Below are 122,790 nucleotides of genomic sequence, written 5' to 3'. Positions count from 1 at the left end.
CAACCTAATTTCTAAAAATTAGAGAACACACAAGATTCTCTAACATAGTACAATAAATGTATGTTATTAATGAAATAAAAAAATCAAAAGGATTGATTACTTGGATATTATATTTTAAAAAATAATTTCCTAACAATCGAAAAGAAAACTTACATCCAGATTTTCAGAATTTCTGGAAAATGATAATAATAAATCCCCTATGTATAGTGAAAAATGTTTTTAAAGTTTTGGGAATGTATGGTGGTAGTGGTAGCACAACATTGTGAATTCAGTTAACACCACTGACTTGTATATTTGAAAGTGGTTAAAATGGGAAATTTTAGGTTACATATGTTGTCAGAATTAAATAAAAAAAAAGATTGAAATGTACAACACAAAGAGTAAGCCTTAATGGTAACTATGGACTATAGTTAATAATATAATAATATTGTTTCATCAATTGTAACAAAGTTATCACACTAATGCAGAATGTTAATAATAGGGAAAACTGGGGGGGCAGAGTATGGGGGGAGGGTGGTTGAGGGGTTTGGAGGGTAGCCTGTATATGGGAATGCTATGCTTTCTGCATGATTTTTCTTCAACCTCTAATTGCTCTAGTATAAAAATTTGAAACTAAAATACCTATATATTAACTAAAAACAAAAATATGAGTAAACACATTTTCAGTCCAACTCAAGGACTCAGAAAATGAAAAAACCACAAATATTTTAAAAATCAGAGATTAATAAAAGAAAAAACTAGCAATTAAATAAAGAACAGAAAATTAAATTGAATAGGGACATAATGAAAAACTAATTATTTCAAAAACAAAGGAATAAAATAAACTGTTTGCTAACACAATCATGAGAAAAAAAGGCAGAAAGTAAATATAAACACAATACAAATGATAAATGAAGAAAACCTCAGATAAGGAGGAAATTATAGAATTGTTAGTGACCAATTCATTCTACTCTATGTAAACTATTGAGAATTGAGATGGAAAGAATACTTTTCCAGAAAGATATGATTTCTTAAAATTAACTAAAAATTAGAAAATTTAATTGATCTAATTACCATAGAATACATAAGCAACTATGTCAACACCATAAAGCCCCCAGAACCACAAGTTCTGATAATCATGAGGTCATGATAATTCTACCATATTTTAATGAAGAAAATATTCAATACGATTTGACTTCTTCAGAATAAAGAAAAGAAAGTTTCCAATTCTTTAAAAATCAATTTTATTGAAGTATAATTTACATGCACTAGAATTAACCCATTTTAAGTATATGTATATGGTTTAATGAAATAATCATGGCATACAATGGAATAACAGGGAAAAGTGAAAACGTGTGATAGTTCCTTACGGACTAATATGGAATGATTTACTAGAGGTAATGATTTACTGCCAACAGTGCAGGACCTTATATCTGGTATGGTTATTTAAGTGAGCAAACCAATAGAGAAAATACGCATGTGATGGCATTTTCATAGACAAACTCTGGACAAAAAGCACAAGCACAAAGTAACTGTTAATTATATTTCGTTTTGCTTTGCAGTTTATTTTCCTCTAGAACTGGAATTGGATTGCAAGAGGACAAAAGTTGGGGGAAGTTATTTTTGAATTTCAAACTTGATGAATGACACCATGTACTTCAAATTATAAATTTAGATCTCACGCATCAGAAAAAGACGATTATACTACACTCCACTTCCGATTAAGAACCTGCGTCTTCAGACTCACAGGACTCCCCAAAATGGTCAGAACAACGATAAAATGGTAAAAAGTTGGAAACACCCACGCTCTTTCAGAATACCAAGACGAGCAGGTGGCCAGTTGAGCTTTGGTGATGCCCCTGAGCCCAGAGAAAGTGTGTTTACCGGGGTGGGAGGCTGTCCTCTTTCAGTCTTGGCCACGGAAGCAAACAAGGTTTTTCTGAAGGAATATGTTAATTTAGCTAGCAGGAGCAAAGAAACTTGATTGCTACCTTGCTCTCCATTATTTTTTTCCTCTTTCAAATTTCAGTGTTCATCAGTTCCCCTGGGCATGCCTGGGCCAAGGGGAAGGTGCTGGCCAGGGTCCGGGGAGGGGCGCAGAGCGACCCCAGCTTCCTGTCCCACTGCGCCCGCTGGGGGCCTTGCGGGGGAAGGTCCCCGAAGTCCGGAGGTCGGCCCTGGCGTTACGTGGTTCTACAGCATCCTCTGTTTCCTCAGGGAACGCGTGTGCGTGACATTAAACTCGGTAAAAGCAAAACCACATTTCCTTCGTTCACCCCTGCACACCCACCCTGCAGCTTGACTGTGACCAGGGAAGGGCGTCTGCGGGAGACCTGGGCCAGCGCTGTCCTGGCGAGCTGGCCACCGCCGGGACCGCGGCGGCGGGCTTTGGGGAGGACGCGGGCGAGATGGGGGGAATGACTGATGTAAAACTCAGCACCCAGGGGGCGGCAGACCAGCGAGCCCAGAAGGAAGTTCGAGGTAAATCTGAAGCCTTTGCGGATCCGGAATGTTTCCATCTTTGAGATCTGGGAAAAGACGGGGCTCGTCCGGGACTTGAACCCGGGACCTCTCGCACCCGAAGCGAGAATCATACCCCTAGACCAACGAGCCGCCTGGAGAAGGGTGGTCCGCGTTTAAAATAATAATGAGGACCGCAGTCCACTAGATTTTTGTTTTATTTTTATTATTTATTCTTGAAAGAAAAATCACTTACTTCAGCGAAAAGGTTGGGAAGAGCTGTTTCTATGGATAGTCTGTCGATAGCTTTAGTTACCCTAATATCACTTAGAGGCATGACTGGTAACATGTAGGAAAATTTAATGTTATATTTCTCCTTTGCTCTACTTCGGCAAACTAAATAATTTTATGCATTTCCATTTAGCTTTTAATTAAATCCTATTTTCAGGAGTTTTTCTCATTTCATTCTAACGTCTTTGAAAGCTGATTATTACTGTGGAGGGGCTCCTAGACCATTTGCTCTGAAAAGAAATGTTTTTGACTACCAGAGGTTCCTCAGGACAAATATGAATAATCTCAGCAAAGTTCTGCTGAGGGGCATTAAGAGATTATTTGGTGGATTTACTAACTTCCTCCAACATAAAAATTTAGGGAATTTACTAAAACTCTGGTTAAACTCAAAGTTTGCACCATTGACCATTGGCTGATTCATCTAAGCTATATTTTAAATCCCCCTAAAGATATTTGTACAAAACTACTTTCATTCTGTTGTACCAAATTTGATGCCCTCAAAATTTAAAATTATTCCCCACATTCAGTTCATTAGTCCAGTTATTCAGCAATTTTTTATAAAGTGCCTATTTGTTTCTTTGCCAAAAAAAAGGAATTCTTTTATAAAGACAAACAGATATAAGGATTTTTTTGATACACGAAAAGAGAAACCATTCTTTTGTGAAAAGAAGTGTGGATTAAAATAAACATTCAGTTTGAGTTTTCACGTGGATTTTCTAGATGGATCCAAACTCTCTTTCCCATTATAATGATGAGGTTACTAGCCATCCCTTTTTCTATCTCCTGTTCACTATACTCTTAGAATAGTAAGATTTTTGTTGCAATCCAACTGCTTGATTTGTACTTTGAAACCTCTGAGCAGGTGAACCCTAGATTATAATTCCTGACTATCCTCAAACTCAGTGGTGTCCATTGTTCAGACTCAACGTTCCACTTCTGTGAAAAATTTCCTCCTTCTCAGGAAACACGAGTTTACATTCAGATAAAAATTGGGCTCCTGACATAAGAATATAGTGAGTCCTTAAATTATGTTAATACTTAAGTGTGAAAAAATTATTCAACCTGAACCCAAAGATCTCCCAAGATTCAGTCCCTTCAATCACAATTTAAAATACTTCCCTTTATCTTGAAATCAACTCAATAGTTTACCGATTTCCAAACTCAGCACAAAGGCCTGAAGGTCCCCCATTCCACAGGGTAACTCACCTCTCAACTCCAAACTCTGGCTCTCTCATTATTTCAATAGAACAATATATTTTTTCCTTTTCTCAATTCAACATTCCTGGGATGATAAATAATTCATTTAGTTTTATACCATTGGGAACTCAGACTCCAAGCAAAGTCAGTATTTGAAGATTACTAAATAACAATGTCATAATCCACACTGGGGGACCTACAGGTAATTTATATGATAGTTGTTTTGATGAGATGTCTACTGCCCTTGTTTAAGTCAGATGGATCATGTGTAATAAGATGCTTAGTTATGTCGGAGAACATGAATACATTCATAATTAAACTCAAGGTTCTTGGGAAACAAAAGGCATGGCATAAAGATAGTTACAGAAGACAACTTAGAACAACCAATATAAAATTTCCTGTCAAACAAAACACAAAATACAGTTGCCTAATTTTTTTAATGATTACTGTGATGGTCAGGTTCATGTGTCAACTTGGCCAGGTGATGGTGCCCGGTTATCTGATCAGGTAAGCACTGGTCTGTCTGTTGCTATGAGGACATTTCATGGACTTCAATCATGACCACTTTGGCATTTGCAATTAGTTAAGGAGAGTGTCTTCTGCAGTGAGTGATGCTTAATCTAATCACTGGAAGGCTTTTAAGGAGGATTTAGAAGAGACAATCATTCTTCCTGCTTCAGCCAGCCAGCCTCTCCTGAGAATTCATTGAGGACCTTTACTGGAGCTGCCAGCTTGTGGCCTGCCCTACAGACCTTGGACTCTACATGACCACGGTTAAGTCAGACACTTTTATAAATTTTATATTTACAAATATCTCCTGCTGATTCTGTTTCTCTAGAGAACCCTAGTTAGTACAGTTACCCAGTATCAGACTTTGGTATGGGCCCTGTGTTATAAAAGTTTCTGTCCTTGGGAGAAAACACTTTAACTGTCTATGTAGCAGTTAATCACTTCCTAAATGTTTTCAGTTAAGAGTTCATTCTTCGTTTTCTTAACAAATCAACTTCCTACTATGAGTTGTTTTTTTTTTTGGGCTATGGGGGGATCACTGATGGGTGCTCTCCCATTCACTGTAATGTTAGCCCATTACAATCTTTAGATCCGTCACTACTATTATCTTTGGAAATATTACTGAATCCTAGGCTTATCATTTATGAATGAAAAAAAGGCTTGAAGAGAATTCTTTTTATTTTCTATCTCCATGCTTTCAGAGTAAAAAGACAAACCACAATTTTCTTGTTTATTTAATCAATGTAACCATATTTAAGTGGCAACTAATATACATTTTGAGGCCGTATGATAACGTTAGGCTCAAGTTACTCAATCTTTCACTCATTTCTCATCATTAGTATGATGTTCCATCTTTAGACTTCTTCAGTCAATTGATAAAATAGAGTTTACGTTAGTATAAGTCCTCCATTATTATCCATATTTTTCATCTAAATAAGCACATATTCCAAATAGCCCAATGTGCATGATGGTATGACAAATGTTTCATATTCACTTTCTAAACTTTCCTTTCACAAAGTTGTTTGATATTTCTTTAACAAGTCCCCTAAAAACCTGCGTTCTCATAAGTAGGTATTTCTGTTAAGATATTTATTTCAGTCTGTGCCCCACATAAAACAGCATTGTATCTGAAGCACAAGTCATCACCGTATCTGTTTTATAAATGAAGTCTCATATTTTACAAGGACTAACCACAGACTCCTTTAAAGAACTGACACTTCTAAAGCATCAAATGTTCTCTAGAGGTCCTTTTCTTTACTGCAAGTAGCTGCCCTCAAATTCTGTATAGAATGGCATCCTTACTTGCTGAGTACTAAGATTTCTGTTTTGAAGAAAGCAATACTAGGAAATAAGTGTTCAGTCTGGCTCCCTCCTAATTTTAGAAGGAAGGTTGGTTTTTCAGTGAGGGTTGAGACAGAGGATTGCAAAGTGCCAATTCCTTTGAAAAAAAAAATGGTTCATCTAAGCAAGTCATTTCTTTATATAGTTTTAATTAAATTTTTTTTGCCAAATTTTTCTTTAACCAAATATTTTTAAAAAGCCATAAGGCCAATATTTCTGTCAAATTTAACATCTTTATCTTCAACAGTTTTCCTGTCTTCCGTCTCCTGAAGATTACATCTGATCAGACAGTCTCACACTTTATTTCTAGCTGTCTGATCCATTTCTTTCCAAAGATCACTAAGAGGCCAGCTGCAGGAAGGATAACAGGGTACAGATACACTCCGTGTCCCAGTGCACAGATGGAGGGAGTCGTTAGAACCCAGTTGGTGCAATGAGCCAGGCTGCCCCATCTTCTTTTGGAGACAATTTCATCATTTTCCTTTGATTAATGTTTCCTTCTACCATGAACTGAAACATATCTGTGCTTTGGCCTTCTGGAATTGCTCAAAGCAACTGAGAGAAGAGAGGATGTAGAAGTTGTAGTTGCTCTGGTCAGCTTTGTGGTCAGGTATTTTCACACTAAAGTAATTGCAGGATTATACCGAAGCAGTGGGTGAGGCTGGTTCTCAATCCCGGGCCACCAGTTCTCATAGGCCTCAGCACAAGGGTGTTGCTGTATTTCTCCAAACGTTTTCATTTATTTATTTATTTTCCCTTTCCTTCTGGGACTGGATTTTCATTATATTTGGTAAAGTCATTGTAGTTTCTACCCTTTGAAACCTTTGTAATGCTTTCTGGGATTGTTCTATGACCTAATATCCCAATTCACTAATTTGATCTTTGGGTATAGTGTCTACTCTCTTATTCAACCCATGTATTGAGTTTGTTTTATTCAAATATTACTATCCAGATCCAACATCTCTGATTAGTTCTTTATAACTCCTTAATTTCAGCATCTTGTTTCCTTTATCTTCCTTTATGACTTTAAGTATCTTTATTATGCTACTTTAATTCCTTATTCTAATGCCATCCATTAATTCTTCCACCACTAATATAGGTTTTCTCTTTTGTGTCTTTTTAAAATAGAGTTCCCACCCTACAGATGTTTTTGTCACAGCAACTCTCTAGAGGAGCAGAACTTGCAAGACCAAGAGAAAGGCTCTCAAGAACAGTTCTCTCTTACTTTGTTCAGACACGTGGTAGGATTCAGGCATCAAAGAAGCCATTGGCCAAGGACCAGGACATAAAGGTTAACAGGGGTAAACATGAAAGACCAAATGAAACTAAAGTACTGTTACATCTGTTATTGATCAGAAAGCAAACTACACCAAACCCAGAACATACCCCAGTTTGCTTCAGAAAGGAAATGACTGTACATATCCCAACATCAAGCAAGATCAGAAGTTCACTAGAACATCATGTATAATGCAAAAATCAAAAACCATGAGCCAGAGCCCATGTTTGACTGTTGGCACCCATTGAATAAAGGCAAATTGACCCAACAAGAATAAAGCCAAAAATGGCTTTCAACAAAATGCACTTTGAACTCCAAACTGAAAAATGGTCATGCCCCCCAAACTATTTTCTGAATAAGACAGCTTCCAAAACTCAGGCTGGTGGGACAACCATAAATAAAAAAAGAGTCCTAAATGGGATCCAAACTAATCCAAATATTTAAAAGAAGGCAACAGAGAATTGAAGGTACTTTGCTTTCATTCCAAAAGTATTTTGCAAGTTAAAATGATTAGGCAAATTGACCATCAAAAATAGTCAGGATATAGACCATAAATAATGGCTCCTTAGTAATTGTTAGCTACAACCTTGGAGAAAAAAAAGATTTGAAGCAAATATAACAAAGTTTTCAGATATTAAAAAATAAAAATTTAATTGTATTTTTACCCTGTAGCAAAATCAATTGAGAAATGAATTTTTTAAATGCAAAATAATTTACAATGATATAAAAACTAAAATATCTAGAAATAAACCAAATGGATTATATGCTATTTCCATTGACATCTCTAAAGCCTTGCTGAGTGATCATCTGACTGATGACAAAGGTGACACTTCAGTGCACTGGGTAGAGAATGGATATTTCAATAAATTGTAGTGGGTCGATGGGAATGCCACTTAGAAATAATATATCTAATGCTACCTCAAACTCTAAAAAAAAAAAATCACGCAGTCGAATTTTAGATATAAAGTAAAAAGCCAGTAGAACTGTGAGAATAAGATATAAGAATGTGCCTGTTTGAAACTGTCATGTACCCCAGAAAAGCCATGTTCTTTAATCCTCATTCAATATTGCTTGGTGGGATCTTTTTGATTATTTCCATGGAGATGTGATCTGCCTAATTATGGATGGCTTCCATGGAGAAGTGTCTCCACCCACTCAAGGTGGGGTTGCTTACTGGCGTTTTTTAAGAGGGAACCTATTTTGAAAAAGGTTTCAGAACCAACAGAGCCCACACAGTCTGAGACTTTTGGAACTACAGAAGGGAAATAGCCTCAGGGAATCATTATGAAATGAGAAGCCAGGAGAGAAAGCTACCAGACATTGCCATGTGCCTTCCCAGTTAACAGAGGTGTCCAGAAGCCAAAGACCCCAGCAGACACCAGACACATGCCTTCCCAGCTGATAGAGGGGTTCTGGACAGCATCAGACTTTCTTGAGTGAAGGTATCCTCTTGTTGGTGCCTTAATTTGGATATTTTCATGGCCTTAGAACTGTAAACTTGAAGCTTAATAAATTCCCTTTTTAAAAGCCACTCTATTTTGGTATATTGCATGCTGGCAACTTTAACAAACTGAAACAGGTTTTGGTACAGAGAAGAGGGGTGTTGCTGTGGTTTGCAAATACCAGACATGTTGAAATGGCTTTTTAAATGGATAAGGGGAAGATTCTGGAAGAGTTGTGAGGAGTTTGATAGAAAAGGCCTAGAATGCTTTGAAGAGACTGTTAGTAGAAACATAACTCTAAGGCCTTAGACAGAAATGATGCATGTGTTATTACAAACTGGAAGAAGGTAATCTTTGCTTTAAAGTAGCAGAAAATTTAGCAAAATTGACTGCTAGTTTTAGATAAAAGGCAGATTTCAAAAGCCACGAACTTGGATATTTAGCAGAAGAGATTTTCAAATTAAATGTGAAAGTGTGACCTGGTTTGTCCTTGCAGCTTATGGTAAAATGTGACAGGAAAGAGATGTGCTGAGAACTGAACTCTTGGGTAGGAGGAAACTAGAAATTGATGATGTAGAAAATTCTGGGCTTCCAGAAAGGAAGACTCCAGAGAAATTGCCCATGTGAGGGTTTAACCAAACATGCAACCAGTCAGCCATTTCAGAAAAAGCCAGGATTGGAGATGGAGTTATCCAGGAAGGATTTGTGGAAAGTCCTATTGTCTAGTGGTTATGACCCCTGCATACTACATAGAAAACCAACAAGAGTGTTATAGGAGCTGTATAAACAGAACCACTGCTAGTGTGGACTAAAAGGGACAGAAAAAGGACAGATTGAAGGAAAAATACTTTCCAAGGCAAAACCATGAAAGCTAAGGTCTGAAGCCAAGAAAACTCAGGCCAGGAGAGTGGACCCACCTAAGCACTTGGAGAGGATGAGTTTGCTCCGAAGGCAGATGTGGGCCTTCCACTTCGATGCTCTGGAAGAGTTATGCTTCCTAAGGCCTTGGAGAAGGTGGAGAGCCTTGGAGCTCCTTGGAGATTGGGGAGAGCCTTGCTGTCACCACATTGTTTAGAGGGGGTTGAGTGTGTGCCCTGGAGATGGCAGAGAGATTGGGTGCTACCCCGATGCTTGAAGAGGGTGGAACTGAGAAAAAATGATCTCCCCAGTGTCCCCCAAGATTGCATTTGGAGAGAACTGGGCCATTGCATAGGCCTTTGGAAATAGTGAGACTACTGCTTTTTAAAGTTCTGAAGGTAAATGACTCTCAGATTTTGAAATATAATGGAGTTTGCCCTTCAGTTTCCAGAACTGTTTGGGTTTGGTGATCCCTGTATTCCTTCTAATTTCTCCCCATGGAAATGGAAACATGTATTCCATGACTGTCCCTCCTTTGTATAGGCAGCAGATAACTTGTTCTGTCTGAGTTTTACAGGTCCACAGCCAGAGGAGAATCTTGCCTTAGGACACACCATGACTTTGTTGAGATTCTGTACTGTTTCTGACATTGTACTGCATTTGTACAATGTGCAATTGTACAAATAGAAATGTAAATTTGTACTTTTATTGAAATGGCTTAAAGCTTTGTGATATTGTGATGGAATGAATGTATTTTGCATTTGGAAAGAACATGTCTTTTGGGGGTCCAAAGGGTAGAATGTACCAGTTTGAAACTATCATGTACTCCAGAAAAGCCATGTCCTTCAATCTTCATTCAGTATTGCTGGGTGGGATCTTTCTTATGGTTTCCATGGAGAAGTGACCCAGCCAATAGTGGGTGGCAACTTTTTATTGGATATTTTCCATGGAGATGTGTCTCCACCCATTCAAGGTGGGGTTGCTTCCTGGAGCTCTTTAAGAAGGAACCATTTTGAAAAATCTTTAGAATGAACAGAGCCCACACAGTCAGAGACCTTTGGAAATATAGAAGGAAAACACCCCCAGGGAATTCTTATGAAACCAGAAGCCAGGAGAAAAAGCTAGCAGGTATCATCATGTGCCTTTCCAGCTGACAGAGGTATCCAGAAGCCAGAGACCCCAGCAGATGCCAGTCACAAGCCTTCCCAGCTAATTCAGGGGTTCCGCACAGCATCAGCTTTTCTTGAGTGAAGTAACCTCTTGTTGGTGCCTTAATTTGTACATTTTTATGGCCTTAGAACTTGCAACTTAATAAATTCCCTTTTTAAAAGTCATTCCATTTCTGGTATATTGCATTCTGACAGCTTTAACAAACTAAAGGAGAATACAAACATTATCTTACTAACAATTAAATCTTAGACCAAGATTTCTAAGACAGGGCATAAAATACAAAGAGATATGTCATATAGGTAACACATTTATATATTGATCTATATTGAAGTGAATATATCTCGACCTATCCAGATAGCAGGCTCCAAGACTAGGGCCAAAAGTAGCTCTGCCTGGGCTGTCTCTGAGCTTCTAGGAAGTGAAAACAAGACTTCACATGAGGCTTAAGCAGAAAAACCCTTTGCTTAAGAGGATGTGGCTGAACTTTGATGAAGTCAGCCATCTCAGAGGGTCAGGATTAGAATTGGAAACACAGTTATCCAGGAAAGATCTATTGAGGGTCCTTTTGTCTGATGGTTTGGTCCCCCCCTTGAACTGCATGCAATGTTTTTAGGTGTTTTTTTTTTTAATTTTTAATTTTTTTGCATATTTTGCATGAACAGAAAGCACTGCCAGCCTGGATAGAAAGGGAAAGAGAAGAGATTAATTGAAGGACTAATGACCCTAAGGAAGAACCACAGAAAGCTAGGCCTAAGAGATCTTCTGGTCAAGAAAGCCACCCACCTATGTGTATGGAAAGGATAGGTTCACCCCCGTGCTTGGAGGGCACTTGCAGTCTGCCCTGGCTCTTGGAGGGGGAAAGGCTCCTGCCCCAAGAATTATTCTGCCATCTCAATGGTCTGGGAGGGTGGTACCCACCCCCCAGTAGTCAGGCAAAGCTACGACGCCATTCCAGTGCTTGGAGACAGTGGAGCCTAGGCACCAGCATTTGGGGAGGGCACGGCCACTGTACAAGTGCTTGGAAAGGATAGCGCTGTCACTCCAGCTGGCCCAGAGGACAAAGTATCAAGGTAAAGTTAACTCTTAGAGCTCTGAGATCTAATGTATTTTGCTTTGATGGGTTTTGACCTTGTTTGGGATGTATGACTCCAGTTTTCCTCCCAAATGAATGGGAAAGTCTATGTTATGCCCGTCCCACCATTTTATTCTAGGCGTCACAGGTCTGCCAGAGGGAGAGGAATTTTGCTCCAGGATGGACCATGCCCAGAACTGATTTTGTTGAGACTAGACTTAAAGCTGTTATGAAATGACTTAGAGCTTTTAGGATATTGGGAGTGAGTGAATGTGTTTTGCATATGGGAAGAACATTTCCTTTTAGGGTCCAGAGGGAAAACTATAGTCAATTGAATTATGTACCCCAATTTAGACATATTGTTTGTCTTGATCTGTATTTTTATGGACATGACAAATAGAGTCTCTTGAAGTTGTTATTTTAGTAAAGGTGTGACCTAAGTGAATAATGTTTGGCCTTAATCTAGATTACTGGAGTCCTTTATAAACCAGAGAAATTCAGAAATAGAGAGAAAAAGTCATGGAAAGGAGCTGGAAGCTGGAAGTCAATGGAACATAGAAGAGAAAAAAGTAAATATTGGCACTTGAAGAATGGAAGCAGAGATACAAGCCAAGGAACCCCAAGAATCACCAGACAATTAGAACTCTACTGACCCCGAGAGAAAACAAACCTTCTAGTCTCTGAAACTGTGAGTTAATAAATTCTTGCTATTTATGCCTATTCATTGTGTGCTATATATGTCTTAGCAGCCTGGAAACCCAAGGCAGTGGTTCAACATGAGAAAATCAATCAATGTAATACACTACATTAGTGAATGAAGAATAAAACCACATGATCATTCCATCTGATGCAGAGAAGGCATTTCACAAAATCTGATACCCTTTTATGATAAGCCCTCCAAAAATAGGAATAGAATAATGTACAGTTTATTTATGAAAAGCCTACAGTTAACATACTGAATGGTGAAAAACTGAAACTTTTCCCCTAAGATCCGGAATAAGGCAAGGACACTTGCTTTCACTGACCAGAATGATCAGGCAAGAAAAGGAAATAAAAGGCGTTCAAATGAAAGAAAAAGTAAAACTATATCCATTTACAGATGACATGCTCGGTCCCTTTCATTCCACTTCACTTTCCCTTCCTTTTCTGAACAATTTTGTAGTAAATTATTAGTGTATCAGAAGAAGGTAGGTATGCGTGCAACAGTTGTGGAGCTGTGGTGTCCCAGAGCATTGCCAGGTGATGATGCTATACATGTAGGAGGGTGGTATGGGGTTTCAGGCCAGTGTAGGATGAAAAGGATGTGCACAGAGAATGGCAGCCTGTTGCTAGTTTTCAACCTATTCAGAGTGAAGAAGGAATATGTTTCAGAAAAAGGGGGCCCGGAGTTCAGAGTTGGAGCCCTAGTGAGACAAGGATTTTAGCTCAACGAGATGTTGAAGTCCTGCCAAGGCAAGGAAGGTGTCTGGGGTAGGGGGAAGGTAGGGGAGCCTGGCAAGACGTTTCAGGTCCTGAGCAGGGAGAAAACAGCATCCATGTAGGACAAAGCAGTGGCAACTGAGATAGCATTTATGAAAATGAATGAGCTCTTGGTATGCTATTCCCACACATTCTGCACACACAAAAGTGAAAATTGAGTTATCTCTGTCCATTTTCTAATCTGCATAGGAGGATTACCAACAAGCCAAGCAATGACATCAAAATATGGGAGACATGACTTCCACATGGGAGACCTGGACCATGCAACAACAACAACATAAAAGGGGTGGAGGGAAGGCCACAGTGGCTCAGTGGCAGACTTCTCGCTTGCCATACCGGAGACCCGGGTTTGTATTCCCTGTGCCTGCCCATACAAAAAAAAAAAAAGGGTGGGGGGAGACAAAGTGGAGAGCTGCATGGGTGTTAGAGAGGCAAGAGATGGGCAGCTTGACTTGAGTTTGGCCCTTCATTGGGATTGGCCTGCAGGCCTAGGGTTCTTCAGGGAAAACTTAACATGAGTATTTCCATAAAATAGATGTGGGAAACAGAAAAGGGAGAGCATTGATATAGGTCAGTTTAGAACCAGTCCCAATGGGCATTGTGGAAGGATGACTGGAACTCAAAAAAAAGAAGCAAGAAGAAACTTTGAGTTTCACAGTGACTGAAAAAACAGTCACAAGAAGGAAGTGGAGGAGTACTCATCATTGACATCAAGGGAAATGCAAGTGAAAATCCCCAGTCTCCGGTGGTGTTGATAGGAGAGTTATTCTTATTCAAACATCTGAAAGGCCAAAGATCCTGACACTGAAGACAGCACCATTTAAGTCAGAACTTTCTTGTTCTGCCTTCCCTCCCCCAACTTCTATACTCCCAACCCTTCCCCTCTCTCCATCCCTCCCTGCCCTGTCTTAACTGATTCTCCACCACACTGAAAACTTGGGAAAGTCAGAACCTTAGTCAACAGGATGGCAAGGGAGGGGCAGAAGTTCAGTGTAGGGAAAGATGGATGTGACATTTTCCCTCCCAACCATCTAAGTACCTCCAACTCAACAGCTCCAGTGGGTGAAGAGAAAAGTTTGATTGTCAGGTCAAGTTTGAATCTGAGAGTGTTCCATGGAACTTAGCATTTTAATTTTGGGGCTGAGACTGTATTAACTGGGATGTCATAAAATGGCCTAATTCTTCAAATGAAGGTAGAAAAAGAGTAAGTCCCATTTAGTTAAGTTAAAATGATAAATAAAAACCAAGATACATTTTCTGCATTATATCCCAGAGGATATAATGTCACATATCACAGTTTGGAGAGGACTAATTGATAAAGTTATGTAGCTATCTATCTATCTATCTATTAATAAGTTTTGTTACTATAATGGCTTTATCATAATAAGAAATGATATTTCAGGAACCTGAAAATGTCTTGTTTGGATATTCCAAACACATCTGACAGATACAAATATGTGCATAACATAAAGAAGCTACTTGACATTTTCAATTTCTGTTCAGAAACTGTAAATAAAATTTTAAAAGCCTGTATCCCAGCAACTTTCACCCTGAGAAAAACATCTGGCTCAGGCCAATAATTTCCACTTACCTTCTTTAACAAGCCTGTGACAGATTGAATTATGTACCTCTGAAAAACATGTTCTTAATCAGAATCCTGTGGGTGTGAATCCATTATAAATAGGACCTTTTGGGGAGTTTATTTTTAGTTAACTGCGGCCAACTGAATCAGGTTGGGCTTTAATGAATGAAACTTGGAACAGAGAGAAAGAAGGCCACTTGGAGAAGAAGCTGGAAGTCAAAGGAACTCTGAAGAGAAAGGATAAGAAGCCCCTCCCTATGTGCACTGCCATTTGACAGAAGAGAGGACCAAGGATCCCCGGGAGCCAGCCCCAGAATGCCACAGTCTTCAGGGAGAATGTATCTACGCCTTGCTGATCTTCGATTTTGAACTTCTCTTAGCCTCAAAGTAGGTGGCCATAAATTCCCATGGTTTATTTAAGCCAACCCAGTGTATGGTGTTTGTTTTAGCAGCCCAGAAACTAATACAAAACCGTAACATAAAGGCTGTTTGAAATCAGAGCAGAAAGTAGTTAATCCCTGGTTTATTATGTGCAGTTATATTTGTGGTATATATTTTGAGAAAGAAATGTATGACTTTTTCTCATTTTAGCTATCTCTTCCATGCAGACATGGAGGTCTGCAGCAAAATAGAAAGTGATTGAAGCCAGGATCTTTTTCCCCCAAAGATCTAAACCAAAAGAGAACTGGATAGAGTCTGAAGAGGATGGAAGGTGGAGGAGAGGTTCTGTAAGAGATGTTAACGACCAGGAATGAAAGAGGAAAAAATGGACTTCCCTAAATTAGAAAAAGTGATTCACCCAATTGTCCCAGCCTGAAGGGCATTTTTCAGGTGAGAGACCAAAGAAAACACCGGGCGCGGACTGAAACTTGAACCTTTATTATAGGGACTTACTTACAGGAGTGGAAAAAGAAATTAATCTAGGACTCAAGTTGCTCTGATGGCAGTCAATACAGAACTCAGTACTGAAAGTGTTCTGCAGTGATCAGATGGGGAAGCAGGGTTTTATAGTGGGCATAGACAAAGCAGGCACAGAGCCAAGAGAGGGCATGCATGTGCTGCTAACAAAGTTAACTGTTTCTTAATGTTTATGTCTCTGGGCACAAGTTCTCACCAAGTTAACTTTGGGGAAAGATAACGAAGGTACAGAGCTGAGAGAGTCTGTGTAGGTACATGCATAACTGGTGACAAAGATGAAGAGTTGGGGGATTTTGAAAAATGCAAAAACATTGCTATGTTACACCAAATATGGAAGGAGAGAAGACCATCTCAAGTATCCATGAAAATTTTGACACAGAGATTCCTTACTGAGATTGGCCAAGACAAATGACAAAAGTTCCTCAGAGAAAAAGTTCATTGGAAAAGGAGCTCCTAAAAGGAAAACTGCCAAGTCTGTAGCATAAGTCATCCCAAGGCATGGATGCTATAGGGCTTCCCATTGAGAGAGCAGAAACAGGAATGGTTTAGCATTACTTCCTCCCTCTTTTTCTTTTTTTGGATTAAAAAAAAATTTTATTAACATCTTTGCACACATGCAGTCCATACATGGTGTACAATCAATGGCTCACAATATCATCACATAGTTGTGTACTCATCACTATGATCATTTCCCAGAACATTTGCATCACTCTAGAAAAAGAAACAAAAAGAAAAATCTCATACATCCCATACCCCTCACACCCCCCTCTCATTGACCACTAGTATTTCCATCTACCCAATTCTTTTTACCCCTTATCCCCTCTATTATTTATTTATTTATCCATATTTTTTTACTAATCTGTCTATACCCTGAACACAAGGAGCATCAGACACAAGGTTTTTACAATCACAGAGTCACATTGTAAAAGTTATTTCTTTATACAGTTGTTATCAAGAGGGAGATCTAAATAATGCATACGAATAACCTCCAGGATAACCTCTCAACTCTGTTTGAAAGTTTCTCAGCCACTGAAACTTTATTATTTCTCTCTTCCCCCTTTTGGTCAAGAAAGCTTTCTTAATCCCGTGATGCCAGATCCCAGCTCATCCCAGAAGTTTTGTCTCACACTGCCAGGAAAATTAACACCCTTGGGAGTCATGCCCCACGTAGGCGGGTGGGTAATGAATTCACCTGCCAAGTTGGCTTAGAGGGAGGCCACATTTGAGCAACAAAGAAGGTTCTTTGGGTGTGACTCTTAGACTTAATTTTAAGTAGGCTTAGCCTATCTTTTGCAGGAATAAGTATCATAGGAGTGAATCCCAAGGTTGAGGACAGTCTATTGATTTGCTTGACCCCACTGCTTGCGAGGATTTCAGAAATTCTCCAAATGGGGAGGTTGAATATTTCCTCCTTTCTCCCCAATCCACCAAGGAGACTTCACAAATACTCTATTCACTGCCCAAATTACTCTGGGATATATCAAGGCATCACACTAACCTGGACAAACCAACAAAATCTCACACCCTATTCAAAATTCCATGTACTTATGATGTTCAGCTAAACTGACCATGCCAGTTAAGTTCGGCAATGTGGTATCCAAAATATAAATTTTCCGCCAAATAAGCATGTCTCCCCTTGGTCTCACACAGAAGTTGAAGCTTCAAAATATGGACAATATCATCCTTTACCCTGTGTTCTGACCTACCTTAGTCCTTATCCAGATCAGCTTCCTTTATATCTGATCCCGTTCCAACTTTGTAAACAGTCTCGGTGTGGGGTACTGCTGACTTTCACAGCTTCAGAGCTCTAACTCTGAATCGCAGTTGTTACATAAATCCCTGAAGTTTTTGGGATCGACCAGGTTATTATCTCAGAATTTAGGTATAAGGGTTACAATTCCTGAATATAAATGACTTCCGTAACGCCTCCTTTTCTTGAGACCTGCATTGGATCTCATATACTCAGCATGAACCTGAGTGAAGAAGATAATGACTGACTGAAACTTACCACTCACTACCTTTAGGACCAGGAAGGGCTCAGCATCAGACATTTCATCAGACGACATAAATAGTTATGCATATGTGAGGTATTAGATGACAACTCATGCTTGTGGATACAGTGATAACCAGATGGAGAGGATTAACAAAAGACAGTGTACATCTCTACTGAATGCCATAATGGCAAAAACCATAAGATACTTGCCATGGGTCCATAGGAAAAAAGCCAAATCATATGAGAATGAAGGACTCAAGAATGGACCTTGAAGGATGGAGGTTGGAAGAAATCATGAATTTATGGACCAGCATGAAAGTGGGAATTTCAGTTTGAGGAAAGGTGCAAGGCCTGTTTATTGAGGAGAGTTTTAAAATACTTATGGAAGGTAGAAAAAAAATCCAGAAATCTGAGGTGAAAAATGAAACAATTTTGAGCATGAGTCACATTATCAAAATGAAACTGGGGGGAGGCGAGAATCAGGACGTTTGGGAGCGCTGAACTATTGATCCTGAAGTCAGAGGTGGCCCGATTCCCTCTGAATCCCCAGGGCCTAGTACAGTGCCTGCCACAGACCATGTGCTCAGTAGTTAGGAGTAGAATGGGATGAAAACGAAGAGATAGACTCAAGACAGTTCGTGCAGGAATAATCTACGTGATCCTCAAGCCTTCTGGTGTCAGGATCCTTTAATATTCATAAGGATTATTGTGAAACCTAAAGATTTTTGTGGATTATCTATCAATATTTACGATGTTAAAAATTAAAACCAAGATTTAAAAATATTTGTTAATTTTTTTCTAAAAATAATGATTAAATCATTACATGTTATCTTAAATAACATAATTTAGCAACTCTGACTGGCCTAATCAAAGACAACTAAATTTGTATATCTGCTTCCACATTCAAACTGTTGAGATATAATGTTTTAGTTTAAGCATGTGCGGAAAAATCTGGCTTCATGCAGATATATAGTTAGAAAAGGAAGGAATATTTATTAGCCTTCAGGTTATTGTTGGCATTCTTCTTTGATTTTACACCAAAATTTGACAGCTACTTCCTTAAATTTGGCTACAGTGTACAATCTGAAGTCATACCATTAACTTTGCAAGGATTTTTTTTACCAGTGAATGATTTTGTAGCATCTTGGTCATATTGGTTCACTGCAACTTGCAAATATTGAAACATTTCAGAATGCAATATAAAAAAATAAAGACCATTCATTAATGTTATTAACAATCTCAATAGAAAAGTCCCCAAGTATTGAGAAGCTGCAAGCTAATTAATTTTCCTAAATGCTAATTCTCATTTGAAAACTAACATTTTGTCATTGAAAACAAGTGCTGTCAATTATTTTTTTCAAGTGAGAGACTCACTTTTTTATTTTTGAGAAAAATGTCAGCCTAATACTGAAGTCTAAATAATCATGATTTTGCCTGTTATTTATTCTTTTAAATAAAAAATAATTCAGCTCACGACTCAATCACTCAAGTGTTATTCCTAGAGACAACCATCATACTTTCGCACACCACTGAAGTGTTCTATCTGCACTTCCCATTTAATTACACAGCATATTAAAACGACATGTACTTAACAGTCAAGATTTAATAACTTTAATAATTTTTACTGCATCATCACAGTCATCCTTAAGTAAAACTTTTTTCTTTTGTTTTGAATGTCCAGCACTTATGGATACAATGACTCGTCGTACCATTTGCTGTCACTGCTTTGATTCATATGTGGCACCAGCAGTTTCACTCATCTTTGTTTCTGCACCATCAGATTATTTTTTTTTAATGTAGCAATAAAGTCTTGAAAGTATTATGAAAATGTTGTTCTCACAAACACCATTAAAGTGCCTCTGGACTTCCAGGAAACAGGCACCACACTTTGACAACCGATGATCCACGGTATTTGTGAGGATTTGAGGGGGAAGTAAAAAAATGTCCTGGAAATTTGAACCTGTGCACAGGGCACATGGCAGGTATGGGTAAATGTCTGTTGAATGGATCAAAGAATCCATAATTCTATAGCTATTTGCTTAATGATGCTGATGTGAAGAAGAATAGGGGAGCGAACATGAGCTGGAGTGGAGAAAACAGTACAGTTTGGGGAATCAGAAAAACCTGCTTTCCAGGTCTGCTTTACCATTTGGAAGTTATGGATTTAATTTAATTCCACTGAGTCCAGTTTCATCACTAAGGTGGGAGATAATGAAATGCAAATTTATGGTAAAAATTAAATTGGACAAAATTAAATGATGTGAATAAAATCTTTCAAATATTTTGATACATAGAGATGAAAAGACATGGTGACATAAAATCAGTTTATGATATTTAGAAGAGTAATATCTCAGGCGACATAGGTGGAAATGCAGATTTAAATGAAGATAACTGTAGTAGACTGCTGACATGTTTGTGAGCCATCCGTTCATTCAATCAACTAGTATTTAGTGAGTTCCTTCTAGTCCAACAGAAGAGACCATGGAAGAGAAAAAAAAAAGAGAAAAAATTAAAAACTATTGATATTTCTGAAAGTACGGAAACATTCAGATCCATAGGCGATAAAAAGGTAAGTACCAGCCAGAGGTCAGGCACAATTACTCGGTGAGAGTAGCGCGGCTGCGGGTGTGTCTCTTTTGAACGCCGGGCTGAAAAGGAACCCACATGGGCTGGGTTGGAAACATCAAGAACCGGCGACCTTGAGTCTAGAAAACGAAAGATCCACGAAACACGCTTCTCGGGAAAAGCTATTACATAATTGCTATTTGATCTAGTCGGGTGGTGATTTGCAGCGCCTTCTTAGCGCAGTGGGTAGCGCGTCAGTCTCATAATCTGAAGGTCCTGAGTTCGAGCCTCAGAGAGGGCAGTGTTTTTTTTCCCCCCTGGCCTAGAAATCCGATTGCGTATGGAATTGGCTCAAGTAGTCCTCAATTTGCTCCGGAGCAGAGGCTTCCCGCCCCCTCTCCAGCTTTGCTACTCGGCTCCTCCTTGGCCGTAATCACTGTCTCGCATTTGGCTACCTTGGAACTTCACGCCTGAATGTGAAAAACACTGACCTTTCTCTTTGTTTTTAACTCCCTGGACACCTAGAGAACAGGGAAACATTGGCACCTTTTTTATTTTCTGGGTGGTTTCTTTCTGTTTTTACATATGTTCCAGGCGTGACGCGCCCGCAGAGAGCACGGAGACCACGCGGAGAACCTGGGGCGCTGGGCAGACAGAGAACGCGCAAGGGAGAGGAGGAGGCTCTGCCGCTGGGACGGGCGTCCTGGCCCTGGCGACCCCTGGGAGGGGCCCCGACCCCGTGAGAAGGGCCGAGAAAAGCTCGTGTCAACGCTGAGAGGAAGACCTCTGCTCCTGGCGCCCGAGACTGCCGCGGGGTTTAGCCTGGGAGACGACGAAGGCGGGTGGTGGCACCGGGGAGGTCAGGGCCCCAGGGAACTTGTGGGCCTCTGCGGAGATCCTGGCTCGGAGAGGGGACTGCCAGCGCCAGAGTCAACCCAGGAGAGGCTCCGCACCATCGGGGACGCGGGAGAAATCCACGGAGGAAAGGGTGTGCGTGGGGGTGGGGTGGGAGGAGTCCATGAGGCTCTCTCTGCACCCACCTTCTCGGAATCCCGGCTTCACCGTCCCTGCCCTACATTTCAACGGCGATGCCTCGGAACCCTTCACCTTACAAAGGAAACAGAGCTCGATCCATGTGCCACACATTTGATGCGAGATTATTTCTCTCGTTTCAGAAGCTCCTGGAGATGGAAACAAATACGCAAAAACCAATTCCCCCCGGTGCGCTCTCAGTGCCTGTTCGGGCTGAGGCAGGCAGGGAGGGGGCGGCGGCGGCCCCGCGCCCCAGGGCAGCCCCTGCTTTTGGACTCTAGGCCAGTGCGCTTTGGCGCCTTCCAGCCTAAGACTCCAGACCCCAAGATTTCGGAGTGACGCTCTGGACCTGAGGCGCCCCTGGGAAGGGCGATTCCCAACAGACTGCAAACTGACGCCCAGTCTGGAAGAAGTGAAAAGAGAAAGTTATAGCATATTGGCTCTGCTGAGGACCTCCCTGTACCCCTGGTACCTGGTATATCTGGTATTTCCAGGCTGCTTTTTCAGCTGCCCACAGAGGCCCTGCTTTCATCTCAGCCTCCCCTTAGGCTCGCCTTAGATCTGTTCCACTTATCTACTTCCCTGTGCTCAGGGCAGTAATTAGAGAAAACACAAATTAGTGTTATGATAAATTATCTACCACACTTTGAAAATGTCAACCTCAGCATCCCCTGATGCATTTTCCTTAACAGAGCAAAAAACCAAAGACATTTGGGCTCTGTCCATCTTTTTTTATTTGACAAATGATTTTTTTTCCAATAGACTAACCAGATATTGCTATTTTCTCATTAATTACTACATTTATCTTCACTGTTTATCCTCCTGGCTTTACTTTTTCTTACTTCGTTTGTTAACTATACTGTTTATTTTATTGTTTATAATTTTAAAACATGAAGTCTAGAATCTAAAATCTAAGTATACTCTGAAAAATTATATAAAATTTGTCAGTACATGTCATTTTCATTATTTTCTAAGTCGTCTGATATTATACTTTAATGATTTTTCTATCATACATTAAGAAATAATCTTTTATTTATAGGTTTTTAAGTTTTTAGATGACTTTTTCACATTTAACTTCATGGTTACACTTTATACATTTGTATGTAATATTACATGTGTGTATATTTGTCATTTTATAAAAAGGAATAGAATTTACCACCTTTCATCTTTCTCCATTATTAATTTTTAAATTTTTTAATTTAATAATATCAAATAAAAATTCAATGTTAATTATTGAATCTAAAATTATTATCATGCTTAATGAAGCAATTAACATGTTACTGAGATTCAAAACACTGTATATGACTTGGTTTATTATGTAACATTCAAATTCTATTCTCTAATTTGTTTAAATGGAGACACGTTAAGTGTAAGAAATGCTACACCGTGACATTATTTTAATTGTAATCCATATCCTTAATCTTCATTTTACTGTTAGGAAGACAAAACACATTTATCAATGTATCCGGTGACATGAGGGAAATGGGTTTGTGTTAGAAGTTATGAATTATCCTACCTGCCTGTAACTATCAGACAGATATTAGATTCCTTTAGTTCACTCTTTCTCCCACTTAGAACCCAACTTGAACTGAGAAAATAATGTAATATAATTTAGTTTTTCCTTATTAAACTAATCATTCTTAAACCCACAGCTGTTCCTTCTCTGCTCTTTCTCCCAGAATCTCCCTTTCTCACAGATTCCCTGGTCTAACTCTAGACACTGGGGAGAAATTGAAAGAATAAGACAATGGCTCAGGAAGTTTACCTTCTAGAAAAGAGAAAGACAGTACAGCAATAATTTAGTGAAGCACTTTGTCTCAGTTTGCTGAAGCTGCCAGAATGCAACATACCAGAAATGGATTGGCTTTTACAAATTGGATTTATTAAATTACAAGTTACAGTTCTAAGGCCATGGAAAGCCCAAATTAAGGCAGCAACAAGAGGATACCTTCACTCCAGAAAGGCCATTTGCAAAAGGGCTCCTCTGTTACATGGAAAGGCACATGGTAACATCTACTGGCCCTTCTCTCTTAGATTGGTTTCAAAAATGGCTCTTTAAGCTCCTTTAGGTCCTTCTGGCATTAGTTAAGGCATTTTCTTTCTTCTAGCATCCGTGTTTTCCTCCAAAATGTCTGTCTCTTAAAGGACTCCAGTAAGCAATTAAGACCCACCTTGAATCAGCGGGGTCACATCTCCATGGAAACAGCCTAATCAAAAGGTCCCACCCGCAGTAGGTCTGCTCCCACAAGATTGGATTAAAAGAACATGGCTTCTCTGGAGGTACATAACAGTTTCAAACCAGCACACTCTTCAATACAGATTATTTTTATGAAGAAGATGAAGGGGACTAATTTAGCTGGAGAGTAACATTTGAGTTGAAGCCTAAATAATTGAGAGGGAGGCAATCTTGTCAAAACTGGAGCAAGATTGAACAAGTTCTCAGTGGAAGGTGATCAGCTCCCTAGTTGTAGGTAGCTGCAAACTGAATCATACTGTGAGAATTTTCTCAACCTATTTCCTCTAGACCATGAATCACTGGATTGATCATTGTGGGTTTTACTGAAGGACCCCCACTTCCCAAGGTCCCTTCATGTTCAGAACATCACCGACAGGATTCTTGATGTCTTAGTGTACTTAGGTCAGGTTGAAGGAGAGGAAAGGCTGTGAGCTACAGGGAAAGGCAAGGATTTTTTTCTTCTGCTCAGCAGTGGGGAGAACCACCAGCCCCTCTCCCTTCCCTTCATTGCCTTGACTTCCACCAGAATCTGAGAATTGATGAGAATAGGATTGCTTTTCACTATATCCAGCTGTGAAGTTTTTGCCCATTTTGCATATTTCTGCTTCTAAAACTAGAAGGAAAAAACATCTCAGATCCTGGAATTAAAAAATTGTATTCATTACTTTTATAATTTTCTAGGCCTTCATAAGGATTTAAGTCTGAACTGTCATCCCAGTGACATGGCAGACTGCTACACTCCGGACACTCCGGTGTTAACCACCTATCACAGTTTTTGACCTTGCTTCCTCTCCACCCACGTCAATTTTTCCTACAGATTGCAGTAGGGATCAGAATCCTCCTTCACTGATCCTTTCACTCTTTCTGCCTCCCTCCCAGGCCCATCTCACTCAGAGACCTGAGCCCTACAAACTCTCTCACCTGTCTGGCACCGGTCAGCCACCTTCTTTGTTTCCCAGGTTAAGGCCATCATTGGAACTAGCTTCTCTCCATCCAGAGCAGGGTGCGGAAGAGAAGTGCTTGGGATGGCTCAATACACAAGAATTTACTCCTGAAGTATCATAGCCTTAAATATCAGGATCCATGCCTCTGTCCTCTACTTCCGTCATCTTTCATTATCTACAGGTGTCTAGTCTCGCACCATATGTAAGCATGAAAGAACAGATCATGAAGATCTCAACCTGGAGTAGGATCTTCAAGATGCCAGCCATTGCATAACTGTGGAGAATGCGAGGTATCCATCCGCTACCTCTTGCAGAGCTAAACGCGTTCCCTACCATCTGAGCTAATTCCCTGTAAAGTATGGGAAGTTTCAGAGATTTAAGTCATTGATAATTTGGATCCAATTCCCCTTTAATTGTAATGGCACTAAGGTGAAACTCGAAACTGAATAATTGCCCAGTATCTCAGAGATTGCCTTGGGCAAGAACGCTGGGACAGTCAATCACTTTGAGAGGAGGAAGGAAAGCATAAGGAAGACTGGAGAAGATCACACTGGGAAACGTCTCATCTCCATCACAATTTATAGCCCCGTTTTCATGGAAGAGAAGACAGCACATCTCATGTGGGGTAGGCCATATGGGGAACTGCGGGGTTAATTAGCACAGGTATCAAAGAATGTTCTGCTGCTCTTGATTTTTAAAGAGTTATGATTATCAGGTAACTTTGCTTTGTGGCTGTCTGGGAGTTGGCTCTGGGGTCACCTTTCCAGGTTTACAGTCCACACTATCATCTTCAGTGTACCTACTTGTGTATTAGTGAAATATCTACATAAGTGGGGAAAATTGTTCACCTACAGGTAATTCAGGATAAGCACTTTCAGTTTAAAATTCTAATTAGGTAGTTGTCGTTTAAGTATGAAGGGGGATGTTTTATTTAAAAGCAAAAGGTTGTGAGAAACATAATTGTTAAAAGTAAATTAGCACTCAGCTTTAAGTGTTGATGCTACAAGATCTTTCTGGAAATGGATGGGGACCATGCATTCTCCTACAATTTTGTTTAGGCTCCTGCTTCCTACTCGCCCCCTGGAGCAATACTGTTGATTTTTCATGCCCCACACTTCATCCATGAATAGGCCTTCAGCTCCCCAATGCCAGCAAAAGTGGGATTCCCCCTGAGATCTGAAGGCTGTACCCCCCCACCTTGCCTCACTGCCTCAGAGTATTGTAATAGATTCCATTCCACACAGGAACATCATTCTCACTGTGTGCTCCTAGCACTCAGAGATCCCATCCCACTAATCCAATATTTACTGAATGAATAATAAGTTATATGGATGGCTCAAATGAGAGCATTGTTAACTGAGCTTTGATGGCCAGGATGGCAGGACGTCCTTTGTCCAGGGGATGAAGCTGGGAGAAGATGAAGAAGCATTATTTCTAGACTAATGGCAGGCATAAAGATTAAGAGCTGATTTTTTTGTGGAGATGCAGGAAGATGGCAGACCTAGTTCTGCTTCTGGTTACAGTTCAGGTTGTGTAGGAAATGTGCAGTGGTTCGTTCTGCTATCTTATTTAAATCCCTGAACCCCAGAAGGCGCTATTTGACTTTTTCCTCACTAAGGGCTTGAGCAGTAGTCCTCTGGGGATGTAAAAATTGCTCTTGAGGTGCCTATGGCCTGAACCCCTTTACTGCAGAACCTGTGAGCATTTGGTGGAGTACTTGAGATTCTACCCTCAGGCCACTGGGGCCTGTGGGAACTAATGGAGGCTGCTTGCCTCAGATTCCCCTTTCCTGGTCGCCTCCCCAACCCAACCCTTGTCTTCACTCTCAGTTTTGAGCAGGTAAATTTTAAAATGCCAACGAGATTGGAAAACACTTTAATTTTGAAATTTACTTTTATTAAAAGATTTCAATGTCCTGAGCATATTTAGTGCCTGGGCCTGTCTCTGTAGATGAAGACTGACTGGGGGGAATCCACAGAGTTCCACTGCGAATTGAGGATAATGAATACAATGAACTTGCATTTGCTTTTTGTTTTGTGTTGAAAACAGAGAAGTGTGGAGACCACTGAGAAAGTTATTTTATTTTTAGATTTTATATATATTTTTAAATGGCAAAAATTCACACTTGAATATTCCAGAGGTTTTTCAAAGGTTGATAGAGAAGAATCTTCCTCCTTGCTGGGTTCCAAGGCCTTCAATTCCTGGCCTAGATGCAAGCAAAGTTATCAAATACTTATGTGTCTTTTCGAAGATCTTAAGGAAGATAACAGAAATTATCTGCCTAAGCGTGCCTAAGTGTATTTCTGTTTAATTGGCTCTTTGCTATACACTCTGTAGAAGCTTGCTTTTAAGAATAGACCTGTATCTGTTTTTCATGTGCCTCATTTCCCCTTCTAAGTCCATCAAAAAATCCATTGTATAGATCTGCCCCAACCTAACTGTTCTATTGATGGGCCTTTAACAAGTTCTCAGCCCCTTCATGTTATAAATAGTGCTGCAATGATTATCGTCATTCATGCCTTTTCTCTCATCTACCCAAGGGTATTTGTAGGATGAATTCCTAGGAGTGGAGTTGCTAGGTCAACTTGATAGATTCTGTCCAATTGCCCTCCCTAAGTGTTGTTAGGAAGTTAGGAATTGATAGTAAAGTGAATTGACACGTTGTAGTCAGTGAGGAAAATATACTACGTTTTCCATAGACTGATACTTGTGACAATTCTCAGAGAAAGTGCTTTGTTCAAATGGCCCAGTGTTCTCACGTCCAGTTTTGGAGCAGCGATGTACTCCTCCTTAAGGGTAGGTAGCAGAAAACCTGAGTCCCAGAACGCCCAGATGCCCCTCCCGTGGGCAAGCAGACGGTCCCAATCCCGCTGCTTCTAGGCCCACAGGGGCCTGGCTTTCCCCCTCTGTTCCCTGGACCGTCCAGGTTCGCCTTCACTGCCCGCTTTGGCCAGCACCGTGCCTTCCAGTGGGAGAGAGAGTCTGGTAAAGCCAGGAGCTCGGGACCCTGGTGCACCTCTTGGTCGGTCCAGCTCCGAATTCCATCCCAGAACAACACTGTGATCAGTCTTGAGAGGAGAGAGGACTCAGAAGGAGCCGGCACCAAGCCCCTCTGGGTGCAGGCAGATCCACGGGATCAGAAGGCAGAGGGATGTGCGCAGAGCCAGGGCTGGGGCCGAGGCTGTGTGGACAGGGCAGGGCTCTGCTAAGAGTGGATAGAACTCCGGTATTGAACGAAATGTTCCCAGGCCCTTCAACCTCAAAAACTACAAGGAATAAAAAATGGTATTGAATATACATGGGTAAGGAATGAAGTAAACCTGACTTGGTGGCCTGCCTTGTGGCCTTGGCAGTCAGCCAGTCGCACCAGTACCTTTCAGGCCTCAGGCTTTCTTTTCTGTCCCTTTTCCTTAAGAAACTGAATCCTTGGCCGTAATAACCTGAAGTTGCAACTTGTAATAACCTGAAGTTGCAATTTGTTCTAATAGCAAAATATAAAAATAAAATGCTTCTGTTCTCCCCTTTTCTTGCGCCTGTATTCAAGGCCAAGCAGCGTAACTGCATTTTTATAGGATAGAAAACCAAACATAAGATAGAGAGCAGTTGCCTTGAAAAGGGTGTTTCCAGAGTGAACAAGATCCCAGAGGAATGAAACAGTACAAAATGAAGGGGAATTAACAAGCGGTTAACTTGCATTAGAGGGGTGAGTGGATAGAATTCCAGGCTCTGAATACTTGCTTGTGGGCAAAAGGTAGGCATTAAATGGTTTTACATTGGATTGTAATATGACCAAACTTCCATTTTCAAGACAAGAGTCATGTCCACACAAAAGATGGTTTGAAATGAGGTGAAAGTTAAACTCAAAGGTCAAGAGAATAGTTAGGGCATTATCTTAACGGACCTGGCGGAGATGTTGAATAGATTTACAGAACTTCGGTAGTGGAGTTAGACTCATCCATCTCTTTCGCACACATTTACTAAGGGTCTGCTTAAGCGGGTAGCTTCTGGGGCACAGAATCAGTCTTTAGGATTTAAGATAAATTTTACATTCTTGTGTGGGGAAACAAAAATAAAATAATAAACAAGACAATTACAGATCTGATGGAAGAAAAACACATGATATGAGTCAGAGAAAGGTGCTTTGAAGTAAAGGTTTTGAGGTAAGCCCAAAAAAGGGGAAAAATCAGGTATATGAAGACTCCTGAGCCCTCCAAGTAGAGGGGATAGTTATGCAAAGGCCCTGGGAGAAAATCTAAAAAAAGCTAGGGTTTCTAATTTAGACAGAGAAGTAGAATTGACAGAAGATAGGGAAAAATTGAATGTGAATGAAGAGGTACATGGTCTTTGGCTTGGGCAATTGCATGGCTGGTGGTGCTGTTCCCCAAGATTGGACATTCTTTCATTAAAGCAGGGTTGGAAAGAGTAATTATTGGATCCTTTTCAGGTTCTATTAGTTCTGAAATACTCATGGGATGTGCAAGTTGTGATATCATTGAGGAGTCAGGGATGTGCGTTGGAACTCAGGAGAGGTGTCTCTCCATAATATAGATAGAAGTTGTGGTTGAAGCTAGAGAAAAAAAAGCTGTGAAGGGCTGCACTGTTCAATATGGTTGTCACCAGTAACATCAGGCTATAGAGTATTTGAAATGTGACTAGTCTCAAATGAGATGTGCTATAAATGTAAAATGTACATCATATTTCAAAAACTTAGTTCAAGAAAAAGAATGAAAAATATCTCAATTTTTATATTGCTTATTTGTGATACGATATTTTGGATATATTGAGTTAAATAAAAGATGATATTAAATTAATTTCACTTGTTTCTGTTTACTTTTTTAAAGTACTTACTAGAATATTTTAAATTACATATGTGAAATATATTTCTTTTGGCTAGGACTGATATAAGGTGATGGTTCTGAACCTCTTTAAGTGGAAGGGATCACATTTTTTTTTCCCACTCCATTATTTATTTATTTTTTTGTCTTTATTTTCTTACTCATCTGCCCATACATTGGATAAAGGGAATGTCAGTCACAAGGTTTCACAATCACACGGTCGTACTGTAAAAGCTATATAGTCATCTTTAAGAATCAAGGCTACTGGATTACAGTTAAACAGTTTCAAGTATTTTCTTCTAGCTATTCTAATACACTAGAAACTAAAAGGAATACCTATATAATACATAAGAATAATCTCCAGAATGATCTCTCAACTTTGAAATCTCTTAGCCACTGAAACTTTGTTTCAGTTCCTTTCCCCTTTTTCATCAAGAAGGCTTTTCAATCCCATGATGCCAGGTTCAAGCTCATCCCTGTGAGTCATGTCCCACGTTGCCAGGAAGATTTACACCCCGGGGAGTCTTGTCTTACACAAGGGAGAGGGCAATGAGTTTATTTGCAGAGTTGGCTTAGAGAGGCCACATCTAAGCATCAAAAGAGATTCTCTGGGGGTGACTCTTAAGCATAATTTTAATTAGGCTTAATTTCTCTTTCTAGAAATAAGTTTCATAAGGGCAAGCCCCAAGATGGAGGGTTTGGCTTATTAAATTGGTAGTCCTTTTAATACTTGTGAGAACATCAGGAATTCCCCAGGTAGGGAAGTTCAATATGTCCACATTTTTTCTCAGTCACTCAAGGAGATTTTGCAAATCTGCTATACATTTTTTTTTTTTGTATGCTGTATGGTGAGGGTCACATTTCATTCTTTTTCCATGTGAGTGAGTATCCTCTTATTGCAAAACCATTTGTTGGATTTTTGCTTGTTTGGTCTTTTATTTGTTTGTTTGGGAAGTGCATGAGCTGGGAATGACAGGCAAGAATTCTACCCTTGCACACCCCACTATAATTTATAAAGCTCTGCTTAATGCAAGCATATCTGTTCTTGAGGACAAATTTGGAGTTTAGAAATATTCAATATTTCTAAATAAGTTGTATTCATCAGTTGGATGAGGTACAATTTCAAATACTAGGAGTACCCAATGATACAGGTTTATTAAATTATAGGACATTCTTTCTAGCCATTGAGAGACGAGTTTTAAAAAACTTTTAATAACTTAGAAAAGTATTTACAAAATATTTTTTTCATTTATCATTAGCATTTCAAACTAAATTTATTTTAACAGTTATTCCCCCTATTATTTATTTTTATTCCATATGTTCTACTCGTCTGTTGCTAAGGTAGATAAAAGGAGCATCAGATACAAGGTTTTCACAATCACACAGTCACATTGTGAAAGCTATATCATTATTCAATCATCATCAAGAAACATGGCTACTGGAACACAGCTCTACATTTTCAGGCAGTTCCCTCCAGCTTCTCCATTACATCTTGGTTAACAAGGTGATATCTACTTAATGCGTGAGAATAACCACCAGGATAACCTCTCAACTCTGTTTGGAATCTCTCAGCCATTAACATTTTGTCTCATTTCACTCTTCCCCTTTTGGGTCGAGAAAGTTTTCTCAATTCCTTGATGCTGAATTTCACCTCATTGTAGGGTTTTTCTCAATCCCTTGATGCTGAGTCTCAGCTCATTCTGGGATTTCTGTCCCATGTTGCCAGGAAGATCCACACCCCTGGGAGTCATGTCCCACGTAGACAGGGGAAGGGTGGTGAGTTTGCTTGCTGTGTTGGCTGGAGAGAGAGACTGCATCTGAGCAATAAAAGGGGTTCTCCTGGGGGTGACTCTTAGGCCTAATTTTAAGTAGGCTTGACCTATCTCCTGTGGGGTTAAGTTTCATATGAACAAACCCCAAGACTGGGGACTCAGCCTATAGCTCTGGTTGCCCACACTGCTTGTGAGAATATCAAGAATTCAACTTGGGGATGTTGAGTTTTCACCTGTTCTCACCATTCCCTGAAGGGGACTTTGCAAATACTTTTCCACTCACTGATCAAATCACTCTGGGATTCATCAGGGCATCACCTGGACAAACCAACAAAATCTCATGTCCTATACAAAGTTCCATGTACTTAAGGTGTTCAACCAACTATCTACATAAGTTATATAGGAGATGCACTAGTCAAAGTATAAATTTTGTACCAAATAAACATTTTTTGCTTTGGTCTCATATATAAGTTGAAATTTTAAACTATTAATTACCATCTATTTTCAGCACACTGCAGTAATGACATTCTTTTGTTCTTTCTCATGCAAAAACATTTTAAAATTTTGTACATTTAGTCACTATCATTATACACTCTAGTCATTCCTAGATTATGCCATCTCAATCTTTATCGTCTATCTTTCTTTGTGATTTCATTTATGCCCCAGCCCTCCTCCCTCTATCATTCTCATATGCAGCTTCATTCAGTGTTTTAACATAATTGTATCACAGTTAGGTAATATTGTGCTGTCCATTTCTGAGTATTTATATTCAGTCCTGTTGCACAATCTGTATCCTTTCAGCTCCAATTACCCAATATCTTATCCTATTTCTATCTCCTGATGGTCTCTGTTACCAAGGAAATATTCCAAGTTTATTCACTAATGTCAGTTCATTTTAGTGAGACCATACAGTATTTGTCCTTTTGTTTCTGGTTAATCACAACAGCATAATGTCCTTAAGGTCCATTCATGTTGTTACATACTTCATAACTTTATTCTGTCTTACAGCTGCATAATATTCCATCTTATGTAAATGCCACAGATTGTTTAGGCAACTGTCTGTTGATGGGCCTTTTGGCTGCTTCCATCTCTTGGTAGGGATCACATTTTTGGGAAATATTCATGTACAATGTCAAGGTAACTATAGATCCACTTGAGTTAGCTTGAGATGAAAAGTGGGTCCAGCACTTTTCATGTTCCTCAGGGAACAATCACATTTAAGAAAAGAGAAAGACTGGTCACCCAAAATAGATTGAACAGTTCCAGAAGAACTAACTGATGTTCTATAAATCCAGGAAGAGATCATTCTCTTGGTGAAAATAAAAGATGGTCATATTTCAGAAAACTACAGCACTCACTAAGAAATAAGAGTACAAGTTCCCATTGCATTCTGTAGTTGGCCTTAACGAAAATAGTTTAAAGACAATAAGTCCATATAAGCAGACTGAAGTAGGTTGTGGAAAGGGAGGGGGGTTGAAAATGAGAGACATCCATGCACTTTCCTTTTCTGGAACTTGGCAGCAAAGAAAATGCTGAAAATATGCCAGTATCTTTAGAGCACAAATAAGGAATTTGGGGTCCAAAGAGAATGTTATGTTTGTATGTGAATATGAGTGTGTTATTAATTAACTACCACATAATTATGATTTAACAGTTATCTTCAAATTTCCTTGATTCTCACACAAAACATCTCTCTTTTCTGTTGGTTTGAATCAGAAACTAAAGTTCTCACATTTAAATAACATATCTTTTAAGTTTTTTTTCATCTGTAGTTAGTAACAGTGACTTTAAGTGTAAAAAATATAGCATATCTGCCTTCATTTCTGTTTGCATGCCAATTAATTGTTGAAGGAACTGGGCCTTTTGTCCTCTAGAAATTCCCACATTTTAGGTTTAATTGATTGTGTCTTCTTGCAATTTAAGAAACAAATTAGCATGTTTCTTAATTTGATCTATTCCTGTAAACTGTTAGCTAGAAAGTGAGGCTCACTTAGATTCATGTTCAAATTCTTTTGACAATAACATTTAGTAGGCGTCGCTGGGTACTTTCCATTGCATCACTTTGTTAAGTACACAACATCTGATTTTCCCATTTTTAAAGACATCAATATTAACATTCATTAATGGATTCAATTGTCATTTATATGACATAAAACTATGTGCTGATGCATAAAATCTACATACCACAAAATAAGATGAGAAAATATAGAAAGAATAAACACAAATGGAAACAAGGAGAAATTAATTCTCAAAAGCATATTTTCAGATTCCTTAGATAATGAAAATGCAGATTCGGAAGAAAATGTTCTCTAATTTAAAATTCCACCTTTAAACACTCTTTATAGTTAAAAAGCATTAAAATAAATAATCTGTGCATTCAACATAAAAGTAAGAAAAAAGGGAAAAGAGAAGAAACCCTAAAGAAAACAAGGGGAGGGGGGGAAGAACAGTAAAAGGAACTTCAGGAAATAATTAACTGGAAAATAGCGAAATTCTGGTTGGTCATTTGAAAAAATAAAATTGTCAGTTATCAGTCAAACGTAAATAATAATAATAAATAAGAGTGGAAGAGGCAGAAGACACAAAGAAAAGAAATGAACCGGGGGATCCTGCGGCTTGCCCCCCCTGTCCGCCACACACTCACACTACCCGCTCACGCAGCCGCAGTGTTTCAGATTCTCAACTCCAGACTCAAGATGAAGTGAGATGGCACAGACCGTCTCTCGGTCCTCCGGAAGCTCGCATTCTATGGGGAGAAAAAGACAAACCTACTTTCTGGAGGAGAAACTGTTCCTGGAGAGGGACAGGAAGTGAGAGATGGCGCGGGGATCACTTTAGCCGGGGGATCCCAGAGGGCTCCGGTGAAGAGGAAAATGAGAGCCGAAGCCTGAGCGTCTGCAAGTGCGGAAAGCGGCAAGGGTGGGAAGGAGGCTGGAAGCAAGGGCGAGGCTCTCTGCGGGGAGAAGTACAAGAGGCAGCAGAGGGTCCCAAATACCTTAGATATTTTTCCAGACGAGAAGCTGCGAAGTTGTTAACTGAAAAGAATGTACAAAACAGCAAGAAGGAATATCGGAAGAGGCGAGCGTTGATCCCTTGGCCTCATGCATTTTAAGCGAAGGCTCTACCACCTGGGCTAACGTCCCACAACCCCGAGAGGGGATTTGTCCCGCCTCTTACTACCCCCCACATCCCCTGCCCGCATCCCCACTTTCCAGGCCCGGGGCCTGCGGGTCGCCCACGCAGCCCGTTTGAGCGTCGAGTCCCAGGCACTTTTTCTGGTGAAAGCACTATGAACCCGGACCTAGAGGGAAAGGGATTTCCGAAGATCATCACTGGGAAAAGTGTCATCCTCTCCTCCAGTTTTCACTCCCTTGACCTCGTGGCAGTAGCACATACTCCCACCCGGAGCACAGCTCTCCCCACCGGCTTTGTTGATCGTTTTTCAACCCGAGTCCTGACGGTCACCTGCTCTGTGCGGGCCTGGCTGCCAGGGCATGTGGGGCAACTTCTCCCAGCCCAGGCCTAGCAGGAGCCGCGGGCCAGGGCGTGGGCAGGGCCTGTTGCGACCTCTGAGAAGCTCCTTTTCTCTGAAGACACAAATCTCTTCAGCTTCTCAAAAACGCAAATGTAGCTCAAGATGGGAGAAAATTTTAAAAGACTGTATGTGGGGCTAAATGAAAATACCGGCTTTGCCTCAATTGACTTAAACGACAGTAACGGAACGCAAATGCTGATGTCAGATCCCTTCCCAGTACTGAGTACAAGGATATGGAGTCTGAAATAATGGGGAAATGTGTCCCTTGCCCTAAAAGAATGACCCCCTTTTTCTTCTTCTAATGTCAATAGGCAAGAACTCGTTTCCAAATTCCTCTCCAATTTTGTATGTGGAATAAACAAATTTGAAATTAGAACTTTTTTTCTTCCACAGGCCTTGGGTTCTGAGCCAACTACCCCATTTAAAGATCTTGACCTACTTACTAAGACAAAGATACACTTGTCTGCGGTGAAGACTTTCTGAATTTCCCAGAGAACACCCAGTTCCTGAGGCTACACAGCGCTTTCATTCTCCTGCAGGGTTTAAGGACTAATGGGTTACCTTGGAGGGGAGTCAGTGTTTTTGAGGAACAGAAAGCTTGTGAATTCTAATCTCACTTGCACCAGACACAGTGGATAAGGCCAACAAGACATATAGAAACTGCAACCGCAGCACCTAGTGTATACCAAGAATTACTGTGGTCTAGGCCCTATGTCTAGACACTGTTCCTGTTCTAGCAGGTACCATGCCCAGTGATGGCCTATAGTCTCCCTTTTCCACATGCAGAGTAACCACAGACCTCAAAAATCACTCAACCAAAAGAGAAAACAGACAGCACATTGCAGTACTCTTCAGCCACTTCTTCCATTACTACGTCACCCCTATCATCTCCTTGAGCCCATTGGGCACCACATTCTCCTTGGTCCTTTTCATTCCTAACTAGACTTTCAATTTCCAGGCAGACAGAAGGGGTCTCCCCTATGATCCCACTGGGAGACATTAGCTCAATTATCTCACAGAGTTGTGGTAGATTCCAGTTGTGTTTACCGCCCAAGCAGGAGTTTCATTTAAGGAGGAACTGAGTCATTCCTTCTGTGTATAATTAGCAGTAAGTCGGGATCTTGCTTAATTAAAATTTGCCAAATGAAGAAATGCTATGCAGATCATTAAAACCTCAAAGCAGAAAGTAGTTTCAGATCACGGATGACTATGCAGAGAATGAGAAATTTGAGGCAGGGCCTGACAAATTTACAGGAATTCCTTTGTCTGAGTAGGAAAAGTAGTTGAGAAAGAGTGGAAGAGCATTCTCGGGAGAATAAATAAAGAGCTACTGTCCTTCATGGAGCCAATTGCGGGTGGTTTGCCATAGCTTTAGGGCCCTCCTTCAAGGTCCTAGTTTATGTGAAACACAAATCCTAAGAAGGAAAGAGATTTCACAAATTCAGAATCATGTGTTCTTATTTATGACAGCTCTTGGGTTTAGTTACAAAGAGGAAATTAAATAAAAAGCACACCCCATTAATAAAAATGTCTTTTTAATGTGGTCAACATAGAGTAATCCTAGGAGGAATCAAGTAGTGTCAGAGAGAGAACTGGGGGATGGAAAAGAGAAGAATGGAAAGAGGGGGCAGACCTGACTGCAGCCTCATGGACGTGCGAGAGTTCCCTGAAAGGGCATACACAATGCTACCTTCAGCGTTGTGAGCTCTTTTTCTAGTTTACTAGCTGCTGAAATGTAACACACCAGAGATGGATTGGCTTTCAATAAAAGGGGATTTATTTAGTTAACGTATAGTTCTTCAGAGGAAACGCGGCTAACTTTCAACTGAGGTTCTTTCTTACCTGGGAAGGCACAGGGCGATCTCTGCTAGTCTTCTCTCCAGGCCTCCAGGTTCCAACAACCTTCCCTGGGGTGATTCTTTTCTGCATCTCCAAAGGCCTGGACTGAGCTGAGGAGTGCTGAGATGAGGTATGCTGAGCTGCTTGGGCTGTGCTACGTTAAACTCTCTCATTTAAGCACCAGCCAATTAAATCTAACATCATTCAACATTACATCCCACAACAGCAGGATATACCTTTTTTCCCAAGTGGTCATGAATCATTCTCAAGGATAGACCATATGCTGGATCACAAAGCAAGTCTCGATAAATTAAAAAAGATTGAAATCATACAAAACACTTTCTCAGATCATAAAGGAAAGAAGTTGGAAATCAATAATAGGCAGAGTGCCAGAAAATTCACAAATACATGAAGGCTCAACAACTCACCCTTAAACAACCAGTGGGTCAAGGAAGAAATTACAGGAGAAATCAGTAAATATCTCAAGGCAAATGAAAATGAAAACACGACATATCAAAATTTACGGGATGCAACAAAGGCAGTGCTAAGAGGGAAATTTATTGCCCTGATGCCTTTATCAAAAAAGAAGAAAGAGCAAAAATCAAGGAATTAACTGTCCACTTGGAAGAACTAGAGAAAGAATAGCAAACTGACCCCAAAGCAAGCAAAAGGAAAGAAATAATGAAGATTAGAGCAGAAATAAATGAAATTGAGAACATGAAAACAATCAAGAAAATCAACAAAACCATAAGTTGGTTCTATGAGAAAATCAATACGATTGATGGACCCTTAGCAAAGTTGTCAAAAAGAAGAAGAGAGAGAGGATGCAGATAAATAAAATTAGAAATGGAAGAGGAGACATAACCACTGACCTCACAGAAATAAAGGAAGTAATGAGAGGATACTATGAACAATTTTGTGCTAATAAACTCGACAATGTAGATAAAATGGACAACTTCCTAGAAAGGCATGAACAACTAACATTGACTTGAGAAGAAATAGATGACCTCAACAAACCAATTACAAGTAAAGAAATTGAATCAGTCATTAAGAAGTCCCCCAAAAAGAAAAGTCCAGGACCAGATGGCTTCACATGTGAATTCTACCAAACACTCAAGAAAGAATTAGTACCAATACTATTCAAACTCTTCAAAAAAATTGAAGAGGAGGGAAAGCTACCTAATCCATTCTATTAAGCCAATATCACCCTCATACCAAAGCCAGACAAAGATATTACGAAAAAAGAAAACTACAGACCAATCTCTCTTATGAATATAGATGCAAAAATCCTCAACAAAATTCTTGCAAATCGAATCCAACAGCATATTAAAAGAATTATACACTATGACCAAGTAGGATTCATCCCAGGAATGCAAGGATGGTTCAACGTAAGAAAATCAATTAATGTAATACACCATATCACCAATCAAAGCAGAAAAACCACATGATAATCTTTTTTATTATTTTTTTTAATTTTTTACATGGGCAGGCACCGGGAAATGAACCTGGGTCCTCTGGCATGGCAGGCAAGCGTTCTTGATGCTGAGCCACCGTGGCCTGCCCCCACATGATCATCTTGATTGATGCAGAAAAGGCATTTGAGAAAATTCAACATCCTTTCCTGTTGAAAACACTTCAAAGGATAGGAATAGAAGGGAACTTCCTCAACATGATAAAGAGAATATATGAAAAACCCACAGCTAACATCATTCTCAATGGAGAAAAACTGAGAACTTTACCCTTAAGATCAGGAACAAGACAAGGCTGTCTACTATCACCATTGTTATTCAGCATTGTGTTGGAAGTTCCAGAGCAATTAGACAAGAAAAAGAAATACAGGGTGTGCTGGTTTGAAAGGAAGCATGCCCCCTAAGAAAAGCCATGTTTTAATATAAATCCCTTTTCATAAAGGTAGAATAATCTCTATTCAATACTGTATGTTTGAAACTGTAATGAGATCATCTCCCTGGTTGATGTGATTTAGTCAAGAATGGTTGTTAAACTGGATTAGGGGATGACATGTCTCCACCCATTTCAGTGGGTCTTGATTAGTTTCTGAAGTCCTATAAAAGAGGAAACATTTGGGAGAGAGAGATTCAGAGAGATTCACTGAGAGCAACACTACAAAGCAGAGAGTCCACCAGCCAGTGACCTTTGGAGATGAAGGAGGAAGACGCCTCCTGGGGAGCTTCATGAAATAGGAATCTAGGAGAGAAAGCTAGCAGATGATGCTGTGTTCGCCATGTGCCCTTCTAGCTGAGAAAGAAGCCCTGACTGTGTTCGCCATGTGCCTTCTCACTTGAGAGAGAAACCTTGAACTTCATCGGCCTTCTTGAACCAAGGTATTTTTCCCTAGATGCCTTATATTGGACATTTCTATAGACTTGTTTTAATTGGGACATTTTCTCGGCCTTAGAACTATAAACCAGCAACTCGTTAAATTCCCCTTGTTAAAAGCCGTTCTGTTTTCTGGTATATTGCATTCCAGAAGCTAGCAAACTAGAACACAAGACATCAAAATTTGAAAGGAAGAAGCAAAACTATCACTGTTCACAGATGATATGATACTATATGTTAAAAACCCTGAAAAATCCACAGCAAAACTACTACAGCTAATAAATGAGTACAGCAATGTGGCAGGTTACAAGATCAATGCTCAAAAATCTGTAGTGTTTCTGTACACTAGTAATGACAATCTGATGGGGTAATAATGAAAAAAATCCCATTTACAATTGCAGCCAAAAGAATAAGATATTTAGGAATAGCTTAACTAAAGAGACAAAAGACCTATACAGAGAAAATGATAAGAAGTTGTTAAAAGAAATCACAGAAGACCTAAATAAATGGAAAGGCATACCATTTTCATGGATTGGAAGACTAAATGTAGTTAAGATGTCAATTCTACCTAAATTGATTTACAGATTCAATGCAATACCAATTAAAATCCCAAAAACTTGCTTTTCAGAAATAGAAAAGCCAATAACCAAATTTATCTGGAAAGGCAGGTTGCCCCAAATAGCTAAAAGTATCCTGAGAAAGAAAAATGAAGTCGGAGATCTCACACTACCTGACTTTAAGGCATATTATGAACCTACAGTGGTGAAAACAGCATGGTACTGGCATAAAGATAGATATATTGACCAATGGAATTGAATAGAGTGTTCAGATATAGACCCTTTCATCTATGGACAGTTGATTTTTGATAAGGCCATCAAGCCAACTCACCTGGGACAGAACAGTCTCTTCAATAAATGGTGCCTAGAAAACTGGATATCCACATGCAAAAGAATGAAAGAGGATCCATATCTCACACTCTATACAAAAATTAACTCAAAATGGATCAGAGACCTAAACATTAGATCTAAGACCATAAAACTGTTAGAAGAAAATATAGGGAAATATCTTATGAATCTTATAATAGGAAGCGATTTCCTAGTTCTTACACCCAAAGCATGAGCATTGAAGAAATAAATAAATAAATGGGAATTCCCCCAAATTAAACACTTTTGTGCATCAAAGGACTTCATCAAGAAAGTAAAAAGATAGCCTGCACAATGGGAGACAATGTTTGAAATGATATATCAGATAAAGGTCTAGTATCCAGAATATATAAACAGAGTGTTCAACAAAAAGACAGACAACCCAATTACAAAATAGACAACAAGCTTGAACAGGCGCTTCTCAGAAGAGGAAATAGGAATGACCAAAAGGCACATAAAAAGATTCTCAACTTCCCTGGCTATTAGGGAAATGCAAATCAAAACCACAATGAGATATCATCTCACACCCACCAGAATGGCCATTATCAATAAAACAGAAAACAAGTGTTGGAGATGAACTCAACTTAGTAGAAGAAAGAGTTTGCTTTGAACACAGTTGCCTGTGAATATGGGTTTCAAAACAAAGCCTTAACTTAGAATTTCATTGTGATTTGAAATCATCACTGCCTTAATGTTTAAAAATCTATTTAAGACCTCCCAATAAAGGAGAAATCCAAGTTTGTTTATGACTTTTTGTAAACATAAATGCATTGATCTATGGCTTAAACAACAACAGAAAACACTGTTTCTGTGGCAGTAATTCTGTAATCTAGCCGATAGAATTATCTGCAGGAAAATGGAGCATGTAATAGAGTTCTTCATGTACAAGAACTGTTTCCCCCACCCAAAACCTTAGTTACCTGAATTGTTCTAAGAGTATTTGTAAAAACTGAAATTCAGTGATTAAAAAGAAAGAAGTCTACCATTAAAAAAAAATCTAATGTCATTCATTGCAGCAGGCATGTCTCCTAGCTGACTGCAGATGCAATCAGTAACAGATGAGCTTCGCATACCATTGGCTTATGTCCACAGCAATAGAACTAGGCACCTTCACCTAGCCAAGTTGACACCTTAATCTAACTACCACAGCTCTGCTCTAGCCAACTAAGGTAAATGCCATGTGGGGAGTGGCCAATACAGAATTTCATGCAATTTCTTTGAAAGTGGGATAATATTGCAATTTCAAAAATACACTTGTATGGGTTCCAACTTAGAAGTTGGAGGAAGATTTGGCTCCTGATTTATTTAGAACACATTTTCCTCAGAATGAGCTCTGCAGGGAGAAGAGTAGAAGAGTCAGATATCACCTCAAGAAGTATATCTGACTATCCGAGTTAATATACCAGCCCCCACCACCACCCATGTTTCTTCTACATTTTTCTTTCCTGTTTTGCCTTTCTGCTTAATATATTTCCAATTCTCAGAAAAACTTTACTTTTTGGTGTATTTTTATGTCCTGGTCACTGATATCATACTATGTTCCACTTCATTTTTTGGGTTCTTCATATCCTCTGGAAACATCACAACCAACAGGGTGAAATTGCACTAAACATTCAATGGAATATTATTCAGCCATTAAAAAGGAATGAAGCTCTGATAGATGCAACAATATGAATGAACCATGAAGATGCCATATTGTGTGAAATAAGCCAGACACAAAAGGACAATTATTGTATGATTTCATTGATATGATATATTTAGAATAAACAAATTCATAGAGTCAGAATCTTGAATATAGCTTCTCAGGGGATGGGGTGAAGGTAAGGAATGGGAAGTTAAGACTTAAAATGTACAGAGTTTCTATCTGGGATAATGGTTAAGTTTTGGTAATGGATGGTGGTGATGATAGCACAACATTGTGTACGTTATTAACAGCATTGAATTATACATTAGAATGTTTCTAAAAAAGGAAATTTTAGGTCGTAAATATGTTATTAGAATAAACATTTAAAAAAAGATCATAGAACTATACAACACAGTGAACCCTGAGTTAAACCATGGACTATAGTTAATGGTACAATTATAAAAATATTCTTTCATCAATTGTACCATATGAACGACACCAATCCAAAGTGTTAATAGAAGAGGGGGGTTTCTAGTTTGCAAGCTGCTGGAATGCAGTATACCAAAAACGGAATGGCTTTTAAAAAGGGGAATTTTAATAAGTTGCTAGTTTACAGTTCTAAGGCTGAGAAAATGTCCCAATAAAAACGAGTCTATAGAAATGTCTAATCTAAGGCATCCAGGGAAAGATACCTTGGTTCAAGAAGGCTGATGGCATTCAATGCTTCTCTCTCAACTGGAAGGGCACATGGCAAACATAGCAGTGTCTGCTGGCTTTCTTGTGGCTCTACCAAAGAGGCTCTCTCCAAAATGTTTCCTCTTTTAAAGGATTAATGGGCCCTTAAAAATGGTTGGAGTCACAACTCCATGGAAGCTATCTGATCAAAACTTACCACCCACAACTGGGTGGGTCACATCTTCATGGGAACAATCAGAATGCTCCCAGCCAGCATATTGAATGAGGATTAAAGGACATGGCTTTTCTGGGGTCCACCCCAGATTCAAACTGGCACAGGGGGTATACAGAAACCTTGTATTTTATGCATGATTTTTCTGTAAAGCTACAACTTGTCTAATAAAAATAAGAAATGAAATACTTACACAAAGACTGCAACGGATTATAATTTTCTAAAGTGTCTTTATTCAAACAGAGAAATGGGGGGGGGGGGCTGTTTCTAGAAGTTGGTGAATGTGTGGGGCTGGAGAGGAGAGACTCAAATACTCCCTGTATTGGTTTGTTACTCTGGTGAAATGCAGTATACCAGAAATGGAATGGCTTTTATAAAGGGAATTTAATAAGTTGCAAGTTTAAAGTTTGGGTGCTGAGGAAATGTCCAAACTGAGGCACCAACAAGAGGTTACCTCCCCACAAGAAAAGCTGTTGCCAACTGGAACACCTCTGTCAGCTGAAAAGGCATGTGGCTGTCAGGTGCTGGTCTCTTGTTCCTTGAGCCCGTTGCTTTCAGCCTCTTTTTACTGTGGAGGTTCCTCACTTTGGCTCCCCACGGACACAACTCTGGATTCTGGCTTGCTTAGCATCTCATGGGAAAGCATATGGTGACTTCTACTGTGCCCTGCATCTCTAAGTATCCGGAGTTGGTGCTGACGCTTACTCTCTGAAGCAACAGTTCTCCAAGCAGTCTGCATCTGCTCCACGAGGTTTCTCCCAAATGTTTCCCCTGTTAAAGACTCCAGCAACCTAATCAAGACCCACCTTGAATGGGTGGAGTCTTCGCTTCATCTAATCAAAAGGTCACACCCATAATTGGCCGAGCCACATCTCTATGGAGATAATCTAATCAAAAGTTTCCAACCTACGATATTGAATCAGGATTATAAGAAACGGCTGCTCCCACAAGATTGGGTCAGGATTGAAACATGGCTTCTCCGGGGTACATAACATTTGCTAGATTCAAACCAGCACACTCGCCTTGAGGAGAAATTGGTGGAAAATCCAGTAGTAATCGTGCTAGATGCCACGAGCACAGGAACCTGGGTGGGAGACTTCGATCTATCTTAACAGCAAGTTGAAATGAAGTGACGGTGATTTCGTTTTTCAAGGGTCATCCTGTGCTGTGGAAGCAAATGAAGCAGAAAGGAGAGAGGCTAGCGGGTTGCGTTGTAATTGAGGTGGTCATGACAACGCTCACTAAACAGGAGATATTTTAATTTTCCTTCGGCAAAATTTTATTTTAATTCATATTTCGGGCTTAGAACAAATGAGAAACGAACTTAAAGAGAAAATTTTCTTTCTATGATTAGAATACTACTCATGCTTTAATATCTGGAAGGAGATAGGGGCCACATGCTAGGGCGTGGCCGGTTAGCTCAGTTGGTTAGAGCGTGGTGCTAATAACGCCAAGGTCGCGGGTTCGATCCCCGTACGGGCCAGTTCTCATTTACCGTTATTATTGACCCTGCTTAACGAAAATTCCATGGTATAGAAATGAAAACCTGTGAGAGAATGAATGATCATGTAAATGTATATTTGCTGGTAATCTTGATCCGATAGAAAGCGGGAAACTGTGGGAACTGTACCTTTTGTGTTTGCGTTTGGGGATTGGAGGACAGTAGTGGAAACAAGATTAAAGTGCGCATTTCTGTTTGATTCCTGGGGTGTTTCATCAATTTCAAATTTTTCAAGAAAAGATTTTAGCCATATTACCCTACGTGCGGTGGTATTCCTGAACACCCAGCTGAGTGGGAAGGGGGCTGGCCCAGACCAGGCTGTCCCGGTCACCTTCCCTCGGCCCCCGCAATGAGCGCCTGGACAACCTGCAGACACTTGCAGGGGAGCCCCACTAAGTTATGTGTTCTCACTAGTTTTCTATTGTTCCCCTTTCTGATTCCACCCCAGCGCATAGAAATACTTTATGGAAACGCCATCCCCGAAGATTTCCCAGTCCTGTTTTAAAATTGTATTATACAAAAGCTGCTTTTCATCCCGCTTGGTCATTTTTAGAACCGAACCGCTGATCCCGGTACTTGTTGTCTAGTTCTAAGTGCTTTATATTTAAGGTCTGCGTGAACGAGTGAAGACTGAGAGGAGTGTGTGCAGGCTGAAGGGAAGAGTGTGTGTTGTGTTCCAGATGTACCTGCACATATGGGCTCTGTATGCTACCATAACAGTGTTTATAGGCTATGTAAGGAATAGACTAAAATACATGATAATTGGTCCCACTTCTCTGAATGTGTTCACGAACCTCAGTGTTCCTGTATGCCCCCAGGATCTACATGGCGGTGGAGGAGAGAGCAGTCCCAACAGATCCAAAGTGGATGTGGAGCCAAGTAATTGGCCACTGTTTGCTTCCAGCATAGAAATTCCATTCTGGTCTGACACCCTGCTCAACCATCTTGACCTCCTGACCATAAATCTCTGTTCTGAAAACTTGCTTTATGCTCATATTTTGCCCTCTCATAGCAGGGTCCCATTTTTTCCAGAGAGCATTCAATTTTTCAAGCCCATCATGGCTCTTTCCTCACCCAGAGACCAAGGAAGCAGTTCCTTCTAGAAGGAGAACCCTGGTGGGCTGTAATCTCAATCTCTAAATTCATTTGTTAGGTTCTACTGGGCATGTATGGTACGAGCTCAGTGCTTGTGGAAGCTAATACTGAGCAGCCCCTGTTGCTCTGGCTGTCCTCCAGGCAATGATAATCCCCCCCAGAGACTCCTACAGTTGCATTTTGCATTTGAAGAAACATGTGAAGGGTTTACCATCCCAGGCCTCAAGTACCAGCCTTTAGCCAACTAAGCCAACCAACCTCAATGCAAAAAACCTCTCATAATCTTAAGTATCTTGATAGGTAAAAATTATTGTAATGACAATATTAGAAGAACTTGGAAGCACAAGGATCCGAGCAATTAGCCAGAGGGAAGGAGAGGTAACACGGCATCTTCAAAGTGAAAACTTTCCTGACGCTTCCCCTGAAAAATTAAAGTGCCATCTCCACATCCCTTTACTGACTTATTATTCTTGCACAGCAGACATCTTTGCCTAGCATATTATGTATTATTCTTATTAGCCTATTGTCAGTTTCTCTCCCCTCTTCATTAAGAATGTAGCGCCACAAAAACAGGAATTTCTCTTTTTTAGTCACTCTTGAATTTCCGGCACCTAGAACAAGTCCCTAACACAAGATATGTGCTCAAGAAATAGTTACTGGATGGATAAATGAATTATTTTACACTTCTTCCATCCCACAGCTGCAGATTCGGTGATCCTCTAAGCATGAAGTTTTAAGAAAAATTTCCCATCAGATAGTGAGGAAGATCAAGGATAAATTGTAATTTATATTCTTTGGGGAAATCTAAGTCATTTCACCACCTCTCAGAATCCCAAGAAAACAACAAACCTGAGTGTTCTCACCATTCTCAATGAGTATTGAGCCAAATTTCAAATTCTTGTCTGACAGTTTTTGCTCTTATTGTACATTGCATTTTCCAGTCATTCCTTTGTTGTTGTTTTATTTTTATATGCAGGACAAACCTATTGTTACGCAACCTGTGAAAATGAGAAATGTGAACTCTCTGAGATTCAAACTGAGAACTTTTAGATTATGAAATGGACAGGCTGTACTAAGATGGCATCTCTAAGTCTTCCATTTACATTTCAATAAAAATAAGTAATGCTATTCTCCCAGATGTGCTGCTTTGTTAATTTCCAAATTTCTAAGAGTGCAATCAGTGCTTCTGTAAGAGAACTCTATGCCTTGCTGTACAAATAATTCTGAGTTAACATTTCTTTTCTTTCAGCATTAAAAAAATACTATTCCATTTCTTTTTGGCCTTCATGTTTTCTAATGAGAAATTCACAAACATTCAAATCATATATTACCTTTCATTTTGCTCTGGCTGCTTTCAAGATTTTTCTTTAGTTTTAATTAATTTGATTGTGATGAGCCTGAGTATGGATTTCTTTGGGTTTATCCTATTTGAGGTTTGCTTTTTTAAAAAAATATTTTTATAGAGAAATCTTCATACACGGTGTACAATCAATGGCTCACAATGTCATCACATAGTTGTGTATTCATCACCATGATCATTTTTAGATCATTTGTGTCACTCCAGATAAAGAAATTTTAAAAAACGAGGAAAAACTCAAACACCACTTACCTCTCCCTCTCATTGACCACCAATATTTCAATCTACCCAATTTTTCACCCTTTACCCTCCCCCCCATTATTTATTTTTTTATCCTTCTTTTTTCCATCTGCCCATATCCTGGATGAAAGGAGCATCACACACAGTCATATAGTCACATTGTAAAATCATTACCCAATTGTCTTCAACAATCAAGACTACTGGAACATAGCTCAACAGTTTCAGTTATTTCCCTCCAGACACTCCAGTACACCATAAACTAAAAGGGATATCTATATCATGCTTAAGAACAGCCTCCAGGATAACCTCTTGTCTCTGTTTGAAATTCATCAGCCACAAAGACTTCATTTTGTCTCATTTCTCTCTTCCCCCTTTTGATCAAGAAAGCCTTCTCAATCCCATGGTGCCAGGTCCCAGCTCATCCTGGGAGTTCTTTCCCATGTTGCCAGAGAGATTTACACTCTTGGGAGTCATGTTGCATTTCGGGACTTAGATAGAAGCCACATCTGAGCATCAAAAGAAGTTCTCTGTGGGTGACTCTTAGGCATAATTGTAAGTAGGCTTAGCTTCTCCTGTGCAAGAATAAGTCTTATAGGGGTGAACCCCAAGATTGATTTGGTTATCCCCACTGCTTGAGAGAATATCAGGAATTCCCCAAATGGGGAAGTTGAATATTTCCTCCTTTCTCCCAATCACTCAAGGGGACTTTTTTACTGAACTTCTTGAATCAAGTTTATGTCTTTTGTCAAATTTAGGAAGTTTTTAGCCATTAATTCTTCAATTTTTAATGGCACTCTATCTTCTTTTTTTTCTGGGACCCTAAAGATATGAATATTCAACTTTTTGTCATTTTTCTATTGGTCCCTGAGACTGTTAATTTTTTAATATTTTTTTCTGGCTCAGATTGAGTAATTACACTTTTTCTATCATCAGATTTCCTGACTCTTTGAAGTGGAGCTGTTTTTAGTTTTGGTTAACACCTTTCAAGAATATTCATTTCTGTTTCTTGTTGCATTTTTATAATAGCCACTTTAAGTACTTGTCATGCGATTTTAATATCTGTGTCATCGTCTCATTTGTGTCATCTTAGTATTAGTGTAAAGATTTTCCAGGTTGTTGATAATGTAAGTAATTTTGGATTGTATCAGACAATTTGAAGCATTTTAATGCTTAAATTGCTTAGTGTCTTTTTAAAATATAATGGAGAATGTTGATATTTTGTTTTTGCAAGCAATGCCTGAGTTATGTTCAGATTGCAAGCTGCGGTTTCAAAGTGTGTTCCATTTTGTGCTGTGGTTTCAAAATCAGTTCCATTCTGTAAAGCCTTTCCAATATTATAAGAAGTATGTACCACCAGTGGCTAGTCTGAACTTGGGCAGCGATCCCTGAATTCAGGTCTCAAAACTCTGTGGTATGAAGTTTAGAATCAAAATCACATATTTACACCTACATGGATGATCCTAGGAATTCACAAACAAATTTATGGATTTTCTTTCCTGAAATTCTTCCTGTCCATAATTTTAGCAGTACTTTCCATTTATTGGTGCCTACCTTTTCAGTTCCCTGGCCAGGAAGCTGGGGCTTATATACCCTGCTTTCCCCTGCACTTCCCAGAACGGCACCTGCATCTACTGTCAAGCTGCAGGACGAAAAATAACAATTGGGTATGCCCCACCATCTTGGTATCACAGTTCATCTTAAAAAGTAAACAAATTCTACAATAGTAGGCCCACATATTAAAGACTGCTGTAGCCATGCCAGGAATGTGTGGATGGCCTCCACACATCATACGCCAGAAGAAGCAACGCAACGAAAACATCCAATATTTTCTCAAGTTAGAAGATTTGGGGTTTCACCTGAAGAACTGAGGGCCAAAGGCTAAAACTTGGAGAATGTGGGTATCGATCCCACTACCTCTCGCATGCTAAGCGAGCGCTCTACCACTTGAGCTAATTCCCCTCACGGATGGGGTGGTGTCTACTATTCCTATAAATAGACATGCCAGTCCACATTTTACTCTCCACTTTCCTGGAGCGATGAGGCATAGTAACTTAACTAGGAGTGGATCTTCTCAAAGATGTCTTAGGCAAGGGCTCTGTGGCTACTCACTCCTCTGCTCCCGAGGGAGGAAAAAAGGTAGCCTGTAGAAAGTCTGGTGGGAAAGCCCCAGCCCTGACACAATTTTACTTTTCAGATTTTCCAGGAGAGACCATGCCAGCTGGGGAGGACCCAGCCCAGAACCGCCCCGCTAACGTGGCGTTGCTATCCCAGGATGATTATCTTTAAAAACAAACAAACAAACAAAAGATGTAATTATCACCCACTCCTTGCAGGTGTGACAAAATCATTGTTTCTCTCAGACTGCGGGGGAAAGGGAGACTAACAAAGGTCCCAATGGGAAAGAAACTCTACCAGCACTTTGCTTTCTTCATTTGCCAGATATGAAGGGAATATGCCCAGCTGGGGTGGGGTGGGGGGGGGAGTGCTTCCCAGTCCGAACTACCTGGCTAATTAGCACTGTTCTCCTGAAGTCCTCATTTTATTCCTTTTTAAAGAAGATTGTGATTATCACTTGATTTTGTGATAATCCTAGGCAAATGTGGCCTTCTAGGAGGAGCTGGTGGGGCAGATTTCAGGGCCACACATCTGCAGCAACCTCTTCCCTACCTACTTGGCTGGGTCATCAGGCAGGATTTTCTCCCTCCTATATTCCAGAGAACTATAGAGCTCGGCAGGGAAGACAGTAGGATCCTGGGGTAGGCTAAGCCGGGGTTGAGGGAATGTGGAGATCAGGGCTTTTTTCAGAGGATAATTTTAAAGAAGGGGAGACAATGGGAACACTGATTTTTCTGGTGACAGAATCCCTTCCATTCCAATTTTCTGTGTGGATTTTGAATCTAAAATCTCATGAAAAGGATTTTCTTTGTCCTGAAATGCTGGATATTTTCTTTCCTTCTTTTCCTTCCTGAGGTCAATAAACAGCTCTTGTCTGCATGTCTTTCAAATTGTGGATGCTGAAACCATCACATTGACCTATTGTTTTCTCCACCACAGATCTTCCACTCTGGTTAGAGTCACTGATTTACTATCTTGACCTCTTGAGCATTCATTGCTGTTCTGAGAAGCCCTCCTTTGTGTTCAGATTATGACCTTCATAGGTTTTCCCAGAGAACACTCAATTTTCGAAGCCCATTTAGTGTTCTTTCCTTGCCTGGGAGCAATGGAGAAGCTTAAAGGGAAAATGGTTCTTTCCAGGCAGAGATCGTGTTGGGTTCTTTTTTTTTTTTAATCTGACAACTTTTTTTTTTTCCATAAGATTTTTTTTTTTAACCCTGGTGGGTTCTTACCTCAACTTCTAAACCCATTTATCAAGCCCCTAATGAACACAGAGCTCAGTGCAAGCGACCAGCATTCTAGAGGGAAAGGGCAACCAAAGTTTTAGTAATGTTTACTGAGCAGTTTCTACTTCTCTGACCCTGTTCCAGGTGCTGCTAATCCCCACAGCCTTCATTTCTCACGTGAAGAAACACATGAAGGATTTCTCACTCCAGACCTCAAGAACCACCACCGCTACTCAATTAAGCTAACCAGACCTATGAGCAAAATGTTCTCATAATTCCCTGTTACCTTGAAAGGTAAACATTGTTCTAATGACAGTGCTAGAAAGCCTTCTATCGCTGGTAAACACCGGGCGGACGCAGACACCCGAGGCTAGGGGCCTTAAGGGATGGTGATATATTTTATGGAATGGATTTAAAGAAGCATCTATGATATTCTTAGAATAACCAGCAATTGACAAAACCAACTCATAAGAATAACATTACGTATTTCTGTAGAAGTGTAAAATGTTTATTACAATTGCCCTCTTAGCGCAGCCGGCAGCGCGTCAGTCTCATAATCTGAAGGTCCTGAGTTCGATCCTCAGAGAGGGCAAGCTCTGCTTTTCTACCCTAAATTTGAGATCACAGCCGGCAGACTGAAGGAAGGAGAGACTGAACGGCATTTTCAAAATAGCAATTTCCCTGACTCTTCCTTGCAAGCTTGAACCTACCTCTTTACTGCTTTGTGAATCCTGCAGAGTAGACATTGTTACCCAGCACATATCTTTTTTATTTCCATATACTCTGTTATTTCTCCCCACCCCACCCCCCAAGGATGTAGCTCCACGAGGAGGAATGGAAAGTTTGTTTTATTCACTTTTAAGTGTTTTGTACTTGAAACAGTCACTGACACAAGGTGCTCAAGAAATATTTGTTGGGTAAATACATGAATGAATGACTTTACACTTCCTCCACCCAAAGCTGCCTATTAGGTGACCCTCAAAGCACAGAGTTGGAAGATAAATTTCCCTTCTTCATTGATTTGGTGAGGAAGATCAAAGATAAAATGTAGCTTTTAGTTTCTGGGAAAATCAAAATCACTTCATCAGCCATTTTACTCAAACCACTCCCCCCTCCCCACCAAAACAAACAAACAAACAACACTAAGTAATTCTACCATTGTCAACAAGCATCTCAAAGCACTTGGGTGCCACAAGTGCTTCTTTTATTTTGTGCTCCATTCTAATGTGAATGTGACATTTCCTTTTGTCCTTTTGTGGTGCCCAAGGACAAACCAGCTCCAAACTTAGGGTAGTTAAAAAGCTAGCCTGCCCTCTCTGAGGATCGAACTCAGGACCTTCAGATTATGAGACTGACGCGCTGCCGGCTGCGCTAAGAGGGCAACTATGCTAATGCTTTTACACTTCTGTAGAAATACGTAATGTTATTCTTATGAGTCGGTTTTGTCAATTGCGGGTTTTCTAAGAATATCATAGATGTTTCTTTAAATCCATTCCATAAAAGATACCACCACCCCCTAAGGACCCCTAGCCTCGGGTGTCTACGTCTGCCCGGTGTTTACCAGCGTTAAGCCTGACGTGGGGCCGGGACAAGGAGCCTGTCCACCGATCCTTTCACTCTTAGCCACAATCCTCTGGCTGTTCGCTCCCTCGGAAAACTCAGTGACCCTCACATTCCACGGCCTTCTTTTCTGTAACGACATATAAGAGCAAACGAGTGAATAATCCTCAAACACGTTTCCACTCTAAGCTTCTCTCCTTTCCTCTTTCCCTTCGCTCGCACCTATATGACCGGAGACACTTTCCTTCAAACTACCCGAAATGGAAAGAATAACCTTCATGTTTATTTTGTCAGAGTTACGTGCCATGAATTCTAACAAGGGATTTATTCGGATTGTTTCACTTAGTTCATTGATTTGGGCCATAAACTATGAATCCTGGTCCACACTTGAAGCTTGAGACGCAGGCGCAGGGGGAGGCGAGCGCGCCGGGGCCGCGGGCTCTCCGAGGTCAGCTCTCGCGGCCACATCAGCTCCGGGGTGCGCCAGGGGTCCCCCACCACTGTGCCGACTGCTTTCCCGAACCCTCCCCTCTACAGGCTCAGCGGTGCTTTCCTCCTTCCCTTACAGTCCCCTGGCCCGAAGGCTGGGGCTCTGTTATCGCGCCCCGCCCTGCACTTCCCAGGACTGAGCCTGCATCTAGGGCCGAGCTGCACGAGGTGATCGGAAGAAAATTAGCCACCGGGCTTTCACCCTCTGGGATCACAGCTCCTCTGAACAAATAGAAAGCTAATTATAAATTGGTGGATTTATATACTGAAGGTTGCCAGCCCTTCACTGCCTGCACGTCAAAAACAAGAATGTCAAAAAAAAACAAACAAGAATGTCTAAATTACTACTGCTTCCAAAGGGGATATTATTTTCATCTGTTTCTCGAAAGGTCAGAAGATGTGAGCTTGCCAGCGAGTCCCAAGATCCAAAGGGTAAAACCCGGAGAACGTGAGAGAGACCTCGTCACTTCTTAAGTGGAAGCTGGCGCTCTCCACTTGAACTAGGAGTTCTCCACAAACCCTGACGATTTTGTACAGTGTTTGTTCTGGAGTAGGCATGCCCATCTATATTCCACCATCCGCCGTGTCCAGCAGCCTCAAACACCGGAATTTCAAGTTCATTAATGCGGGGCCAAGAATCAGCTGATGACTGGACATCTCAGAAGTCCCGGAGCAAGGACGTCCCGCCGCGAGGAGGAAAAGGAACCCTGAGAACAGTCACGTTGGCAAGGCGTCGGGGCCCCCAATATCACGTTTCCGATTCCCTGGAAGAACAGAGAGGATGCGCCAGGTAAGAAGTGGGCCACAATGGCCCGGCTGCTTGGCGCAGCTATCCCCACCCGATTATCTGGCTCCTGAAAATGACCCGATTATCCGCTCTCCTCGTTGCTGTCACCGCCTAGGAGGACAGGACAGGGAGGCCTCTCTCGCGTTCTGAAGAGCAAAAAAGCAACAGTTCCCGCTCAGGCGAGTGCCAGAATCATCACCCAACGGAAACCCAACTGTCTTCCTTATAACTGGGAGATATGTTTTCACTTTTTGTTAAGGAGTATCAGGTAGAAATCATATGTCCACACCACATGAAAGAAGAGTAAAAATCACAGGAGTATTCCAGAAAGGAGCCAGGAGGGTTAAGAAGCAAGATCGTATCAGACAGGGGAATCAAGAATGGATGTTGAGGAACAGAGATGAAGAGGGAACGTAGGGATGGAGAGAACAGGCGTGGATGTAGGAATTCCTTGGTGAGAAAAAAAGATGCCGGTTTGATTGAGGTGTGTGTGTATGTTTGAAGAGCCTGGTCACAGAGGTATGCTGGGGAGAGTGAGGCTCAGAGACATTTGAAGAACCCAAGCAGAGGATTTAGATAATCAAAGGAACGTTTTAGGAAAGAGTTTTTAGCTCTGAAAACTAAAGAGTTTGGAAATGGTGAAGCTGAAATTGGAGAGAAAGGGAAAGATACTCTTAACATGTTTAAGGATTGAGGTTTATCCTCTTTTGTCCTGTCAGCTCCTGGGGTCAGTAGCATGGGTCATCCTGCATCTCCAGCATCTAGGATGCTTCCTGGCATAGCATATACATAGTGAAGTGGGTGAAGGGATAGACAAACGAGAAGAAAGAGCTGGAAGGGTTGTACAGGAAGAATCTATAGTGTTTGTCAAGGCATTGGGTGTACAGATTTGAGGGAGGAGAAGGAGTCAGGGGACATGGAAGTGTTGAACCAGGATGTCAGGCACAGAAGATATTCTGAATTTATATCTGATAAATGAAAGGGAAAAAATCCACACATTTATAAGTATTGTTATATAAATTAATTAATGAGCTGGTGAGGAGAAAAATAGAGGGTGAGACTATATACTAGGTTAAAGAAAGAGCACATGTTTTTAATTTAGAGGAAGCGTCAGCTTTCCGTTTCTGGCTTTGCTCCTTACAGCCACATGACCTTAAGAAAATTATATAATACCTCTGAGCTTCAGTTTCATCTGTAATATCAAAATATTGATATTTAGATTATCTGTAAAGCTAACTCAAGCATAAATAAAATTAATAAAATTAATTCAAACTGCTGAAAGAGTCCTTGTTGCTTTGAATTTCTATGCAGTCCAGGATGGCCTGGCCTGTGAAATAGGGCTGTGGTGTTGGAGGCCTTGAATTGTAAATGGACTGAGAAGAGAAACTTCCAGAGAGGGTTTAGGTATAATGGTAGAGTGTCCACATACTTCGCCCAAGAGAGGCAGTGGCATCTAATACCTCCTTCTCATCACTTTTTTTTTTCAATTTTATTGGAGAAGTTAGGTGTACAGAAAAATCATGCATAAATTACAGAGATCCCAGATATCAACCTATTATTACTACCTTGCATCAGTGTGGCACATTTGCTGCAATTGATGAAAGAACTCTTCTATGACAGAACCATTAACTATAATCCATAGTTTACTTTAGTCTTCAATGTTTGTGTTGTACAGTTCTAAGGATTTTTTGTTGTTGTTGAAATTTTTATTCTAGTAACATTGTTGTTGAGATTTTTGTTCTAGTAACATATATACAACCTAAAGTTTCCCTTTACCCACATTCAAATATATATTTCACCTATTAATTATTATTCACAATGTTATGCTATCAACAGCACCATCTATTACCAAACTTTTCCATCATTCCAAATAGGAACTGTAGAATTTAAACATTAACTCCCCATTCCTTACACCCACACTGGCCCCCTGTAACCTTAATTCTAGTTTCTGACTTTTAGAATTTGCTTGTTCTAAGTATTGCCTATTAGTGAGATCACACACAATTTGTCCTTTTGTGTCTGGTTTATGTCTTACAGATGTCTTCTAGGTTCATCCATGCTGTCGCATATATCAGAACTTTATTCTCTCTTTTTTTTTTTTGCATGGGCAGGCACCGGGAACCTAACCCAGTCTCCATCATGGAGGCAAGAACTCTGCTTGCTGTGTCACCCTGGCCTGCTGTACTTCATTCTTTTTTATGAGTGAAGCTCCGTAATACTTGATAATGTGTCCATACATTTTCTTTACCCATTTGTCAGTTGATGAAAAGACACCTGGGTTGCTTCAGCGTTCAGCAACTGTAAATAATGCCACTATGAACATCTGCGTGCAAATAACTGTTCAGATCCCTGCTTTCAGTTCTTTTGGGTATGTACCTAGTAATGGGATTGCCAGGGGTAATTCTATCTTTAGCTTTCTAAGGAACCACCAAAGGGTCTTCCACAGTAGCTGCACATTTTACATTCCCACCAACAATGAAACAGTGTCCTATCTCTCCATAGTCTCTCCAACACTTGTAATTTTCCATTTTTTAATAGCAGCCATTCTAGTGGGTATGAAATGGTTTCTCACTGTGTTTTTTGTTTGTTTGTTTGTTTTTGGTGTTTTGGGGTGCACGGTCTGGGAATTAAACTGCATGAAAGGTGAGCATTCTACTAACGAGTGGTTTTGATTTGCATTTTCCTAGTGGCTAATGATGTTGAGCATCTTTTCATGTGCCTTTTGGCCATTTGAATATCTTCTTTGGAGAAATGTCCATTAAAGTCTTTTGCCCATTTTATTACTGGGTTGTTGGACTTTTTGTTGTTGAGTTGTAGGATTTCTTTATATATTCTGGATATTAAACTCTTGTCGAATATGTAGTTACCAAATATTTTCTCCCGTGTGTTGGTCGTTGTTTTACTTTCATGATAATGGCCTTTGATGAGCAAAAATTTTTTATTTTGATGAGGTCCCATTTATCTGTTCTTTCTTTTGTTGCTTGTGCTTGGGCTGTAAAGTCTAACAAGCCATTGCCTGACACAAAGGGCTTAAAGATGCTTCCCTATGTTTTCTTCTAGGAATTTTATAGTTCTGTTTCTTATTTTTAGATATTTGATCCATTTTGAATGATTTTTGTATATGGTCTGATGTAGGTAGGGGGCCACCTCATTCTTTTGCATATAGGCATCCAGTTTTCCTGGTACTATTTCTTGAAGAGACTATTCTTTCTCAAATCAGTGGACTTGGTGTCCCTGCAAAAATCAGTTGGCCATATCTGTGAGAGTTGATTTCTGAATCTCAATTTGATACCATTGGTCTATATGTCTGTCCTTGTGCCAATACCACATTATTCTGATTGCTGTGGCTTTGTAAAAAGTTTTAAGATTAGGAAGTATGTGAGTCCTCCAAATTCATTCTTCATTTTCAAAATGCCTTTGGCTATTCAGGACCCCTTCCCTTCATGTACACTTGCTGATTGATTTTTCCATTTCTGCAAAGAAGGCTATTGGCATTTTATTGGTATTGCATCAAATCTGTAAACTGCTTAGGGTAGAATTGGCATCTTAACTATATTTTGTCCTCCAATGCATGAATATAGAATGTCTTTCCATTTATTGAGGTCTTCCTTGATTTTCTTTAGAAAAGTTCAGTGATTTTCTATGTATAAGTCCTTTACAACCTTGATAAAACTTTTCCCTAGATATTTGATTTAAGATGCTATTGTAAGGGGAATTTTATTCTTGATTTCTTCTTCCAGTGGTTCATTACTAACATATGATTTTTAGGAGTTGATCTGGTACCCTTCATTTTACTGAATTCATTCCTTTGCTTTAGGAGCTTTGTTGTGGATTTTTCAGGATTTTCTGTCATCTGCAAATAGGGGAAATTTTACTTCTTTATTTCCAATTCGGATAACTTTTATTTATTTTTCTTGTCTAGTTGCTTTGGCTAAAACTGCCAGTACAATGCTGAATAATAGGGATGACAATGGGTGTCCTTGTCTTGATCCTCATCTTAGAGGGAATGCTTCCAGTCTTTCACCATTAAATATGATATTAGCTGTGGGTTTTCCATATATGCTCATATCACACTGAGGAAGTTCCCTTCTATTCTTAGATTTCTAAGTGTTTTAACAAGTAGGGGTGCTGTATTTTGTCAAGTACCGTTTTTATATCAATTGAGATGATCATGTGGTTTTTCCCTTTCATTCTGTTAAGGTAGTATCATTTGTTAAATCCTAACTTTTCTGTTATAACTCCACCTTCTCCATTGATCTTTCTCCCAATTTTTATGGGTATTTGGGCTATGCCCAAACTCTTTATTTCTTTATGCCTGTGTTGGTTTGAAAGGATGTATGTATCCTAGAAAAGCCATGTTTTAATACTAATCCCATTTTATAAATCCAGCCATTTCTTCTAATCCTTATTCAGTACTGTATGTTTGAATCTGTAATTAGATCATCCCCTGGAGATGTGACTCAATCAAGAGTGGTTGTTAAACTGGATTAATTGGAGATGGGTGTCTCTACCCATTTGGGTGGGTCTTGATTAGTTTATGGGAATCCTATAAAAGAGGAGATATGTTGGAGAAAGCAGGAGATTCAGAGAGAGCAGAGAATGCTGCAGCACCATGAAGCAGAGTCCACGAGCCAGCGCCTTGGAGATGAAGAAGGAAAATGCCTCCCATGGAGCTTCATGAAGCAGGAAGCCAGGAGAGAAAGCTAGCAGATGACGCCGTGTACTCTATGTGCTCTTCCAGCCAAGAGAGAAACCCTGACTGTGTTCACCACGCGCCTTCTCACTTGAGAGAGAAACCTGAACATCATTGGCCTTCTTGAATTAAGGTATCTTTCCCTAGATGCCTTTGACTGGACATTTCTATAGACTTGTTTTAATTGGGACATTTTCTCAGCCTTAGAACTGTAAACTAGCAACTTATTAAATTTCCCTTTTTAAAAGCTATTCTGTTTCTGGTAAACTGCATTCCGGCAGCTAGCAAACTAGAACAATGCCACTTTGACCCACTGTCTTGTATCCTTTCCTCTCAGTCTTAAGAACTTCCTTTTGCATTGCTTATAGGGCTGGTCTAGTGGTAATGAACTCCATCAGTTTTTGTTTATCTGGGTATGTCTTAATGTCTCCCCCATTTTCAAAAGCAAATCTTGCTAGAAATAAAATTCTTGGTTGGCAATTGTAAATGCAGCCCTTTAACTGTTTTCCATAGTTTTGGGGAAGGATACTGTGTTTAAGGTTCCTGCCACGTTTGTCTGAGTTAGGCTGGTATGATGGCCACCCTCAGAGCCTAGCCCCAGTGATCCAAAGTGGCTGATCAAAAGTAGTGGTCAGCAACCAGATCACACACCCTCAATCCTGGGGAACTGGGTCTTTATATCCCACCCTTTATATTCCAAGCTCAAGCAGGAGCCGTGGTTGGGGACCTCACTGTCTTCTTCCATGAGGATGAAAGTTGGGTAACCATAGCCACTGCACAGAGCATGCAATTCACCATATTTACTACAATTTACCAGGCTTGTCCCTGGATGCTGCAGTGTTCTACTAGACTCCGGACTTTCAACATAGTTAATTCAGACAGTTCCTGTCTGTTTAATTGTTCTGGTGGAGGGACTGATTCCTGGGGCTTCCTACTCTGCCATCTTCCCTGCGCTGTTTTGAAAGGATGTATGGACCCTAGAAAAGCCATGTTTTAATCAAAATCCCATTCCATAAAGCTAGAATAATCCCTATTCAATACTGTATGTTTGAAACTGTAATCAGATCATCTCCCTGGATGATGTGATTTAGTCAAGAGTGGTTGTTAAACTGGATTAGGTGACGACATGTCTCCACCCATTTGGGTGGGTCTTGATAAGTTTCTGGAGTCCTATAAAAGAGGAAACATTTTGGAGAATGAAGGAGATTTAGAGAGAGCTGCAGCACCACAAAGCAGAGAATCGGTGAGCCAGGGACCTTTGGAGATGAAGAACGAAAATGCCTCCCGGGGAGCTTCATGAAACCGGAAGCCAGGAGAGAAAGCTAGCAAATGACACCGTGTTTACCATGTGCCCTTCCAGCTGAGAGAGAAGCCCTAACTGTGTTCATTATATGCCTTCTAACTTGAGAGAGAAACCCTGAACTTCATCGGTTTTCTTGAACCAAGCTATCTTTCCCTGGATAGATGCCTTTGATTGGACATTTCTATAGACTTGTTTTAATTGGGACATTTTCTTGGCCTTAGAACTGTAAACCGCAACTTATTAAATTCCCGTTTTTAAAAGCCATTCTGTTTCTGGTATATTGCATTCCGGCAGTTTGCAAACTAGAACATTCCCATAATCCCTCTTCTCTCCATTTTTGTGCTTTTCCTTTACCTTCAGTGGTGATCATTTTTTCCAGTTGCAACCACAGAGCTTCTTACCTGGAATAGCTGGTTCAAATCTATGTTACAATGGATGTTAGGTCATTTTATTTTTCTTTATGGGCACATACAGGGTAGGGCTAGCAATGACTTTACTGACACTTCAATTCAAGGGCCATAAGGGGTGAAGGTTACCTGGAAAGAGTGGTGAGCAGTTAAACCTCAGCAGGTAGGGATCCTCAGCATGGAAGAAAGTTGTTTGTGCCAGGCTGCACTGAACATTTTTGCCCAGGGGATACAAGGTGCTTTCCAGTGGATATTTAAGCCCTGTCCCCTGGACTAAAAGAAGCTAATTTCATTGCTTATACAAAGTGGTCTCTGCTAATTGAGATTGAGTTTTCTGTGGTGATTTAATCTGGGAAGAAAGGAAGTTCAATACCGGGCACCTGGAGAGGCCAGATGCAGAAAATAATTTGTGGGTCTGAGGCCCCTCAATGAGGCAGCACTTGGAAAAAAGCAGGGAAATCAGGGAAAGGAATATCCTGACACCAAGTGGAGTTTGTAAAGAAGATACAGGTACAGTGGGAACAGTATGCAGAATTTCAGTAGACAGTTAACGGTGGCTATAACTGCCTTGCCATCACAGTTCTGGGTCTACTTTTTACTCTAATAATAGTCCAGAACAAAATCCTTGGAAACACCTTCCGATTTATAAATAGAACCAATGGGAACGTTTTCCAGGGCCACACCAGGATGCAAAGACTGATTTTCTTCTGCCAAGTGCAGAGTCATCTAGAGATAAAGGGCACTGTAAGTGCCCTGCAGAAGATGCCGTAAAGCAAGTCCTTCCCCACCAGCTCTCAGGCCTGGTGCATCTGAGCCAGAGGGGAAGTGGAGGGAGGTTGTGATTCACATTAGAGTACTCAGCAAGATAGTCCCTGCAGTTCACCCCAGACTCAGATTTTTCTCTGCTTCACCTTGAGCCTAAATCTTCAGAGATACTGGGAATGAACAATGAGGCTCTGGCAACAAGGGGTCTCTGAAAAGGAGTGGACTTCAGAAACCAAGGTTGATTAGGAGGTTGATGAACAGTCTCAAAGATTGAGAAGAAAATCCTCATATTTGGTTCTGCTGTGGAGCTGGTAACTAGGATCCTTTATTGCTTCCTCTCTGGGTTCCCACAGAAGCCTTGGCCCCAGCTGTCTGCCTCCAAATTCTTCTACTCTTGCTCCAGTCTCATCACAGCTGACTCCCCCTCATCATTCAGGCCACAACTCAAATGTCAGTGCCTTAGAGAGTCTTTCCCTGACCTCTCTGGTAAATCATGCCTTCCCTTTTCTCCACATCATGTTTATAAAGTCCTGTATTGGAAAGCACATTAAATTGTTTCTTCCTTAGAGTACAGGCTTCTCTAAAGGTTGATAGTCTTGATTCCCACAGCTAATCCCCAGTGCCTTAAGTTAGGATGATGCTGTTCTTGGCGACTGCCTGTGCAGACATTGGGGGTGCAGAAGGGAAGCACTTACTCTGAATGGTGTTCTTTCATAGGGCAAATTCAAGAAGGAACAATAGCCATATTAAAGAATTGGGGCATGATGTGAAGTTTCCTTTTTTCTGGAATGAACAAGATAACTGGCCATAGCTGGAAGCAAGATTAATCCACTCATGAAGTTTTCTTGTGAAGTTCATTCCCAACGTCAAAGTCAGGAGGTAATCTCTTTTGAGCTTTTACCAGTTAAATGAAAAGGCAATTGTCATAACTAATTTGTAAGAAAGAGAAGTAGTCAGCTATTTGCAGTGGTGTTCTTTGTATAGCAGTTAGTACTCTGTGTTGTAGCATTTGTAACCTCTGATTGAATTCGAATTGTGGCACTCTGGAGCTTCTGTTCTCATTTTCTCTCCTCTGGAAACTGAACCGAAGGCTTTAATGGTCTTTGTTCTACTCAGAAGATATACAAAAGAAAGCTTCTGCTCTTTGTTTCTGAGCACTGGCTTGTTAAACAAGAGAAGGAGAAAGTAGGTACTTGTTTCCTTCATCTATTATCCTTCAGTCCCTCTCCCCCATCTCTTTCCATCTCCACTCAAGGTAGTGCCTACAATGACATCTTAAGGACAAGGAGCCATTCAGCTGCTTTATCTAAGGGTGGTTCAAGAGCATGAAACATCTCAGAAAAACAAGATATTATGTGATTAAAGTGAATAATGGCTTAATTTGCATAGAGGTTGAATAGGACAGAATTCCAGAAGTGACTCTGGAAGACAGCCAGCCCTCCTTCTGAAAGACCTTTGGACGTTCTAATAGTGTTCAGAAACATTCTACAAGCAAAAGCTTGTTCCTAAAGATAGACGATAAAAACTGAAATGGTATAATCTAGGAATGCCTAGAGTATACAATGATAGGGACCTCATTACAAATTTAAAAATCTTTTTGCATGAGGAAGAACAAAGGAATGTCAATATTGCAGGGTGTTGAAAATAGATAGTAACTCATATTTTTTAAAAAAGTTTTTATTTTATTTATTAAATGTACCAACATACAAACACATTCTTACCATATGATCATTCCATTCTTACTCACAATATCATCACATAGTTGTATATTCATCTTCATGATCATGTCTTAGAACATTTGCATCAATTCAAAAAAAAGAAATTAAAAGAAAATGGAAAAAAATTCATACGGACCATACCCCTTACCCTTCCCTTTCACTGATCACTAGCATTTCAATCTACTAAATTTATTTTAATATTTGTTCCCTTATTATTTATTTATTTTTAGTCCATATGTTTTACTTGCCTGTCGATTAGGTGGATCAAAGGGGCATGAGACACAAGGTTTTCACAATCACACAGACACATTGAGAAAGCTTGTATCATTATACAATCATCTTCAAGAAACATGGCTACTGGAACATAGTTCTACATTCTCAGGCAGTTCCCTCCAGCCTCACCATTACAGCTTAACTAGAAAGGTGATATCTGTATTATGCGTAAGAATAAGATAATTCATATTTTAAAAATTTATGTGTGAGACTAAAGCAAAAAATGTCTATTTAGAACAAAATTTATATCTTGACTAGTGCATTTCCTAATATAGCTTATGTGGACAGTTTAATTGAACACCATAAGTACATGGAAACTTGAGTAGGGCATGAGATGTTGTAGGTTTGTCCAAAGTGATGCCTCGATAAATCCCAGAGTGATTTGAACAGTGAATAAAAATGTATTTGCAAAGTCTCCTTAGGGGGATGGTGAGGAAGGGGGAAAATTCAACTTCCCCATGTGGAGAATTCCTGATGTTCTCACAAGCAGTGGGGACAACCAAAGCAATAGGCCGAGCCCTCAATCTTGGAATTTATGATATGAAACTTATCCCTGCAAAGGATAGACTAAGCCTACTTAAAATTAGGCCTAAGAGTCACAGCCAGAGAACCTCTTTTGTTGCTCAGATGTGGCCTCTCTCTCTCAGCCAACATGGCAAGCAAACTCTACTGCCCTACTCCCTCTCTACATGGGACATGACTCCCAGGGGTGTAAACCTTCCTGGCAACATGGGACAGAAATCCTAGAATGAGCTGGGACTCAGCATCAAAGGATTGAGAATACCTTCTAGACTGAAAGGGGGAATAGAAAAATGAGACAAAATAAAATGTCAATGGCTGAGAGATTTCAAATAGAGAAGTTATCCTGGAGGTTACTGTTATGCATTATATAGATATCACCTATTTAGTTAAGGGATATTGGAGAGGCTGGAGGTAAGTGCCTGAAAATGTAGAGCTGTGTTCCAGTAGCCATTTTTCTTGAAGATGACTGTATTATGATGAAGCTTTCGCAGTGTGACTGCGTGATTGTGAAAACCTTGTGTCTGATGTTCCTTTTATCTACAGTGTGGACAGATGAGTAAAACACATGGATTAAAAGTAAATAAATAACAAAGGGGAACAAATGTTAAAATAATTTAGTAGATTGAAATGTTAATGGTCAATGAAAGGGAGTGATAAGTGGTATAGAAAAAAATAGGGGAAACAAAGGTTAAAATATATTGGGTAGATGGAAATACTAGCCATCAATGAGAGGGAGGGGAAAGGGGTATGGTATGCATGAGTCTTTTCTTTTTGTTTCTTTTTCTGAATTGATGCAAATGTTCTAAGAAATGATCATGGTGATGTATATACAACTATGTGATGATACTGTGAGTTATTGATTATATACCAAGAATGGAATGACCATATGGTAAGAACGTGAGTGTTTGTATGTGTTATGTTTTAAAAAAAATTTTTTTTTAATTTTTTAAAACCTTGTTCTTAAATGAGTTTACGTTGGACTATAACTTATTTCAGCATGATTTCAACAGGGAGAAAGTGCTGATAGTTGAGTAAGAAGGCCAAGTCTAAGAAGTGATGCTTAATATCTCTAATAGGTCAGGATAGTAGAGTTCAACACGATTGCGTTTGAAGGCTAAAGCCTTTCGGGGCAACCAGTCTCCCCGGGATTCAGAGGATGGGTGGTCGCTAGATGGTGCTGAACCCAGGGCCGGTGAATGCGAGGACCTTTGAAAAGGATTATATAATTATACAAGGATTATTACAATGTCGTAGGATTATAGGAAAGGATCGGAGGAACCCCGGCTCTGTGCACAGAGAAACGGCATCCATAAGGCAACACCGCGCACGGAGGAGGAATCGGGTCTTAATTTCGAAGCTTTATGTAATAACCTCGTGCGACAGAGCGATCCGTGGAGCAAAGGTTTCGTCTTTTAATCTGAAGCTCTTAATGGAATTCAAGGCAAGTTCATTTTCCTGTGTACAAGATGTAAATGAACTGATCGGTGTCAAGAAGAGAATAAATTCGGATCAACAGAAACCTTAAGAAAACCTATATTTCCACAGTACGAAATTTTACAAATAGCGGATTGGGGGCTGCAAGTAGAAGTTGATGCGAGAATCAAAATACCCCTCTTTCGGAAAAATCGGAATTGGACAAAAATCTACGGGCGGGGGACTCAATGCGCTTGTTTCTGTTTGTTTTGTCTTCGGGAAGACGCGATTTGGTCTCCGGTCAGGGCCTCTGAGGGTATCCGAGGTATGAGGGAGAGAAATGAAGCAGGAAGTAGCGACAGAGACCGGCCAGCAGGTGGGTACAACGGGTAGGTCATCACGTGAAACGTCACTGACCAGGTGACATTTAAACTTTCCTTCTGCAAAGTTTCATCGAAGTATGATAAGAATCTTCTTGCCTTCGTAATGAACTTGAGGAAAACACAACAAACAGAGTTCTGGAACACAGATTATGAATCGCGTTGGGTAACGCTTTAGGATCTGATCACTGTGTCCGGTGGGCTCAGTTGGTTAGTGCTCACAGGGCCGAGTCAGAAATCCCAAGCCCTAGTGAAGCATAACCGCACCCGGAGGTCTGGCACCGATCAGTTTGAAAAGAGGAAGGGAAAGCGACGGCAAATTCCTAAGTACTTTCTGCTGCACTGAAAACTCAAGTGCCATTTAAAGTGGTTGTCAGACGTGGAACAAAGTGAAAGGTGGCGATGAAGAAGTGAGAATATACATGTGCCTTTGGCCCCGGGAGTGTGTGACTTCTTCTCAAGAAAAAAGTTCGAACTACATTAACCTTCCCGGTCACGACACGGCGATCACGTTCCTTAAGTCACCACCGAGCTGGGAACAATTCCGGACTGAACCTGCCGGTTCTCTCAGGCTCCTTCCACTTCTCTTCCCCTTCCTCGGAATTCTCTCTGCTGCCTCCTGCATCCTCTCAGCGTCACCCTCAGGATCAAAGAAACCCTTCCCTTTATCTAGTGGAATTCTTTCGGGTGCTCCTCTGCCGCGCGCTGAGCGGCCCGCGTGCGCCCAGGCCCCAGGAGACCGCGCCCCCTGACGGCGACCGCGCACTTGTCCCCTCGGAGCGCAGGAGCCGGGGCGCGTGGGGGGCGCGCTGCGGCCGTCTGCTCAGCGTCTGGTCTGTAGTCTGTAGTTATTTGTGGGGCAATGTCGGGTTAAACTCAGTGCGGCTCCCTCCTTGCTTATCCCGCCCCGCCCTCCAACATTTGGAAGCAAAAGGATCAAACACATGCCGGTGTTACCCACGTGAAGGGCCCATCGCTCGCGAGGTGCTTCTCTTCACTTGTAGTTTTTTTCCCCCCCACCGAACTTAAGTCGTAGGTGCATTCTGCCCTCCCAATTTTAATTTCCCTCCTCTTTTTGTTAAAAAATGGTCGAAGTTTGTATTGTTGTGAACATGGATTGCGGAACATTGGACAGAATGAAACAGGATTCGCTGAGCATTCTTTGTTAATTTGGGGGAGACAGCGTTAAGACATACAGACCAGAGTTCTTGAAGGGGGGGATAATTTTTCATGCAAAGGGGGCCCATAGAGAAGATTTGGTCAGGATTTACCAGATTCTAATTCCTTTGTAAGGTTTTCCAGACACACTCACTTTCCCCCAAACATTCTCTCAGCTTTGTGGAGAGTGAAAGAACAACTATGAAGGCCTAAATATCTCCTCTGTCCGGAAAAAAGGTCTCGAGCCAGCCAGGAGTCGAACCTGGAATCTTCTGATCCGTAGTCAGACGCGTTATCCATTGCGCCACTGGCCCCACCTGAGTGTGTACTTCTTCAGCATCACTAACATTTAAAAGGTTTCTGTACTTTTATATGACTCACTACCGGGTGTGGTTTATGTCTGTTCTGCTTCCCTCCCATCAGATTACCAGCTTCCTAGCTGAGAGAACGTAAAAGTTTATCTCCCTTAGAACCTTCTTGGTTCAGTTTTCTGCCACCCTCATGTCCTTGGCTTCCTGGTGAGGGCCCTCGCAGCAGCAGATCATGGAAGTTTTTTAGAGCTTAGCTATTCCAGAAAGGAAGGAAACTGGCAATCAGGGACTAGCGTGGATAAATGGAAAACCCCCAACACTCGTAAACCGAATTGGGCTATTCATTCTTTCTCCAGGTTGGGCTGTGTTCCTCCCTGTACTCCCAGGGCACTGGGCAAAGGGCACACACCGCAACTGTAGCATTTATCACACTGTGCTGTGAATGGCTGCCTGCTCACCTGCCTTCCCCATTAGATTACAGGGTCCTTGAGATAGCACCCTCAATATCTAAATTAACTAATCCTACATTAAGGTTCTGTATGCATGAGTCATGGGTTGAGTAGGAAAAATGCCTGCAGGCACCAGGAAAATACTTAATTTGGGGTAAGATAGGCATCACAGGTTTGTGGTCGCAAACCAAGTGTTTAAATGGAAGCACAGTGGACAGCCATAGACAGTGGTAGTATACTAGTTTCTTGAATACAGCTTTGAAGGTGGATGGAGGTATAGACGGGTAAGTGTCCAATAAGTCTAAAGGCAGTGACAGTTGAATAGTAGGGTTGGGCTGGAACTAGGGGCTGACAGTGAAGATTAATGTCTAGTCTGCTGATATGAAAAAGCTGTTAGCCAAGTGCACAGGAGGCTCACATAACATTTTTGTCTTGATTTTAAGATTTTCACAATTACTGTGATCAGGAGTTAACACATATGACTTTAAAAACTTATTTATGAAGTATTTAGTCCAACGATCCCTCCCTCAGTAACGAAACTTTCAGCAACAGAGTCACAATTAAAACAACACCCAACATAAACAAAGTGGATTTATTAACACACATAACCATAAATCCAGAGGGTAGGGAGGTTACACCATTGGTTAATCCAATGACTCCATGACATCATCAGGATCGAAGTTCTTTGAATCTTTATACGCTGCCATCTTCAACATATGGGCCTCATCCTCCAGCTGTTTCCTCCACAGTACCTCAAACTCTCACAATTTCAGGACAAAGTTTAGAAGAAAAACAAACCTCCTCCTTGTGCCTCTTATTGCGAGGACAACCTCTCCCATATGCCCCCTAGTAGATTTTCCCTCACTTCTCATTGGCTAGGTTTGTAGCCTTAATGGATTACTGCCAAGAAGAATGCAACCATTATGATATATTAGATCAATCATAGATCAGCTGTTGGAGCTGAGAATGGGGCCCAACTCTTCTAAAGCATAGAGCAGCATGGAGGTAGCTATATAAATAAAATAACTTTTCTGTTGGAAAGGAGGAATGGGTGGGGGTATTGGCAACTAGTTGTAGTGTAGGCAAACAGTTGAAGCTGCCATATCCTATGCCATCCCTATATTGAAAATAATTTTTTTTTTAGAATTTTGAAAACTATCCCTAACACTAACAAACATGAGGCTATAGCTAGGTTTCCACCTCTAACTATTTTGACCTACAGCTTGTATTCAGTATTAATGATGAGAACAATGACATTAATTTGACGTTTTAATATATTATCAATTAGGTCTGTATAAATTTGGCTATTAGTGATGCCATACTTCTCTGACCTTAACGACTACATGGTAAAAACAACACTACAGCTTTTGAACCTGAAGCCTCAGAGATAAACAAACAAATCATGGTGCAGAGATCTGAAGCTCAACCTGAAACAGTTGCCTCAATTTGCCTCTGCAGAACAGGGTAGGAGTATTAAATTCTTAACTTCATAAGTCAGTCATTTATGCTGCCTAAATTCGTCTATAAAAGATCTAACTCTCACTGGTTCCCAGGCTTAGAGTTGCAGCTTCTTCAATAATAGTTGATATTTTTGATGTGTTTCATTATCAGGATGATGCCATCTGTTCATGTATAACCAGTTTCCATTTTCTGTCTTAACTTTTATTGTATGTTCTTATTATTGTTTATGTAGAAGAAACGACGTAGAAAGAAAAGAGCAGGCTTAGAGATAGACCCAGGTTCAAATCTTGACTCTTCCATGCTGAATTTGGATGAATCACTTAATTCTTCAATCACTCTGTTATCTCATCTGCAAAATAGGGATGATACTTACTTTGCAGGGTTATTGTGAGGATTAAATGAGACAATGCAGATAAAGTTCATGTCAGATATTAAGCGGCCAATAAAAGGCAGCCTTCATTGACGGTAATGTCCAACTCCTTCCCAATCTTCTGAAGCTTAACTTCAATAACTCTAAAGACATTTACCAAAAACTCATTTACCAAGCACAATGTGACACCCTAAGGATTCAAAGATAAGGGTTACTTTCCATTCCTCGAGGAACTAGCATCTAGTCAGGGAGATATATATAAACTTATACCATACAATAAGACAAAGAGGTATCCAGAAATAAAAGAATGCTCTAGTGGCAGAGGAGTAGATCAGTTAGCTCTGGAAGGGAAGCCAGGAGTAGCTCTCCATGAAGTCACATTTGAATCTTGAAGAAGAAACAAAGGTGACTTCGTCAAGAAGGGAATAAAGGGCTAGAGGGTTTCAGAGGGTTCTAGAGGGTTCAGAATGTACAAAGACTGAAAGTGGCAAAAGGCACCTGAAATCTGGGGAGAGCAATTCCATGTGGTGGAATATAACTTGAAATGATTTGGAGAAGAATGGGAAGACTGGCTAGAAAGGTAGGTTAAAAGTATATATGAGCAGCTTCTACAATAATTTTCTAGACCTGGTGGTTCATTTTTATCCTTCCAACTGTGTGTGTATATGTAAATATATATATATATATTTGCCCGTATGACATGTATCACAATATTAAAAAATTAAAACATTTTAGAAGATAGATTAATGCCAGCTTGTAAACATCTTTATCTTTTAAGATAAGAAGTTTATCCTGTAGGCAAGATGAAGGAAAAGAGATTTTTAGGAAGAACGTTCTCAGCTCTGTATTTTAGGAAGCTCAATCCTGGCAGTGCTATGCAGCTAGACCGCATTCAGGGAGAAGCCACATCCCAGCCTGGACCCAGATGACAACGGCCTGGCCTGGCCCATGGAGTGGCAGGAGAGGTCAGAGAAGGGTACAGAGATCTGGTTGAAGTGGAAAAGACAAGGCTTGATGGTTCATGGGGCAATGGGGTAGATTTAGGATAGTGGTAACATTTATGCATCAGGAAACTCCATTAATCTTCACTGAATGGTTAAAAAAAAAAGAGGCTTGGAAAGGAATATACAACTATCAGAGATTACAATAATATCAGTATTGTCACTGGCCTTAATACACTCCAATTCCTCCTATTTTGTTCCTAACAGATGTATAGCAGGTTTTACATATATTTCAGTAGGCTTTTCTGCCACTCCTCTGGCCTGTTAGTTGTATAGTAGGTATGATTCACATATCTGGCAACCTTATTTCCCTAAAGTAATTATTTTCCCCAAAGTCTTTTCTAGCTGGGTCTTTTACATTGAGCATTTGACCCCAAATTACAATTGCTGACCTGCTCTGTCAGCTTAAAATATGTGAGTATAAATAGTTTATTGCTATTTTTTTCTTTAAAAATACAGATATCATTATATATCTTTCACCCAATTTAATTTTTGACCCAATTCTATAGCTTCCTCATACTTCACTAAGGTTCATAATTCAATCTTAACATCCTGTTTTATAATTCTTGAAAAAACTAAAATCCCCCCTATATTTATACTTAAAAATGCTATCTTGAATCTCTGACCCAACAAGTAGAAACAGCAAAATTTCACTTTAATAATTCTGACTTCAGTTCCTATAAAAAAATTAAATCTGTTTTCTAGGACCTCTGTATTCCATATCTTATCACTGATATTAGCATTTTTTGCCTGTCCTCATGAAGTCAGATATCCGAAGGGAAAAAACTTTACTAAAGCACAAAGACACTACTTAAGGTCACTGCCAGCTGTTTTAATAGCACTCCTTGTAAAAGCTATTACACATGCCTCTTTCTCCCACCATCTTCCTGCAGCTTTCTCTGGTAACAGACTCATGTCCCTGACACATACATTGGGCTGGGACACCCCAAATGTGGCCAATCAGAACTCTTCTCTATATTTCCTACTAAAGGTAGGAAAGAGACCCGCCCTGCATTCTTCCCAGAACTGCCAAAGACCATGTCACTCTACAACTTCATGAGAAAATAAAGCCTCCAAAAGAAGTGAAAGTGAGAGAGGGAGAATGTACTAAAGGCAATAAACTCCAGGTTCTAATCCCCAAAGTTTCTTTTTCAAAGTCTCCTGCTTCCACCAGAACTTCTTTCAAGTCTAGGATCTGTTGTTTAAAGTAGTTGAGTAAAGTTTTGTTACCTATATCTGAGGGTCCTGAATAACACAGTGGTAAAAAGATTCCACTCAACAAACTCCTAGGGGGCAGAGAATTTTTATCAAAACTTAGACTTCATAAGTGGAGAAAGAACTGCTTTGTTATTGTTAGAAAACTGCAATCAGGGAACCAGGAACACAGCAGTAAGGAGGTGTGTGGGTGTAGGGACTCTTGAAGATGAGAAGGAAGTTCTCATTCCAAGTCCCTAATAGCCAAAGAAGACTCACCCACTTCCCTCCCTGCACCCCAACTCTATCCTCTCTCTTGTGAAAATCTACGATCCTGGGCTCCCAATCCATATCTGAACAATAAGTATAAAGAAGCCCACTCTTTCCAGTCTAACACACTAGTTAAGCAAGAGTGTACATGGCTGCAAAGTCTTGACTTACAGGCCAGACATGACATCTCATCTGAAGTTGGCCTTGTCATTACATCTGAGATTGGGCTAGCCAGCCTACTCATATTACTCGCTGTGTTTATTCTTATGTTCACATTAGTCACTAATATTTGCCTGGGTTTCACTTGGATTGGTCACAGTAAAACACACTGAAGCAACAATGATGGAGCCAAAGAAGGAGAGAATTCCTGAGGAAAGAATGATGATGTTGAAGATGATAATGACAAAAACACTTGATATTTAAGAAATTTGCAGTTTTCAAATAGGCTTAACAATTGAGAATGTGGAATAGGACCTAATATGCAGGTTACTCTGTCAATCCCATTTCTTTACCCCACCCCTCACTTACAGTCTCTTACAAATTGCCTCCCTTCTCCAACACATGGTTTTTACAAAACACATAGAAGAAATGGATTCCCTGCCTTCGTTGAAGGTAAAATTCTAATGTCAAGGGCAGGAGCAGCTTCAATGAGCAAATGGGAAGACACTGTACTAAAAGCACGCCCAGAAATTAACAATGCTCAAGGAAAACAGTGAAACCCATAGGTATGACTCTTTTGGATTTAGGGTCTATCCCAACTTCAGTTCGCAAAGTCTCAAGAACACTCACCAGGTAAGATAAACAGTATGGCGCTGCATGAAAGGATGAAATAGGGGTAGAGAAAGGTGATTTTTCTTTCCTTGTGTAACTCAGTTGCTTCCAAAATATGCAGAGAGTGCAGCAGTATTGCAAGCAACATAAAGATACCTGTTACTCAGAAAAAAGGGTGATATCCCTTCTGGTTAGCTTAGTCAATGGCCTAAGGGCTAATTCCTAGGACCTTAAGTTATTCTTTTGCCTCCCACTGCTCTATTTCTTTCATTTTAATTTCATTGGGTTCTCCTCCTCTTTAGCAGCCCCTAAACAGTTTTCAAGAGGCTATGCCCGATGGAACACCACCTCAGCCCGTAACCAAGACAGTTGAGGGCATCTCCTTCCTCCCATCCCTTACCTATGATGATGAAGGTGATTGTGGAGACAAAGTAATATTTCCAGGTACCAGGGAGAAGCTGAGGGAAGGCCAGGAGAGTAAAGCTCAGGAATAAGGAGAGAAGAAGGGCGCTGATCATGAAAATTCGACCAAATATGAAGTAGTCTGAATTGGGGAGGGAAAAAGAAGAGAGGCCAGCAGCTCTCTCTAGGGCCCCTTCCTTCCTGGGTCTGAGCTCTCAGAACACTAAAAAGACAGGGCAAAAACTTAAGGTAGGAACCAGTAGCAATTGGTGAGAAACTTGGAGATGGAGGGAAAAGGATGCTGCAAAAAGATCTGTAACAGTGATTCTACCTAGGCTAGTATTCCTAGAGGTGGCCTGACCCCTTAGTTAAGAAATACTTCTGAAATGAGCCACTGTTACTGATGGGAGTACAATTGTTCCTTCAGGTGTGCTGGGTCAGAAAAAGAGGCAGAAATTCTTGGAATGGACGGGGTTGGAGCTGGGCCCTCCCTTTCAAGGCCAGAACTTACTTGATTTTGAGGCAGGAATCTAATATGTGATCTCATCATTGCAAACTGCAAAGAGAGCACTAAACAGGACTTGGGAACTGCCTGGGATTTCTATTTTCACCCAGGTGGAGAGATTGAAGGTCCACCACAGAAGAACAGAGCCAGGGAAAGTACAGATGAGGATTAGAACGCGGTGTGGTGTGATTATCCCACATTTCACACAAAAGGGAACTGACTGGGAAAAAAAGTGGAAGATTACACTTCCTCAGTTCCTTTGGGACTTCTTTCCATTCTTCAATGCCTACACAAGTCTAGTTTCCTTGCCTTTGCTCATATTCAACTTTGTAAGGCTCTCCTTTCTCCTTATACACTAAACAAATCCTCTCTGGGTCACAGACTGATACAGCAAGGCCTGAGATCTCTCACCTCTGAGCTCCTTTTCTTTTCTGGGCCATTTTCGTGTACCCAACTATCCACATCCTTGTATTATTACTGAACTTTCCCTGGGTATATGTCTTGTCTCTTCACCTAGATTCGAAGTCCCTAGAGAACAACAGCCCTTCTTAACTTCCCACCACATTTATTTAGCACACTGCTTTACATGTAGGAAGATCTCAGTGAATATCTGACAACAAAAAAGGGGGGAAAACTCGCCATAACACATGCAAATACATTCCTTGGCTTTGTCAAAAGAAATAAAACTTTTCAGATGCCCCCAAAGCCTTAGTATTTCCCCATATCATTTTTTAAAATTAAACACTGATGTCTTGATTTTATTGTTCTTTTAAAAAAAATAAAAGCACATCTTTCAGTGATACAGGCTAAGAATGCTTCTTAGGAAACAAACCCAGCACTGCAAATTCTGCTGAATTTCAGTAGCACTTAAAAGGCTAAATTTTTAACTCAAGGGTATATTTGTTATTCTTTGGGAAAATAATAGCAAAAGGAAGTTGAGTGAGCTGTGCACATGCTCTTGAAATTGGTATATCCCTTTTACTTGCATCTGAAAGTGTCAGGCAGTTCATACCAAGCAGTGATGAGGATACAACACAACGCCGAGTGTTGGAAATCCTGTGTTCATTTCCTTGTTTGAAAAGGAAACTTCCAACAGCAGTCCTCATGCTGTAACCTTACTTGAAGGTTGCAGTGATTAGTTCAGTATAGCCTTGAATAGCCTTCCTGTTCTTAGGAGCTGCATTACTATGGTCACTCTGTCCCAAGCCAGGGAAACTAATGGTCAGGATTTACCTAAAGAGGACACAAATTTTTGAGGGACCCTGGTCTACATGAAATTCACTCTGAAACTCAACCATGCCTCTAAATCTCTAAATGCCTCAAGGTGAGTCAGATTAAAAAGTCTGAGAGGTACGCTATCATGGTTTAAGAAAAAGGCATGAGCCTACTCTACTGTTCCATCCTAGACATGACTGAGATTGAGTATGCCCATCCTTACTGTACCATAAAGCACTGGAGATTTTATTCTGGACGATAGCTCCAGCTGAGTGGGGTCACGATAAGAGCTTTAAAGGGCGGGCATGAACCTTTGCGATGGGCTCAGACTCCCATGTTTAAGTGGTCTCTGGACAGTAAAAACATCTCTCAAGACCAATCAGGACTCTTAGTTTTGCTCAAATCTGGTCTCGTAGTCAATGCCTTAGAGCTCTTCCCAGAGGATCCAGTCTACCTCTGTCCCTGGTTAATGCATGATGAGAGGGAGGCTTGGGGATCAACAAACATTCCGAGGGACAAATATCAGGGACTACTGGTGATGGCCTCAAGTCATTTGCCTAGAACACAAAGCTAACTACGGTGACTGCTTGCTGCCATTTTTCTCAAACTTAAAAAAACAAAAAAACACTTTAAAGGGAGGAAGAAAGGTACAAAGAACTCCTGAACACCAAGGGCTTTGGCTTCCATGGTTTTCCTAAGGCAACATCTTGATTATAACCTGGGCTGGTGGCAGTGATGGAGAGGAAGTATTTGAAGGTAGCTTCCCAGATTCCAGACGCTTCCCAACCCTTAATCACCCAAAGGCATGCTGGTGCTGCTTGGCCGCTTGTCACTGCCACCTCTGCTCTGGTCCCCCATCCTGAGGCTGGCACACTTGCTTGGTTTGGGGACTGATCCTACACAAAGTTTTGGCAGGATGCAAGTTTGGACTCCAAAGCCGCTACTTTCCACAGCAGGTCACAATCCCCACATCATCTTTACTCTCAAATCGTAGCCTTTCTTTTCCTTCTGTCTTCTGTTAATGCTCCCAGCTTACCGTGTCTCTTATTTCTTCTTTTAACCTTCCTTCTTTTTCCACTCTCCAAAAGTATTCTCTCTCAGCTTTCATCCTTTGGTCACACTATGCTTTTTACAGCTGTTTTCAAAATGAGGCCCTTTCTCCTAGCATTCTCCTGAAGAGTAGAACCTTTTGGTCTCTCCCTGTCTCCCCATTGGCTGGAAGGTTTAGTGACATCACAAGTATGTGATTCTACCCCCAACAGGGAGTGGGATCTATCCTGCTGCCCCTAGCACTTAAAAGTCATAGTATCTTCCATACCCCTCTACCTAATGCTTTTATGTTTCCCTTGTCACAGGTGTGCCCCAAAAGCTATAGCTCCTGCCCTTGGCTCCTACTCTTAAAACCGACAAGGAAAGGATGCTATATTCGTGTACAAAAAATTAAAGAACACCTGAGAAAGAATGTGGGAAAATCAGAGAAATGACTGGGAAGATGTGAGTAGGAACCGATTTTGTGTTAAGGATATAATGGAGCATACTACATCCTTCACTCTTCACCAGAGTGATATCGGATAGAACTGAGCAGAGTGATCCAATAAGACAAAACCCCAAGATGCTCTAGTTGTAATGGACCCAAAGTTCTCCTCTAAGAGCCAGACTGATGTGCCTTACTCTAGTCTCAAGGGCTGTAAATTGCTCTCTTTAGCACCAGATGAAACTGGAAGCTTTCAAATGCTTTAACTGCAGTCCACTAAAAGATTACTTTTTACATTGTTGACCTAGTAGATTTATGTGTGTGTAGATGAAATTAAATTGTTTTCACAAGTAATTCTTACTCACATAATGTACAGTGAAAGTAGATTGTTTTTACTCTATCCTTCCCTTTACACAAAATATACTATTAAAGGATCTCAAAGAATCACCTCAGAGATTACTTAAGTGTTACTTTAGCAAGGGAAAGCTCAGCTCTGGCAGATGTCACATTTACCAAGTGGTCAAATAGAGCATGACCACAAACTGGCAGTGTCCAGCTCTTGCTGTGATGCAATGGAAAGCACATAACATCACCGGTGTAGTGTTCATATCACAGACCCTTGAAACAGACAAATGCAGACTGTAGGGTGCTCATCAAGGCACCTGGCTTGAACTCATCAAAAAGTATCAAGGTCACAAAAGATGAAAGAACAATAGGGAGACTGTTTTAGATTAAAGAATGAAAGACCTGATAAATAATGCAATACATTATCCCTGATTTGTTCCTGGCAAAAAAAAAAAAAACTTCAGGGACAATTTGGAAATGAATATAAGCTGTGTATTAGATAATATTGTTGTATATGCTACATTTCTTGGGTACGAGGAACTCAAGTACTTAGAGATGAAGTATCATAAGATGAGCAGTTTATGTTTAAATGATTAAGGAAAAAAATATCTAAGAGGAAGAAGGAAAGCAAATATTGCCAAATGTCTGCAATAATGCATCTAGGTAAAAGACTATGGGTATTCAATGAACTCTCCATCTTTCTACAGTTTTAATATTTGCAAAACAAAAAGTTTGGGAAACTCTGGGTAGAAAGCACTTTTTCTGAGATTTAGTCCTAAATACAAAAAATCACTACCAAATTAAAGAAAAAAAGTTTTACAAAAAATAATAATCAAGACTGATTACCAGTGGAAAACTCTTAGAGACATATCTCTGTTTATAAATACTAATTGTGTGAACCTAAATAGAAGAGTAGTATTTACTTAAAGTATTATCATTTTGGCAATTTTCCATATATTGTTTGTATCTTGACAGCTATACTGGCAACACTTGGAGGATACATAGAGTGTTTTATTGTTGTTTTTAATTCCCAAAACTTGTAACAGTTTTCTGTAAGCATAATAAGTGTGGAAGGACAACAATTGCTAAATGGATAAAGAAAATAATAACTACAATTTACCAAGTACATATTATTTCCAGATGAGAACATTTTACACAGATTAGCTCTTTTGGTCTTCATGAAATCCCTAGCATTTAAGTAAAATGTGCTCACTTTACAGAGGAACTGTGGCCCAAGTTACCTGGTTAGTAAGAAGCAGGGCTGGTATATTAACCTAGGTGTACATGATTCCAATCTGTGCTAACCTTGACCTATTCTACTACCTTAAGAACGTAAAGTTTACAGATTCTGCTGAAATATGTGGACATGAAGCATTACTAGTGGAGCTGGAGTCCTTAACCAAAGTACAGATGGGACCAATGCCATCACCCCAGGTATATTACAAGATGTTTCTCATCTAGGGTACATTCTAAGAGCAATGTCTTTTTCACAAACCATTTATTTCAGCAACTTCAGTGCACCTACTCAAATGTGATGACACTAACTTACAAGTACTAAAAAATGTGTCCTCTTAAAATGTTTTCTTTATGTCATGAGAATACACTGAAGCATGTATTTTTCTTAGCATATATTTCAATAAAGACTATACCTAGGTTGTAGTATATTATAATAGACAAAATCCAAGGAAAAAAACAACTATTCTTGTAAGTTACCACAAGAGAGCAAACATACAAACACTAAATGCTGAAGCACTTTAATCAAATAGAATCATCAAAGCTTTCAGGTAGAAAACAGCTAATAGTCAACAAATATTTTAGGGGCTGAAGTTGCAGCAGTGAGAAAAATAGATGGTTCTTATGCTCAAGAAATTTCAATTCTATTGATGGTAAGAATACACTGAAGAGATATTTAAATATAAGTTTTAGTACTCATAAACTCTATAATGAAATTGAAGTTATTTTAGCTATAGTAATCAGAATAGGCCTTTGTTCTTTTTTTAGAATTTATTTATCCACATACTCCTAGGTTAATTTTTCAAACTGCTTTCTGGAAGAAGAATTTATTTAGCAGAAAATTCACTCATTTTAAGGGACAACTCAACTCTACATTCTGCCATGCCTATTTTAAATGCTTTTAAAAAGATGTAGCTTCTTCCTGGGTACTGCTTGCCAGCTCCACTGTTTCCTCCTTCCTCAGTCCTAATAACATTCTCAATTTATTACTTTTCTCCCTCATTCAATGGGTTTTTCTAAATTTACCATTTATGGAGCTATTTAAAGGAAATAGTATTGTTTTATATGATTTAAAACATTACATGAATGATGTCTTGCTTTAAGCAATTCAGATTTCTGGCTAAAGATTTTTTCCCTGAAATTATTAACCTATCATTCACCATGCTTGCTTATTTTTAATCCTAACTACTTTGGTGTTTGTGTCCTTAAAAAGTAGATATTCTCTTACAAAATCATGGTACATTAATCTGGAAATTAACGTTGATACAACACTATGATACAATACTATAGAACATATATAGATTTCTACAATTGTCATAATGATGTCATGGCCTAAGAACTTTAAATTGTAAGTTAATAAGTCCCCATCGTAAAAGCCAACCCATTTCTGATATATTGCATTCCGGCAGCTTCGGCAAACCGAAACACCATCCATCTGAATGCAAAGCCTATCTTTTAAAATTGTTTAATACAACATTTCCAAAACACAGTATAGGAGAGTAGTCACCCCTCCCTCCTCTGACAGTGCTCATATTACCCAGTCGGGGAAGACAGGCCACTTGTGACGAGATGAGAACATTGTGGGGGCCAGGGGCCATGGGGTAAATGGGCACAGGAAAAAAAAATCAGGAAAGTATTTGAAAAGGGCATTCAGAATCCTGAGTGTATTGAGGGCATTTCTTTTTTTGTTAACAGATTCCAGGACTCTGACTAAATATTCAATCATTTCTTATCCTAACCCAGTTTATATCTACTGCAGTACTTGCTATTAAAACCTATAGTTTAGTTCACTATGTGCTAGGCATTTTGGATCATGTACTGTTTTTTTTAACCTCATGGTGCAGGCTGTAGTCTCCCCATTTGACAGGGGAGGGAACAGAGACTGAAAGCCAGTAACCAATTTCCCTAACATTTTGAGGCTACTTGGTTCCAAATTTGTGTTCAAGCCTAGATTTGGGCAGTTCATGCTGTCAGAGGTAAGGCAAGGGCAAATTTAAGGGGAGTTTTTAATGTACAGTAGGAGGAGGGGGAGGAGGCTTGTAGAAAGGTGTTTTAGGTTCATAGAGCATACCTGGGGATTAGATCAGACATTTGTGTTTCTTTTGTTTTGAAGAAATTGTGGATAGCTTTAGAGAAGGGGTGAGAAATGAGAGTGGAGAGGTTAGTTGTAAAAGAGTAAAGTCCTATCAGGGCCTGAAAGAGTGAAAATCAGATTGGACTGATAAAGATAAAAACAGTCCTGCTGTTAATATGGTTGAGAGTAAAGGACGCAGGTAAAGCTGCTGCAAAGTTAAGAAGAAATATGTTTGAATGATTACTTCTTTTTTTCCCCAATGATGCCCTAACTCGCTTTGCTACAGTGGCCATAATTGGGAATTCCTTATTCATAAATTGCCACATTTCATGATAGTTCCCTATCTCTAGTCAAACCTTGCTTCTTGCAATAAATCTAGAACCAATCCCTGTTTCCCTTGGAACTTTCTTAGGATGCCACAGTGGGAAAATAGCAGGATAAAATAGGACAGTTTGAAGTCCTTGGTTTCCTATTCAGTGCAGAAAGACTTAGCAGACAACTGCAAGTCCCTGGTTTCTTATCCAGTTCTTAAAAGCGTTAATGGACAACTGCAAGTCCCTCGTTTCTTATCTAGCTCCAAAAGAACTAATGCAAACTGCAAACTTCCTGGGACAAAATTTTCCCCTAAAGCCATGAAATCTTCCCAAAGCATTGCAACCTCCTAAAACCATAAAAGCCTGTAAAATCATGGACCTGAAGCAAGCTCTTAGATAGTAACAGAAAGCCTAGAGTTGTGAAGATAGGAAAACATCTGCTCAAAGACAAATTTTGGATCTGTGCGCGGCTGGCCACTAGCCTCAACAGTTGCCTCTTCCTGAAACAATGCTAGCCCTGTAAGCACCCGGTTAATACAAACCAGGCAGATTCCTATGGAAAACTGCCACCAGTAAAGCTTTCCTATAAAACAAACTAACCCACTCCACTTAGTGCGTGTTTCTCCCTTCAACACGTCCATGTTATCTCTTTAACGTGTACTCTCTTTCTCTTTAATAAACTTTACTGCTTATTCCTACAGGTCCTCTCCTTTGTCTAAACTCTTTTAGCAGCGGGACCCCTGAACCTGGAAAGGGGCTCAGCTAGCACCATGGCCAGCAGAGCAGCAGTTACAGGAACTCGGACCTCCCCCTGTAGAGTAGAATTCCACTGTTCCCCTAGATTGCTCTCTCTTGCTCAATGGAATCAATAGATTTGATGTTTACACAACAGGCTTGCTCCCGGCAGCCTTTGATTGAGTAGGTTTTAACAGCTGGATTCCTACTGAGAAGAGCTATCCAGTTTGACCTGAAAAACTATCCAGTTTTTCCTAGTTGAGGACTAGGAAAACCCACTGAAGACTTGTAAGCCTTGAATTCATAGAGTCAGTTTGTGATTTTGAAAGATGACTCTCAAAATATTAAGGTGTATGTATCAAAGACTGTAAAAACTGGAAGCGTGAAGCAAATGAGGAAATTGTCATACTAATCAAAAGGTATATTGGTGCCTACCCATGCAAAAAAAAGGTATATTGAACAAAAAGAAGGGGCACCATGAAAAATGAAAAGTGGATGACTTGAGAAAGGTTGAAGAAGTTGAAGCGACAGGATTTGATGGGTGTTTCTATGTGGGATGTAGAGAAGATAGAGGAGTTGAGGATGAATGTCAGGTTTTTAAAATTACCTGATGGGAATATCATAGACAGAAGTAGAAAACCCAGGAAGAAATTTAGGTGGGGGGATTTTTAGTTCAATTTAGCCCATGTGAGACTGAAAATATCCAGACAGTAAGGAGTTGAACAAGCAGGTTGATTTTGCTCATATGGAGCTCAGAAAAAGAAATATGGGTTGCAAATTTAGATGTTTGTATCTTCATCTCATCGATATATTTAAGGCCGCATAGAATCAGCCACAATTTTGTCTTTGGACAAAAGTCTGCTGCATTATGTATATCATGACTCCTCGTTCACTGTTCACTGTTCCTTATTGATGAGAAAAGAAGAATGATATGAAATATTCTTTGCAGAGTACATATCATCTTTACTGGGTGCTATTTTCAGAAAGTATTTGCTTGATCCAAAGTTTTTCTGCCCATGAAGTACGAAGTGTTTTGAACTTCATCAAGGGAACAATCATTTTCTTTCTGACTGGTCCTGGCATTGTGGGGAATGCCTTTGTTTTCGTGAATTATGTGTACATTTTCTTTTGGGGCACTGAGAAGAAACCTATACACTTTATTCTCATCCGCTTGACTATTACAAATATTATGACACCATTTTCCAAAGGAGTGCCAAAGATAATGGCAGTTTTTGGTTTGAGAAACTTGTTATAGAAGATATTCACTGTAAAATTGTTGCCTCTCTAGGGAAGGTGGCTTCACTCTGTGCCAGCAGTCTCCTCGCTGTGGCCCAAGCTGTCATCATCAGGCACAGAACTTCCACATGGCTGAGGGGAAGCCAAGAAACGCATGGTATGTCCTTTCCTTTTATCTCTTTTTTTTTTTTTTGATTCTCAGTTCCTCGATAAGTGTAAACTTACTGAATAGTATCACAAATATCCAAATGAACAGATCACAAATTAGTAAAAGTGATAACTACTGTTATTTTCTGCAAGAAAAAAAGAAAATAAGATGGATTTTCCTTACTCTCAACAAGACAGCCTGTTTCAGTGTCCCAGGGCCTAGGCCAGTGGCTTCATGACGTTTACTCTCCATAGTCACCACAAGCGTGCCCTCTGCCTTCAAAATTCCAAGTTTCTCTTCAAAACTTCCCCAGAGGGTGAGAATGGGGTGGGGAGAACGTTTCACAACATGGGGGCCAATCAGGCGAATTTCCTTATTTCTGTTTTGTGTATGAGGAACCCTAAAACAGCCAGTTGAGGCTCTCTAATTGTGGTAGATTCAGGTGTCAACTTGGCTAGGTGAAGGCGCCTAGTTCTGTTGCTGTGGATGTGAGCCAATGGCATGCGAACCTCATCTGTTGCTGATGATATCTGCAGTCGGCTAGGAGGGTTCCTGCTGCAATAAATGATGTTTGATTTCATTGGCTGGTGCTCAGATGAGAGAGCTGAAGGTAGCACAGCCAAAGTAGCTCAGCTTACCTCATCTCAGTACTTGCAGCTCAGCCCAGGCCTTCAGAACTGTAGAAAGGATAATAAGTTTAGAGCAGAAGACAATGTATTTGGAACACAATATTTGGGGGAAAAATAACTGCAATCATCCTCCTAACTCCATAAATCTCAAACGTCTATAAATACATAATCTACATTCTATTATTGTGTAAATATAAAATACTTAATTGCAAAACCAGATTGCCCATCAATGCTGAAGAATCTGGATTACTCAAGCATTAGTGGTGATGTTATAAAAAGAAACAAATTTCAAACAAAATTGGGCCATTGCTAAAAAGACCCATAAAGAAATCAAAGCCTCTGACCAGTTAATTCTTCTAAAAACCAAATTTTAAAGACAGATAAATGGCTACAGTAGGATATAGAATACTATATCCTATATCCATTTACTGTTGTACAGCTATTTTAATGATCATGAAAAAGACTGATTTTAACTGAAAAAGGAGCAATTTTGTTTTTTCCTGCTTGTTATGCAGGTACATAAATAATGCATGGATGTTGTCATTTGATAAGAACAAAAAATTTGGAGGGTGCTGTGGTTATTGCTTGAAAGTAACATGGCCCAATTTTGTAAATTACTATTTAAATTCCTGTGTCCATGGTACCATTAATTTGTTTATTTCCAGTAGATTTGTTCTTGGGTATCTCACTATCGGAATTCTGTGTGACTTTTTTGTGTGTCCTGCCAATCTCACATCCTTCATACGATTTCGTCTTTTCACAATAGTAAGCTGGAGAGATCAGACACTGTATCCCCTTTTTGTTAACTGCTTTGGACTTTGTTCTCTCTCAGTCACTCTCCTTCCCTCACCCTATTCGCTGTTCCCTTCCACTTCTCTCTTCTCCGGCAATGGAACTTCAGACAAAGGAGCGGAAAAGGTATAGCCCTCAGGGTTACTGTGGAGCAGGGGGAGTTAGGTTAAGGACCAGTGGGCGAGAAGGCCCCTGGCAACGTTTCTGAGTCAGAGCATAGTGGATGTCCCAAACTGGGAAGAGCAGGTGGAGACTTCCAACTTTGCCGGCTAAAAGCATCACACCGACGAAGGTGGGATTCGAACCCACGCGTGCATAGCACAATGGATTAGCAGTCCATCGCCTTAACCACTCGGCCACCTCGTCGTGACGAAAGCTCAACCTTAAGGGTTTCTTTCCCAGGTTTTATTTTCAGCAATTTACCCGTCTCGGCTTAAAAGATACTTGGACAGTGAGAGACATCTGGGAGCTCCGTGACGTCTAGCTTCCACATGAACCGATAAGAACCCGAATGGAAACGCTACAAGGAAAGGAACAACAATCACCACCCTCAACGGACCTATCCCTCTCGGAGCTCAGAGTTGAGATGAGACGAACACAGGCGTAGCGCCCTCTCTCGGGCTGGCGCGCGCGGGAGCCAGGGGCGGGCCCGCGTGAAGCCGGGGCGGGGAGGCGTGGCCGGGCCAGGAAGGCGGGGCGGTGAGGCGCCCTCTCCTGGGCGCCGAGGGCAGAGGTTCACACTGGGGGTCTGGATTTGAACTCGTAATTCGTGGTTATAAAACAGTCTGGAAAATTAGGTGCTGGAGCCGAATAGGGCAACGCTCAGTTTCTACCAGGTGTTATTGGCATTTCAATACCACAGGGTGAAATTTCGTAAAGAAGAATCCTTAATTCCTAAGGCTCTCATCCCGTGCTGGTGAGCCACAAATTCTAATTTTGTTCCCCCCAGATGTCTTTACTGGGGTGGAAAGAGTGCCAAACTTTCATTCGATTTTCCAAGGGATCTGGTGCTGAAAACGTTAAAAACTAAACAAAAAATCCTCACCCCCTAAGGAGAAAATGATTCAAGGAAAGGGAGGAAATAAGATTTTTTCAGCTTCATTTCATTGTTTCATAGACTGAATAACATGCACATATGAATAAATATGAATAGGGATTAATTCTGCCTGACCAGAGTGAATCACAAGTGTCTGGGTAAAGAAGGTAATATTGAAGGCCAGTCTTGCCAATGGTGGGGAAGTCACCGACGGTCCTGCCACACACACCCCCCCCCCCCCACCTTTCACCTTCCCCCTTCCTTTTCTACTGTGTGCAGGCATTTCGAAGTTTCCATCCCTTAACCTAGGGAGACCTTAGGTCTCAGGTTTTAATGGCATGACCTGATCCTACCTTGAACCCCAACCCAGGAACTAGCAGTTCCAGATGCTCATCAGGGCAGGAACTCGAGGTAGCAGAGCCTCATCTGCCGGGAGTATAAATACCCGCTCGGGGCGGTACAGGGTCTCTCATCTCTGAGTGGAAAAGGGCAGCGGGATCTACCATCCACCCCCCATCCCCCCACTACCGGCCATCATGGGATTTCTTCCCCTGCTCCTGGGGATCCTTGGTGCTGTGTGAGTAATAAAGCAGTTATTTGCTGAAAGTTTCTGTTGTGCCTGAGCCTGTGTTCCCTGGAGACACGGTGTGTAGCAACTCCTCCATGGAAGAGCAAGTTTTCTAGAGGTGACAGAAGGGAGAGGTGTCCCAGCGAGGAGGCAGGAGTGGACATCATCACTGAAAGCCCATCTCCCCAGTTCCACTTCCAAAGTCCAGTATTTGGCTCAAGGATAATTCTTTTTTTTTTTTTTTAAACATAACAACATACAAACCTGAACTTTCTGATCATATGGTCATTCCATTCTTGGTATATAATCAATAACTCACAATATCATCGCATAGTTGTGTATTCATCATCATGATCATTTTTTAGAACATTTGCATCAATTCAGAAAAAGAAATAAAAAGAAAAAAATTCATACATACCATACACCTTACCCCTCCCTTTCATTGATCACTAGCATTTCAATCTACTAAATTTATTTGAGCTTTTGTTCCTCCTATTATTTATTTATTTTTAATCCATATGTTTTACTCATCTATCCATAAGGAAGATAAAAGGAGCATCAGACACAAGGTTTTCACAATCACAGTCACACTGCAAAAGCTCTATCATTATACAATCATCTTCAAGAAACATGGCTACTGGAACACAGCTCTACATTTTCAGGCACTTACCTCCAGCCTCTCTATTATACCTTAACTAAAAAGGTGATATCTATATAATGCATAAGAATAACCTCCAGGATAACTTCTTGACTCTGAAATTTCTCAGCCATTGACACTTTATTTTGTCTCATTTCTCTCTTTCTCCTTTTGGTCGAGAAGGTTTTCTCAGTCCCTTGATGCTGAGTCCCAGCTCATTCCAGGATTTCTGTCCCACGTTGCCAGGAAGGTTTAAACCCCTGGGAGTCATGTCCCATGTAGAGAGGGGTAGAGCACTGAGTCTGGCTCTCTTGTTGGCTGAGAGAGAGAGGCCACATTTGAGCAATAAAAGAGGTTCTGTAGGACTGACTCTTAGGCTTAATTTTAAGTAGGCTTAACCTATCCTTTGCAGGGATAAGTTTCATATGAACAAACCCCAAGATTGAGGGCTAGGCCTATAACTTTGGTTGTCCCCACTGCTTGTAAGAATATTAGGAATTCTTCACATGGGGAAGTTGAATTTTCCCCTTTCTCACCATTCCCTCAAGTGGACTTTGCAAATACTTTTTTATTCACTGTTCAAAACACTCTGGGATTTATCAGGACATCACTCTGGACAAACCTACAAAATCTCATGCCCTACTCAAGGTTCCATGAACTTATGGTGTTCAGATAATTCATTTTTAATTAAAAAAAATTCTTACGAATTATTTCAAAGTTAGAGAAAAGTTGCAAGAATATATATTTATAGCACAAAGAATATGCCTGAATCGCATATTGTTAATATTTTACCCTATTTTATTTTCCATTTACTATTTCTCTATACATATTTTTAATTTTGCATTTACATCTGTAAATGTAAATATAAGTATTTCTCTATATATATCTTTATCTCTGCATATGTGTATGTGTTGTATACACATTTATCTCTCATTTTCTTTCTACATATATATAAATTCATACATATATGTATGTATATACATACATACATACACATATATACACACAGAGCAGTAGTATCTTACTCTCCAGTGGTTCAGAAAAAAATATATCTGCCTTTATATAGAGAGAGTGATACACAGCTTTAAGAGCTCCTGCATTGGAAAGTACATTAAATTGTTTTCTATAGTTCATCTCTCCTCTAGATGTAAGTTTCTTGAAAGGTTAACAGTCCTGAGCTTCACAGTTAAATGTGAGTGTCTAGAGTTAGAATAGTGTTATTCTTGGCTACTGCCTTTTTAGACATTGAGGACATGGAGGGTTAAAGCTTTCCTCTAGCTTCCTGCTCTTTTATGGTTAAATTGAAAGAGAAGCTATTAGGGCTGGGGTGGGGGTAGGGAATGGGGAGTTAATGGTTACATTGTACAGAGTTTCTATTTCTATTGATAGAAAAGTTTTGGTCATGGATGCTGGTGATGGTAGTAGGACATTATGAATGTAGTTAATAGCAATGAAACACATATTTAAATTTGGTTAAAAGGGGAAATTTTGTGTTATATATATGTTACTAGGATATATATATACATATATAATAAATTTCATAAGGCTGTACAATACAAAGACTAAACTCCGAGGTAAATCATGGACTATAATTAATAGTCCAATTATAAAAGTGTTCTTTCATGAATTGCAACAAATGTATCCCACTCATGCAAGACGTTAATAATAGAGCTGCATATAGGACCTCTGCATTTTATGCGTGATTTTTCTGCAAATCTACAACTGCTGTAATAAAAAAAATCTACACAAGAAGAAAGAAACTAAAAAGTCCTATTTCATCTAAACAAATTGAATCCCTAAGTAAAAACCTTCTCGAAAACTTCAGGCTCAGATGGCTTCACTGGTGAATTCTACCAAACATTTAAGGAAAAGTAATATCATCATTATATAAAATATTTAGAGAATAGAAGAAGAAAAGACAATTACCAAATCACTTTTTGAGGCCAGCATTACTTGGATATCCAAAACTGACAGAGAGCTTACAAGGAAAGAATATTTCACACTGATATGGCATACACACACACAATATATATATATATGTAAATATCCTTTTAAAAAGTTAAATAAAATATAGCTATATATTAAAAGGAAACAGCATGACTCTGTGAGCTTATCCCAGGAATGCAAAGCTGATTTAACTTTTGATAATTAGTCAATGTAATTCTAATTCACTATATTAGCAAAAGAGAAAAGCACATATAAATAAATGCAGAGAATCCCTACAATTCAAAGCCCATTTATCATGAAAACTCATCAGCAAACTAGGAAGAGATGGAACCTTCCTCAATTTAACAAAAGACATCTGAAAAACTCCAGATGGTGAGCTAAGAAGACTTCATTTCAGATGAAATTAAATGTGCCTTTGCTTCCTGCCTCTCATCCCCTAAAAAAGAGAACAGATTAGTCTCCAAACACATCAAATGCAAACTTGTGTTGTTGCCATTTTATGGCAGATCTTAAATTAGGGGACAAATCTTAAACTGGAGGAGTAGGCAGTGACAGCTGGGGCTGGCACTCCATCAACTTTCAGGCCTTTTTACACACTTATCTTACTCAAGATCTCAAAGTATCAGGCACGGAAAGCTCCCAAGAAAATGATCCCTGTGACAGAGACCTTCCAAGTTCTTGTTTTGGAGAGAACTCATGTTCAGATCTCAAGAAATAAAATATAAATGGGACAAATGTACTCGCTACCGCAGCTGTTGCTCCATACAGCTCTGGGATGGTCATTCTGACAGGGTGAGGAAGCCCAGAAATACTTGTAACTTCTATATTCTCAAAGCTCATTGCAGAATCTTAGACCAAGCTGTCACAATTTCAGTTGTACCAGGAAGAGGGGATTCTCTGCAGAGTGCCAGTCCCTGTGGCCCTATTTTGCTCTCTCTCTACACCTACATAGTGGGATAATTAGTTTGTTCAAGAAATTTTCACAATATTAATTACTGTCTATTTATAATGATGAAAAAGGTATGGTGAGACTATGAGCAAATACTTAAAACATAGTATTCTAAATCGTGGTGTCAAAATTTCCTGGGTCTATTATATCCCCATCTTATGTTGTACATGCTTCAAAGCTTTTGAGCATGTTTGGGGTGAACGCCTGGGGAATAATTAGATGCTCTCTTGCTTTATTAAGGTTACCCTTTCCACTCATAGCTATAATTATACCATGATGGCTTTCAAAACTCAGCTTTTGTAGTCTTTGCCTAGCCATATCTTGAGGAGTTTGCATGTTGCCCAGATCTCCAAGCCATTATTAGATGGTACAGTTTATAGCCCCTCAATGCAAATCCCAGCCAAGGCTTGTTTTAACCCATTTATTAAACAATAAAGAAAATTCATGGAGAGGAAGTCATCTACCTTTACAGATCACCCCTATACACACACACACACACACACACACACACACACACACACACACACACGGTAATGCCTCCTTTTTCATCAGTGCCTAATTTTCTGAGCGATTTGTCAAGTCTTTTAAAATATATATATATGTATATATATATTTTTTTAAGCAAAAAGAGCAGCTGAGCTACTCCTATAGCCAGACCAAGTAATTGGCAAGAGGGTGAAGGAATAAATTGCTCAAAATCATGCCCTGGAGAAAGCCCTGGGGCTAAAGTCTATGGGAACTACATTGTCCTTTTCTGAATGAATTCAGGCTGCATCTTCTATTGAACTATTTACATCTCACTGATTTCTCAGACACAGTCCTGACTAGCGGGACATTAATGAGAAGAGAAATTTCCTTTATATTTTCTTCCTTCTCCTCAAATTAAATTCTATAATGTCATAGTCAACTGAACCACCTGTGAATTAGTCCACTTAAATATAATTCAAATATATTTAATACAGTCAGAACTACAATTCACACTGTTTGCAGGATCATTTGCACAGTCTTGGGTTAGGCAGGAAAAGATACAACCTTATGTTTCCATAAATGAGACAACAGATGTCTATCCTAGAGTAGTTCATATTTTAAGAGAGGCTGAAAAAAAGCTAATTACTTTTTTATGTGAAATAAGTTAGATTGAGTTGTTCACATATGAATTGGCTAAATGGTATACTTAAAGTCACAGGTGTAAACCTAGGTCTGAGCTCTTCTGATAAGGAGTCTACTTTTCTCAAACTCCTTTTAAAAATCACATTTCAAAAAAAAATCACATTTCCAATGCATTAATGAACTATCTATGTTTTATTGTAGAAGGTACAGATTGGTGTGGGTTTGGAAAGGAGTCATAAGCAAGGTGAGAATCTAGGGAAATAGAATTCAGAGATAAAAATTATGCCATTTGAAAGGAAGTACGAATTTACATCCACAAACAATTGTGCACAAAATATCTCATTCCTTATTTTCTGCGACGTGCTGTCTGATGATGCTAAGCTTCTATTCTGTCAAGCTGTTCTAAAATTATTTCATCCTTTGGGCTTCCTATCCTACCATAGTCCTGTTAGGTTCTCGCTTCATATATAGGCTAAAGGCATGGGGAACGGATGAATTCTGCTCAGTGTTTGTCCACAGGTTATTGTTTTCCTGATTTCCTTTGGTTCTTGCCCCATGTTCTCCTTTAGCTCCTTGAGCATATTTAGGGTTACTTAAAAAAAAAAACGTCTTTGTATGGTATGTCCCAGGTCTGGTCTCCTCATTGATGATTTCTAATGCTTTAATATTCTCCTTTGCCTGGGCCATCACTTCTTTCTTTGTATGTTTTGCAATCTTTTGAAACCAGGACATTTTGGTATTTTAATGTTTTATCGCTGGAATTTAGACACTTAGGCGATCTGTTCCTTAAGCTTGTGTACAGCTAGAGTTATTACAGAACTTTCCTTGAATGGCAGGAGCTGACAAAAATAAAAAAATAAGAAGGTAAAAGAGAAAACCCCTTTCCCAGTTTTTTCAGAGTGACCTGTGCAACTACTCTCTTTCTGAGCTTATCAATACAATGAGTTTAGAGAATAGCATAGTGGCCTCCCTGATCATTTCTGCATATGTGTCTTACCCTGAGCATGCACATGTGGCCCTAGAAATTCCCCTATTTACATTGATAAGACTGTCCCCTCTTCCCTAAAAAACAATTTCCCCAACATCCCAAGCAATTGCACTATATGTCCTATAGCCAGCACCTCTTGTATTAGGCAGCAACGACTTGACTTTTCTCCCACAGAGCACTTTTGATTGCAGAAATCAAACGGATGCACCCAGACAAAATAAATCTCTTTAAGACAATCAGCCTTTCAAAGAAAACAGTTGCTCAATGAGTTGAGGACATGAGCAGCAGCATCAATAGTCAACTAAAAAATAAGACAAATGACTTTGAGTGGTTTTCTTTGGTTCTTAATAAATGGACAGCTGTTACCATTACTACTAAGTTGTTGTTTATTCAAAGAGAGTCAATATCAAGTTCAAAGTGTTTGAAATATTAGCCTGTGTAGATAGTCTGCATGGAATAACTACAGGTGAGAATAGTTTCAAAACACTTGAGAAAAAAATTAATTTGGTACAATTTGAATTGCAATCTGTAAAGATACAAGTGATGGTTGGAAATATATGCATGGAGCAGTAAAAAGGCTTAGTTGAAGGAATTGACAAAGCTTATGAAAATGTAAGGTGTTTAAGGTCTGTGGTTATTAATCAGGCACTTTATGGAAAATATTTGAATCTGTAATGTGTTCTCAAACCAGCGGTATCAACTGTGAACTTCATTCACTCTTGTGGACTTAAATATTGTGGATTTTGTGAATTCTTTTTCAAAAATAGCAGCTAAATATATTGACTTGGATTTTCTTTCCTACACAACAGTTTGATTACTTAGCAATGGTAAAGGTTCATTTTAATTTTTTGTGTTCAGGGCTGAGATTGAAATTTTTCACAATAAGCGGAACCACTTTCAACTACTATTTTCAAACAGTACATGGCTTTTTGAAATAAGCTCTTATTGCAGATCTGATTATGTTTCTTAATGAATTCAACCTTCTGTCACAGAGTAAAACATACTGCAGTAAAGTCGCTTCAGTCACAGCTAGCATTGTTTGAGTCACAAGTAATGTGAAGCTGCTGTAAACATTTTTAGTGCTATCAAAGTTAACACAAGAAGACCTCCATTCCTACACTGATTTGCAGCAGATATATTTTCCAAGCTCAAACTTCAGTTCCAGTTGAATTTTTCAGATCTTGATACAAGTTAAAAGAAATTTTCACACTTTAAAATCCATCTAATTGTCTAATTGAAGAACATCCACCCAACCTTCATTAAAAGTGATTAATCTGCAATGTAATGGCATGATAAATGTCAAATATGAAGAGAAAAACCTAATAGAATTCTAAAAATGTTTACAAAGTGATGAACATCCTCAATTGAAATGATACGTTCATGAACTGATATAAATATTTTCCAGTACTTACCTGCATGGACCGGTATTTTCAAAGATGAAATATATAAAATCTTATAGATCAACACAAATATTTGCAATTGATTTTGGTGATAGGGAATACTAGTTTTGAACCTCCATGTATTAATTAGGGCACTCAGGGAAACAGAACAGGAAATATCTGGAAATATGAGATTTATAAAAGTATCTCACACAACCATAGGGATGCAAGGGTCCAAAATTTATAGGGCAGGCTGTGAGCTGACAGCTCCGATGAAGGTTTTCAATAAATTCCCCGGGAGAGGCTGGCTGGCTGAAATGAAGGTAAGATTCTCTTTTCTCAGTTCTCTTAAAAAGCCTTCAGATGATTAGATTAAGTGCCACTCATTGTGGAAGACACTCCCCTTGGTCAACTGCAGATATAATCAGCTGTGGATGTAACCAACGTGCTCATGATTTAAGTCCATGAAATGTCCTCACAGCAACAGATAGGCCAAATGCTTGCTTGACCAGACAACCAGGCACTATCACCAGGTCAAGTTGATATATGAACCTAACCATTACACCCCAATTAAGCAAAATATTATCCCCTCCCCCAAAAATCCATTCTTCTCATGATTAGACTTATATTGCAAGAAATTTTACTCACAGTATTATATTTTAAATTTCATCAATCAAAAAATTGTGGATATTTATATTATCTTTTGTCATTTATGTACCTCCCTAATATTTTCATTTTCCCTTCCTGGCTCACGAAATCTAAAATATTTATTTTTTCATCCTTTATAGAAAAAGTTTACCTAGCCCACTTAAGACTTACAACAGAGCTGAAAATCTCAAGAAACACATTCTGTGAGGGCTTCTGGTAGAATTAGTGAGCAGGATCATTCTTACTGCTACCCATTGCTTCCCTGACCTATAGACTCTACTTATTGGAAACACAACACTATATAATGGACATTGATTTGAGATGTATATTGTATCCTGAAGGGCAATATCACATCCTTGCAAGGTTATTATCTCCAAGCTGTTGCCTTATCTCTGCCATTAAGAGGACATGCCAATCCTCTATAAGGCTAAAATTGTGCAATCTGTGGAAGTACCAGTGGATCCCATGGCATGTGACTAGTGCTGTATTTCCATTGCTCTAAAGTGGATTTCTTAGTCTGAGGTGAGATTATGGAGAATCCTATACATATCAGACATTCTGTTGAGTGCTGCTGGTTGAAGCCCTATGGGCAGAAAAGGCAAACAACCCATACCTGGTATACACACTGATCCTACAGAAGGTAGATGGGTCCTATATAATCAACTTGCCATCAAGTGTTTGGTCTTCCTGACATATATTGGAGTTCAGGGTTGATTTCTGTTGCTGGCAAGCAGATATTTAGCAGCAGTGAGAAGAGGTTCATGCTTTCAGGACCTTTCATGGTCTGCATCTCTGCCATCATGGCTACTCCATTCATGTGCAAGCACTGGGGTGGCTGAGAACAGATTCTGGCTAACATCTGTTGGCTCTGGCATCCTTTCTACTTCTTGATACTGTGCCTCTTCTACAGTAAATACTCTCTGCTCTGCACGATTATGTAACACAAAGTTTCATACATTTGATGCTCACTCTGTAGGTCTATCACATGCCTCTGCTCAGACTTCCACGGACCTGACCATCCACTATTTCTCCTTCTAGATTCTTGACCGACAATGCTAAGTAATTTACTACTTGCCAAGAGTCCATGTACATCCTTAGCTAGAGAAAATTTTCCCTCTACACAAAGTGGGATGGCTAGGTGCATCAACGAAATTCTTCCTGAAGAGCCCATGCTTGTTTTCATTATCACTCAAACCAGACCTTTCCATGCCATCTAATGAAAACTTCAGAGCAGTGTCACCAATGGGGAAAATGGTGCCTCCAAAACTTGAAGAGGCCTACCAATCACGGTGCTCCTTTCTTAGTAGTAGGAGTTTCAAGGAACAATGATTTGTCCTTTACTTTAGAGATGTCCCAGAATCTTCTATAATTAGCCCCAGCCTACACAAGAGAGTCACTGCTTTGAGCGTCTCTACCATGACTACACTCCCCTCAGCAATCTGTTTTTATGCCTTGGTAAATGGAATGTCTTCTGGTTCCTCCTAAGTGATATAGACTACTAGTAAGTTTTCTAGTCTCATATGTTACATCTATTCTAACATGCCCACTTCTTTGAATCTTTTTATCTCTTCCTCTACAGACTACCATTTCATTTCTGCTATTCCCACTTCACTTAATATGCGCTTTTACATGTAATAGGTTTGTAATAGCATTCCCAGTAATATATCGGACTGGTGCTAGGGCCCTTGCTAGGGTGTTAAATCTTATGGCATGCAAAATGTCCCTTGCTAAATGAAGTATGGGTTTGCAGAAAAGCAACATGGTAGCGGTAGGGTAAGAAGTTATCTACAAATACCAACAGCAAACTCATGAATAAAAGCTAAATGCTCTCCAGTATTGCAGACCTCAGCTTCTACTATTTCCTCAGGGACCTCTTTATATCAAATGCTCCCTTCCGGAATCTTCACACTCTTTCTACTGGCATTTTTTCCTTTAGCAACATACGCAAATCTCTCCTTCCCTCTGAGTGATATGTTGCATGCTAGAAATAAGTTTTCTTTGCTCATCTTCATGGTCAGCTTTTTGAAAAAAAAACAGATGATACTGTTTGTTTCCCCCTCTTCCCTTTCTACCACACTCCAAAGAAGCTGCTATTATCAACAATGAAACAACCTCTTGACTCCTAAACTCCCCAGATCCCCTTCAGAGCAGTACAGGACAGTGATAACAAGCACAGACTCAGAAGCCGTGACTATCTGGGTTTAAATTCCCACTCTGCCTCTAACCAGCTGCATGACCTTGCCCAAATTATTTAGCATCCCCATACCTCATTTTCCTCATCTATGAAATGGGATTTTTTCTGAGGATTAAATCTCATGAGTTTAATGAGCTATGATTAAATGAGCTAATATGTTGGATGATTAAATGAAATACATGTAAAGTGCTATTAACAGTGCCTGGGACATAGTAAATGCCATGTAAACATTACCCCACATTCTTTGGTGTTTATCTCAGGTGCTCTCTTTGTAAACTGTGACACTGAGACAACCTTTTAATTGAAACTCTCCTTTCTTGGCTGCCATTTTCCACTTTTTGTTTTCCTCATAATTTGCTGGCTGTTTTCTTAATTATCCTGGGTCTCTGCTCACTGTTTGCTTTTCTCCATATTTCAAACTAAAATAAAATGATCTTTCTCAATATTTTAAGCTTGGGAATAAACTATTCCCATACTTAAAACTCCAGGCATGGTTTCCCATTTCCTACAAGATAAAGTCCACTAATTGAAATCACATTCAAGTATCACTGGGACTTACTTCCTGCCTTGTATTTCCATCTGTCAGCCAGTCCTCCCTTCTAATCCTTCAAGCCCCACCCTATGCCTCAGCTTCTCCAGAAAGTCTTTTCTGACCCTTTCACACCAACATCTTAGCTAAGTGCTCCTGCTCTATGCTGTCAAAATATCTTAGGCAACATCTACCTCCATTATACCACGTGTGTGACACCTGCTCTCTCCATACTAGGATGTAAGCCATTAGAGGAATGGGACTGAGACTTACTTGCCTTTTATTCCTAAATAGCCAGTATTGTGCCAGGTAATTGGAGGTGTGCAAAACATGTTTGTTGAATGACTGAAAAAAAATGAATAAAATGAGTACTTTGCTTGGGCCGGTGTCTCCTCAAAAAAAGGGTTCAAGTGTTAAACTCCACACAACTGAGATCTTAAAAATGCAGTGTAGGGACCAGATCCAGTAGGTTTGATTTTAGTCCAGTACTTTTTCACAATACATTTACCACTGCTGAGGCAAATACAATGGTATTGGTTCAAAGCACAGGTTCTGGTATCAGACTGTTCCTATTTCAGCTTCACTAGTTTCAACCACTCTGTGTATCAGTTTACTCCTAGGATAAGAATACACATCTCACATAATTTTTTTTATGATTGGATGAGATAATATATGTGATTAGAACAGTGTCTGATACATACATCACACACACAAAAAACCTATTTCAAATATTAAGACTCTGGATGGAATACTTTGTTTGACCTTATTAGTTTGCATTAAAAATAAACATAGAGGGCAGGCCACGGTGTCTCAGCAGGCAGAGTTCTCGCCTGCCATGAAGCCGAAACCTGGGTTCGATTCCCGGTGCCTGACCATGCAAGAAAACCACCCAACTAAAATAGGATGTAACTATTCTGGGGAAGAATTCCAGAAATAGGAATATATCTTAATCATGAACATGTCACCCAAGTACTTTGCCAGCAATCTAAGTGCTGGCTTTAGTCCTCTGTATGCCTAATATTCATCTCTTCCCTTTGATGTCTGGGAGCTTTTTTTTATCCTTTAAAAATATCCAAAATATACAAAAAAAAAGCACAGACAATAACAGGCATCTATTTAAACACCACTGACAGTATTTTTTTAGGAAGTTAATAAAAATTGGTTTATTTTTTCCATCGCATAAAATTAAGAAGTGATTTAAAGTTTAAGTATTATATGTTATGATTGCTTACAAAGTTCACTTAAATGTATTTTCCAGTCATATTCATGTGTCTGGGAGCTTTTAAAGCCGGGAGAATGAATCTTTATATATAAAATTTCTAATCCCTAAAGGATGCTCCGCCCCATGGTTGATAGCGTCCGCTTAGCTGGATCCAGCACAGACAAACAATCACAAACTGCAGAGCACCCGCCTGAAACCAGGGCGGCCCTTTATCCCGCTGCGGTTGTCTCCACCCACACAAGGCCTCGACTACCCCTTAGAAAGCTTTTCATCCATCGGGTTGGCAACCTCCTCAGTGGCCGGGAGCTTCCGCTGTGCTTTGGGATCCACCAACTCCTGCAGATCCTTCTCCGTCCCGGCTTGAATCTTCTCTTAACAGCCTTGGGGAAGGAGAGCAGAAGCCGGAAACCGCGAAGTAAACAGCAAAGCTGCGGGCACGGCTTCTTCTCAGGGTAACCGGTGAGGCCTAGCTGACCCTCCCCACGCGCTCCGCCGCGCCGCACCGCGCCACACAGCGTCCGGCGTCTTCCTCCCACGCGCTCCGCCGCTCCCGGCTTCGGCCCCTATTGGCCCAGGTCGCCCGGGCGGAGCGGTCCCGTGACTCCGGGCTGGGTGCGCCCGCCTCTCCAGTCCAGCTGACCCTCTCTCCCCTCGCGACGTCAGCGAGCACCCTCCCAGTCCGCTGGGCCGCGCCGGGACTCGGCCCCTATTGGCGCAGAGAGTGCTGGTCGCCGGAGCCGGGCGATCATGTGACTTAGGGGGCGGGCGCGCCGGCCGCTCCCGAGCCCGGCTGACAGGGCCCGCGTAACTGGCCTCCTCGGCCCTGTAGCGCTTAGTAGGCGGCCCGGCCCAGCTCCCCTTGCCTGGGCGCGCGAAGGGAGCGGCTTTTCGCTCTCATCCGACCTCCCTGGACCCATTCTCTTCCTCTTTCCGAAGCTGGGCCCATAGGGCCATTGCCGCGGAGCCTGCGGCCGCAGTGAACCCCTAATCCCGGTATCCAGCGAGTAACCGGAAGTGCCGTCTCCAGCCGAAGAGCCGCCAAGAGGCGGTGCCCGCGGCTGCGGTGGTAAGTGCGGCCAGTGGGGCCTGGGAGGGGCGCGGCCTGGTGGCGGAGGTGGGGCGCGGCGGGGTGGAGGTGCGGGGAACCCCGAGACCCCGCGGCCTGAGCGGTGGGAGCAGCCCCAGGCCCTCGCAGCCGAGCGGGATGTGAGCTCTCCTGACGGATGGAGGATTGAGAGGACGTCAGTGAAAAGTTGAAAGAAGATACGCTTAGTATCGTTGTTGCTGGAGACAATAATAGTGAACATTGCCAGGTACTTTTCTAGGCGATTTATCTCTTATATTGAGAACAAACCCAGTGATATTGAGTGGAGTTTTATTTTTTCACATCTTCAGTGCAAAGATTAGTTATGTTTCAGTTGAACCTATATGCAGAAGAACCTGGTTTGTTTAGTTATTCCGTAACCATTTCTTTTTTGAAACCTGAATTATGTGGCCTTGTATTATATATACTTAGCACGTACACGGTGGTAGAAAAATGGCTCCTGACCTTAGTAGTTGAGATTATACAAAACAACAACAACAACACTTAGCAGAAGGGGGAAAATGAAAACAAACAAGAAAAACCGGCTCAGGATTCGGAAGGTTATGAAGTTAAACTTAGTCGTTATTCAGAAAGATTCTTGATGTTTTATCTAGAGCCAGGTCGGGAAGGAACTGATGGCTTCAGGAGGTAATTCTTGCAGGAGAAACAGAATGTTAACAAAGGTGGGGTAGAGGTAAAATGTGGTTGGAGGACACGACCAGACTGGGGAGTAAATGGAACCAATACTTAGATGTTCACGTTTATAAAATTATAAATGTTATAAAGTCATCTTTCATATTATTGAATTTTTCTCTAGGAGAGGGAAAAATTAAATGCTGTGAATGGATCTGAACCAGAGACCTCTTGGAGCCCAAAGGAAGACAGTCTTGTGTCTTTTTATGGTAAGTGGCATACCAGGCTGTATATTTAGATAAATCATGTGTTTTGTTTTGTTTTTGAGGTGGGGTACAGGAGAGGAATGGAAGAAAATATGGGAAGAAGAGAGTGATCCTTTTTTAGCTCCTCAGCACAGTCACAAAGCTGGGCCCTGTCCTAAATTTATCTATTTTGTGCTCCTTTGCAATATGTATATTCACAATGGGCTTGCAGTAACTGCTTCTTCATTGATTTGCAGCCCAAAGAAGACAGTATGCCTACAAGTTAGATAGGTTCTGGAGTCAGGTGAGTTGATTTAAGTCCTGACTCTGCTATTTACTAGTTATAAATTCTTGATGATTTGCTTAACTGCCCTATGCATCAGGTTTCTACCTGTAAGGTGAAAACAGTGGCATTGACACCTATCTTACAAGGTTCTTGGGAGAATTTAATAAAATAACCCATGTTAAAGAGCTCTGAAGTTCTAGGATTCAGCCTGTCTGCTTGGATTTCTGTTATCTGCATGCTTATTCTGTGTGTTCTGTTCCTAGGCCTGGGAGAATACCTGTCTCTCCCTATGTTGGGGTAAGAGAAGCTTCTTAGTGGAGGGAACCCTGGAGCTAAGGATATATTGGGGTTTACTAGATGGACCAGCTAGGGACTGTAGGCCTAGATTGTTCTGTTCTTACTGGAATTCAGGGATGATGACAGCTCTTTCTTGTTCTAGTATATATTCATTCATTCAACATTGTATTCTAGATGTAATTGGGAATATTGCAATAAACAAAGATTAAGTCCTATCCCTAAGGGAATTTATATTCTACTATGAGAGACAAATTAACAAATGTAAAATGTGGACTAAAAAGTTGGATGGCAATAACAGATGGAAGAAAAATAAAGTAGGGTAAGGGGACATAGAGGCTATTTTATATTTTAGATAAGGTGTGTGCTTCTCTTTGAGGAAGCAATTTTTAGACAGAGACTTCAGTCAAATGAAGGAGCAAGCTATGCGGGGAAAGAGCATTCTGGGTGGAAGGAACAAGTGCAAAAACTATTAGATGGCCTGTGAAGTTGAAGATAGCAGTGCCCCATTGTGTAGGGCAGTAGAGATCACTATAAAAACTTTGGGTTTTATACTCAGATGGGAAACACAGTGACTTAAAGTAGGGAAGTGTTGCCTATTTTTGAGGTTTGGTAGCCAGAACTGTAATTTATTTTCTAGGTGCTGACATCTCAAAGGCTTATATATGAATATATAATGGTTTCCATATTAAAAAATTTTTTTTACTTGGTATCCCACACTTTATCGGTGAATTTTGGCAAATATGTATCCTACCCTAATAACTTTAGGGAATAATCTGATTGATTTATCAAGCTATGATTAAGTTCAGAATCTTTTATTTCTACTCGTCTTCTTTTGACCTTAGCAATAATACACATTTTAAAAGACAAAGTGCCCATAAAGCCCATTATCTTATACTAGCTATTTGTCCATATGCCTATATAGCTTTACTTAGTTGTGTTTCTGATTTGGAATTTTTCCTTTTATTTTTAACATTTCTCCATAATTTTTTCCTAATTTTTGTAAAATTTTCATAGTAATTGTTAACTGGCTGAATTATTTTATTATATATTATTTAGTTAATTGTTTTAAATGAATTCTGCACAAGAGTCCATTAAAGAAGTAGGCACAGGATGAGCTTAATAAACGTTGGTGTTTTTGTGCATGTGAAAGTGGAATTAAGGAAATAATTCCATCTACTGAGACCCAGACCTTACTTGAGTACTTTACTGGCAGGATCTCACCTACTCCTCATAGCAGCTCCATGAGGGTTGTTTACATTAGCTGTGTGTTACAGTTGTTTACATTCCATGAAGCATGTGATAGTTAGCCAGGCCTGTTTATCAAAGGGGAAATTGAAGTTGAAAGCGGTTAAGTAATTGCCCAAAGTCGCAGCACTAGAAAGGTGCAGAGTGGGAATTTGAGCCAAAATCTTATTCCAGAACTTGAATTTTTAATTTTAGCAACCTCAATATACTAACCCTCAGCCACCATGTTCTTTAAAAATCAAAACAAAATAGCTTTTAATTTTAAAATAATTTCAAACTGACAAAAAAGTTGCAAAATAGTAGAAAGAATGCCTATATACTCTTTACCCAGACTCCTTAAATGTTAGCATCTTACCACATTTGTTTTATGATTCTGTGTCTTAACATGTATACATACATGTGCATATAAGTACTTTTTTTTCCTTTGAACCATTTGGGAGAAAGTTACAAATGTAATGCCCATACTCAAACAGAGAATTAAATCCTAAGACATTCAAAACCCTACAGTCCTAAATCCCTAAAATCCTAAGGTATGTAATGAGTTAACTTCTCTTCTATGCATATAGAATGTTACTAGCTATACATGTTGTCCTTGGGAGACATGAGAAAATAGTTACTCAAATCATCATCTATAGGGCAAAATTCTTTACAAGAAAATTTAGAAAGCCTGTCTTAAATACTTGTCTATTTCTTAAATACAAGTATGTTTCCTACATTACCATTACAATTGTCAAAATCAGGAAATTAACATTGATTCAGTACTATTATCTAATCTCCAGGCCTTAATAAAATTTTCCCCATTGTCCCCTTAATATCCTTTATAATCAACAGAAACAAATTTTTTTTTCCAGGTCACCCATAGCATTTAGTTGTCATGTCTTCTTATTCTGGTACAGCTCCTCAGACTTTGTCTTTCATAATCTTGACTATTTTTTTAAGAATTTAGGCCATTTATTTGGTAAGATATCCCTTAATTTGAATTTGTTGTTTCCTCATGATTAGATTCAGTTTATTTTTGGCACAACAGTGATGTCCTGTTCTTCTGTTTGCATCACATTAGGAGGCGCATGATGTTGATATGTCTTATTACTGGTGACTTAATTTTGATCACTTGGTGTGGTAGTTAGATTCAGTTGTCAACTTGGCCAGGTGAAGGTACCTAGTTCTGTTGCTGTGGACATGAGCCAGTGGTATGTGAACCTCATCTGTTGCTCATTACATTTGCAGTCGGCTAGGAGGCGTGCCTGCTGCAGAATGATGTTTGATTTAATTGGCTGGTGCTTAAATGAGAGAGCTCAATGTAGCACAGCCCAAGCAGCTCAGCATACCTCATCTCAGCACTCACAGCTCAGCCCATGCCTTTGGAGGTACAGACAGGAGTCACCCCGGGGAAAGTTGTTGGAACCTAGAGGCCTGGAGAGAAGGCCTGCAGAGATCACCCTGTGCTTCCCACATAAGAAAGAACCTCAGTTGAAAGTTAGCTAGCTGCCTTTCCTCTGAAGAACTGATGAAATAAATCCCCTTTTATGAAAGCCAATCCATCTCTGGTGTATTGCATTCCAGCAGCTAGCAAATAAGAATACTTGGTTAAGGTGGTTGGTATCTGCCAGGTTCCTATACTGTGGAGTTACTCTTTTTCTCTTTGTAATTATGAAACATCTAGTAGGGGAGAGCTTTTTAAACTGTAAATACGTGATTCTCAAAGATTTCATCCATTAAAATTTTGTCTGAAACAATTATGCTCTTTTGATAGACATATTAGATTTTTTCATCCCATCATTCCATCTACATTTAATTGTTGACTTTCTAATGTAAGAAAAAAACATTCTCTTTCCCTTTATTCATTTATTTGTTTTTATGAGTATGGATTCACAGGTTCTTGTTTTATTGTGTCACTATTCTGTTATTAACATTATTTATTTTGATGCTTTAATTGTTCCAGATTTGTACGGTAGGAGCATCTGCTTCTTGGCTTCTGGGTCCCTTTGACATATTGTCATCATTTTTTGAGTACTGCTTTATTTTCTGGCACAACAAGATGTTCCAGATTTATCTTGTACTTCTCCAGTTCTGGAATCAGCTGTTTCTTCAAGGAGCGTTGGCATCTTTTACTGGAGAGGGTATTTAGAAACCAAGATCTAGGTGTTTAGAATGCTTGTTACTGCTGGGCTGGGCTTTCACTAATTTTGTGACCCATCAGCAGACATTACTAAGAAAAACAAATACATACTCTAACATACTTTCACACACAAATTTATACTTTTTCTGTCATATTTTTAAAAACCTTTTGTTCATACTGATACCTCCAATTCTGTGGTGTTGAACTGATACCAAAAGTTTAACACCACAGAGTTCATTCTGGTTTTTCTCTTTCCATATTTGTAATTTCCTTCTTTGAGAGTAAGGAATCTGAATGCCTTTGTCCATTGTATATTTACTTATTTGTTCAGTCTTAGATTACAAATTAAGTAGTGTACCCATGCAGTGAAAGCCCAGCCCAGTAGTAATGAGCATATTAGGCACCTAGACCTTGGTTTCTAAATATATGGGCGAAAAGCCCTACTAATTTAGTTCAGTGTTTGTCTGTTGTTCTGTTTATCTTTAGCTTGAGGTTATATAGTCCTAATACTGTGCAAGAGATTTATTTTTTTCCAGTTCTGGATGATTGTGTTATTTATTTTGAGACATGGCTTTGTTTTTGTTTGTATTTCATTTTACATTTTCTTTCCTAACCTTGTCTTTCTGACAGTTTGCTTGTTTGTTTATTTATTTTAAAAATTGAGTATGTGAAACAACATGGTTCTAAAAGTAAAAATATGTATATATGCATACAAAATGGTATGCTCAGAGAATTGTCACTCCTTTCCCTCTATATCAATTCCGTTTTCCTGTTCTTTCAATCCCATTTCAACCACTATCTGATAATAATCAATTTTAATTTTTCTTATTCTTTTTGGATAATTGAATAAACTCTTTTTTTCCTTCTTTCTCACACAAATTTCTCATGCATTTAAAAATAATTTTATCATTTACCTGAAAATCACTCCATATAAGTTCATAAAGATTTTCCTTATTCTTTTTTTATAGCTATATTGTACCCTATTATATGGCTATATCATAGTTTATTCAGCCACTTTCTTACATATGGACATTTAGATTGTTTCAAAAAATATTTTCCAGTTATAACCATTGTTACAGTGAATAAATTTATTATGCATGTGTGTTTTCATATGATTGTATCTTCAAAGTTAATTTTCTAGAAATGGGATTGCTGGTCAAATATAAGTTCAGGTCTGCTTTTGTTAGATATTGCCAAATTTCCTTTCAAAGAAGTTGTACCTGTTTGATTCCCTCCAGCCCTATATGAGAGTGACTGTTACCTCACAGCTTTGACAACAGCGTTATCATACTTTTAAATTTTTGTCAATTTCACAGGCAAGAAACAGTATTTTATACTTTTAACTTGTGTTTCTTTAATTCTGAGTGAGATAACTGAGCATCTTTTCAAAATTTTAAGTGAGAGTTTCATATCTTTTATGTGTGTGATCTGTTCTTGTCTTTGCCTATTTTCTATCAGGCTTTTGGTCTTGTCCCTCAATTTTTAAGAGATCTTTTAATATTAGATATGTTATTTCTTTATCTTGAATATATGTTACAAATATTTTCTCACAAATACTTTCTCTCAGCTTATCCATTGACTTTTGACTTTATTTTTACATGAAAAATGTTTTAATCTTAGTCAAATTACCAATCATTTTGCATCTCAATTTTGTATCATAGTTGGAAAATATTTTTATACACTGAGGTTAAAGTAGAATTCATTCACCCATGCTTTCTTTTAATCTTGTCTGGTTCCAATTTGTACATTCAAATCCCTGATCAGGTTGGAATTAATTTTGATTAAGATGTAAGATGAAATTTTCTCACATCTTCATCTCAAGATGAAGTTTTCAGGTGGCTACCCTGATATTCTAGTACCTTTTATTAAAAGTCCATTTTTTGGCCTTGTGGTTTGAGATGTCATTATTCTCATACTTGAGATGTCACTTTTATCATACACTTAATTTCCATATGTACTTGGGTCTATTTCTGGATTTTCTATTCTGTTCCACAGATCTTTTTCTCTATTCATGTACCAGGACTACATAGTTTTAATATTAGAGGTTTTCTGATAAATTCTAATGTCTGGTTAATCATATCAAATAACCTTTCTTTTCATTGTTTCCTGGTTATACTCGCTTGTTGGTTTTTCCAAGTGAATTTGAATAACATCTTTTTGGCCTCTGGTATTAAGGAACTTTTTCTGTAGAAGACCAGAAAGTAAATATTTGGGTCATATGGTCTGTTGCAGCATTCACCTCTTCCTTGTTGTGTGAGAGAAGCCACAGATAATAGATTAATGACTGAGTGTGACTTTGTTTCAATAAGATTTTACAAAGAACAGGAGGTGGTCTAGAATTGATCTGTGAGCCATAGTTTCTGGATTCCTCGTCGAGTGCCAAAAAGAGGCTTATTGTGTTGCTTTGTTTTTAGATTTGAATATTTTTAATTGGAAAAAAGTACACTTAGAACCACCAAAAATGGATTTATTAGTTAACTCATCCATAAGCATATTTAAATATAGTATCCAAATAATCATTGTAAAGCTTGTGTCTGTACAATATTTGATATACCACTTAAAATTAAGGCAAACAAGGAAAAAAATCTGCAAATACAGATATCATTTCATAAATTTGAAATATTAAGCACTAACTTAAATGTCATTTAATTAGCTATCAAAACTGAATGTTCTCAAAATATCACATATAAAATTATCACAAATATCAATTTTGCTATAGTAATGATCTATGTTACTGAAATTTCAGGAAAATGTAAAAAAATACACAAATGTTATTACAATTACTATATACAGATATGACCACCAAAAAATGGATATCTTAGCTTATCCATAAACGTATTAAATAAAGTATCTAAATAATCATAGTAAAGCCTATGTTTATATGATGTTTCATAAACCAATTTAAAATTAAGGTACACAAAGGAAAATTCAGATATGAATATCAAAGTTTCTTAAATTCTAGTATTAAACAATTGAAAATTAAGGTACACAAGGAAAAAATTTGATATGGATATCAAAGTTTCTTAAATTCTAATGTTAAACACTTAATATAAAACTAAGTGCCATTTGATTAGCTATCAAATCTGTACAATTTCAAAATATCAAATAGAAAGTTATTAGAAATACAACTTTGCTATAGTAATGAGTTATGTTACGGAACATTTTCAGGTTTTTTATTTCAAGAAAATATAAAGATACAAATGTTTTTACAATTAACATGAAAATCTTGTCTCCCATAACATTTGAAATCTATTTTATCTGATATCATTATAGCTACTTTTGTTTTCTTTTGTTTATAGCTTGCATAGAACATCTATTTCCATCCTTTCAATTTATTTATGTCCTTGCATCTAAGGTAAATCTTCAATAGGCAGCATATAGATAGGTCAAATTAATCTATTTTGTCAGTCTGTCTTTAAATTAGTGAGTTTAGTCCATTAATATTGAGAATTATTACTGTAAAAGCAGTTCTTGAGTCTATCATCTTCTATAGTTATTTGTCAGATTTATATATTCTTTTCCCTCTTTCATTTTTTTTTTAAGTTACACTTACTATTACTCATCAATTCTGTACCCTCTTCCAGACCTCCCTTTCTAGTCTTTTTTCAATTGACAGAACTCCTTTTAATATTTCTTGGAGGGCAGGTATCTTGCTGGCAGATTTTTACAGCTCTTGTTTATCTGTGAAGATGTTGATCTCTCCCTCAGTTTTTCAGGACAACTTGACAGGTTGTTAAAGAATTCTTGGCTAGAAGTCCTTCTTGTTCAGAATCTTAAATATATCATACCTCTGCCTTCTTGCTTCTGTGGTGCTTGTTGAATAGTCTGAGCTCAGTCTTGTATAGTTTCCTGTGTATGTAATAAATCTCTTTTCTCTTAATACTTCCATGACTTTTTGTTTCTTTTCAAGATTTGACATCCTGATAGGTGTATATCTTGGAATAAGCCTCTTTGGATTTATTCTATTTGGAATTCATTGGGCTTGTTTGGTTTGAATATTTATGTCTTTCATAAGGGTTGGAAAGTTTTCCCTTATATCTTCAACTAGCCTTCCTAACCCTTTACTCTCCTCTTCTCCCTCTGGGACACCAATAATTTTTATATTTGTATGTTTCATGTTATCTGTCATTTTCCTGAGATCAAGTTGTGTTTTTTCCATCTAACTTACCATTTGTTCTTTTGAACATTCAAGTTTAATTGTCCTTTCTTCTAATTTGCTTATTCTTTCTTCTGTCTCTTGATGTCTACTATTGTGAGTCTCTAATATATTTTTAATCTGGTCTACAGTTTCTTTCATCACTGTGATTGCTAATCTTTTTCTATTTCTTCTTTTTAATTCTTCTTTATGTTCCTCCAATGTGTTTTTTCCTTTTTTAAAATATTTTTAAGAAATATCTACACACAGTCCAACCATATTATACAATTAGTGGCTTACAATATCATCACATAGTTGTGTATTTCCAGTGTCTCTTGATATCTTTTATATTGTTATGAACAACCTTAATTAATTGGTCCAAATTCTGTGTCTCCTCGGGTGATTTAACTTGGTCATTTAGCTGAGCCATATCTGCCTGGTCCTTCACATGAATTATGATCATCTGTTGCAGACAGGGCATTTTAATGTCTTAATAAGGTTATTTTGCAGGTTTTTCCCCTTGCCTCGTCTAAGATTTTGCATCTACCTGAATTAGCTTCGAAGATCCCCTTTTGGACTTGGTTTGTCAGTCTTTCCCCATGAAACCATGTACCTAATCTCAAAATGGGTTGCAGGGCTTTGTTTCAGAGCTAGATAGGCAATTTGTCAGACTGTGGTTTCCTCTTCTCCCCAGCAGATGGTGGTTTTGAGCCATTTCCTTCCCTTAGGCCCACCTTTCCCCACCAGCAGTGAGGTACTAGCTGAACTAAGTGGAAATCTGATGGAACTCGAGCCAGGTTTTACCCAAATCCACCAGCTCTGGAGCTGGGGAATGAACGACATGCAACTGGACAGAGACTTCTGTGTGGCCAATGGATTTAGTGGCCCACAGGCTCTCTCCTTGCCTGGCCCCCAGGATGACCCCGAGCTATAGGATTGGGTCTTTCTGCTTTACCTGCCTAGAGCCAGTCCTAAAATGTTTGGAGACCAGTCACAGCACTCACGTGGGCCAGCTTTCTCAGCCTTACATCTCCATCCATGCACATCTACAATCTTTGGGCCTCCGTGGGGAAAGGAGAGTGGTGCCAGGGCCCAAACAGGTCTCTCACACTGGTTGGATATTGAACCAGCACACTCCGCATCTTCCCATCTTCCCCAGAGAAGGGCCCTCCAGTCCTTGCCAAAAAACCAGGTGCCCACAGCAGCGTGTCACAAGGTAGAGGAGCATGCACTTTACCTTGACTAAGTGGAGTCTATGCAAAGGAAAAACATGGCTGTTAATCTTCCAACTTTGCCATGGAAACTCCCAGCTAAGAAGCCAAAGGGAAAATCTTCCCAAGCCAGCTGCGGGGGTAGGTGAAGTAGTGACCGAGCACATACAACCCATTCTCTGCATTCCAAAATCTTCAGTTTTTTGCCCAGGGCTTCCCTATGCAGGGCAGAAGATCCTCCAAGATCACTTGCACCCTGGAACCACTGTCCCAGTCACTTTTCCATAGCATCTCCTGTTGCATGGATCTAGGGGAGGTCAGCCTCGCCTACTCCGCTGTCTTGCTGAAAGTCTCTCCTTATTGTTATTTTTATTGAGATTTTGTTAAATTCACAAAATTTTTTAGGAAGAACTGACATATTCATGATGTTGAGTCATTTATCCAAAAAAGACAGGATGTCGTTCCTTTTGTCCAGGTCTACTTTTGGGTTTCTTAGGAATATTTGAAAGTTTGATATTTTTGCACCATTTTATTTTTAAGTATTTTATATTATTGATTTTATACAAAGATTTTCTTTTTCTATCATTGTATGCTCTAATTTATATATATAAGAGAGCTATTGATTTTCTATGTGAATTTTAAATCCTGCCACTTCACCTTATTGTTTGAGACAGTTTTAGCATTGGTTTTCTCTAGGGTTTTCCAGGTTTAATACCATCTCCTCTCCAAGTAGAGATAGTTTTACTTACTTTTCAGTTCTTGTACTTCTAACTGATTTCTCTTATCTGGTTACATTGACTGATATTTCCAGGTTAATGTTTGATAGTAGAAAGAGATAGTGGTCTTCTTTGCCCTGTTTCTGCTCCTGGTGAAAATAACTTTTGTTTTTCCTCATTTTTGGTGCTGACTTTAGGACTAAAGTATGAATATTTTCTTATGTTTCTTAAAGTATCCATTAATTCTTACTTTCTTGAGTGTTTTTATCACAGGGAAGGACTGACAAACCAAATCCAAAAGGGGATCTTCAGAGCTAATACAAGTAGATACAAAATCTTAGATGAGGCAAGAAATATCAATGGGAGTTCTGTCAACTGAAAAAAGACTAGATAAGGGAGGTCTGGAGGAAGGTACGGAAAACCTTCCAACCCTTAAAAAAGACATAAATATTCAAACCCAACAAATCCCAAATAGATTTTGGGATTTTTATTGAGACTCTTTCAGCACCTACGCAGATAATCGTGATTTTTCTCCATTGATGTGTTAATATGGGGTATTATATAAATGGATTTCCTAATATTCAATTAACCTTGCATTTCTTGAATACACTCCACTTGGTCATGGTGAATTCTTTCCAAATGCAGTTTTGTTAGCACTTTTTACATTAGTTTTCATAACTGATACTGGTCTGTAAAAGTTTCTGTACTATCTTCACTAGATTTCATAGGTATCAATGTTATACTTGTTTCGTAAGAATTAAGAAATTTTTTCTTCATTTCCAGTGCTCTGAAAATATTTATGAGGGATTGGGTTTTATTTGGTCTTTGTAGGTTTGTTAGAATTCCCTTATGAAATGATCTGGTGCTATTGCTTTTTTTGTGGGCCAGTTCCTCGAAAACTTTATTTCTTATGTGCAAATTAGTGTTTTTAAACTTTTCATCTCTAATGGGGTCCATTTTGGTAAATTTTACTTCATGAGGAAATTATCTCTTTAGTAGGTTATCACCTTTATTTATGTAAAGGTCTGCAGAATGGTCTCATTTAGGGGTTTTTTTGTTGGTGGTTTTTAATTTTTTTGTTGGGAAAAATCTTCATACACATACTTTCTCTGCATGGTACACAATAAGTGGCTCACAGTATCATCACATAGTTGTGTATTCATCACCATGATAACTTTTTTGAACATCTCCAGCAAAAGAAATAAAAAAGAAAAAACTCGTATATGTCATACCCCTTTCCAGTCCCTTTCATTGACCACTGTTGTTTCAAGCTACTCAATTTATTTTAACCTTTGTTCCCCCTATTATTCGTTTATTTCTTATCCATATTTTTTATTCATCTGTCCAAACCATAGATAAAAGGAGCACCAGACACAAGATTTTCAGTCACGCAGTCACGTTGCAAAAGCTGTATCTATCATTACACAATCATTTTCAATTGTTGTTTTGTTTTTTCATATTTCAATGGTTATTTCTCCTTTGTCCTTTCTTATTTTGAATGTATGCCTTCTCCCTTTTTGTTCTTAATTAATTAATAGCTTCACAACTTGTTTTTCAGAATAAGTAGGACTTTGATCTCTAATTAAATTTATTTTTCTATTGTGTGGTTCATTAATTTCCACTTTCATTTTTTTTCCTATCTTTTGATTTATTTTTTTCTTAGCTATTTCCTGAGAATTCATTCCATTTATTATTTTATTTTTATTGATTATAAAAGGTTGTGAATATTCCCTTGATCACTGCTTTAAATTTAACGCATAGATTTCAGTACATAATTTTTAATTAGCAATATTTTTTAGAAACTCTGTATTTTTTATTTCCCCTTTTATTGGACAGTTGTTTAGTAGTTTGTTTTTTTCCCATTTTTGTAGGGGCTATTGATACAGTAAATTTTTAATTTTACTATGGAATGTTGCTTGTAATATATCTACTTTATGAAACTTACTGATCCTTTATGACCTAAAAATGACAGATTTTTGTGAAATTTCATCTGTACTCAAGAAGAAGATTTATTCCCTATTATCAGAAAGGTTCAATATATATCCATAAGATGCAGTTACTTATTAGGTTATTTAGCCCTTTTGCATCTTTATTTTGGTCTACTTTGTTTGCCTTTCATCTAGAGTCATATATTAAGGTTTTCTATTGCTAATGTGTTTTTATTTTGTGTTTCTTTGCATCTATTGTAGTTTTTGCTTTATAAAGGTGATTGCTCTGTTGTTTGACACGTGACATACTGTCATAAGTTTCATTGCAATTTATGGCTTTTTGAATTAAGAAAGTTCATTTAACGTGTTTATCATGTCTTTTTTGATTGGAGTTTTATTTTGTCTGATATAAGGATCATAATTGCTGCTTTTATTGCTTCTGTTTGCCTGGTTTATTATCTCTGTTTTCTTGCTATTCCTTTCTGAATCACTTTGTTTTATGTGTCTCATATTTGGCATATAGTTGGGTCTTGTTTCATAAGCCAAGCTGAAAATCTTTTCGTATTATTGAGAAAACTCATTCACATTTATTGATATAAGTTTGGTCTTGCCATTGTCATATTACTTATGTTATAATTATAATTTCATTATGTTTTATTTGCTCTGTTCTTTCGCATATTATGTGTTTTCGTTAAAAAAATTTTTTTGGTAGTCTGGAAAGTTTGATTTTTGTTTTAATGGCTACCTTTGCACTTAGAACTTTTTAAAATGTGTATAATCTTATTTTCTTTTTTAACCTTTAATTATATGGCTTATCAATTTTTAATAGTGTCCTTTAACTGACATCTGTCACTGATGCAATAATCAGTGAGGTTATTTTACTTTGTTTTTCCTTCCTTCAGCTCCCATTTTTTTGTTGAATTATTTATATTTTATGAGACTGTATAACACTTAACAAGATTTACTAACTAATTCAGTAGCACCCTCTTGTCATTGTAGTATAGTGTTTGTTTTTTTAATGGATAGCATTTTTTGGAGGATGTTCAGGGGAAAGAATGTGTTTCTTTTTTTTATTTCTCTTCATCTTGAAAGATCTTGGATTTCTGTCTCTTCTGCAATGATTTTAATTTTGAGGATTCTTTTCTTAGTTATGGGATTACAAATAATTTTTCTTCTTTGTCTTACAGGGTTGGAAATATTAGCGGAGGGATTAGTGTATATGATGCTGGAATCTTGTAGCAGTGAAGTGCTCCTGACTAAAAGGTCTGAAACAGATGTATCTTCCAAGTTCTTATCAAGAAAATGACTAGAAAGACAATGATGGGTCAACAAGACCAGTGGAAAATTCCCTAGGAGAGAGCCATAGAAAATGTACACTTCAGAAGAGAAATGGAATCAGAGAACTCAGAAAAGAAAAATATATCATGTATGCACTCAAAAGGGTAAAAAGATTTTTATTCATGTGCATAAGATCACTCAAATAGATGATCAAATATACCAGTGCCTTGAATGTGAGCAAAGCTTCTGTGAAAACTTAGCTCTTATTATGTGTGAGAGAATCCATACTGGGGATAAACCTTATAGATGTGATATGTGTGAGAAAACCTTCATCCACAGCTCAGATCTTATTTCACACCAGAGGATCCACACTTACGAGAAACCTTATAAATGTAGCAAATGTGAGAAGAGCTTTTGGCACCACTTAGCCCTTTCAGGACACCAGAGAACACATGCAGGTAAAAAGTTTTATACGTGTGACATTTGTGACAAGAATTTTGGTCAGAGCTCTGATCTGCTTGTCCATCAGAGAAGCCATACAGGCGAGAAACCTTATCTATGTAGTGAATGTGATAAATGCTTCAGTCGAAGTACAAACCTCATAAGGCACCGAAGAACTCACACAGGTGAGAAACCATTTAAGTGTCTGGAATGTGAAAAAGCTTTTAGTGGGAAATCAGATCTTATTAGCCACCAGAGAACTCATACTGGTGAAAGACCCTACAAATGTAATAAGTGTGAGAAGAGTTACCGACACCGTTCAGCCTTCATTGTACATAAAAGAGTTCATACTGGGGAGAAGCCCTATAAATGTGGTGCCTGTGAGAAATGCTTTGGCCAGAAATCAGACCTTATTGTGCACCAGAGAGTCCACACGGGTGAGAAGCCGTATAAATGCTTAGAATGTATGAGAAGTTTTACTCGGAGTGCCAACCTAATTAGGCACCAAGCAACTCACACTCATACTTTTAAATGCCTTGAATATGAGAAAAGTTTTAGTTGTAGCTCAGACCTTATTGTGCATCAGAGAATTCATATGGAAGAGAAACCACATCAGTGGTCTACGTGTGAGAATGGCTTCCTCCTAGGCATGGACTTTGTTACCCAGCAGAAAATGAGAACTCAAACAGAGGAGCTACATTATAAATACAGTGTGTGTGATAAAAGTTTCCACCAGACCTCAGCCCTTCTTCAACACCAGACAATCCGCATTGGTGAAAAACCATATATCTGTAATGTGGGTGAGAAAAGCCTTGAGCTTAGCCCTCCCCATGCATCAGAATCCTCACAAATGTCTTGACCAGATGAGAAGTTATGATACCATAAAAAAATGTATGGTTGCATGTCAGGAGCTTACTATGAGAGATCCTTGGAAAACCATAGACTTTCCCCATATCTCAGACTGCAGTGGGGAACAAAGAACCTGCAATTGTAGGAAGTATGAGAAACGCTTTGCCCAGAGAGCTGTCCTAACCGAACACCTCATCAGTTAACTCTAGTGAGGTATCCCACCTATTCCCTGAATTTTGGGAAACCTTTAGTCCAAGCTCAAATCTGATCACACATGAGGATTCACACAGGTGGAAAATCGCACAAATACAGTGAGTGCATGAGAGCCTTCCAACAATGCTTGACTCTCCGTGTTCCAAGAGAATTCCCACAGGAAAACAACCATGTAAATGCTCTAGGTGTCAACAGTACTTCAGGCTGTGTGCACGTCTCATTGGACTTCAGAAAATCCACACTGGGGAAAGCCTCAAGTGTGAGAAAAGTAACAGAACTCTGATTTTCAAAATTCTGTATGTGTTTTATGTGTGGCAAAAGCATCAGAACATCAGTTGGAGAGCCTGCACACACACACCCAAGTCAGAAAAAGGACCTCATAAGTATCTGAATGGATAAAGCGTCTGTCAGTGATCAGCTCTCGTGGTACACCAGGGAACTCACATAAGTGAAAAACCCTTTAAACAAATACCTTGAGTCTGATAAAGCTTTGTTAGAAGTTCCTACCTTATTAGGCCCTAAAGAACTCATTCTGCAGAGGATTGTGCTCCAATGAGAGATCTAATTGTGGGTGAGAATCTGTGTAAATATAATATGTATGAGAAGAACTGTTCTCAAAGGTAGTTGAACAATATGATAACAGACGACTTTAAATGGAGTCAGTATGGAAACAGTTTTTTGGATACCCAGAGGCTCATTCTGGGAGTTGCTAGGGCAGGTCAGAGTAGGCCTGATGGGTAACTCAGGTAAAGATGCTTTTTTTTATCTGAACTACTTAATGATTGCTTTACTTTCATTGTTTTTTTTTTTTTGAATTCAGAAATCTGATAAAGACAAGGACTGTAACCATGTGATAGAAGGTGTGGCATGTGTTACCATTGGGGCAAAGGGGTATATTGATTTTGCCTCTTTTTTTTTCTTTTTTAACTCGACTATGATGGAGACTAGTATGTTGATAGATAATAGTTTGGGGATTTTTTGCTGGCAGTAAAAGAACTAAGAAGCTAGGGTGTAGTCATCCTAGATCAAAACTCTCCCAGTAGCTTCCCCTTTGCAGGGCCAACCTCATAAAGATGCAGAATACTCAGCTTTTTCTTAGTGTGAGTTGAGGCATACTCTTAAAAACTTCCCTTTTCCCTAGAATATCTTTCAGATTATCCCAGGTATTTGAAATTTCAACCTTGGAGTCATTTCAACTGAGAAATGCAAATTATAATATAATAGTTAATTATGTTCCTGATGTCTGTACTTTTATTACTTCACTCATCATGTCTATTTCAATGATAGATACCTTCATTCAGCTTCTTGCCAAATAGAGGAAGACTGAAAGAAAAGCATAAGCCTGGGTGGGTACAGAGTAAAGGCCACATAACGATGCAGAATTAACGGAGGAACCAAACTTTTTTATTTTAAGTATCCTGACTCCAAAACTTGTATTCTTTCCATTCCATTATCCTGCTGCTTATAGCAAATCTAGCACCATAATGACATGCCTTGCACAAGAATGAGAGAATACCTTTTAGTCCCAGGGAAAGAATTGCAGTCACCGTGATGTTGGGCATATATTTTGCTTGGAATACATGATTCTAAATGCTAGAAGGGGAAAGAAGTTGGTAGGTTGATCTGTGGTTTAAGGTTAAGCACTTCTCTCCAACTTAACAGGATAACTATGATTATGTTTAATATTGTCTAGAAATACTGTAATTAATTCAGGAATCTATAAATGGACTTGAGTTATTTTCTTCCCTCAGATTAAAAGACATTTAATAGAAATACTTCTGATTCCTGCAGTTTGGGTACTTTTTAGACAGATAACTAAATATTTGTTGCTAGTCTGAGTCCTCTGGTTTTGTTTACTTATCTTAGCAGATCCCAGAGCTCAAAGGAGCATTGGCATTTCGAGTCTTGGAATGGGCCAACTGCTGCTGTCCACTTTGTGTATGGCTCTAAGCTTTGATCCTAATGACTGGTTGTTCTAATTCTCCTTGTGACTCCTGAGCCATGATGATCATGATCTTAGGGCCAGTGGATATAGTTCCTAGTGATAATAAGGAATCTGATTCTAGGATGTTTTTCTCTTTTCTTTTAGAAAACAGATCCTGGAAGTTTATTTGGTCTGACGTGTTTCGGTAATTTTCATAAATAGCTCTTGTACCATGAGAAATTGCCCTGTGTGATAAAATGCACAAGATGTATTTGTTTCTCTTTGGTGAAGCTCATGCCTATCACTAGTATACGTTTGACATTTGTAATACTTAAAATAGTATTGGGGATCTAGCATGGTGGTGATGGAGATTAGTCCTTATGGCTAATTAGTAGACTTTGTAGGGAACGTGGAGAAGGGATCAAATCTTGGTATCATTAGCAGGGCAATGACTTGCCCCTTCTTTCAACTGATCTTAGTGGTAATCATCTCTAGTCTCTAAGTGAATTAAGAATGGAGCATCCTCAAAGAGAAAACCTTGAGGGCATGAAACAGATTTGAAGGCTTTTAACCATGGAGAAAAAAGGTGTTGGTATTATTCATATAGCATAACCTGAGGTTGGAGAGGACACTTGGGAGCCTGTAGCCAAAACTGGAAGGTAACTTCTGGGATGGATGGAGGTTCTCTTGAAGCAGTGCCAACCTAAATCTACCTCAGGTAAGTAGTTAGAATAACTTTTTCAAGATTTCAGACCAAATGAGATACTTGTATTCATCAGTCAGTGTGTTCCTATGCTTTAATGTTTTTGTTTTCCCTTAATTCTTAAATAAAAATTTGTTCTGAAAAACTCCTTTTGTGTCTCGACTGTACTAAGAGAAAAGGCATTTTCTCCTACACTTGCATTATAGAGTAGATATTCATGTTACTTTTAGACCTAGTAGTGGTGATAGCCATTGGGCCCTCTCTGTACTTCCAAGAGGTTTTGATGTAGAGGTAAAGAATGAATGAAAAGCTGTGAGGAAGATTGCCTGTGCTCTGCTCTGGACTTTGGAGCCTCAGTATAAATAGCAAAGGGAGGGGCAATAGATTAAATTGGCCATATTTGGAGCTTTGCTAAAATCATCACCAACAAAACTTTATTTTAATAATTACTGTCTTCAAAATTAAGAAGGAAGACTTTGAATTCTCAATTTCCAATCTAATCCACATTTGACTCCCATTCTACCTCTTTCCTCTGTATCATGCTTTCTTGAATCAGGTTGGGATGAGGGAGGTGGGGTCAAAATGGTTTCACTGACTTACCTCCCATTATGGATTTTGTCCCAGTTTATATATGTGTGTATATATATATTTTTTTCTTTGCTCTTCTAACAGAATAGGTCCTAAGGTTTTAAGTGGTTTCGGTGTGAGAAGAGTATAAGAGGAAAAGATGATGGATGAAAAAGAGAAGGGGAAATGGTACAGCTTCATGTTTCATTTTTGCTCCTAATGTTTATATGGAGTGGAATGGCTAGAGAAGGCCTTCATGCTTTATTTCCCTACTTAAAATAATGCTATATCTCAACATTGAAGTGGACTACAGTGAGAAATATTTCTGTGAAAAATACAGCAATGTTTCCTGGAAATAACTGGAAGAGAATAGTGCCCCAGTATCTGGGGCAGTAGAAAGGGGAAGATTCATTCCAGTGCGCACATACACCACATGTGGAAAAAATTCTTATTGCACAACTGAAGCTTCTTTGGCTCATGTCCAAAACATAAACTGTGTCATCTCTACCCAGGTGAAGCTTTGGACTTTAAAGGGGTGAGGAAGGCCAAAGGCAATTAACCTTTCCAGAGATAATCCTTTTACCATTTGGCATTGGGGGCTGTAGGGGTTCCACTGGTAGTGACTGATAACATTAGATAATTCATATTTGGAGCCTGGTGGGGACAGAGAAGCCCCTTTTGAAATAGCTTTTATCATTTTTCTACCAATTTTCAAATTCTCCAACCTTAGTACTCGATCTTCATTGTTAAGTTTGAAAATTGCATTAATATATATATAAATGAGAAGCCTTTTGTATGGAGTTCTAAGTAGACCCTTGTTGAATCTAGTGTTGTCTCATTTTTGAATCTTCACTTTCCTCTAGGTGCAGTTGAAGGATTTTTCAACCACTTCTGGAACCTTATTTTTTTTTCTATTTGTCTCTCCTGTAGATTTTTTCGTTCGTTTCTTTCATTGAGGTTTTCCCTCACGTTTTCAAATATGTGGATATCCTTTCTTTCCCTTTTAGACAGCAACAACTAAAAACTTCAGATTACCCTTAATAATGCTAGTTTTTCTCTTCTTTCACCCCCTTCCAGAATTCACCAAAGTAATACATATTCTGCCTCCATTCATTTCCTATCATGCGGCAGTCTGGCTTTTCTATTTAATTCTTTACCTAGCTGCTCTCTCAAGGATCACCAGTGACATTTAAACCAACGTGGAAGATAAGCTCTCCAATATTGCACATCCGCTGCTGCCTCCTTTTACCTTTTTTATTTTTTTGTCCTTAGTGGCATATGATACTGATTCTCCCCAGTTTTCTGAAATCTCTTTTCCTTAACTGCTATAGTGGTTCCTTTTTACTTACCTCAAAGTACAGGCCATAATCAACTGCTTTCTCTTCCTTAGAAAACTCATTATCTGTATTTTATTTCTTCTATTCAATTCTAAATCATCTCCAAACTCTGGCTCCTTGAAGCATTAGTATTGACTTTCCACAACCTTCTGAAATGTTTCTCCTAGAGGCTAAAGCTATCTAAAAATCCAACTCTATTTCCATTTTCCCTGGCACCCACCAACCACTGACCCATGTTCTGAGTACTCCATCAGTATTGATAGCAGCTGAACCAAGAAAGATACTTGACTCCTCCCTTTCTCTCCCACCCACTGTCAGTAGGCCAGTTCATATTTTCATGTCTGTCACACTTGTGCCTTCATTTTCATTCCCATAACTGCTCTAGTTCAGAACCTTGATAATTTGCCTTCATTTTTGCAATAATCTCAATTGTCTCTTCTCACTCTCTCCAATCCATCCTATTCAGTACAGCAGATTTACCTCCTTTTACCACTGCATCATTCAGCGTTAAATAAATTTATTTCCGTTATTTATAGCACCAACTGTAAATTTTCTAACCCAGCTTTTACAGGGCTTCAAGTCCTTCTTTAGCAGTATTTCCCACAGTTAATCTAGAGTGGATATTTCACCCTTACCTATTGTGCGTCAGAGTTGTGAACTCGTGAATTTGAGCATAGCTTTCCAAGTGTGAAACTACCATTTCTCTTTTTAAGTGTAGTTTTGGGGGCCCAGTCTTAAGCTAATTTAGCACCAATCACTACCTTGACTAGTCTTATTGGCCCTGAGCTGAGCATGTGAACTAAATGGCCAAATTAGACTGAAGGAAAAGTTGTAGAAAACCCCATCATTCGGGATAAAAGAGGACAGAGCTGATATAATTTCCAAGAGATAGGTCAAGAACCGTGCCTGAAATCGAGCTATTATTGTCTTTTAGTTATATGAACCAATAAAATTTCTTTTTGAGTATACCTTCTTGAATAGGGTTTCTATTACGTATAACTGAAAACATTCTGATATATCTTCAAATTCCTTTGCTTATCTAGGAAGGCAATTTTCCTTGCTGTCCTCTGTACATACTATTTTTTTCTTCTTCTGCCTTTTGTACCTGTATTGCATTTAATATTGCTCCCCACCATTCAAATATAAAATATCTGAATATAAATGTAATAGAAATTGTGAATTTATGTGGAACTCACACGTTGACTTTAGTTGGTCCGTGAATTGCCTGAAATGCTATGCCAAGGTTTTCATGGAAAGAAGTTCCATATCTTTACCAGATTCCAAGGAGCTGCATTGACCCAACAAAGTTTAAGATGTAACCTTTAAAGCTTTAAAGCCCATCTCAAGTTGCATATCTTCTAAAAAGTCTCCTTTGGACTTTTCTACAATTTTCTTGATGTATATTTATCCTCTGAGATACCTAAAATGACCAACTCAGGAGCAATAAGTCCCCTTGCACTAACATTTAATCTTGAAATAAATCTCCCACTAAAGGAACCAGAGTTCTTTGGAGAAGTGACTGGTATCAGATTTGGGGCAGAAGATGTTCAAGATGAGTGTGGAACATCTTATTATACCAGATGATAGCAAGGAAACTATCAAAAACTTTAGGGTGTGTTAGAGGTACTCAGAAGGTGATATGAAGAGGCTCCCACTGGCCAGAGATGAAGTAGGTTAATCACCTATAAGGAAAATAACTACAGTGGATTGAAACACATTAAAGATGTTAAAAAAATGAATTTATAATGAGAAACAAATTAATTGGGGACATTTGGAGGATGTTAGGAAATCAAAATATTAGCTTGAAAATGAGTAAATAGGGGAAAGAATCAAGCATTTATCCTACCTTTTGTATACCAACTATATCACTGAGAATTAAAATAGTTGAGAAGAAGAAAACATCTTTATAGAAGTTTTCATTTAATGAATGCAGAAGAGAGTAAGGTAAATGACAAGAAGTTAAAGTTATGTTCCTTGTGTAGCTGGATTTTGTGGCCTGAAAATTTGTAATGAGTTCACAAAGTTTTAAACTCATAGGAAGTATATATTTCAATAAATGGAAGAATCTAAACATGGTTAAGATTAATAAGTTTCTTGTCTTTGCGGGGATATCCCAACATTTAGAATATAATCCAGAATCCTGACCCTGGTCTATAGTACCTTATGTAAATTGATTCTGGCCTCTACCATCTCATGTATTCCCTGCTTCCTATCACACTTTGGTTACATTGGTCTTTCTATTCCTTCTACTACTCAAGTAAGATTGTTTTTGCCTTTAAACTAATTGTTACTACTGCCTAAAATGTTCTCTTATATTTAGGTCTCAACTCAAAATGTTACGTCCTGGAGAGGGCTTTCTAGCCGTTTAAAGTAATTGCTCGATCTCTACCACATAATACAATTTTACTTCTTTGCATAGCACTTATTACATATATTGTATATGTTTTACATTTATTTTCTGCCACCTCCTCTAAAACTTATACTCCACGAGAGCCAGAGTACATCCCCAGCACTTGGAATAGTGCCTACAGCACAGGAGGCACTTAATATATATTTATTGACTATGCTAGGCAGAATTCTAAGATAGCCCACAAAATTCTCACCCACTTTCTATCAGCTTTTGCCTATCTCAAAATATATTTCACCCTCATTTGTAGAGAAATTTTCTTGATGGGTGTAGAAACTGGTTCAAAAGCTTTTCTTTCAATATTTTTAAGATGTTCCACTGTCTTCTTGCTCCCATTGTTTCTGAAAAGAAGTCAACCATAAATCATATTGTTTCCAATTTTTTAATGTAATTTTTTCACTCATTGCTTTCACTTTCAAGATTTCCTTTATAACATTGGTTTTTCATGGGCTTGGCTATAGTTTTCTTTGTATTTATCTTGCTTGGGTTTTGTTAGATTTCTTTTTGTTGTTTTAAGGTTTTATCGAGTTAACATATATACAACATAAAATTTCCCATTTTTAACTCATTTCAAATATACAATTCATTGGTGTTAAGTAACCCTCACGATGCTGTGCTACTGTCACCACCATCCATTACCAAAATTTTTCCTTCACTCCAAATGGAAACTCTGTACCAATTAAGCATTAACTTCCCATTCCGCACCCACACCTCTGTCCCTGGTAATCTGTAATCTGATTTCTGACCATGTAAATTTGAATATTCTAATGGTTTCATATAATTGAGGTCACACAACAATGTATTTGTGTGTCTGACTTATTTCACTCAACATGATGTCTTCAAGGTTCATCCCTGGATTCTAATATGTTTCAGAATTTCATTCCTTTTTATACCCAAATACTATTCCATTGTATGGATATACCACTTTTTACTTATCCATTAATCTATTGATGGACACTTGTGTTCTTCCACCTTTTGGCCATTGTGAATAATGCTGCAATGAACATCAGTGTGCAGATATCTGTCGTAGTCCCTACTTTCAATTCCCTTGGGTATATACCTAGAAGTGGGTCATATGGTAATAATATACTTAACTTTCTGAGGAACCACTATTTTCTGTCTTTCTTAATGTAGTCATTCTGATGAATTTCATGAAACAGTATCACTGTGATTTTGTTTTGCATTTCCCTAAAGACGAATGTGCTGATTTGAAAGGATGTATGTGCCCTAGAAAAGTCATGTTTTAATCCTAATCACATTTTGTAAAGGCATCCATTTCTTCTAATCCTTGGTGTCAAAGGACACCATCAAGAAGGTGAAAAAAATACCCAGAATGGGAGAAAATATTTGCAAATCATATATCTGAAAAGGGGCTTATATCTAGTATATATAAAGAAGATTTACAACTCAATAATAAACAGATAAATAATCCAATTTAAAAACGGACAAAGGATTTGAATAGACATTCCTCCAAAGAAGATATATACATGGCCAATAAACATATAGTAAGATGGTCAACATTATTGGTTGTTCTAGTTTGCTAGCTGCCGGAATGTAATATACCACAAATGGAATGGCTTTTTAAAAGGTGGAATTTAATAAGTTTCAAGTGAACAGTTTTTAGGCTGTGGAAATGTCCCAATTAAAGCAAGTCTACATAAATGTCCAATCTAAGGCATCCAAAGAAAGATACTTTGATTCAAGAAGGCCGATGAAGTTCAGGGATTCTCTCTCATCTGGAAAGGCACATGTTGAACATGGCGTCATCTGCTTGCTTCCTCTCCAGCTCCCTGGGAGGTGTTTTCTTTCTTCATTTCTAAAAGTTACTGGCTGGTAGACTCTCTGCTTCGTAGTTCTGTGGTGTTCTCTGCTCTCTCTGAATTTACTGCTTTCTCCAAACTTCCCTCTTTTGTAGGATTCCAAAATAGACATCTGCTATTTTTACCTACCCAGGAATATAAAGACGAAAATGGTTGCTGAATCAGTAAATGGATATTTCTCTTAGTCTCCAGTATGTTAGAAGAGCTAGAAGTAAAAACCTAGAATTGTGGAATTGTAACCCATACCATACTCTGAAATCTGTTCTACAACTAATTGTTGTGCTGTGCTTTGAAATTTATTGCTTTTTTGTGTATATGTTATTCTTCACACACGAAAAAAAGTCGATTGTGATGATAAAAATACATATTCCTAGTAGCCTACTATATTCTGGAGCAACTAGAAGGAAAAATATGGGATAATTGTATAGTAGCCCATGACAAACTCTGTGATCTGTCCTGTAACTACTTTCCCCCCTTTATTTGTTTATTTATTTATTATTTTGCATGGGCAGGCACCAGGCATCGAGCTATGTATTTTTAATCCATATTTTTTACTCCTCTGTCCATACTGTAGATAAAAGGAACATCCAAACAAGGTTTTCAAAATCACACAGTCACTTTGTGAAAGCTCTATCATTATACACTCATCTTAAAGAAACATGACCTCTGGAATACAGCTCTACAGTTGCAGGCACTTCCCTCTAGCCTCGCGAATACACCTTAAACTAAAAAGGGCATAGCTATATAGTGCATAAGAATAACCTCCAGGATAACCTCTCGACTCTGTTTGAAATCTCTCAGCCACTGACACTTTATTTTGTCTCATTTCTCTCTTCCCCCTTTCAGTCGAGAAGTTTTCTCAATCCCTTGATGCTGAGTCCCAGCTCATTCTAGGATTTCTGTCCCATGTTGCCAGGGAGGTGTACACCCCTGGGAGTCTTGTCCCATGTAGAGAGGGGGAGGGCAGTGAGTTTGCTTCTCATGTTGGCTGAGAGAGAGAGGCCACATCTGCGCAACAAAAGAGATTCTTTGAGGGTGACTCTTGGGCCTAATTTTAAGTAGGGTTAGCCTATTCTTTGTAGGGATATGTACATATGAGCAAACCCCGAGATGGAGGGTTCAGTATATTGATTTTGTTGTCCTCACTGCTTGCAAGAACATCGGCCTTCTCCAAATGGGGAAATTGAATTTTCCCTCTTTCTCACCATTCCCCCAAGGGGATTTTGCAAATTCTTTTCTGTTCACTGTTCAGATCACTCTGGGATTTACCAGGGCATCACTCTGAACAAACCTACAAAGTCTCAGGCTGTAGTTCAAGGTTCCGTGTACTTATGGTGTTCGCTTAAACTGTCCATATAGGTTGTTAGGAGATGCACTAGCCAAAATATAAATTTTGTACCAAATAAACATTTTTTGCTTTAGTCTCACACAAAAGTTAAAGTTTTAAAATATGAATTACCATGTTAGGTTTCTTGGATCTGTAAGTCATTGTTCTTCATCAGATTTGGAAATGTTCAGCCGTTATTTTTTTAAAATATTTTTATTGAGAAATCTTCAAACACATACAGTTGATACATGGCATGCGATCAATAGCTAACAATATTACATACTTCTGTATTTACCATCTTGATAATTTTTAGAACACTGGCATTGCTCCAGAAAAATAAATGAAAAGAAAAAACTTATACACCCCATTCCCCTTACCCTTCCCTCTCATAGAACACTAGTATTGCAATCTACCCAATTTTTTTTGCCCCTTATCCCCACCTTATTATTTATTTTTTATCCTTATTTTTTTTTACACATCTGTCCATGCCTTGGATAAAAGGAGCATCAGACACAAGGTTTTCACAGTCATACAGTCACATTTTAAAAGGTATAGAGTTATGCAATCGCCTTCAAGAATCAAGGCTACTGGAACACAGCTCAATAGTTTTAGGTACTTCCCTCCAGCCACTCCAATACACCATAAACTAAGAAGGGATGTCTATATAGTGCATAAAAATAACTTCCAGGATAACCTCTTGCATTAGCTTGAAAACTGCTTGAATGCAATATTTAAAAAGGGGGATTTAATACGTTACAAGGTTACAGTTC

At 39.2% G+C, this 122,790-nt stretch overlaps 1 protein-coding gene, 2 long non-coding RNA genes and 8 other non-coding genes across 12 annotated transcripts; 5 read left to right on the top strand and 6 right to left on the bottom strand.

Annotated features, from left to right (window-relative positions):
- Positions 1-2,520: 2,520 nt before the first annotated feature.
- TRNAP-CGG (transfer RNA proline (anticodon CGG)) lies at positions 2,521-2,592 on the bottom strand. Its single transcript has one exon. It is a non-coding gene; the product is annotated as a tRNA-Pro (tRNA).
- Positions 2,593-20,361: 17,769 nt separating this feature from the next.
- On the top strand, positions 20,362-20,434 carry TRNAM-CAU (transfer RNA methionine (anticodon CAU)). The gene has a single exon. It is a non-coding gene; the product is annotated as a tRNA-Met (tRNA).
- A 23,092-nt stretch (positions 20,435-43,526) lies between these two features.
- On the top strand, positions 43,527-43,600 carry TRNAI-AAU (transfer RNA isoleucine (anticodon AAU)). The gene has a single exon. It is a non-coding gene; the product is annotated as a tRNA-Ile (tRNA).
- A 4,596-nt stretch (positions 43,601-48,196) lies between these two features.
- TRNAA-AGC (transfer RNA alanine (anticodon AGC)) lies at positions 48,197-48,269 on the bottom strand. The gene has a single exon. It is a non-coding gene; the product is annotated as a tRNA-Ala (tRNA).
- Positions 48,270-50,170: 1,901 nt separating this feature from the next.
- Positions 50,171-50,243, top strand: TRNAM-CAU (transfer RNA methionine (anticodon CAU)). The gene has a single exon. It is a non-coding gene; the product is annotated as a tRNA-Met (tRNA).
- Positions 50,244-50,959: 716 nt separating this feature from the next.
- On the bottom strand, positions 50,960-51,032 carry TRNAM-CAU (transfer RNA methionine (anticodon CAU)). The gene has a single exon. It is a non-coding gene; the product is annotated as a tRNA-Met (tRNA).
- Positions 51,033-65,360: 14,328 nt separating this feature from the next.
- On the bottom strand, positions 65,361-65,433 carry TRNAR-ACG (transfer RNA arginine (anticodon ACG)). The gene has a single exon. It is a non-coding gene; the product is annotated as a tRNA-Arg (tRNA).
- Positions 65,434-67,135: 1,702 nt separating this feature from the next.
- Positions 67,136-74,273, bottom strand: LOC143668937 (uncharacterized). Its single transcript, XR_013168637.1, has 2 exons — positions 74,105-74,273; positions 67,136-67,689 (listed from the first exon to the last, which is right to left on the bottom strand). It is a non-coding gene; the product is annotated as an uncharacterized LOC143668937 (long non-coding RNA).
- A 63-nt stretch (positions 74,274-74,336) lies between these two features.
- LOC143668850 (uncharacterized) lies at positions 74,337-80,636 on the top strand. The gene is made up of 3 exons (XR_013168586.1): positions 74,337-74,562; positions 76,217-76,321; positions 80,532-80,636. It is a non-coding gene; the product is annotated as an uncharacterized LOC143668850 (long non-coding RNA).
- Positions 80,637-82,332: 1,696 nt separating this feature from the next.
- TRNAS-GCU (transfer RNA serine (anticodon GCU)) lies at positions 82,333-82,414 on the bottom strand. The gene has a single exon. It is a non-coding gene; the product is annotated as a tRNA-Ser (tRNA).
- Positions 82,415-95,978: 13,564 nt separating this feature from the next.
- ZNF322 (zinc finger protein 322) lies at positions 95,979-112,608 on the top strand. 2 transcript variants are annotated; one of them, XM_077143875.1, is made up of 3 exons: positions 95,979-96,321; positions 97,157-97,241; positions 110,342-112,608. In XM_077143875.1, exon 3 carries the CDS (start codon positions 110,524-110,526, stop codon positions 111,730-111,732), a length of 1,209 nt encoding a protein of 402 aa, XP_076999990.1. In that variant the 5' UTR covers positions 95,979-96,321; positions 97,157-97,241; positions 110,342-110,523; the 3' UTR covers positions 111,733-112,608. The 2 variants fall into 2 exon arrangements, with proteins under 2 accessions (XP_076999990.1, XP_076999991.1); XM_077143876.1 differs by lacking the exon at positions 95,979-96,321 and adding an exon at positions 96,378-96,568.
- Positions 112,609-122,790: the final 10,182 nt, after the last annotated feature.

The sequence above is a fragment of the Tamandua tetradactyla genome, chromosome 25, assembly GCF_023851605.1.
Source record: "Tamandua tetradactyla isolate mTamTet1 chromosome 25, mTamTet1.pri, whole genome shotgun sequence".
In the NCBI taxonomy this organism is placed as follows: Eukaryota; Metazoa; Chordata; class Mammalia; order Pilosa; family Myrmecophagidae; genus Tamandua; species Tamandua tetradactyla.
Note: the sequence above shows the minus strand (reverse complement) of the source record. Positions and strands in the feature narration are given on the sequence as shown.

Coding starts and splice junctions, on each gene's coding strand:
- ZNF322 (XM_077143875.1), top strand. CDS start 110,524: ATGTACACTTCAGAAGAGAAATGGAATCAGAGAACTCAGAAAAGAAAA.